Consider the following 104,416-nt stretch of genomic DNA (forward strand, 5'->3'; position numbering starts at 1 on the left):
TCTCCTGGGACCTTGAGGGAGGCCGTGTCTTCAGGGGCTTCCCAGTGGGTGAGAGCAAGCAGAAAGCAGTGTGGTGCCCAGGGGACCAGAATGGATTTTCAGGGCAAAGACACTCATGGGTGGAAGGGATCAGCAGGCAGGCATGTGGTCAAGAACAGCCCCTCCAAAGCTAGGGTGCAGGCAGGGCTGTTGGCCAGGGCTCTCACTACTGTGTTGGTTTGCAACATGTGTGCAATACCCAGTGGGGCCAAGTGGGGGGGAGGGGTTGGCCACCTCCAGGGCAGAGTAGTGGCACCAGAGGCCCTGGAGAGAGGACACCAGGGGGTTGAAGGACTCACTCAGCCAAGTGTGCCCAGAGCAGAGCAGAGAGGCTGTTCCACCCCACTGAGACATCAGTGTGGCTGTCCCCAAGAGAATCCAGATGGCTAGTTCCCTGGCAAGGCGGCCAAGTCTGGGGTGGAAGCCAGGTGAGGGCTGAGGGGCATCCTAGGGTAGTAAGGGTGTGCATTTAGCGACTTCTCTTCTTGCTTCTTGGGAGTCCTTCCTGCTACTCTCTGCCTTCTCTACTGAATTCTTAATCAATGGAGGCTCTGAAGATGTTGACTGTGGGCTAGGTGGTGAGAGCTCAGGGCTGTCCCTTATACCTGGGAGAAGAGGAGCTAGGAGCAAAGGAGACATACATGGTGGAGACATGGGACCTGAGAGATGGCCAGCGGCAAACCTGGGCCCTCAGGCACATACCAGTCTAGGAATCAGCACTGCAGGAGCACACACCACGGACCCTGCCTTGGCTTCCCTGGCCCTGCCTGGTAAACAGGTGTGAGGTTGTTCTTTCAGAGCCCTGCTTCCCTGTGACATTCACAGGCCAGCCTCTGCCTGATCCAGGTTCTGATCCTTCACACAGGCGTAACACACTGAAGCCCTTGTCAAGCCAGTACTGCCAGCTGCTGTCCACTTCCCCCTCCAGCCTCACTGGATGGACATCCCTCTTTTGAAGTTGTTCCTTCCCAAGCACGGAAGTTGGGAGAGGCATCCTTTGAGGGCCTTGCAAGCTGGAGCCCGCTGTCTCGAGGTTCCCAACCCCTCCCCCACCTCCAGCATCTTCCCTTCCTCCCTCCTAGTCAGGGCCCAAGGACAGTCTGTTTTACCTCAAGGGACCGGAGAGGGAGGAGGACCTGGTTTGCCCAGGATGTCTCCCTTTCAGCATAGGAAGCCTTCACCCTAAAACCCTTCAGTCCTGGGCCTGCGATGTGAGAAAGGGGACCCCCGCTACCTAAGAACACTCCCCAGCGCTCCCTCCAAAGCCTCTGAGATCTCCAGCTTTCAGGCCTCACACAATGAACACTTCCTCCATGCAGCTCTCAAGCATGCTTCCCCAAGGCCTTTACCCCTCTCAGTTGTGGCCATCAGCCAGCAGGAGCCCCTGGAGCCTGTGAACCATGTCCCTCCACATCCATCCCCAACTCTGCAGGTGAGGGTGGGAGCACCCATCTCAAGATCCCAGACCTCTGCCCCAAGCCCACTGCAGCTGCCCTCTCTTTTCTGGGATACTGACATGCAGGGATGGCCCGGGCCTGTCTGAGAACTCTGGATCACAAGAAGCCAGTGGAAAAGCCCCTGTTGACCCAATAGCCTCCTCCAGCGCCTGAACACCTCAGTTCCACACACCTACCCACAGGACATCTCAGAACCCAGAGCCTGCCCTGGACAAGGTCCAACCCCATCCCCCGTACAAAGCCCCAGCCCAAATTACAATCCCAGGAGCATACTCAGACTCCAGTTCTAGAAGGTTCTGTAGAATGGCCAGCCAAGCTCCTTGCGTGGCACCTGCAAAAGACCGGTGGGGCAGAGTGGGTACAGTTAGGCCTTCCCAGGGCTGCCTGACAAACTCACCCCCCTGGGTTGGGGACTGTCCCCCTAAGGCCCAAGGACACCAGGTCAGGGGTCAGGAGCTAAAAACTATTCCCCAGATTCCCAACCAGACCACCCCCGACATGCAGCTAACACCTGGGGCGGTGCCCCAGTGCCCACAGTAGGTTGGTGTCCTCATAAGGCTATCACTCCAAGAACAGCCACCAAGCCAGAATTGGCAGGGCTTGGGAATGCCAGGACGCACCCCAGTGAGGGACCTGCCCCAGCACAGATCCTATTGTGGGTCTGGGCACCCCTGACGGCCGAAGTCTGAAATTGCACCTCTCCTTGGCTGAGTAGGTAGCCTTGGCTGATAAAAGGGGAACCAGAGTCACACTCTGCCCTGTTGGTGTCCTGAAAGAGCCATTTGAGGTGGGTCCTCAGAATGCTAGGAATGACAACAGGTGTCATTCTCTTGCACACATCCCCTGAATGTCCCCTAGGAGCCCTTATCAACCCACCAAGGGGCCCAGCTCCCTCTCTGGCCCTCCAGTGACTAGTGCCACACCAGGGCCACCCCTCCCACCCCCTCCAGATTGTCCCACCATCCTCCTCCCTTCTTTGCACTATCACATTTTGGTTTTTTTTTTTTTTAGACAGAGCCTCAAGCTGTTGCCCTGGGCAGAGTGCTGTGGCAACGCAGCTCATAGCTACCTCCAACTCCTGGGCTCAAGCGATTCTCCTGCCTCCACCTCCCAAGCAGCTGGGACTATAGGCACCTGCCACAATGCCCGGCTATTTTTTGGTTACTGCCATCATTGTTGTTTGGCCCAGGCTGGATTCGAACCCACCAACTCAGGTGTATGTGGCTGGCGCCTGAGCCTCTTGAGCCACAGGCGTATCACATTTTTTTTAATCTTAAAATTTTAAACAAATATTTTCTCTTTTTATCCCACTTTTCCCTCCCAACTCCCTTTTGCAGCAAAACTCTTCACAAGGTTCATCTGGGCTGAGCTGGGTTTATTCCTCCCTCCTGAACCACACTGGCCAGCCCCATGCCAAGGACACTCCTGTCAAAGCCAGTGACCTCAGACACTCTACCCAGCCACCAGCTCTAGGACTCCACATCCTGCTTCACCTTCTCCCCTGGCTTCTCTCCCTCTCCCTGGGCATGGGGTTCCTTGGCCCTTGGCCCCTCCCCTCTCTGTCCCCATCCAATCCCGGGTATCTCCTCCAGAGTCAGAGTGCTAATACCACTTTGATGTGGCTAACAACCTAATTCACACACACTTCTGCCCTCTCTGCTGACTCACAGACCTCTCCCCTCCACAGACGGACGACCCTGAGCCCTGCCCCTCCACTCCAAAATGCCCTCCTGCCCCAGCAGTCAAATGACACTGGATTGGCTCTCTCAGCAGGCCCGGTGGATCAGGAAAGCCTGCCAGCCCTTCCTTCCTGAGATGTGCAGAGTCCCACCTCTCCCTCCCACTGCCACCCACCATTCAAGCCCCTCTCACTTCTCATCTGAACCACAGCAGAACCATCCCTGCACTGGCTCACCCTCTCCATCTCTCATCAGTACATCAGCCAGAGGATCCTTCTAGAACCTAAAGCAAGTCAGAAACCCACAATGGTTCCCACTGCACATGGAGGAAGAGCCAAAGTGCTCAGGAGCATCGCATCATTTACTTACGCATCACAGAGGTTGCATGTCATCTGCCCCACCGAATACTCATGCACCCTGTAACTCAAGCTAAGAGGCACAGAACCTGCATGCAGAAGGTGTTCCATAAATGCTTGTTGGGTTGAACAAGGCTGCCTGTTTCAAGGTCCACTGCCGCTCCAGACATCCAGGTGGCAGTGTACACTGGGTGGGGCCAGCTAAGGGGCAGGCCAGGAGACTCTGGGATCCCCACCTCCAGGGAACAGCAGTTGGAATGACACTTCCCAGGGTACAGCTTGCTGTGTCCTGCCCTCTTCTAGCACTTCTGGGGCCACACCTCTCTCCAGACTCATTTTGTGCCCTCTCACTCCTCTACCCACCCTTTGCCCCAGCCCCACTAAGCCTTCTCAGCTTCCTGAACACCCCAAGTCTAGGCTCACCTCTAAGTCCATGCTGTTTCCTCTGCCTGGAATGCACTTCCCACACCTGGCCACAAGAATCAGCCAAAGCATCACCTCCTCTGAGAAGCCCTCCCTCCAAACCTGACCCCAGATTAGAAGCAGCCCTTCTTCCAGTCAGCCAAGACTGGTCTCCTCAGGCAGAACTACCACCACATAGATAAAACAGTGCAGTCAAAGGCTTAGAGATGAGCCACCGTGCTTCTCAGAGGCTACAAACATTCCCAAGCTGTTTGTTGAGTGGCCAAGTGGGAGGCTGGCCCTTGGGCCACAACCAAAGCTATTTCCTCTGGAGAAAGAAGGTCCTTCCCTTTCCTCCTCGAGCCCAAAGGGCAATTTTCTCACATTCCCTCAGAACCAGGAAGCTCCCTGCCCTTCACACACACACACTGACATAACACCGAGGGAGGGCTAGCAGAGCTAGCTCCGATCACTTCTGCCCAAACAGTCCTCCTGCCACCACAGGCCCTGCAGGACACTAGAGGAGGAGGGTGGTAAGTAACCAACTCCTTCTGTCCCCCACCCGCCTCTGGGCAGTTTGGGAACACTCACCTCCCTCCTGCCTTTTCACCCTCCACCCCAGCCCAGACAACCCATGAGGGGTTGGATGATGGCCCAACCTCCTGGCCAGGTGGCTGGAGAGTCTGGAACCTCTGGGGAGCAGTCCCTCACCCCCCACCCATGGACCACAGAACCACCTGGACATCAGTCCTCCACCAGGACTCTTGAACCTGTCACTCAGTGTTGCCCTCCACCCCACCAGCAACCTAGCTGGACCTGCCTGGCTCTGGGTTCTTAAGTCCCCCAGGGAGGCTAGTGATGACTATTTTTGAAACTGAGTTTGGCAGAGGACCTGGGGGACACCCATGTCAGCTACAAATGCATTTTCCTCATTTGCACTGTTTAGACTGGAACCTTCGACAAACAGCGCATTCACCTGTGCTGTGGACTGAGGGGTGGCCTGGCTCACTCTTGTAGTGGCTTCAGGTATCCCCACCAGCAGGCCTCAGGTCTGCCTGGCTCTGCCCCTACACTGCCAGGACTTTGGCCACTCCTGCTCAGACACTCAGGAGGGGCTCTGTCATGCCTGTCCACCCTATCTCGGGACACCCCACCACCGCAGTTTTCTGCTTTGTGGAGCTGCAGAGGGCACACTGGTTTTGACATTGGGCTGCAGGGCAGGAGGGTAGCTGGAGGACAGGTGAGAATAATGAGTGGCCCCAAGGGCAGGACCCTGGACCAAGCCTGCTCTGGGGAAGCCCAGTGTCCCTGCAGGCTCCAACAGCAGAGGAAGATGGCTGGAGGCCATGTGCGCCTGCGTACATGCACCTCTGGTGGCCCCTGCCAAGGGTGTGGGGACAGGGAGGTAGGAAGAAATGAGGAAATCCGCGGAGCAGCCTCCTGGTCTGAGAGAGACGTTCCCCCAAATGCTCCAGTCGCCCCGCCCCATCTCTGGGTCTCCCCGCAGACCCTAAGCAGGGCCAGGCTAAGCAGCGCCCTCCAGTCCCCTTCCCTTATTCCCCTCCACACCCCTAACCTCAAGCCGTTTGCTTTCTTCCCGCCTCCTCCCCACCTCCCCGCTTCTCCCTTCCCTCCCTTCCACCTCTCGGTCCCATCTTCCGCCTCACGCTCCCCAGAACAGGTGCCCAAGCCTGCTAGACGGCCAGAGCTCCCGCTTCCCAGGCTGGAAGAGGCGGGTCTTGGGCAAAGCTGGGGGTGGGGCTGAGGCGAAGGCGGGGTCCGGGCGGGGCCCGCCGGGGGCTTGTCGGGTTTGGCCAATGAGAGCGCAAAGGCCGCCGCGCGGGCGTTCCCGGAACGCCGGGTTGCGGAAGACAGGTGGGAGGCCCGGCCCAGAGGAGGAGTCTTTGTGCGGGGTCGCCCCAAGAGGCGCGGCGGGGCTCACCTTACCCGACCGGTGCTCAAGCTCACCCCTGCTGAGGCCCCGATCCCCGAACCCCCGTGTAGCGTCGAGCCTGTGCCCAACGAGGTGCCCCTGACGTGCCTGCAGAGGCTACCAACTCCCCTAGCTTCCCCGCACCCTGACGACGAGGGTTGGGGGTGCAGCTGAATCTAGCTCCTGGGCTCTCTGCACTTGCCACCTCACCCCTCCCCTGACTGTATCTCGGGCCCCAAGGGTGCCGTAAGATGTTAATTTAGCGAAAGGTAGGAAAGGCCTCAGTACAACTGCAAAATCCAGTTTCTTCAGGTTTGTGGGGTGGGAAGGGTGGGGACAGACACACCTGCCCCTGGAGCTGAGGCACAGCTGCTCTGCCTGGGAACCTGGAGGGCTGAGCTGTGTCTCCCTCCACCCCCAGCCTCACACCAGGAGCCCTGGAGCTCTGGGTGGGGTCCTAGGGGAAGCTGGGCCTAGTGCTGTCTTAAGCTGCCCTGTGTTGGGGACAGGTGCATGGTGGGTCTAAGGAGACCCAAATCAGCCTGGTGTCCACAGAAGCCCCTGAGCTGAGCTGCAGTCAGCAGCCACTCTGAGCCTCTGTCTCTAACAATAGGGCACCATGCCTTCTTGTGTAAGGCGCCTAGGGCAAAGAGCCAGCCCATACTGCAGGGGATGTCCCTGTCACCCTCCCACAGTGGCTGTGTGCCTGGAGGGAGACCAGTTGTCCAGTGCAGAGCGGGAGGGCCACCTGACTCATCCTCTAAGGTAAAGGTGTCCAGCGAGCCAGATTGGGGAATCCTAAAGCTGTGTTCTCTCCAGGCGAGGCCAGGCTGGGTGCCGCCCACCTGCGCCTGAGTGACTCAGCACCTGAGCCCAGATCAACAGGACTTTTGCCCCCTGCCCGGCCAGCCAGCCGCCTGCTTGGATCTCTCCCAGGTCTCCCTGCAGCACATGCCCAAGATGCAGGGAGCCGGGGCCTCCAGGGACCAGGGCCAGACCCCAGGCAGGATGGACCCTCTAGGCCGGCCCTGGCTCATCCTACTGACCTACTTGCTGACCACCCTGGAGGTTACCTGCCTCTTCATGCAGTTCTCCATCTTGCCGGTGAGTAAATCTCCCTCCCCAAACCTGTGCCAACAGCTGTCCTCCCTCCTTCCTGCCTCCCATCTTGGTGGTGGCAGGGAGTCGGGGTGAGGTTGGATGTTGCCAGGGCTCCTCAGGGTGGGGGCCTCAAGCCACATGCCACACGTGGGCCAAGTAAGGTGCCCCCTGTCAGGTGCAGCCAACCCTGTAGAGAAGCCACAGGGAACCACTCAGAGGCCCATGACCCTGCTGGTGGCAGCACCTCCACGAGCTGTCCCTATTGTTCCTCCTACCTGGGACCTTTGCCCTATCAATCCCCTCCCTCAACACCCAGTCCTGGCTGTCCTAGACCTCTGCAGTCACCCTCTTGGAGAGGCCTTCCTTGCACCTGCCTGGTCCTTCATCTACAGTGTCTTCATCCAGCTTGCCCACAGCAGGCAGCCTATTCCAGGTGAAATGGACAATCTCTCTGCCCCACCAGATGTGGACACAGGACCTGAGCCCCTCATTCTCTGGAATTTGATCTCTGGAACTTGTCTCACAGTCTGTTTGGCACATGGCTGTCTGCCCAGTGCCTGCCTACCTGCCCTCCATTCTTCCCCCTTTTGCTCTTGTGTATTCATCCAACAAACCTCTCTGGAGCAGGCCCCCAGAGAAGGCAACAGCACTCAGGGGAGGGAGGAAGAACCCAAAGCCCCCAGAGGTCTTTTCTATCTGGTCTGGGTGAGGCAGTGGCATCAGCCAATGACCACTTTTTTTTTTTTTTTTTTGAGACAGAGTCTCACTATGTCACCCTTGGTAGAGTTGCCGTGGCATCATTGCTCACAGCAACCTCAAACTCTTGAGCTTAAGTGCTTCTCTTGCCTTAGCCTCCCTAGTAGGTGGGACTACAGGCGTTCACCACAATACCCAGCTATTTTTTTGTTGCAGTTGTCATTGTTGTTTGTCAGGCCCAGCTGGGTTGGAACCCGCCAGCCCTGGTGTATGTGACTGGCACCCTAGCCACTGAGCTACAGGCGCTGAGCCCCAATGGCCACTTTTAAAAGTTGCCTGGAGGCCTGGTGTGGTGGCTCCTGCCTGTAACCCTAGCACTCTGGGAAGCCAAGGTGGATGGAACTTGCTTAGGACTTGCTTGAGCTCAGGAATTAGAGCAAAAAGCCGAGACCTTGTCTCTACTAAATATAGAAAAGAAAAAAAAAAAATGGAGGCAAGAGGATTGCTTGAGCCCAAGAGTTGGAGGTTGCTGTGAGCTATGATGATGCCATGGCACTCTACCCAGGGTAACCGCTTGAGACTCTGTCTCAAAAAAAAAAAAAAATTGTCCTAGAGATTTTCATGAGCAGCCAGGGTCCAGGCTCGTGGAGGTGCTCTGCTGACTCTGTGCTACGCTAGAGCCAGAGCAGTTCTGGGACCACTCAGTGAAAAGAGCTGGCCCATTATGGTCAGCAGGCTGCTCCGGGGTGCCAGAGCCCATGGCAGCCCTAATCAAAACCAGTTCTCTGCTTATATTACCAAGGGAGTCTGAGGCTCAGACATGCTTGGAAATGAAGTTACTCATTCCCAAGAAGCACAGGCAGAGTCCAAGCCAGTCTGGGTCCTTCCACGCAGTTGCTCCCCTCCTCCTCTTGGCCCTTATCCCCCAGCCCTGGGAATCTGGATGACAGGGAGTAGTGGCCTGTATCACTATTTCAGGCATGGCAGGATCTCCCAGGTGAATGTTGAGCCCACAAACCCCTCTTCACTATGCCCCCAAGCCCAACTCACTCCCCCTAAAGATCCTGGGGTCAGGCCTTGAAATCTTCCTTGGCAGTGCAGTAGCCTGGGCTGGGGCCTTGGTTTCCTCATCACAGAATGGGTCATTACTGTCCCTCCCTCACAGGGTTAGTTCAGGGAGGAGTGAATGAAAATTTAGATCAGCCAGGCACAGAGCAGCCCCTAACTTACCTTGTCCTTGGTCCATGCCCAGCACCTATGGCTGACCCTGTCCTCAGAACTTGGGAAGTGGCAAACAGGCCCCACCCTCAGAGCTGGTGGTCACCTGTGTGCTGCTGTTCAGTGGTGATTGCCATCAACAGTATGTGTAGACCGTGCGTCTGGAAAGGGGAGTGGGGAACTGAATGCCTGGGTGCTGAGAAGGCAGGAGTACCAGGGGAGAATGAGTGAAGAGGCGGGGGTGGGGAGACTGTCACACCCACAGGTGCTGGAAGGAGTCCAGAGTAGTGGTGGCGGTGGAGGAAGAGAGTGGCAGCTGGAGTCCAGGGCCATTGCCAATGCATTGAAGGTGGCTGTGAGAGAAAGGGTGTCAGGGATGACACCAAGGGCTCAGGCCTGAGCCTTTAGAAGGATGGCGCCAGCAATGGAGAAGAGGCAGTGGCAGATGGAGCCAGTCTTTAGGGGAAGATGGGACACCTGAGTTTGAGGTGATTTTATTTTTTTTTTTTTTGAGAGACAGAGTCTCACTGTACTGCCCTCGGGTAGAGTGCCGTGGCGTCACACGGCTCACAGCAACCTCTAACTCTTGGGCTTACGCGATTCTCTTGCCTCAGCCTCCCGAGCAGCTGGGACTACAGGCGCCCGCCACAATGCCCGGCTTTTTTGTTGCAGTTTGGCCGGGGCTGGGTTTGAACCCGCCACCCTCGGCATATGGGGCCAGCACCCTACTCACTGAGCCACAGGCGCCGCCCTGAGGTGATTTTAGACACTGAGTGCAGAGCATTCAGGATCAAGTTCCCAGGTCCAGCATGGGGGTGGTCACAAGGTGAGCTCTCATGGGGTGAGCTCCCCAGAGTGAAGGGAGGCTTGGAGACTGGCTCAGCAGGAGGAACGCACAGTGGTGGCCATGAAAGACCAAGGACCCATGGATGAGAGAGGGAGCCTCCCAGGCGGGTGCTCACCTCTGGAGGTAGCAGCTTGGAGGTCATTGGTAGCCCCAGGGAGGGTGATGCCGGAAGTTGTGAATGTGGGAATGGTGTTGGACCAGCTTTGGGAGTGGCTGGAGGGGACGGGTCAAGAGAGGGCAGGAGAAAGCAGGAAGATAGCACACTCTGGGAGAGCACTGGGAGAGAAAGGGGGAGAGGAGTTTTGGAGCCCAGTCCTTGGGGAGGTGATAGGCTGAGGTGGGTGGGGACAGGTAGTGAGCAGAGATAGGAGGGGAGGGAAGGAGGAGGCGGGGGGTTACTAAGAGGATGGGGCGGTGGTGATTGATTGTCTCATCAAGTTCATAAGCAGGGGGCTGGTTGTGGTAGCATATGCCTATAATCCTAGCACTCTGGGAGGCCGAGGCGGGTGGATTGCTTGAGCTGAGGAGTTGGAGACCAGCCTGAACAAGAGTGAGACCCCGTCTCTACTAAAAATAGAAACCTTGGCTCGGCACCTGTGGCTCAAGCGGCTAAGGCACCAGCCACATACACCTGAACTGGTGGGTTCAAATCCAGCCCGGGCCAGCCAAACGACAATGACGGCTACAACCAAAAAATAGCCGGGCATTGTGGCGGGTGCCTGTAGTCCCAGCTACTTGAGAGGTGGAGGCAGGAGAATCTCTTGAGCCCAGGAATTGGAGGTTGCTATGACCTGTGATGCCACAGCACTCTATCCAGGGCAACAGTTTGAGGCTCTGTCTCAAAAAAAATAGAAACCTAGCCAGGTGTTGTGGGCGGGCACCTGTAGTCCCAACCACTCTGGAGGCTGAGGCAAGAGGATCCCTTGAACCCAGGAGTCTGAGGTTGCTGTGAGCTAGGGTAATGGCACTCTAGCCTGGGGCAACAGAGAGAGACTGTCTCAAAAAAAAAAAAAAAGAAAGAAAGAAAGAAAGAAAGAGTTCACTGGGGCGGCACCTGTGGCTCAAGGAGGCGGCGCCTGTGGCTCAAGGAGTAGGGCGCCGGTCCCATATGCCGGAGGTGGCGGGTTCAAACCCAGCCCCGGCCAAAACCCACAAAAAAAAAAAAAAAAAGACAGTTCACTGGGCGGTGCCTATGGCTCAGTGAGTAGGGCACCAGCCCCATATACTGAGGGTGGTGGGTTCAAAACCGGCCCCAGCCAAACTGCAACAAAAAAATAGCCGGGCATTGTGGCAGGCGCCTGTAGTCCCAGGTACTCGGGAAGCTGAGGCAAGAGAATCACCTAAGCCCAAGAGCTGGAGGTTGCTGTGAGCTGTGATGCATCAGCACTCTACTGAGGGTGACAAAGTGAGACTCTGTCTCTAAAAAAAAGAGAGAGACCCAGAGGACAGCCTCTTCTCTAGCCTGAAGGAGTAGGGATGAAGCTGAAGGATGAGGAGGCAGCAAGTAGGGAGGACTACTGATTGCCCTGGGACTCAAGCCACACAGGATGGATCGAGGAGGGATCGTATATCCCAAGGGGGGTACAGGAAAGAAGAGGAGTGGGGTCCCAAGTCTGCACTTAGGGAGAGGCCCAGGGTCAGAGTCAGGGCTGCCGTAACAAAGAACCAAAGACTGAGGGCTTGGAGCAGCCGAAGTTTGTCATCTCAGCACTCTGGAGGCCTAAAGTCTGAGATCCAGTAGGGCCTCACTGCCCGGGTGGAACCTGCAGGGGAGGGTCCTTCCTGCCTCCAGATCCCAGCAGCCCAGACCTTCCTTGGCTGTGTCCGTGTCAGTCCACTGTCTGCCCTCCATCTTCACCACCATCCCTAGAGGCCACCATGGCTCCCACCTAAGAGCTCAGGTCACTCTGTGGTATCATCAGAGCCGGTTCTCTGTTCCCTCCCATCCCCTGCCCATCATGAACCTCAGATCCCGGATCCTGGGATCCTTTCTAGACCTTCCCAACTGGGTTCCTGCCTGTGTTTCAGTATCTGTCCCGGAGGCTGGGCCTGGATTCTATTGTCTTTGGCTACCTGCAGACGACCTTTGGCGTGCTTCAGCTGCTCGGCGGGCCTGTGTTTGGCAGGTACGGTGGGCAGGGATGTAAGGGTTCCACACCCCCACGATGACCCAGGCCCACCCCTCAGAGGCAATGGAATAGGTCCTGCCAAGTTCCCTACGCTCGCACTGGCCCCCACTGGGGTGAGAGCTGAAGAGGAGCTTTGGCCCCTACTGGGCTCCCAGGACAGGGCAGACTGTGCCTTCTACCAAGAGATTGTGTGAGGGGGAGGTTAATTGCTGAACAGGTTGTGGCTGTAAATATCCAGCCCCACCTAATGGAAACCTAAAAGGTGATTCCGAGCTGGGCGTGGTAGCTCACACCTGTAATCCTAGCACTCTGGGTGGATTGCCTGAACTCATGGGTTTGAGACCAGCCAAGCAAGTGCAAGACCCCATCTCCAAAAAAGTAGCTGGGTGTTGGGCGGCGCCTGTGGCTCAAAGGAGTAGGGCGCCAGCCCCACATGCCAGAGGTGGCGGGTTCAAACCCAGCCCTGGCCAAAACTGCAAAAAATAAATAAATAAAATAAAAATAGTAATAAAAAAAAAAGTAGCTGGGTGTTGTGGCAGGCGTCTGTAGTCCCAGCTACTTGGGAGACTGAGACAAAAGAATCGCTTGAGCCCAAGAGTTTGAGGTTGCTTTGAGCTATGACACCACAGCAGTCTACCAAGTGTGACAAAGTAAGACTCTGTCTCAAAAAAAAAAAGAAAGAAAAAAAAGGAAAAGAAAAGAAAAGATGATTCTGGGGCCCAGGCAGGAGCTCCAGGGACCCCCTGTCTCCATGCTGCTGAGAGGCTGTGGACAGGACAGTGAACTTCCTCCCATAAATCACTGTCACTGAGCAGCAAGGGCAGAACAGAAGGGGGGCTGCAGGTAGTGAATGCTGAGCAGCGGTGGCTGGGGAGGGTCTTTCCCTTTCTGGACCTGAGGAGCAGGAAGCAGGCACATCCCCTTTGTCCATTAGGATTCCGTCATTTCTTTCCACCTAGAGTTGGACTGTCCTGTGGGTCAGACTCCCTCAGCTCACTGAAGCTGCCCCTGCACAGCTACACTGGGGAAACCTAGGCCCTGAGAGCAGAGAGGACTCCTTGGGAGGCCCGGCGCCACACAAGGGCGCACCCGCTAGCACCCTAGCCTCCTTAGTCAGCCCTTCTTGGTGGGCACCTGGCTGCCACCTGTAAGGTGCTGACCCACCCGCGGCCCCCAGGTTCGCAGACCAGCGTGGCGCACGGGCGGCGCTCACGCTGTCCTTCCTGGCTTCCTCAACGCTCTACCTGCTCCTGGTGGCCTCCTGCAGCCCCGCGTTGCCCGGGGTCTATCTGCTCTTCGCCTCGCGCCTGCCGGGGGCGCTCATGCACACGATGCCAGGTAGGGCCAGGGGCAATGCCAGGTGGGGCAGTGTCACTTAGGCCAAAGGTGGAGGGGACTCTGTGGGGCGTGGCCTGGCTGGGGACGGGGAGGGAGGCAGCACCCGGTCATCGGGTCTGCCAGGGTCCCGCGTCCTCAGCCTCTTTGCACCCTCAGCTGCCCAAATGATCATCACCGACCTGTCCACGCCCGAGGAGCGGCCGGCGGCCCTGGGCCAGATCGGCCTCTGCTTCGGCGTGGGCATTATCCTCGGCTCCCTGCTCGGTGGGACCCTGAGCACCGCGTGCGGGTAAGTGGCTACACTGGGGACTTTCTCCGGGGACAGTCGGGAGGCGGCGGAGGCTACTTGGCAGACGGCCGCGGGTGAGGAATTCTGCGCCGCCGGTGCCGCGCTTCGGTCCCTCGGCCCCGCGCCGCCGCCACCCCCGGCCTCGGTTTCCCTGTCTGCGCGCAGGGCGGGCTGGGTGCAGCGGAGCGTGGCCGGCAGGGGGCGCCGTCGTCCGTGCCGAAGCTCTGCTCCGAACCGCATACCCTGGCTGGGCAGGCTCCGGGCAAGCTCCGGGCAGTCCGCGGAGTCCCCATCCTGAGCCTGGCTGGAGGAGCGCCCAGACCGAAAGGAAACCAGATGGTGCGGTCCCGGGGCAGAGTCCCGGATGCCAGGAGGCGCCGGCACCATGCCAGGCACCCTGCGGTGGGGACCCGGAAGCAGCGACCCGATGACCCTAAGTTATGCCCTGCCGGCACGTTCAGCCTCTTTTGAGACAGTTCCTTTCCAGCTTGCTCTGGAGGCTGGAAGAGAGCTGGGTTCTAGGGAAAGGAGGCTGTTGTGGAGACCCCCAAAGCGGGGAAGGATGGGGAGCGGCTCTGTACCAGCTGGCGGCCCCTACCTTTGCAGCCCGTGTGGGCTTCCTTGAAGCTCCATTCTGGGGTGGTGCCTTCCTGGTGTCTGAACCCCACACACCCTAGGGTGTCACTGTGTGTGGAGCGGGACGCCCTGCTGACCCCAAGCTCTCCAATCTTGAATAAGCCAATGCTGGTCTCTGGAGCTCTGGGGGCCACCCAGGCTCCCAGGCCAGGGACTGCCCAGGGACTACAGCCTAGGCTTCCTGAATGGCCCAGACAAACCCCAGGCGTATGCGAGGTAGCTGGGTGATGGCTGAGCCCAGGATGCTCCAGCAACTGAGGGGACAATGGTCTTATTATAGCACCTCCCTCCTAAGGCTCCAGTGTCCTCCCAGCGTTTTCATCAGAACCTGATTGAGGATACCCATCCCTGCTAACCACTGTGTATGGGGGTTATTTACTTTCAGATGTTTATTAAACATCTAGTAAGGGCCTTTGAGATTCTTTTTTTTGCAGTTTTTGGCCAGGGCCAGGATGACCCCGCCACCTCTGGTATATGGGGCCGGCGCCCTACTCCTTTGAGCCATAGGCACCACCCTGCCCTAGGGGATTCTTGTTCTAGGATAGGCTGTATGTGTTCCTATAGTATCATGTTGAACTACAAAAGTAATAAGCAGGATCGGGTTGGGTGGACGGGGGTCACCAGGGACCTCTAAGGAGATGAAGTTAAAGCAGAGCCCTGAAGCAGGTGGGGAGATATTTAGAACCAGCGTGTGCAAAGGCCTCAATGCAGGAAGTGAGGGGCCTGCATGGCTGGAGGGATGGAGGAGAGGCAGGAAGCAGGCCAGGGAGCCCTGGTGGGCACCAGCAGAGGTGGTGACTCAGCTGCTGTACTCATAATGTGTGAGCGAGTGCCACTGCAGGGAATCCCGTGAGATGGCCTCTACGCTAGTCCAGGTGGCAGAGGATGGTGGCCTGATCCCGGGTAACCGTATGAGGGGGAAGAGGACAGATTCTGGCTTGGTTTTGCCAATGGATGGGCTCTGGGTATGAACTCAAGACCGTGGTGTTAAGGCAGTGCCCTGACTGGGACTCTAGCGGTGTCAAAAGGCCTTGCACTGAGACCCAAGTGGCCTGGGGTCCAGTTCAGGCCCAGTCCCAGTACTTTTTAGATGATTGAGGGCGCTATGGAACAGGCAATGGATGGGAAGTCTGCAGGTAGGAAAGCATAGGGGTGCCTGAGCCCTGCACCTGGGTGCTTCATGTTTGGGAGCTGGGGACAGGCAGTAAACAGTGGAGAGAAGGGAAGGGGCTGGGACTGACTGCACCTAAACTGCCATGTCCTAGTAAGCCAGGGGCCCCCCAGTGACATTGTCGGTTGCAGGGAGGTCATCTCTAGCCCTGGAGGAAGCCAGATACAGTAGATGGGTTCTGGATGGGGCAGTGGAGAGAGAGGGAGCCTGGGTCCAGGGGAAGGAGCCAGGGTGGAAGGAGCCCTCAGGAAGGACAGGACAGGAGAGAAGAGGTTCATGGAGGGTGACTGGGGCAACAGAGACAGCTCAGCCTGGGATGGATGGGGTTGGGAGCCAGTGGCTAGAGTAAGGGTGGGTGGTAAGTGTTGGCACCTGCAGATGGCTGTGCTGGTTGGACCCAGCATGTGGCCCACAAACTGGGACTCTGAAGCCCAGGAAGGCAGGTTCTCCTGGTTTCCTACTTGTGAACAGGCCCTGAGGCCCTCTGACCCACAGGGATGCTGCAGGGTGTGGTACATGGTGTGCTGAGTGGCAACCCCACCGGCTGGCCACATGGCCCCGTCTGTCCCCCTCTGCTCTCCCCCTTTCCCAGCTGCAGGCCCTGAAGCCACCACTCACTTCCTTCTCCAAGCAACTCTCCAGATAGCCTCCACACCTGCCCACATCTTCCAGAACATTCCATCAGCTTCTAGGCCCCCTTTCATCCCAGGTTCTGTGGTGCTTTAGCCTCCACATTTACTTATACCAAGGCCAACTTTGCCATCTTCTTTCATGAGTGGGGAGCTGAGGCCTAGGAGAGGGTGCAGCTCTCCCCGGGGAGCTCCAAGTCCCATCTAGGGGACAGAGGAGGGCATGCGAGTACTTGTAGCTGACCCCCTGCCCTTCTCCTCCCACATGGGGCCGGCCTGCACAGCTGAGGGTGCACCTGTGTCTGTGCTGGCAGGCAGTGGGCCCCGCCCCATCCTCACATGGAGGCTGGGAAGACTCTAGGACGCAGATGCCCCTTCCTCGTGAATACACAGTCTTCCCCTCCTTGACGGAAACTGAGGCATGTCAACAGGATTGCCGCCCCCCTACCCCCAGGTACCCCTAGCCCTTGAAAGGCCAGTTATGTTCCACCCCCACCTGCCTAGGAGCAGGTGGGAGGAGGATGTGGACTTGGCTTTCAGAGGCCCTGGGCGGGTAGTGGACTAACTGGTTTGTGCCCAGCTTCTGGAGCCCAGGACTGAGGGCCTGGCTGCCTGGGGTAGGCTGGGCTCTCCGAGTCATGTCCCTGAGCCCAGGACCTCACAGCCTGGGGAGAGACAACAACTACTGAGCCTCCTCACCCATCCATCTCCCATCTGAGCACATTGGGCACCACAGCAGGAAGGCAGTCCAAGGATGATCCCAGCCCCTAGGATTCACCTTCTCTGGACAGGCAGCTCCTAGCGAACCACGTGTGTGAGATAGGGGTGTGCAGGCCCTCTAGGCAGGATGTCTTGGATTACTAGAGAAAAAGCAGGGGCAGGGTGGCCAGAGCCCAGAGAGGTGGGGGGAGGGGTGCGATGCAGTGCAGCCAGGACTCAGTCTCTGCCTGAGTGTCCAGGGCCACCACTTGGTGCTGAGAAAAGAGCTAATGGGGCCACGGGGACATTTGTGACAAGGGGCCTGTGGTGCAGAGTGGGCTCTCGGGGCAGGGCAGGGGTGAGGGTAAGGGGGAAGCAGAGGCTGGTGTGGACATGGAGCTCAAGCCTAGGGTGGGTGCATTCCAAAGGTGGAGCCAACAGGACTTGCTGAGCATGGCATGAGGAGTTCAGGGCAGGAGGGAGTCAGGAGGACTCTGAGGTTTAGGCCAGGGGATGGCCATGTACCTACTGAGATGGGGCCTCTTCAGGGTGAGCAGTTTGCAGGGGAGGGGGATGCCCAGGAGTCCAGTGCTGGACTTGTGGAGTCTGAGGTGCCATCAGACATCCAAAGTCAGTGACAAGGGCTCTGAGATTAGGGAAGGCCTATGCCGTGTGTAAATATGTCCAGCTGTCAGCCTGGGAGGTGACCTCATGAATGGAGAATGGCAGACTGTGGCTCACAGGCCATCCAGCATGTCGCCTGTGTTTGGCAATAAAGTTTTTACGCACAGGACCATACCTGTTCATTGGTATATGGTCCATGATGCCTCTGTGTTGTGGCAACAGATGAAACAGGATGAGGACCACTTAGACCCAAAAATGACCTTGCTAAAGAGAGGCAATTATACCTGTAAGCAGGCAGACCAAGCTGGGCGAGTTCCTCAGGTCCTCACATTCAGCACTGGAGGAGACCCACTCTCACCTCCAGGGTGGATGTTCGAGCAGTGAGGACTGGGTCAGCCCAGCCGCAGCCACACAGTAAGTCACAGGCACAGCTGGGCCTCCAGCCAGAACTCCTGGCTCTTGGCACCCTGGAGACCCTCCTTCTCCACACAAAAGTAGACTGGATTTGGGGCGGCGCCTGTGGCTCAGTCAGTAAGGCGCCAGCCCCATATACCAAGGGTGACAGGTTCAAACCCGGCCCCGGCCAAACTGCAAACCAAAAAAAAAAATAGCCGGGCGTTGTGGCGGGCGCCTGTAGTCCCAGCTACTCAGGAGGCTGAGGCAAGAGAATCGCTTAAGCCCAGGAGTTGGAGGTTGTTGTGAGCTGTGTGAGGCCACGGCACTCTACCGAGGGCCATAAAGTGAGACTCTGTCTCTACAAAAAAAAAAAGAAAGTAGACTGGATTTGAACGGATGCTCACAAGGACTGGTGAGAGTTTGTTTTTTTGTTTTTCTTTTTTGTTTGTTTGTTTTTTTGTTTTGGCTGGAGCTGGGTTTGAACCCACCACCTCTGGCATATGGGGCCAGCACCTTACTTCTTTGAGCCACAGGCGCTGCCTGACTGGTGAGAGTTTGATGCTGGGCTTGGGGGGTGTGGCATCATGCCACAAGTGCTGGAGCCCAGGGCATCTCCTGAGACACAAGTGTCCCCTGCTGGCCCTCCTGGGCACTGGCTGGCCTGTGAGTGGCCCAGATGTGGCTCTCACACCATGTTGCCCCCATCAAGTGCTCAGTGAGTCAGCACATACTTCTGGGAACCTGATCTGGTCGCCACAGCCAGGGAAAGCAGGCCCCCAGGACCCTGAAACACTATCTGGGCCCTCAGCCTGTGAGGCCAAGGACAAGAGCTATAGCGGGTTCCCACCCCCAGTGATGGCAGCTTCCCCTGAAAGTTACTGAGTAGACATTTAGGGCTTCCCTGGACAGCCTTGGGAACAGGGGTGACTCAGCTCACGGAAGCTGTGACGCATGACAGCTGGGTGGAACCACCACAGCAGCGTGCTGCCTCTCAGAGAGAACCTGGGTATGTGGGTGCAAGGACACTTGCCAACAGGGCACAGGGGCTGAGAGGCCAGGGTCGGGGACAGGCTTGGGAGATGAGGAGATGTCACTGTTGGAAGAACAGCTGGGCCAGATGGTGTCAGGCCAAGGGAAAACCCATGCAAAGGCCAGGGGCAGGAAGGAGCTTGGGGTCTTCTTAGAGGCCCATGTGGGTGGCCAGTGGTGGTCCAGGTGCTGGGGGACACAGAGGACTGGAAATCTGGGAATGTTGGGCCAAGAGGCATTTCTTGGGGGCCCCTCAAAGCCAGAGGGAAACCAAGTCAGGAGGGGGCCGCCAAGATCTTCGTTTTCAGACATGGTTTTGGCCACAGTCCAAAACCACGGGGCATCATGGGGCATGGATGAGGTGGGGCAGGATGGCTCTCTCCATCCTTATGCTGGACATCCAGTGACTCTCTGGGCCCTTGCCCCCACACACTTGTGAGCCAGGTGTCACATAAACCCAGGTTGCAGCTGACCCTGCCTGTTCTCTGGGGAGCACTAGAAGGGGGTACAGCCCCAAAGGCCTCACCCACCATAGGTCAAGTCTCAGCAGCAAGGGACCTCTGAACCTGCCATCACCTCTAAGAGGTTCAGAGCAAGGGGGAAGGGTCAGCTTGGTGGGTATTCGTCACTTTTGAGTTGGGTAGGAGCCCAATGGGGTCAGGCAGAGGGGATGACCACATGGGCACCCCGGCCTACAGACAGGGATGGGGCAGCTCTACAGGCGCGGCTGTTCCACCAGCTTGGGGTGTGGGCTTCTGGGTCCCAAAGGCCCCCCAAAGGGCCAGGTGTGGCGGCTTGCACCTGTAATCCTAGCACTCTAGGAGGCCCAGGTGGGTGGACTGACTGAGCTCACAGATTCGAGATCAGCCTGAGCAAAAGCAAGACCCCGCCTCTAAAAATATCCAGGTGCTGGGGCAGATGCCTGTAGTCCCAGCTACTCGGGAGGCTGAGGCAAGAGAATCACTTGAGACCAAGAGTTTGAGGTTGCTATGAGCTGTGACACCACGGCAGTCTACTGAGGATGACAATGTGAGGCTCTGTCTTTAAAAAAAAGGTCCCCAAAGGTGGGGCAGGAATCAGGATGGGATGGGCGCCTGGGTCAGAGGACAGCCCTCTGTGAGCCCAGCCCTCATTTGCTGGGAATGAGGTCACAGGCAAAGTGGCCACAGAGATATCCTCTGAGTCCTGCCCAGCATCCTTTTAGAAAAATCAGTAGGTAGTTCCGCTTCTCCGCTCTCTCCCTTAGGTCACGTGGGGACGGGAATCGGGAAGGCATAGTGCTCCTTTATTAGCTCCATGCGCCATGTTTTCAGGCTGGATCTGTCTTAGGCTTACCCTCTAAGGAAATGGCCTGGGAGCCCCAGGAAACCCAGACGCCGTCGCTTCTGCGGAGCCCGGGCTGAGGAGGCAGGGCAGCGGGGTAAATCTGAGCGTTCTGCGCGAGGTAGAGAGGTCATGGCGTCCGGCAGTAACTGGCTGTCCGGGGTGAATGTCGTGCTGGTGATGGCCTACGGGAGCCTGGTGAGGAGACCCCCCACCCTGTTCCTGCTGTCGCATCTGACCCAGTAGAGATCCTCCTCTTGAGCTGTTCCATGACTTCATTCTCCACCTATTCAGTGTATTCTGGGTTTTGACTCCTACGTCAGGCGTAGCTGTGAACTTAACTCTCCCACCCTGCCCCCGCGAGAGCCCTCCCCCTGAATCCTTGGGGCAGACCCCAGACCTCCCTGCTGCTGCTTCCCTGACCCGCACCGGTCTTGGCCACCTTGCTGCTTTGCCCCAAGTTTTATCCCGAAAGCATCCCCGAGAGCTTCAATCTGGGGATTTGGAATGAAGGACTCGAAAGAGGAGATTGATATTCGACTATCCAGGGTTCAGGATATCAAGTATGAACCCCAACTCCTTGGAAATGATGATGTTAGGCTGCTGCAATTGGAGACCCAGGGAAATCAGAATTGCTACAACTATCTGTACAGGATGAAAGCTCTGGATGCCATTCGTGCCTCAGAGATCCCGCTTTGTGCTGATGGCTGGCATCCTCGTTCCTTAATGTGCAAGAATTTCTGCTCCTACTTGCTAGATCTACGAAACACTAGTACTCCCTTCAAGGGTGTGCGCAAAGCCCTCATTGATACCCTGCTAGATGGCTATGAAACAGCCCGTTATGGGACAGGGGTCTTCGGTCAGAATGAATACCTGCGCTATCAGGAAGCCCTGAATGAGCTGGCCACTGTGGTCAAAGCACGAATTGGGAGCTCTCAGGGACAACACCAATCAGCAGTCAAAGACCTAACTCAATCCCCTGAAGTCTCCCCAACAACCATCCAGGTGACATACCTCCCCTCCAGTCAGAAGAGTAAACGTGCCAAACACTTCCTCGAATTGAAGAGCTTTAAAGATAACTATAACACCTTGGAAAGTACTTTGTGATGGAACTGAAGGACTCTCACTGCAGACTGGAACAGACAGCTGGAGTGTGCCAGACAGGCTACTTGCTAGAAGCCCTCAGGACAGCTGGCTCAGCAGACCCAATCTATATCATCAGCTGAGGCTCCCATTGTGTCCAGAGTTCTTAGACCTTTTGGCTAGACAGTCATTCCCAATTCCATACAGGCATTTTTGTATCACTGGCTAAGACTTTATAGCATTTTTTTTCTGGATTTGAATTCAGATGTTACTCTCCATGTTTCTGTCTAAGCCTCCTTAAAAATCCTCACTAGGGGGGCAGCTCCTGTAGCTCAGAGGAGTACGGCGCTGGCCCCATATGCCAGGTGGTAGGTTCAAACCCAGCCCCTGCCAAAACTGCTAAAAAATAAATAAATTCTCACTAGGTTTTAGCCATAGTTCACATACCAATAGGTGAAAGTTGGAGTGGGGTGCTTTCTCTGTCTACCCCTTCATCCATGGTTAAATGGAAACTGTTTGGGAGTTAGGGTATCTCAGGTTTGATCGGTAAAAAAGGCAGAAGAATGGGCGGCACCTGTGGCTCAGTCGGTAAGGCGCCAGCCCCATATACCGAGGGTGGCGGGTTCAAACCCGGCCCCGGCCAAACTGCAACCAAAAAATAGCCGGGCGTTGTGGCGGGCGCCTGTAGTCCCAGCTACTCGGAAGGCTGAGGCAAGAGAATCGCTTAAGCCCAGGAGCTGGAGATTGCTGTGAGCTGTGTGAGGCCACGGCACTCTACTGAGGGCCATAAAGTGAGACTCTGTCTCTACAAAAAAAAAAAAAAAAGGCAGAAGAAACTGGCAGGGAAATGTGGTGAGGAAGGGGGTGGTATATGGAAACAACTTAACCCTGGTGCTCCTCTTAAACCAAGATGTGTTGAAACATTAACACAGCTTCCCTAACATGCAAGGGTCTGTCATTCCACTTTCATTCCCATGCTGTGTTGTACATAAAAGGGAATGTTCAGGCTTTGAGACAGTGGGAAGGAATTGTTTCCCCAAACCAATGCAATGGTCTGACTTAAAAATTATTTAATAAGGGTGGCGCCTGTGGCTCAGTCGGTAAGGCGCCGGCCCCATATACCGAGGGTGGCGGGTTCAAACCCGGCCCCAGCCAAAACTGCAACCAAAAAATAGCCGGGCGTTGTGGCGGGCGCCTGTAGTCCCAGCTACTCGGGAGGCTGAGGCAAGAGAATCGCTTAAGCCCAGGAGTTGGAGGTTGCTGTGAGCTGTGTGATGCCACGGCACTCTACCGAGGGCCATAAAGTGAGACTCTGTCTCTACAAAAAAAATATATATATATATTTAATAAAATGAACTATTAAAAAATTAAAAAAAAAAGAAAAATCAGTAGATCCGGCTCAGCGCCTGTGGCTCAAGCAGCTAAGGCGGCCAGCCACATACACCTGAGCTGGTGGGTTCAAATACAGCCCGGGGCCTGCCAAACTACAATGACGGCTGTAACCAAAAAAAAAAAAAATAGCAAGGCGTTGTGGCGGGCGCCTATAGTCCCAGCTACTTGGGAGGCTGAGGCAAGAGAATCGCTTAAGCCCAGGAGTTGGAGGTTTCTGTGAGCTAAGATGCCATGGCACTCTACCCAGGGTGACAGCTTGAGGCTCTGTCTCAAACAAAAAAAAGAAAAAGAAATCAGTAGATCCATCTATCCAGCCTCCTGTCTGTCCATTCAACCAAAAGAAGGGAAGGTGGACAAAGACGGACTGAACTGCCTGTGCCTTCCCGGCTGAGGCTCCACAGATAAAGTGTTGAAGGAGCTGCAGGAGCCATGTCCAGTGTGACCTTGCTGTCTGGGCAGGTCCAGGGAGGAGATACCAAGCTGGGGGAGGCTCACTGTGCATCAGGTAGGGGGCAGAGCCTCACTGCCCTCTGACTCTCCCTACCTGCTGGCCAGAGGGCCTATTCGTGTAGAACACTGGGAGCCAGAGCGCCCAATAGCCAACATCCAGGCAGTGCGTGCTTCTGGGGACAGAGTTGCCAGGGCGATGGGTGGGGGTGTGTGGCCAACAGCACTGCCACATGTCAGCCCCACCACTACCTGATGAGAGACGAGAGTGGTCCCAGCTTGAGCTTGGCCTCTGTAGCCCAACGAGCTTCCCTGGATCAGCAGGGAACCAGAGCTCTAGCATCGTGTGTGTGTGTGTGTGTGTGTGTGTGTGTGTGTGTGTGTGTGTGTGTGTGTGTGTGTGTGTGTGTGTAAGTCCTGTCTTTTAACTGTTTGGAGGGAGCATAGGCAATTTGTGGCTGGCCAGGACTCTGATGTGCACTTGTGTCTGTGCCCTGAGGTTCTGACCAGGGCAGACCTGAGGACTCTGGTGAGGTCTGGGGCAGGATTTGCTCCATCCATGTAAACGGTTCACACGCTGCCATCTAATGCACACTGGAGTTTCACTGCAGGGCCAACCCTGGGCCCCCTGCCCTCAGGGCCAGATTCTGGCCATCTGGTAAAGCAAGTGAGATGGTGTCCCACCTGGGGGAGGAGGACTGGGGCCTCACCAAGAAGGGCCATTTCAGGATGTATAGGAGTTTGCTCAGCTGCTGAGAGGAAGGGTGTTCTGGCTATACATAGGCCCTGAGGCCTTACAGCTTAATTTGGTGAACAGTTCCCCATTTCCTCCTGTGTCCCCCATCATGAAAGAGGGCAGGCCAGACCTCAGGAGGGAATGGTGACAGTCAGAACAGCATGTCCCAGTGACAGGGCCAGCCTGCTCCTTCTGGGGTCAGGGTGGGGTCACAGCCAAGGTTGCATCTGTTAACTCATGGTGAGAAACACTTTCTCAGAAGGGAAAGCTAAGGGGAGAGCCAGGGTCAGGCCTTGTTGGTGGTCTGGGCAGGCCAAAAGACAGCCTGATGGACATATCTGGGGGCTTTGCAAAGTATTCAAGACTCAGCAATGGGGAGGGGCTCTTAATAGGATGGGGGGCAGTTTCTGAGGGCCCCTGAGGCGAGTGTCCCCTTGACACCTTACACCCAGGCCTTGACACCCCTTCCCAAGGACACACACATCAGGCCTGCCCTTTGGGGTCTTTCCTGACCTTCAGCAGCCTGGGAGCTGGCCATCCCCTGGGAGGATCCACTACCCCCAGGCTCTGCCCTACCCTCCCAGGATTCCCCTTCCTGGCTCCCCCTGACTGTCAAGGCTGCGAGGGCCCACAGGTTGGCAAGAGTCAGGGATGGGGGGGTCACAGGCTTTGGGTACCTGGGTGGTCAGATTGGATCTGTTTTTAGCCATTGAGGCCTTAGTGTGATTGCAGAGCAGGTTGGGGAGGGGGTGCTGCTGGGGGTGCCTGTGCCCTGGAACTGGCACCCTAAGCAGCCAAGGCTGTTGTCCCCAGGATTCAGTGCCCAGCTGTTGTTGCTTTTGTGGCCAACCTCCTGGGAATTGGGCTCAGTGTCACCTGCATCCCCCCCAGCACCAAGTGTGCCACCACTGACACCCAGGCTATGCCAGGTAAGCCCCGTGAGCCCTCAGCCAGCAAGAGGCTCATGATTGTCACTGCCCAAACCCCAGCCCCTGGAGCCTTGGGAAGCAGGTCACGTCCCAGCCTGGGGCCACAGAGAGCTCATACCCTTCTGCCTTTCATGAGTCCCTGGCATTGCTGACACAGTAGAAGCCTAGCTGATAGGGAGGAGGTGGGCATCAGATAGCCTGAAGCCTGCGGCTGCTGAGACCTAGAGGGGACCAGGAGGAACCTCAGTGTGGGTGGCCCCAGGACTTGGCATGTCCAAGGTGAAGTAAGGATGCACAGCCCCACTTTGCAGGAGCTCTGGGAGTGGGGCCAGAGGGTGGGCCAGACCAGCCCCACCAGGAGAGGTCAGGGGTCCCTCAGAGAGGTCCCCTCTGGGGTGGCCCTGGCTGAGCCTCAGCCCCATGGGCCTGGCACATGGCTGGACCGCCTTGCCTATTTGCCCAGGGACTGAGAGGCCAGTCTGAGATGGACAGACCCACCCAGGGACAGTGATGTGGTGACCCAGAGAGAGGGTCCAGAGGCGGGCCTGGGGTGCAGGTCAGGCCTGCCTAGGGACAATGGGAAAGCCAGAGAGGCAGAAGGCGGGAAGGGCAGAAGGACCCACGAAGCCCTGTGGGAGGCCTACAGCACAGCCCTTGAAAGTGTCCAGTGGGGCAAGACACTTGACAGTGACTTGAAGCCACCTGGGGTGGCACCTCTCTGGCCATTGTCTTCCGCTGGCCTTGTCGTACTCTGCCTGGGAGCAGATGCTAGGCTCCGTGAGTTGGGGAATCAGGGGCCTCCACTGCTCAACACCCAGGCTCTCCTGAGCACCTCTGAATTCAGGAGGCCCCAGGGAGGGAGTGTGACGAGCTGCCTGGTGCCCACCCAGGGTGCAGGGCTGGGGGGAGCTGGGAGTGTTGGCAGCTCCCATCCCACCAAAGCCAGAGGCAAAAGGACCTGCTGTGCCAGGTGAGGCGAGGGCACAGGGGCCTCTGCAGCCATGGACTTGGGGATGGGGCCTGCAGCCTCCAAGGGGTCTGACTGCCTCTCTGGAGCCTAGGCGGCCCCCAGACCGGCGTGTTGGACCTGAAGGCCATCTCCCGGCTACTGCTGCTGCCAGGCGTCCTGCGGGTGTTCCTCATCAAGGTGGTCTCTAGCTTCCCTTCAGGTGAGTCGCAGCTGAACAGCCACACAGCCCAGAAGGGAGCCCTGCCACAGGAACAAAGCTGCAGTCAGGGCCGCCCTCTGGCATGTGTCCCCTGCTCCATACCTCCCCTCTCTTCAGGTCTGACCCACACCAGGTCCCCAGCAAGGAGGGTGGCTGAGGTTCAGCCAGATGTGCAGGCGAGGAGGAGGCCAAAGAAGTATCTCTGCCTCCCCTCCAGGCTCAAGTCATGGGTCTTGAGGAGCTGAGCAAGAAGTCACTGTATGCAGAGAGCCAGTCCCACTAGGGCCACACCCTCTGTTTTACTTTTGGTTCTAACCATCCTGCTCTGTGGCTTCCAAGTCCTCTCAGGACAGCCTGAGAGGCAGCGACCACAAGCCTGAAAGTGAATACAAGTCTCCAACCACTTGCTTATCCCGGCCACCTGGCCAAGGGACAGGCAGCCCAGGCCCTCTCAGTGTACCACAGGGCATCACTCATCAGGGACGCACCTGGCAGTGACTCCTAGCATCAGAGGCCTTGTCTAGATCCTCTAACTGGGATGCCAGGAATCAGGACAGAGAGAAACTAGTGAAACCACTTGCAAAGGTCCCCAGATGCCAAGGGGTTAAACCCTCTTCTGCCTCATGCAGCCCTCAGCTGAGGCTGGGCTGGGGGTGCTGCCCTCCTAGGACCGGCCGATGGGGCCCCGACCCTCTGTCCCACCCAGTCCACCCATGTTACCAGCTTCAGTAACCAGGGCTTTGAGAGCTCCTAGCAGAAGGCCATGTGTAGGCCTTGGGGCCAAACCCTCTCCTATGATCAGCCTTGGGTCCCTCCTTCCAGCACCTTCCTGCTCATAGTCTATAACCTAACAACCCCCAAGGCAGGTGCCTTCTGCACCAGGGGTCCAACAGAATCCCAGGGAAAGGTCTCCTTGGCCACATGCTCCCCCCAAACCAGCACTGACTGGGCCCAGAGAGCCTGATTGCCCAGGCCAGAGGTGCCTGGCCCCTCAAGAAGGGAGGGAGGGAGGAGGGCACTGCAGCCTGATGGGATGGGGGGCACCCATGACCGCCTGTCTCTGCCCAGGGCTCTTCATGGTCATGTTCTCCATCATCTCCATGGACTTCTTCCAGCTGGAGGCCGCCCAGGCTGGCTACCTCATGTCCTTCATTGGGGTCCTCCAGATGGTAAGTGGGTGCACAGGGCTTGGCTGACTCAGTTTCCTGGTAGTATGCATGCCGTCACCTGACCTTCCTGGGTCAACCACATGCCTGGCTTCCAGGGCCCTTCTGCCCCTCTTCTGCCTCTCTCCAAGCCTTCACCCCCTCCTTTCTTAAAGCTGGAAACTCTGCTGTCCCTTGCTCCAACTCACCCCTGCCCATGGTCTCGGCCCCTACACCTGGGGCTATACTCAAGCCCCCGCCCAGCCCCAAGCCTTTGCACATAGGGCTCACTTATCACCTGAATGTCCTGTCTCAAAGGGTAGGTGAGTCCCCAATGGAGGCTGGTGAGCCCTCAGTCTCCTATCAGGCAACAGATTGGGTGGGGGGGGGGGTCCACAGGTAACCATGTGCACATTTGTATGTCAGGCAGGGATAGGACAGGGAGCCGTGGCAGCCCCCAACAGTGGGCGTGTTGTGAGGATGGCAGCTGGGGTCTGCATCTGCCCCCTGCCCATCAGCCATGTGACCAGAGCAAGTTTCCCAAACCCTCCATTTCTCACCTGTCTGGTGAGGCTGACTGTCCTGCCCACCTGCCCATGGGGTGGTTGAGCGGATCACACGATCTAAGGTGGCCATGTGCCTAGAACAGAGCCAGGGACTCCGCAGACCTGAGCAGCGAGGTCAGCAGTCTGATGTCACGCCATGGCTGTAGGATGCCTCTGATAGCTTGGGTGGGCAGGTGTCTCATCTGACAGCCCCCCGGCCCCTGGTTCCCAGCCCAGGGCAAGCCCTGCCCAAGCCCAGCTCCCCCCACCCCCAACTCCTCCTGGGCAGCTAGACCAGACCCTGGGATGGTGGGGACAGGTGACAACATTCTGCCAGCCAGGACAGCTGCCTGACAGCTGGAGTGCAGGAGGGGCTATTTGGGGACAGGGTGATGGGTAGGTGGGTGTTCTCTCAACCTCTCCGGAAGTGTGTGGCATTCCTGGCTCCTTCAAGCCATCTGCTTCCCCAGCCTCAGGCCCAGAATGAGACCCTAGTGCTAAAATAGCCACTCCTTAGAGGAGCGCCCCCTCACCCCCGTGGGTAGAGAGGGCCCAGGCTCTGTAGGCCAGAAGGGGCCACCCTGGTGGGGAAAAAAGAGATAAATAGAAAAACAACAATAATAACCCACAATTGTCAGACACTGGGTCCTGGCTCTGTGTTCCGAAGCCACTGACCCCAGCTGAAGTCTGCAGACCCTTGAGACCCCTGGGACAGGTGCTGACAGCCTCTGGCCTGCAGTGGGGAAGGGGGTCGGGTCTAACATGGTTACAATGGTGACCCTACTTGAGATGGGCCTGGGATGGTGACTAACACCTTGGGGGATACCTTAGAGGAGATGGGCTTGGGGTTCCCCACACAGGCTGTATAACATAGGAGGAGCCTGGGGAGGGGAGGGGTCCACAGAGAGGCAAGGTCTGCCCCCCCACCATGTCATCCCCCTATCCCCACACCACACCGTAGGGTCTCAAGTTCAGCTAGGATGGGGCCATGAACTCTGACTGGGGCAGGAGTTGAGGGCTGGATTTTATGTTTACATGAAAAGGACTGCGCTGGGTGCAGTGACACCTGTAGTCCCAGCTATTTGGGAGGCTGAGGGAGGAGGATCACCTGAGCCCAAGAGTTAGAGGCTGCAGTAAGCCATGATCATGCCATTATACTCCAGCCTAAGCAACAGAGCAAGACCCTGCTCAAAAAAGAAAAAGAGGCTTGGCGCCTGTACCTCAAGCGGCTAGAGCGTCAGCCACAGGAGCTGGCAGGTTCAAATCCAGCCCAGGCCTGCCAAACAATAACAACTATAACCAAAAAATAGCCAGGCACTGTGGCGGGCTCCTGTAGTCCCAGCTACTTGGGAGGCTAAGGCAAGAGAATCGCTTAAGTCCAAGAGGTTGAGGTTGCTGTGAGCTGTGATGCCATAGCACTCTACTCAGGGTGACAGCTTGAGACTCTGTCTCAAAAAACAAATAAATAAAGAGGGTGGGTGTGGTCCTGGAAGATCCTGGAGGCGGCCCCCAACCTGATCCCTACACGGTCTCCCGCCTGCTGTCTCCTCTGAAAGCCGTTTCCTGCCCCACCCTGGCTGCATCCCTGAAGCCTGCTTCTCCGGGGACCACAGCATCCACCCACTCCCAGCAGGCTGTGCCTGGGGTTAGCTGGGTGGGATGCTGAAGGGATGGGTCCTGGTGGTCTTGCAGACCCTGTTCCCTGCAGGCCCTCCTGTGAGAGCCCCCAGGATGCTGAGGTGCTGAGCGCCCAGCCCAAGCCCTGCGGTGATGAGCTTCTCATCCCACTGAGAGGCAGATTCACAGGTGTGTGAGCTCAGAGATCCAAGTCAGGGGAGAAGAAGGAAGAGTTTTTAGAGCAGGGAGATACTTCAGGTGAGGCAACTGTCGGGGAGGTGCCTCTGCTGGGCAGAGATTCTGTTTTTTTTGTGTGTGTGTGTGGTTTTTGGCTGAGCCCGGGTTTGAACCTGCCACCTCCAGCATTTGGGATGGGCACCCTACCCTTTTGAGCCTCAGATGCCGCCTTGGGCAGAGATTCTGAAGGGAGAAGGGAAGCCGTGAGACCTGGGGCTGCAGGGTGAGAAAGCTTGTGAGGGGGCAGGACTAGACAGAGGGGGAAAGTGGCCTGCTGGGGCCCTGCAGAAGCCAGGGGGCTGTAGGTGGCCCAGGAATCCTTTGGGGGTGATGGGGCAGTGGGACACAGGCTGGTGACAGTGGAGAGAAGTGGGCAACCTGGCCTGCCTATTTGCTCTGCTCCCCGAGGTCACCTGTAAGGCAGGAAGGAGAGGCTGGTTTAAGTTAATGGGGACATGTAGACAGTGGTAAGGATTTGGGCCTAGGGGCTGCATCACGTGTTCAGTCCTGGATTGAAGTCTGTCCAAGCATGTGATCCCCCTCAGAAGGGTCATACAGAGTGAGACTTGTCACACAGGTCTTCCTTTAAAATGCCAGAGAAGTCTAAAATGGAGCAAGTGAGAAAGTTGGGCTTTTGTAAGGATGTTCCTTCCAGGTTGGAGACAGTTCCACTATGCCTGGCAGGAAGTAGGAGAGTGACCGGTTCTGCAGGGCTGGGCCTGCCCCCAGGACAAGGCACGCCTCCTCTAGTCACCCGCAGTGTGGCCCCAGGCACTTCCTGCTTGATGGAGGAGGTGAGGTGACCAGCCTTACCTGGCCTAGGAGCAGCCCTGAGTCCTGCCCTGAGTCCCTGGTGTCCCTGGCATCAGCCTCTCCATCCACCTTTCTGCCTTTGGAGAAGAGCTCCCTCTCCCCACCTCCCACACCCACACCATCCCCACACCCACCTCCCCACTCTCCCTGGCCTAGGTGACCCAAGGCCTGGTCATTGGGCGGCTGAGCAGCCACTTCTCGGAGGAGGCGCTGCTCCGGGCCAGTGTGCTGGTCTTTGTCCTGGTGGGGCTGGTCATGGTGAGTGCTCCCCCACCCCTGCAGGCTGCCCCTTGCATAAGGGGTCCCAGGCCCACGCCCCTTCCTCTTTCTTCTAACAAGGGCATGGCGCCTCAGGCCACATCCAGGGCCAGCCTTGGTGTGGAGGGGGGACGGTAGTCAGGGCTCCAGAGAGGAGCCTACTGGAACCAAGCAGCGGCCCCCTCAGCTCAGCCCCTCCACCCCTGCTCCTTGCTAGTCTGTGATGTCCAACGTCTTCCACTTCTGCCTCCTGGTGCCGGGCCTGATCTTTAGCCTCTGCACCCTCAACGTGGTCACCGACAGCATGCTGACCAAGGCTGTCTCAGCCTCGGACACGGGTGAGTGCCTTCCACGGGGAAGCTTGCCCCCAGCTGCCCATTGGATGTGGGTTGACAGGACAGCTTTGGGTCCGAGTAGGTGGGCTAGGTGGTGCACCAGGGCTTCCAGAGTGGGGCCGACAGATGCCAGGATGGAGGTGTGGATTTGAATGGCTTCTGCAGAGGCCCTTAGGAAGAGGGCTGTGCCTAGGCTCTGAGGCCCAGGGGCTCCTGTCCCCTCCCCCAGCACAGGTGCACACAAAAGTGCCAGGTGCTGCCCATATCAGTGAGTGGACATTAGGAAGCCCCTAGGCCCCTGGAAGAAGGGGCAGATAGAACTGCTCAGCCCCCACTCTGGACCCAACTTTCTTTCTTTTATTTTCTTTTATTTATTTATTTATTTTTTGAGATAGAATCTCACTATATCGCCCTCAGCAGGTGCTGTGGCATCACAGCTCACAGCAATCTCAAACTCCTGGGCTTAAGTGATTCTCTTGCCTCAGATTCCCAAGTAGCTGGGACGATAGGTGCCTGCTACAATGCCCAAACTTTTTTTGGTTGTAGTTGTCATTATTGTTTAGCAGGCCAGGGCCGGGCTTGAACCTGCCAGCTCAGGTGTATGTGGCTGGTGCCCTAGCCACTGAGCTACAGGCGCTGAGCCCCAACTTTATTTCCTGAGGCCTAAGAGAGTCCCCACTTCCACACTGCTGGGTCCCCTAGACCCTGCATGGCCCCGGGCACAGTGCAGTGCACACCTCTCTCCATCAGGGGTACTCAGGAGACTGGCTGGGGGGCCAGTGGGAAGGCAAGAGACCTAGGAAGGGGCAGTCCTCTTAGGGCCCCGGGGCTTCCCAAGGCCTTCCAGGGCTGAGACTCCATGTGCTAGGATCTTGGGTCGTGAAATAGGTTGGGCCAGGAGGGCTTCCAGGCAGACAGGGCAGCTCTTTGGAGCAGGAAGGAGGAGGAGCAGGGAAAGGCCTGGAGAGGTGCAGGCGGAGCCTGGAATGGAACAGGCCAGTTGTGCCTAGGGCACCACCCTCAGCTTGGGAACAAACTGGGCTTCCAGCCTGGGAACCTAGAAGAAGAGAGGGTGATAGTTCTTCCCACGTCTTCAGGGGTGTGGGCAGGAGGCAGGGCTGCCCTTAATTTCTCCTGGGCTGGGCCCTGAGACAGCGAGGGCCTCACCAAGCCCTCCTCCCATGACCTGGTGGGGGATCCCCAACTCTGAGAGGCCTGGGGATCCCCTTTGGGAATGGGGCCACAGTTCCTTGGTGCTCTGAGGGCTAGGAATCAGCAGAAGGCATCTCCCATCTGGAGTACTGGGGGTACTCCCCTCCTCATGTACTTTCTACATACATGTCTACTCTGGGGACAGCTCCAGAGGGTCACAGAGAGCCCCCATGCTCTGGTGGGGCAGCCAGGTGAGCCTGGGGAGTGGGCTGGCTTTGCAGGGGCTGAGGAAGAGGCAGTTGGGGCCACCACCTTGTGTGGGGAGGCATCTTGAGAGTGGCAGGGCCAGTGGCTGGTGGCCAGGAGGCTATGGAGGTGGCACTGGGAGGTTGTGCCAACCCTGTACCCCAGCCCCAGCGCCGAACTCTCAACAGACCCCACCCAACTCAGCAGCCCTCAGCTGCTGGTGTGGGTCCTGGGAAAGCACCTAAGAGCCAGCACCCGGCTGCCCCAGGCTAGATGCCACCCCCTTGGCAGAACTGGGAGGGTGGGGCCTGCTGCCCACAACCTGTGGCCCCATTCCCAGGCTCCTCCTACGCTTGGGAACTTTCTGGAGCAGAGAGGAGACTTAGCCCCACATCAGGGAATTGCCCTGTATAGCTCCCTCTGTGGCTGGGTGACCCATGGGAGCAGGCAGATGGAGACACCCAGGGGCATTTGGGGGAATATTTCACCAGACCACACCATGTGGACACCGGATATGAGGTGGGGGTGAGTCAGGAGAGATGGGCATCCTGCCAGGAACCTGCCCAGGGCCTGACTCCTACCCCCACCCTCTACCACACAGGGACCATGCTGGGCCTCTGTGCCTCTGTGCAGCCTCTGACCCGCACCCTGGGACCCACTCTGGGTGGCCTCCTGTACCGCAGCTTTGGGGTATCCATCTTTGGCCATGTGCAGGCCGCTGTCAATTTCCTCGTCCTCTTGGCCCTCTGGAGGGAGCCTATGGCCCAGAAGAGGGACAAAGTCCAGTGACCTCTGCGCCCAGGACAGACTGGCAATAAACTCCCTTAGGAGCTCTTCCGGCCTGATTTCTGCAGGCTCTCACAGGGCCACCTGTGTCTGTCAGTAAGAGAGGGAGCCCCAGAGGTGGGAGGGCTTCCTGGGGGAGGGGGCCTGCAGCTGGGCCCCAGGGTTTCTGAGGAAAACAGAACCACCCAAGTGTGTTCCTAGTCATTAGTCCAGCCTTGAATCTACCTACTCCACACTGAGGAGTCCCCCTGCTGCTGCAGAGACAGCTTGGCTCACACCAGAGGTGGGGGCTCACTGCCTATACCCAGCTCGCAGTGGTGCCCAGCTGAGAGCAGAAACATGTTGGTTTAAGAGATTAGGGAACTGTACATTCAGAACACTTGAAATCTGTGCTCCTGGGAAAATAAAAATAATTTTTAAAAGATCAGGGAGTGGGCGGCACCTGTGCCTCAGTGAGTAGGGCTCTGGGCCCATATACAGAGGGTGATGGGTTTAAACCCAGCCCCGGCCAAACTGCAACAACAACAACAAAAAATAGCCGGGCATTGTGGTGGGCGCCTGTAGTCCTAGCTACTCAGGAGGCTGAGGCAAGAGAATTACCTAAGCCCAGGAGTTGGAGGTTGCTGTGAGCTGTGTGATGCCACAGCACTCTACCGAGGGTGATAAAGTGAGACTCTGTCTCTACAAAAAAAAAAAAAAGATTGGGCTGAGCAAGTGGCTAAGGTGCCAGCCACATACACCTGGGCTGGCGGGTTCGAATCTAGCCTGCGCCTGCCAAACAACAGTGATGGCTGCAACCAAAAAATTGCCGGGCGTTGTGGCGGGCGCCTGTGGTCCCAGCTACTTGAGAGGTGGAGGCAGGAGAATTGCTTGAGCCCAGGAATTGGAGGTTGCTGTGAGCTGGGATGCTATGGCACTCTACCCAGAGTGACAGCTTGAGGCTCTGTCTCAAAAAAAACGAAAAAAGATCAGGGAGTGGGGGCAGCACCTGTGGCTCAGTGGGTAGGGCACCAGCCCCATGTACCGACGGTGGAAGGTTCGAACCCAGCCCCAGCCAAACTGCAACCAAAAAATAGCCAGGGCGTTGTGGCGGGCACCTGTAGTCCCAGATACTTGAGAGGCTGAGGCAAGGGAATTGCCTAAGCCCAGGAGTTGGAGGTTGCTGTGAGCTGTGATGCCACAACACTCTACTGAGGGTGATGAAGTGAGACTCTGTCTCTAAAAAAAAAAAAAATCAGGGAGTGAGGCTGGAAAGGAGATCTAGGAAAAAGGTCTTCACTGTAACACGAAATCTAGCACACAAACCCCCCACATGCTCAGTCCCAGAACTGCACCAGTGACAGTGGCCCAGCCACCCAAAGGGGCCTCTCGGCGGCCTCTCTCAACCCCTCCTGGAGCAGACTCATAGGGCAGGCCTCATGCTCATCCTGAGGGGGGCAGAGGGCAGGAGAACGGCCCAGCTGCTGTGACAAAGTGACCAACCTAGAGAGAACAACCTCCACTGGGCCTGCAGATGCCCCAAGACCAGGAAGCCACCCCTTCTTCTTCAAGCTTCCTTGAAAAGAAGTTATTAAAATGGAATTCCAAACTTCAGAACCCAAAGGCTGCCAACTGTTAGTGGCCCCAGAGAGCTGAGATGGATCACCCACTGCCAGAGAGCGTGGGCCAGACCAGGCCTCTGTTGGAGCCCTGCCAGGGACAGCATCTCACCTCCTAACCTTGGACCTTCGTCCAGGTGAGGTTGTGGGTGGGTGAGGTCCTCAGGCTGGGGGTCCAGGGCTGGGGTCTCTACTCTCTTTGGAAGGGGACCCTCCCACTCTGCACAGAGGCTTCACAAGGAGTATTTGGGCAAAAATTCCTTGCAGGGAAGGTTTCTTCTCTGGACCTAGCACCCAGTACTCCCAAGGCCACCCAACAAAGGGACAGCACCCTCCCTGGCCTGTGTCTGCTCCCTACTAGGCCAAGGCTAAGTGACATCAATTAGGGCCCAATTTGGGGACTTTACTCCCCTCACCTCTGACTCCCTACCAACCTCTTCAGCCCATAGAAGGCCCCTCCAGGAGCAGAATGTGTCTGAATGTTTTTTTTTTTTTTGAGACAGTCTCACTTTGTTGCCCTCAGTAGAGTCCCGTGGTGTCACAACTCATAGCAACCTCAAACTCTTGGGCTTAAGCTATTCTCTTGCCTCAGCCTCCCAAGCAGCCGGGACTACAGGCACCGGCCACAAGGCCCGGCTATTTTGCTCTGGCTCAGGTTGTTCTTGAACTTGTGAGCTCAGGTGACCCACCCAGAGTGCTGGGATTACAGGGTGAGCCACTGTGCCCAGCCTAACCTGGTTCTTCACTAACACACTTTCTGGGTGGGGTACACACCTCCTGAATCTTGCCCGCTAGGAATCTCTGAGTCAAATTGTCTCGCCCATCCCTTTCCCTGGACACTCAGGGCCCTCAGCCTCCTACCACTGGATACAGACCAGTCTTTTGTCTCACTCCCCAAGGAACAACAGACATCCTGCTGGCCCAGTGCTGCACACCCTAGCCAAGAGGGCTGGCAGCTAGACTCCAGAGAGCTAAGGGCTTCCTTCTGGCCAGTGGCTGGAAAAAGTGGCATGTGGGCAGAAGGGAGGCCAGAGATGAGTGAACTCCAGAGCTCCCACTCCTGTGGCCCTGTCCTTCCCAGGCACTTCCCGGCCAATGCGGAGGCACTTGATGACACCACTCATTCAACGCCAGGTCCCAGCCCCTTTCAGTCCAGCCTGGGCTGTGGGGTGAGGGCACCCTGGTGCCACCCTCCCAGCAGGAAGTTCACTGAACACAGCCGGATGGTAGAAAAACAAGCTGATCGAGTCATTTATTTGGAATGGACACACTGGTGCAAAAAAACAAAATATTAAGACAAAAGACAAAGACCCATCAAAATAAATACATAGATAGTCCAATAACTTAACGCGCCCGCTCAGCGGGGCCAGGCGGAAGCTCGTCCTTTGCTGGGCAGGCGGCAGCCTCGCCGTGGTCAGCGGTGGGAGGCCCTCGCGTACTCCCGCCGTCCAGGGCGCCCCGGCCTCCTGCTCGGCGCGGCCGTAGGAGCCATTAGGGCTGGACTCGTCCAGTATGTGGTTCTGTGGGGAGAGGACCGGGTCAGGGAGTTGTGCCGCAGCGTGTCGGGGTCCAGCCCACGAGCACCCGGAGATCCTGACCCGAGAGGGGCAAGCGGCGGCTGCGACCACTCGCCCTAGGGACGCCGCGACGCCTGGCGCCGGTCCCCTCTCGAAAGCGTCCCCTAGGCGGGACCTCCCCCGACGCCTGCGGTTCCCGCCGTTCTTCCCCCCGGCCCCGGCCCGACGCCGCCCGGGGCGCAGGCTGCACTCACCGTGGCGGCTCAGGGCAAGCGGGCGGCGCGGGGCTCGTGCTGCGCGGCGGGAGCGGCGCGCTCCTGGCGGCTGCGGAAGTCCTGCAGGGCGCGGCGGTTCTGGAAGTCGATGAGCGCCAACGTGATGGCCGCGTTCCAGCAGCTCTCGCCCGCGCAGCGGAAATCTATCTCCTTGCGGTCAGTGGTGACGATGGTGAAGTAGACATACTTGCCCGTCCGCTCCACGCAGTCCACCTTGAGGATGGAGTGGAAGCGCAGCTCCTTGGGGCGCGCGCCGGGGCCGGCGGGGAAGAGGCTCAGGCGGTCGGGTGTGAGCACGCCGCGCTTCTTCTTCCACAGCTGGAAGAGGCTGTCGCTGCGCTTCTCCAGCTCGCCCTCGCGCAGCACCTCGCCGGGGGTCTTCATGTCGGGCCGGGCGCCGGGCGGCGGGCACGGGGCTCGGAGAGCTCGGTGAGCGAGGAAGCTCGGGCGGTGGCGGCGCCGGCTCTGCGCCTCGTGTCCCCGGCGCGGCCTTTATAGCGACCCCGCCCCGCCCCGCCTCCGGCGCTTCCGCCCTCCGCCCCTCCCCGCCGGCCATGTACTCCGCCAAGCCAATTGAGGCCGCCCCCTCCTCCAGTGCCGAGGCCCCTGCCTTCCAGTCCCCCCACCAGCTGGCCGGCCCGGGGGGTCTGCTTGTGGTCTCCACCCGCCCGGGCGCCGATCCCCCAGCTTGCAGGCGGCCCCGCGGAGGAATGCGCCCTGCCCGCCCTGCCTGCGGTGACTCACGCCGGGAGTCCCGGGGAGCGGCCTGGGCGAGGAGACTGCAGGGCCTAGATCCCCACGCTCCAAGCGCCCCGAGGTCCAGCCCTGCCGCTCCGAGGTCCCTTGTTGCTCCCCAGCCCGGAGTGTCCTGTCCCCTTCGGGACCCCTCCCCGGGCACTCAGAGACCTCCGGAAGCGGCCCTGCCCGGTCTCCTTATCGCTCATCTTGCCACCCATGGGCAGCGCCTAGATGGACCTTCCCTGAGCCTCAGTTTTCCCATTTGTGAAATCGCACAGTGACCGGTGTTAGATCAGGAAACACACACCAAGTCTACCACAAATCCTGCTCCCGGGACTCTAGGTGTCCCAACCAGGGGGACGGGCTCCGCCGGCCATGACCACACAGCCACACGGACAGAGGTCGGGAAGCCGAGGCTTGGGGCGGGCCTGCCGCAAGGGCTGCAAGGGCGAGGGCGGCGGGGGCGGCTGACTCATCGCCTTCTAGCTGGGCAGACGGGTGGTTTCATTTACTCTCTTCCTTTAAAGGGTTTAATAGCCGGCGGAAGCGAAAGCCAGCTCCTCCCGGTTCCCAGGGCTGGGAGTGGAGTTGGCTGAGGAGGGCCCCAGGGGCCAAGCTACTCTGGTGTCCCCACCTTTCTATGCCCCCAGCCAGCTGTGCCCTGGAGGGAATGTTGCAAACCTGGGGACCAACCAAGGCAGATTCAATCTGCAGGTCCCCTGCAGACCAGAGTCCCTTGATTCAAAAAGTAATTTTTTTTTTAGAGACAGAGTCTCACTTTGTAGCCCTTGGTAGAATTCCATGGAGTCACAGCTCACAGCAACCTCCAACTCCTGGGCTCTGCCTCCCGAGTAGCTGGGACTACAGGCGCCCACCACAACGCCCTCCTATTTTTTTCTTGCAGTTTGGCCGGGGTCTGGTTTGAACCTGCCACCCTCAGTATATGAGGCCAGTGCCCTATCCACTGAACCACTTCAAGACCTGGATACCAGAGCATCACCCTTGCCAGGAGCCTCCAAGTCCCCACCCTCTGATGCAGCCCAGAACCCTGGCACCTTCAGAGTTACTGTGAGGAATAAAGAGGCACTTTGGGCTCAGAGGAGGCTGGGACTAGGCTTCTATGGATGCCATCCAGGTGGCAGCTGCCTAGTAGGTCCACCTGTGTGGCCTGGGACCTGGTGTGGGAGGGCAATGCAGAAGAGAGGGCAGAGATGGGCTGTGCCAGGATGCTGTGCCCAGATTGGCAGTGCAGGTCAGCCCAGCCTGTCCTTGCATGGAGGCTGGAATTCTGGGGTGAGGGAGGGAGCAGGCCAGGGGATGGGCAGAGAGATCCACCTTTAGGACAGTGCAGGGCCTGCCCTGGGAAGAGGTGATGCGCTCCTGTCACTGCTGGCATCCAGGGAGGGGGCCAGTCGGTGGGTGGAGGGAATTGCAGTGTCAGGCTGGGTGAGACTGCAGGAGAAATGTCAGCCTTCCCTGAGGTCCCTTCCTCAGCCTCTCTGCCACCACCACATGGCCTACCCTGCTCTGCCTGGGTCCTGGGCTGCTGGGCAGTGAGACCTGGCAAAGAGGGCCCTCCAGGCAGTGGGAGATGAGGAAAAGCTGGCTGGGGTGAGGCATGCTTTTGCTGCCTCAAGGGAGCCATTGTGTGAGATCACCTGTGTGTGATCTGTGGGTGCCCAGTGGTCTGTGCGGGGGTCCTCTGAGCCCCACGGGCTTGCCTCACCCTATGCCAGTCAGTGGCAACCCCAGACAAGTGGGTATTCTAATCCCACTTCAAGAATAAGGAAACAGGGCGGCGCCTGTGGCTCAAGGGGTAGGACGCCGGTCCCATATGCCGGAGGTGGCGGGTTCAAACCCAGCCCCGGCCAAAAACCAAAAAAAAAAAAGAAACTGTAAAAAAAAAAAAAAAAAAAAAGAATAAGGAAACAGGGGCGGCACCTGTGGCTCAGTGAGTAGGGTGCCGGCCCCATATACCGAGGGTGTCAGGTTCAAACCCAGCCGTGGCCAAACTGCAACCAAAAAAAATAGCCGGGCGATGTGGCGGGCGCCTGTAGTCCCAGCTACTCAGGAGGCTGAGGCAGGAGAATCGCCTAAGCCCAGGAGTTGGAGGTTGCTGTGAGCTGTGTGAGGCCACGGCACTCTACCGAGGGCCATAAAGTGAGACTCTTGTCTCTACAGAAAAAAAAAGAAAAAGAATAAGGAAACAGAAGTCAGGGAGGAGAGAAGGAAACAGGTTGGGAGGAGAGGACCAGAGAGATGAACTGAATAGAAGAGTTGAGGCCAGGTGAGGAGCTTCCCCAGCCCTGCCCAGCTTGTCTGGGCTGGATACCCCCAGCTGCTCTCAGGGGAGGCTGGTAAACTCTGCAGCCCTGGGCTGGTGCTCTGACTCAGACCCAGCCCTCCTGCCCTCCCTAGGGAGCTTCCTGCCTGCCCTGCCCCTTCTTTGCTTCTGCCCTCATAGACAAGGTCAAGGTCGAGGCAGGGAAAATGGGAATAGGTCAGAGCTCTGAAGGGGACCCTGGTAGCTTCACTGCCCGCAGCTCCTGCCCCAGGGGCCAGACCCCTTGCCTGCAGGATGGTCGGGCCTCCCCAGTGGCCACCAGACATCCTGGGCTTGGCCAGACCATCACGGACCTATGCAGAGGATGGTAAGAGTTGGAGGGAGCCAGCTCCCAATCCTGCCCAGAGGTAGCACAGTGTGAGATGTCAGGAGCCTCTGGGGCCTCTGTGAAGATGGGGCAATAATAATCCATAGCCTCAGGGGCTACAGGGGTTGGCCTGGCAGGTTGCTCACAAAGGGATGTCACCCTGGGGCCAGAGCCTGCCACTGAATAAACCCCACACCAGCTAGCTGCCTGCCTGCCCCTTACCCCACACTGGAGAGGCTAGGCTAACCTGCTGTCCCCTAAATCCCCCTCCCCACCCCGCTGGGCCTTCCTCAGTCTTCCTTATCTGGGACTGAGTGGGAGCCTCCTCTGGCCCCACCTGGGGCTGAGTAACCTCCCACCTTAGCAGTGCCCTGGAAGGAGCAATTACCCCGATTTGCAGATGCCAAAATGGTGGCACAGACAGGTGCAGTGACTGCCAAGAAGGGACATATCACCCAAGCAGGCCTGTCTGAGGTCTTTACTGGAGATAAGATTATGGGGGGGGGGGGGATGGATAATGACATGGCAAGGTGCTGAAATAGTAACCCCAGGCAAGGATCTTCTGGGGGAACCCCACCACAGAGCCATTTGATAGGTAAGAGACCAGAGGAGCCCCTAGGACAGGACCTGGGGCAACCCCCCTTTCCCAGCTTCCTGCTGGGTACTGAGGGCTTGGTGTGGATCCCACTGCACCCCAGGAGAGCTGTGCCCACTTGATGCAGGAGGAGGTGTCACTGGCATCACTATGAGGCCTTGGTGGCCTTGTTTCCCCATCAGGGTCCCCAGAGGTGGGGGCTGCTGGGGTTGCTTTCCTGGCTTCACAGGGAGCACAGGGTGGTGGTTTCAGAGAAGTAAAGTGACTTGTCCAAAGTCACACAGTGGCCAGTGGGACTCAACCCATTATTGTTCCTCTTTTATTGCACTTTGGAATCTGAGGACTGAGAGGACCCTGGGTTGGGGACATCTGGTGGCTGCTTTCCAGAATGGGGAGGGGCTCTGCCTCAAGTTGGTGTCATCAGGCAGCAGCAGTCCAAGCCAAGTTTACTAATATTTGTCCGAGGGGGATTTGCACAGAGCTGAGCCAAAGGGGTGCCCAGGCAGGCAGTGGTAGGCCTAGGCACACCCTGCTGCCGTGTCTGGCTTTCTGGTTTCTCAGCACTAGAACCCAGCTGTGTGAGGCTGTGGGCAGCTGGGGCAGAATGCAGGTACCTCTCCGAAACTCCCAGAGTGAGGTCACTTCCTGTGGTGACAAGGCTGAGCCTTCTAAGCACTTGCCCGACCAGCCAGACCATCCAGCCAGCCTGTGAAGGAGCCATGTGTCATCAGGCCTGTCCTAAGTGCCTGGGGTGCTTCCAGTAGGCGGCCCCTTCCTCAGGAGGGGCCCCTGCTCCCGCTGGAGAACCTGCTGCCCTGGACTCCCCCAGGAAGCCATCTTGGATTGGCCTCTCACCACCCACATAACCCTTGGCCCTCAGGTCCCAGGCCCTGCTGGGGTGGGTGTGGGAGACCCAGGCTGTCTGGAGTCCCAGTCCCTGAGAGGTACCCAAAGCAGCCTAACCTGAGCCTGCCATCCCATAGGACAGGACCTATGACTCAGGCCTGCTCTGGATCTGTTTCCTCCCAGCCAGCCTGAGGAAAGTGAGAGGCCTAGGGGCAGGAGGCACCTGGTTTCAGGCATTCAAGTCAGCCTACCCATGGCCTTTGAGGACAGTGTCCTTTGTCCCTCTGGTTCCAGAAGCTCCTCCACTAGAGTTGACAAGCAGGACCCACTGGACAGGGCTTTGGGGATTGAATGAGAAGCCCAGAATGCTCTTCTCCTCCTTGCCCCCCAGTGAGCTCCTGTTCATCCCTCAGTACCCTACTCAGAAATCACTCTGCTCCTGGAATGCAGTTACAGTGTTTATTCTTTAGGAACCACAGGGCACAGGCTAGTATGCAGGAAATGATTCTCGCAAGAGATGGCTAAAAAAGCATCTACCTCATTGTCTCAGAGATCCAAATCTCTGTACTGAGCAACTCAAGTTGGTGGAACCGCATGTGCTCGCGTGTAAGGCAGAACACCAGCCTGCTCTGGCTCCGGGAAACTCAGGGAGAGGACAGGAGTGAGGGTAAGGGGGTGTCCTGCAGGAGTTGGGGCCAGGCCCACCGTCCCCCTCTGAGCAGAGGGCTGTGGCATGAATAAGAGCTCACCAGGGTCTGAGGAAGGGAAGGTTGTTCTGGGTTTCCGCAGGGTATTTTGAGCCTGCAGGGGCTGGGGAGGTGGGGCTGTGTCTGCCACACTAATGGACTCCAAGGATGCTAAGTGAAGTTAAGCCGGCCCGGGGGTCTCAGAGGGACCTTTCCCCAAGTCTCTCAGCTGATGTTCCTGGTCACTTGGCAGACTGGTTCATGGGGACCTCTCCAGAAGCTTGAAAAAACAAAGGAACAAACAAAATACAGGGAAGGAGCAAGGGAGTATGGGGCAGAGGACCCTTGGGACAGCACTCAGCTGTTGGAGTCACCCAGGCAGGGTTGTCACCAGAAGCTCTGGGCTGAGCTTCTTATTCAGCAGGTCAGAGACAGGGGCCCTGCCAGTGTATGTGTATTAGTTCTTTTCCCCCTTGAAAAAAAAATGACCAAAATGTTATAGTCTATGGTTGACATAAAAAGTGAAAATCGGCTGGACATAGAGGCTCGCACCTGTAATCTTAGCTCTCTGGAAGACTGAAGCAGGAGGATCCCTCGAGCTTAGGAGTTTGAGACCAGTCTGAGCAAGAGCAAAACCCCATCTCTACTAAAAATAGAAAACTAGCTGGGCATTGTGGTGGGTGCCTATAGTCCCAGCTACTAGGGAGGCTGAGGCAAGAGGTTGCTGTGAGCTATGACACCATAGCACTCTACCAAGGGCGACAAAGTGACATTCAGTCTCTTGAAAAAAAAAAAAAAAGGTAAAAATCTGCCAGAATGAATTCAAAGTTCTGAGCACTCATCTCTTTGGCCATCCTGGGCCACTCTGGATAAGGAGCAGCCCTTTCACCCTTTAAAAAAAATGCATTTACTTTTCCTTAAAAGGTCAAGTACCAGACGACCAGGTGGTCCTGCAATTCCACTTCTCATTATGTCTCAGAACTGAAAGCAGCCTCTGGAACAGACCCTTGTGCAACCACGTCCACAGCAGCCATGTCCACAGAGGTGGGGACAAGTGAGAGTGGTCTGTCCATGCAGTGGGTAGTGGTCAGCCTTGACAAGGACAGGGTGACACAGGTTACAAACTGAGTGAACCTTAAGGACACTGTGCTCAGTGGAATATGCCAGACGCAAGCAGATAAAAGTGGAATGATTTGTGTGTGTGGATTACATGAGTTCCCTGGAGTTGCAGAGACAGAAAGTAGCATGGGGTCGCCAGGAGCTGGGGAGGGGATAGGGAGTTATGGGGATAGAGCTTCAGTTTGGGGTGATGAGAAAGTTCTAGAGATGGATAGTGGTGACAGCTGCACAGCAATGAGAATATGCTTAGCTCCACTTGATGTCTCTGAGCTATGCCCTCACAGATGGCCAAGGCGGCAGGTCTTACGCTGCACGTACTCACCACGACTTAGAGGTGTACTTACACATGCAGGGACACGAGCCTGGCTCCGGCATCCCTGCCACTTCTCCTCACTACCACAGGACAATGCATGGCTTCTTCAGATCTCCTGATCCTGACAAGCACTGCTGTGTGGGCGTCAGGCACCTCTTCCTTCACACACATAAGCAAACATTTCACCAGGACAGAGTGAAGAGGTGGTGTGGCTGGGTTAGCAGGCCCTCAGGTGCGTGGTCACTGGGAGAAGAGGGCCCAGCAGTGGGCCTGCCCATCTACACCCCACCTGAAAGTTGCAAGTGCCCGTCTCCCCTCAGCAGGGCCAACAGTGAAACTGTTTTTTTGGTTTTCTGTTTTCACCAATATAGTGGCCAAATGCAGGGGTGGGCCTGCCCTTCTCTCCAGCTACTCGGTATGACCACTCCCCATGGGCTTGTCTGCCTGAAAAGCTCCCTTTAGTGGGCTGGTGGACCCAAAAGACATGTCCATGTCCTAGTTCCTGAAACCTGTGCGTGTGACCTCATGTGGCAGAAAGGTGACTGAAGCTCCTAAGAGGAGGAGCTCTTCCTCACCAGAGGGTTCCCTCAGGGCCTCACAGGATCCTAGGAGAGGCAGAGAAAGGAGACTGTGTTAAGACCAGGGCAGATATCAGGGCACCCCCACCACAAGGTCTGGGGTCCTGGATTTTGGGGAGGGCAGCCCTTGCTGGAAATAGGGTAGGTGGAGGCACAGAGCCTTCCCAGGTACTCCCTGGTGGCCCCTGCACCTGTGCTCTGGTTTGCTGAGGCAGGGCACTGGCTGCAACATAGGCCACCTGGGGTTTGGCGAGGGGGGAGTAGCCTCGCCACGTGTTGAAGGGCAGAAACTGAGAGCCAGGGAGGTTGGGAACGTGGTTGACACCACAGGCTTCCGGGGGGGGGGGGGGGCACCTGTATGGGGCTGCCTGTAGGGGTCCTGGAACAGGTACAGCTACCTGTGTCTCTGGCCCCAGCCAGCCTGTCAGGTTGTCTTGGAAAGTAACATCCGGCCACCGCCCCTGGAGAGCTGTGAGTCAGCACAGCCAGGCTGAGCCAGTGACTGGCAGTGGGGACAGTCTGGTAGGCAAGTCTGCTGCCCAGGCACACAAAGGTGACTCAGCCTCAGCAGGGTGTGTCCCCCTTCACCCTCCTGCTAGCCCAGGAAGGCTCAAGAGTCTTCTGGTCAACGGTCTAGTGGGAACCTGGCTGAGCTTGGCCCTGTGTGACCTAGGGCAGGGCCCTTCATTTCCAGTGGGGAAGGTCCCAGGGAAAATGTTATCATGAAAGCTCACCCAGAGCCCGCCTGAAGAAGGGTCCTAGAGCCCCTGCCACAGGGCTACTGCCTACCAGGGCTGCCTGGTGGGTGGAAACCCAGTCGGCAGGGGGTGGGAAGTTGCCTGCCTCTAGAGGAGCTGGGAAGTCAACTGCTCCCAAGGGCAGGGGCCAAAGTCCACTGTCAGCTGGTGAGGAGCTAGTTCCCTCAGGGATCTGTGGCTGTAGTGGCCACCTCATGGGCAGTCAGTCACTTCTCTCACCTCCTGCCCCTGGCCACTCCTTTGCAGTCCACTCTCAAAGTCCCCTGTGGCCCACTGGGTACTGAGCCCTGAGATGGGATTCACATCCAAACAAGTCTGGCCCACAGAGAGGGATCTGCCAGGGCAGGTGAGAGGTCAGCATCAGCACACAGGGTGTACCTGGATGGGCTGCCAGGCCAAGGGCTCCCCTGCCCCTCCTGGCTGCTGCCCTCCCACCTCGGGAGCAAGATCTGATCCTGGTAGTGACAAGAGTTGGAGGCCAGGCCTAGGGCACTCTAAGGGACATTAGTGGTGGCAAGAAGCTCTGGACCCAAGACCTGGGGAAAGGAGCCCTTGGCCCTGAGGAGGAGGGGATCAAGGTAGGCCTTCATCCCACATAAACAGTGCCTCACCCCAGTGGGGCCGACTGGCTACGGCTGGGACACATCACCACCAGGCAGTGTGAGCAAGGGACAAGTCCTGCTGTCAGGATGTCTAGCTGCTGTCAGAATGTCCAGCCCTGAGCAGGGGTTGGGGGTACGGCTCCTGAACTCCTCAAGGGGAAACCCAGTTTCAAGTGGAATCATCCTATTTGGGGAACCTTTTGAAACATAAGCTTCAATGACATCTAATTTACAGACAACCAAATACACCCATGTGAGGAGGGTCCTGGAGGTGACTCATGGACACTCAGCGTCCGCCACTGGCACCCCTCCCCCCTCCAAGCTCCTTGGCCACCTCCCTCCTGGAGATCCCCAGCAGGCAGCCACTGTCCTGTGGTAAGTTCTAGAACTTCATAGCAGCAGGACGCTAGTTTACTGGGTCATCTCCCATCCTCTCCTTGTTGAGTGTTCCCCCTCTGCAGACATATGGCCACTGCCACCATCCACTTCTAACTGCTGGCACAGGGGAGCACTGAAACCACTGAGCACAGGCCTGGAGGGCACAAGAGCACCTCAGGCCTGGCCTCCCACCTGCCTGCCAGGGTGCATAACCATTCCTCCTTCCCCAGGCCAGGAAGAAGCCCAGAGGCCTGCTGGGCCCTGACTCAGTTCTGGAAATTGCTTATTTGAGATAGGGTCTGGCTATGTTGTCCAGGCTGGTCTTGAATTCCTAGGCTCAAGTGATCCTTGGGGCTGAGTCTCCCAAGTAGCTGGAGCAACAGGTTCACATGGCCAGCTTGGTCCTGGTTCGAGTGTCTCACTTCTCTGAGAGGAACCAAACTAGGGGCTGGAACAAGATGAAGGCCACAAGGAGGGCGGGGGCAGCAGGGGCCACAGGTAGTGGTGGGAGGTGGCTCCAAACACCCACCAGGAATGAAGACCCTTGGAAAGGAGTGTCACGCGGGCCTGGGCTGGAGGGAACCATGGGGCTATGGGGCCTGGGGAGGCCTGGACATTGAACCCTGTCCAGGGTGTCAGCTGCACCTCAGGACTGGGGAGGGGTGCACTGTTCAAGGTGACACTACTTACTGTTAAGGCTGCGGGGACTCACTTGTCCCATCAGGCTCTTCTTACCAATCTGGCAGGAAAACAGCACCCCCAGGATTTGCCTCCCCAGTGAGATGTTCAGCCACCCTCCAGCACTGCTGTGCCTGGGCCAGCTGATTGCCAGGCTGCCCCCAGTGCTCAAACTGCTCCTGCGAATCCTTTGAAGTTACCAGCACACCATTCTGTGCGATCATTTCTGATCTAATAACCTGTGTGCACCTACAGGTTCATGTTGAATGCCCCAGGAAAATCTGACACCTGGAGATCACACCAGAGAGGCAGTGAACGGGGCCCTTCCTAAGAGGTGCCCTGGGTACCACGCAGGGCTGTTGTTGCTGGAGCTGAGGACAGGTCACTGTGAAATGGCACCTTCACCATTAGGTCTGAGTAGTACTCACCCCATAGTGACAGAAAGGGGCACAGAATGGACCACAGACCCTGGAGCACACCAGAAGCACATTCTCATCAAAGCTTGCACCTGGCCATTTCTGTGTCTGCTTGTGGCCACCAGGGCCTTCTCCTTTCCTGCTGCTCCCAGGCAGGCCAAAGTGAGCTGGAGGTAGCAGGCCCAGTCAGCCTCAGCACCACTGCCTACTGGGCTTCCATGTGGTCAAAGAAGAGCGGACGGGCAAGCGTCTCTGGGTGGAGCTCCCCCCAGTAGGGATGAAGGGGCATCAGAGAAGTACCAGGAGGATGTAGCATGGGCTATTATGCAGGAGTTTCCCTTTGGAAGCCTTCTGGACCCACAGGGCATAAACCCCAAAATGAGAAACAACCCTCACCCACACTCTGCAGCGCAGGGGCCCGCAGGCCCAACAGCCACAGGTAGCCTCTTCCTCAGAGTGTGCTTGCTTTTTTTTTTTTTGTAGAGACAGAGTTTCACTTTATGGCCCTTGGTAGAGTGCCATGGCATCATACAGCTCACAGCAACCTCCAACTTCTGGGCTTAAGCGATTCTCTTGCCTCAGCCTCCCGAGTAGCTGGGACTACAGGCACCCGCCACAACGCCCGGCTAAGAGTGTGCTTTCAAAACTGCAGGGACTGACACAACAAGCAGAGGCCCCCAAGTCCTGGACCCACCAACACCCAGGGCAGGACAGAAAGCCCAGATGGGCATGCAGCCTCATCTTTGAGGGGCAGACCATGGAGCCTACCTGCCCACTCCTTCCAGCAGAATCCCCCACAAAGCACAGCACTGGCTTCATGTTTCACAACTTTAATAGAATATTCTAACTATTCTGTACAAATTGAGAACACCGTATTCAGTTACAAATGTGTTACAAGGTAAGGCTGAGCACAGTCCTACATGCCTGGTCACAGTGTGGACACAGTGGTCCCAGCTGCCAGAGACCACTGTCACACACTCAAAACCCTACCGCGCCAGCTGCCAACCAGTCAGGCCACACCCAAGGCTTTTAAGACAGGACGAATGATGGGGCTAAAAATGAAACCACTGAGACAGCGAGACTTGATGCTTACACTGAAATGAAAGGCTGCGTCAGGCAGTCCAGCCCTCTCCAGGAAAATGAAGGACACTGGTGCTCTAGTGACACCTACACTCCCCGTCAGCAGCACATGGTCTGCATGTCATGAGAACAAGCTCCTGCCTTCAGCAGTGGGAAGCAGCTTCTTTCTTCTAAACAGGCCTCCCTCTTACAAGGAGATGCACATCTTCTTGCTCAAGTCATCGACAGGTTCCAAAGTTGGGAGAATGAGCGACACTGAGTGCAAAGTCCTCACAGCATGGATGAATAAATAAATACGAGGATGACCCTGCAGTGCTCGCCTCAGAGTCGGTGTGTGCCATAACCCCACCCCCACCCCTAGAAAAATAAAACGCAAGGAAAAAACATCCTAAGGAGAACAGGACCTTACTCTACATGGCTCTTCTGAGATGATTAGAACACGACAGCAGAAGCAGCTCTCACACTCAGCAGGTTAAGTGGTTGGAATAGCGTGTGGGTCTCTTGAGTCTGTCTGACTGCAGGGCTGGTGGAAGAGGTTCTAGATGCCCCAGACATCACCAGACCTTAGCCCTTTAGCAGGATGACCTCCCACTCCACCCCATGTGGTCTAGGGGCCCTCCCAAAGGGCAGGGCCTAAGGAAGTCCAGAGCTGCAGGCACCAAGGCTGTAGAGGGTGCTGGAACTAAACCTCCTATTTCTGAAATGCATTTCAGTTGCCACTGTACAAGTTAAGCAAAATAAGGAAAAAGCGAAAGTAAAAGTGAAAATCATGCACTTGAAAAACGAGTTAGATGTAATAAGCACTGTCGACAGGATGGTGAGCAGGACGGAGGCCCCTGCTTGGGGGCTGAGTCCTGACAGGCAGTTATGTGAGGTGACCGCCCATGGCAGGGCCCCCCCGCCTCTCACTGCTGCTTGCATTCCGATGGCTGGCTGGGTTCTTTCTGTCAATGAAAGAAAACAAGACTTGTAGAGAGAACAAAACCAATGTCACTCACCACATTATCTCCAACCAACAATGAAAACCAAGACATTAGTTCATTCATTCTTATTGAAAAAACAGCTACCACCAATATACTTTAACAGTGACAAAACACAAAGCCCATTCCCAGATAAAGTCACAGCAAGGCTGCCTTCTCTGTTTCTAAAGACAAGCTTGTGAAGCATTCACAGTCATGGTGTATTCAGCAGGAAGGGCTTAGGGACAAGGCAGGGGCTCCTTGGGGTTGCAGAGATTAATTGGTGGTTCAGAAGCTCCTGCCCACACCTGGAGGCTCTGCCCTCTCCTGTGCCAGTCCTGATCTCTGAGGTGCCAGGACAGATGTTCCCGGCGAAGAACATCTCTTGCGATTTTTACTAATGAACTTCTCAGAGCTCCACAAACAAGTCACCCTCTTCCTCCTACTGGTCTCACTAAGTGGGAAATTCCATCCTCCCAGAAAAGATATCCAAAGTATCATTCTACTCTTAGAGCCGATTCACTTCAATACAATCTAAGGTATAGACCTCATATCTTTTAAACCACTTTCAGCAACTCCATGAATTCTGTGTGGAGACCAGCTGTAGCCTGGGAAACAGACCATGACCTCACTGATACACGTACTTTCCGATAGTAAGTTTACTCATCTGTGACCTAGGATTTCTGCCTGTTTAGATTACAGGTGACCCTAAATAGGATCTGGCACACCCAGGAGTCCAGGAAAAGCCTGCACCTGAGTTAACACCACTGACTCCTCCTGTGGTATGAGCTGAGGCTGTGGTTCACTCTTTGGAAAAATCACATTTAAGGGATAAAAAAGTAAGATGTACAAAGGATACTTAAAACAAGTAACCTTGGACCTGGTCTAAGCTCTGTATTTTAATTCTAAAAGGAAGAGCCCAGGAATAAGGCTGGCAGGCCACTCTGGGAGGGAGGACCTTCGTCTATACCCCACTGCCCCATACGCTGCCCAAAGAGCCTGGCCCCGAGATAATAAATCTGACCAAGACCCTGGCCAGAAAGCTGCTGACAAGTCCTGTCAACATGCCGTCTGAGGGTAGGCCCGGAGGTCGTCGGAGCAGTGGCTGAGGGCACAGAGCTGCTGGCCTGCCCAGGTAGGAAGTGGGACAAGCCATGTGTGCAGAGCACTGTAGCGTGCACATGGCCAGAGGGACAAGGTGAGAAAGGGGAAGGGGCGAGTGAATGGATTTTGCAGGGTGAAGGGCAAAACTGGGGCTGTGAGAGAGGCCATCAGAGACTTAAGGCACACACAATGCTGTGTAAGACGGTGTTTTTAATTTATCCTGTTATAGGTTGAGCAGCCCAAATCCCAGATCTGAGATACTCCTAAGCCCCAAACTTTCTGAGTGCCGACATGTTGCTCAAAGGAGATGCTCAGTGGGGGATGCAGATGCTGAACCAGCCATATGGTGTCAACATCCGCTTCCTCGCTCAGACCCCCAGTCATCCTAGACAAGCAGTACAAACCTGTACAAATATAAATTAGTCTGCATTGCATAAATGATGTAATACATATTTTTAATAAAAGAATGTATTACCTATTTGTTTTAAATAAAACCAATAACCAGGATAGTGAAGACTGTTAGAGAGGGCCAGACAGGGGTGGCTGGTGAAGCCTTCGGGCAGGGGAGCGCAGGGCCCCACCCCTGCCAGGCACTGAGGCTAACCCAGCCTGCACTGGGTGATGAGGGTTTTAGAGTAAATTTTATAAATGTGCACTGTAATATAGGCCAAAGTAAAACTGCAACCGGAGAAGCCTGTCATGTCACAGATTTCCACAAGTTTGGTCATTAATCACTACAAACCTATCAGGAAGGGGGGAGCTGGCATTTTAAAAAGTAAGAAATAACTGCAAAAACCTTGCCTCTCATGGAACCATTTAAAGTTGGGTTTTAACTGATCACAACTAACCTGAGAAAGGGCACAAAGCCATGCCACTGAACAGCAACAGCCTCTCTAGGGAACCAGAGGCCCTAGTGCCCAAGCACCTGGCAAGGTCTCTCCGCTGCAGAAACCAGATCACCGACCCAGAGCTGCCATTCCTGAAGGCAGACAGGGGGCTGTGGTGTGGCAGAGAAGAGCCCCTTTCCTCAGGAGAAAAATGCTGAGATATTTGTGGGTAACACTACACTGAGGACTCCCTTCAGAGTACCTGGGGATGGGGAGGAGAGTGGCTGAGCTCTGTAGACATGGGGACTGCAGGAACTCACAGCAGCTGGACATCATCTTAAACACACATGCAAGTGCTCAGACCTAGCTCTGGAGGACATGCTCAACTCCACAGCTGAATGCCAGCTGCAGCAGGTCCCAGCAACTCTGTGAGGCTGGTATGCCTGTGTGCTTACCAACATTCTGTGAGGGAGGCCTATGAGGAAGGCAGGCCGGTGATGCCACTAAACCAGCGGTTCTCAACCTGTGGGTCGAGACCCACAGGAACTGCATTAAAGGGCCGCGGCATTAGGAAGGTTGAGAACCACTGCACTAAACTCCCAAACGACTGCCAGGATCATGCTGTCATTCTGGGCAATGAATGCCCTTACAGACTGGTGTCCACTCTCCTGATGCAGGCTGCTCTCTTCCCATGGCCTGCTGCCAGTCCATCCCAGGACAGAGTCAGAGAACTGAGGGTGGCGGGGTGGATAGCAGCTCCCCAGGCTCACTGCACTCACTGTCATCTACAACTGGCTTTTTTCTTGTGTCGTAATTTTCAGTCAGAACACTTTCCACCAGCCTCACAACAGTACTCTTTCTAACTGACACCAAAACTTTTTAGATAAAAACACCTGGCACACTGAAAGTTCATCCAACTCCTTCTATGACTATTGGTCTGAACAACACCTAACTTCAAACAGTGCAAACAGTCACCAGACGGACACATTCTGAGAAATCACACTGGGCCCATTCTGCTGCCAGAGCATGTCTGATCCTGCTGTGGTGTGGCCAGCAGGGCTGGGGACAGCTAAGTCCCCAGAGGGCTTCCTGTCTATGGTGACTTATGGGTGCCACCTTGCAAGAATTCTCCTGTTATGTCTTCCTGCTGGAAAGCAGCACCTTCAATGAAAATACCCCCCGAGTTATACCTTTGCTACTTGGTTAGCAAGGAATATGGCTCAGAAAGCAAGAGCCAAATCTAGTTTTTGCTCATTGGTTTTAAAAGTACACAGACACTTGTGTGAAAACACTGCTCTTTCGAAAGCCCCGTGTCAAACCTATACTGAGAGTGCTTGGACAGCAACTTCCTTTTTATTCAAAATCAAAACAATGCATTGTACAAAGTATAGATCAGAAGTTTGCAATTTAGGTATGAATGGAATTCCACCTTACCTAGAAACGTATGAATGATTAACAGACAAAAATTACACCTAAACGAGGGAAAAAATTGAAAGGAACTGTCAGCATGAAATAAAATGAAACTCACAAAATTATACAGGAGGAAATAGCCACAATTTCTCATGATACAAAAGGGCTGCAAAATACTGAACTTGGAATGAGCAACTTCAACACCCATATCTAGTGCTTCAAAAAGGTCAGGAAACATTCTCTGCACTCACAGAACAGTCCTCACACCAGAGCGTCTTTACTTTCTCATTTTCTTTTGCTCGTACAGACACAAACATTGTCAGTGACTTTGGAGAGGGGCACATAAAGGGACAGTAGCTTAGCCCCAACATTTTTAGTCATTCTCCCCCACCCCCAACCAACAAAACAAACAAAGGCTTCCCAACGGCCAGTGTGTGCGGTTCACTAAGTTACCTGTAGTCACCCGGTGAGAGCACTCTTTGGGAAAAGTGGGAGTGAAAGGAGACAGGATTCTACAAGGTGACAGAGGGAGCAGGACGGAACACGGGGGAAAGAAGAGACTGAAGCACGGAGCACAGGGAGAAGCCAGTGAGACAAGCAAGGCACACAGGGGCCAGTGGTGTGCTGGCCCGAGGGAGTGGACACTGCAAACTGTTCCAGGCCCTGCATTCACCACCACCACTGCAAACGTGGCCCCTCAGTGCCCACAGGGCAGAAAACACAGCCCAGTACACCTGGCAACCAGACACCCAAAGAGCAGTGATGGTGTCAATTACTCACCAATACTGTTAACGGACCAACAACCCAGCCTCCCCCATAACTCTAACCCTGTAGTAGTGCCCACACCCACCACCACCTGCTAAGCACAGACTTTTGGTCCAGTCGCCCCAGGATCAACAGGCCAACCTCCAGATGGTGAGCAATTCCAGGAGCCTATTCCCAAAGTAGTATTTAGAAGGCACATTCTAAAAAGTTTTAAGCTCTTCTCCCATCCTAGCCCTGAAGGAGTGATGACCATGAGCATGCATTTATGGAAATATCTGGTGTAATCAACTAATCACAGAGCCAGGTTGTTACACAGACATCTTTTAGTGCACATTTCACTGCGGGCAAAAACAAAGGTAAATCAACAAATAACATCTAGTCAGACAGAGGTACAAATTACAAAACGTCAGGTAATGACAATATTCTGACAGCCCATGATGTATTTAATTCTAAGAGGCAGGTAAGCTATAAATTTTATGCTTTAGAAAAACCAAATTCTTTTTTTTTTTTTTGCAGTTTTTGGCCAGGGCTGGGTTTGAACCCACCACCTCCAGCATATGGGGCTGGGGCCCTACTCCCTTGAGCCACAGGTGCCACCCCGAAAAACCAAATTCTTAATGCAGTTCTGGACTGTAAAGCAGACAAGGATTTTAAGTATGCGTCAAATGTCAAAGTACCTTGATTTAAGCTATTCTGAGACTATAAATAAAAATCCAAATTCACAGGTAAATTGGCCAGGTCCAGTGTCACACTCTAGTCCTGCCACTCAGGAGGCTAAGACAGTGTCTGAGCCCAGGAGCTTGACACCAGCCTGGGAAATATAGTGAGAATCCACCTCAAAAAAAAACAAACAAACAAACAAAAAAAAAACAGATAAAGTTAATGGGGTTGGCCGCTCATTTTCCCTTAAAGTCTCAGTTTTCTTTAGCAAATCTTCTCAATTTATTCTGAATTATATAAGCTTCATGAGCTATCCAGACACATCTACGGATTCTCAGCCCAAGTATAACTGTCAATTGTAAAACGATGCTACAATTCTATTTTTCTACACATGAACTAATAAGTCACCCCCCAAGCCTTTTTTTTTTTTTTTTTTGAGACAGAGTTTCCAGCTGTTGCCCTGGCATCATAGCTCACAGCAACCTCCAACCCTTGGGCTCAAGCAATTCTCTTGCCTCATTTTCCCTATTTTTAGTAGAGACAGGGTCTATTTTACTCAGGCTGGCCTCGAACTCATGAGCTCAAGCAATCCCCCCACCTCAGCCTCCTAGAGTGCGAGGATACAGGGGTGACCGCAGTGCCCGGTCTGGAGTCTCATTCTGTCACCCTTGCTACAGTGCCATGATGTCATAGCTCGTAGCAACCTCAAACTCCTGGGCTCAAGGGATACCCCTGCCTCAGCCTCCCCAGTACTGGCTTTTTTTCTATTTTTATTTTGTATTTTATTTTATTATTTTTTTTTTGAGATAGAGCCTTAAGTTGTCGCCCTGGGTAGAGTACTGTGGCATCATAGCTCACAGCAACCTCCAACTCCTGGGCTCAAACGAGTCTCCTGCCTCCGCCTCCCAAGTAGCTGGGACTACAGGCGCCTGCCACAAAGCCCAGCTATTTCTTGGTTGCAGCCGTCATTGTTGTTTGGCGGGCCTGGGCTGGATTCGAACCTGCCAGCTCAGGTGTATGTGGCTGGTGCCTTAGCCTCTTGAGCCACAGGCGTCGAGTCTGTTTTTCCTATTTTTAGTAGAGACGGGTCTTGCCTCTTGCTCAGGCTCGTCTCTGACATGTGAGCTCAAATAGTCCACCTGCCTCAGCCTCCCAGAGTGCTAGGATTACAGGCATGAGCCATTGCACCTACCCCCCCACCCCCAAGCCTCTTTGCACCTTTTCTTTTTTTTTTTGGCCGGGGCTAGGTTTGAACCCGCCACCTCTGGCATATGGGACCGGCGCCCTACTCCTTGAGTCACAGGCGCCGCCCCTCTTTGCACCTTTTCTAAACACACTAAAATATATGTTGTCATTAAATCATCACCTTACCTTAAAAAAGTTAAAGATCTAAAAAAGAATGTTGCTCTGCTGAATTAGTCTATGTAAGATACAGCTTAAGAAAGATGAAAAAGCATTGAACTGCATATTTACGACTCAAATCGTTAAGATATCTGAACAGCTCTTCATTCCAGTATTTTCTCCTACATTTTAAATGTTCTAATTAGAGAAAAATGAATACCATTGCCTCAAAGTGGGAACATTTTAAAAAAAGTCTAAAAGTGCAGCAGATGTAAGTTTGGACAGCCCCAAAATGACTAACCTTGGGGTTAATTTCGGCATCATCCTCATCTTCTCCCTCCTCGTCACCTTCTAATTCCTATATTAAATACAGGGAGTGAAAATTAGCAGTTAAGACAACATTTTAAATTCTTTTTTTTTCTGAGACAGTTTCATTATGTTGCCCCTCAGTAGAGTGCCGTGGCATCAAGTTCACAGCAACCTCTAACTCTCGGGCTCAAGCGATTCTCTTGCCTCAGCCTCCCAAGTAGCTGGGACTACAGGCGCCCGTCACAACGCCTGGCTGTTTTTTGTTGTAGTTGTCGTTGTTGTTTAGCAGGCCCGGGCCAGGCTTGAACCCACCAGCTCCAGTGTATGTGGCTGGCGCCTTACCACTGAGCTATGGGCACCACCCAACATTTAAATTCTTATGGAGTTTACTATCTAAACAAATGAAAACAATACTCTAATTTAGAAGAAAATCAATTATTGCTATCCACAAATGATTATATTGCTTCCTTTGGACACTTAAATTATTTCTGGGTATCTTTCTGTTCTCACAGATTACCCCAAAATAAACACATTTCTGCAAAAGTAGATTTGGTTTGTTAAATGGCTTTGTTCTGAGGTATGTTTTCATGAGTTAACTGCAGGGTCAGAAGCTATGGATGCCCACAGCTACACCACTTCCTCTGTGAGAGAGTCAAAAGCAACTTCAAACAAAATGGGTGTGACACGGTCCTATGACTTCACAGCCTTCAAGCACAGAAAGCCAAAGAAAATCCAACTTCATGGAATGTTTCAAATAACTTGTCTCTTACCTCCTCTTCTCCTTCTTCACCCTCTTCAAACTGAAAGAAAACAGAAAACATTTATAGGTTTATAATACCATGATAGCAGTCCACCCTAGGACATCAGCCCCACTGAGTTCTTCCCTCATCAGGCTAAGGGGAACAGAAAACTCAGTGGCTGCCTGGGCAGAAGGTGGCCCCAGTCCAACTCCCCCACAGACAGAGAGAGCTGCGAAGGGCTTCTGGACCTGGCTAAGGATACTTGTGAAGATGCCAGGGATGTTGCTTAAACATCCCTCAAAATAAGGAGTAAGAAGTAGGGTAAGTAGACAAAGCAGCCGGTTAGCCTGGCCACACACTGGGAACATGGTACCATAGCTCTGCTCTGACTGCCTCTTTGTTGACTGACATGGGGGAAAGAAGATTTCTGCAAACTAATGAATTTGTAGTACAATACTGCACGCAGGAATTTGGGGATCATTTTACATCCCTTAAAGAGAAAGAGAAACTTTTGTAGAAACATATTAAAACCTTGATGTTTAATCAACCAAATAAGTTAAAACTTAAATACTCAAAGAACTTCCAACATTACAGTTGCTTGGTCTGGAATCAAATTCTCTTTTACCCAAAGACATCACTGGACAGACTTTTTTGAATGTGAGACTTAAACCAAAAGCAAAATAAACCTTGTCACTACTGGTGGCATAACCAGGGTACATGAAAATCTAGTTTCATTTATGAACATCCCTCCCCGCCCCCCCCCCCCTTTTTTGAGATAAAGCCTCAAGCTATTGCCCTTGGTGGAGTGCCATGGCATCACAGCTCACAGCACCCCCCAACTCCTGGGCTTAAGCGATTCTCTTGCCTCAGCCTCCCAAGTAGCTGGAACTATAGGCGCCCGCCACAACGCCCGGCTATTTTTTGGTTGTAGTTGTCATTATTTGGCAGGCCTGGGCCGGATTCAAACCTGCCAGCTCTGATGTATGTGGCTGGCGCCTTAGCCACTTGAGCTACAGGTGCCACCAACATTTCCCCTTTTTATGAGCCCACACATATATATTCCTTAGATACAACGTTGAGTGGAACTATGCAAGATCCCATCATGTAGGTGGGGCTCAGCTCAGATGGTGGTTCCCAGCCCTGCAGAGCAGCAGGATGGGACCTGACCCCCAAGAAGCACCCTTTCATTCTAAGTACCCTAGCTGCCCTGACATAGGGCAAGACTTCAAGTCTTACATTTTACGTCAGATCAGAACTAGCCTCAAACTGGCGAAAGTGTCTATTCTTTAAGGTTCTAAGCACAGCACTTCACCCTCCAGACACCTGCCTGGTGCAGGAGCTCGAAGAGGCAGAGCCAGGGCTCCTGTAGTCACTTTTTCCTCCAACAACTTCCAAGTATGGTATGTGGTTCACAATGGCCCCAGCATGAGTGAAAATACCTTCTATACCGACGTACACCAACAATGTAACTACTCTGTGCCTGAAGCTATTCTTTTTTTTTTTTTGCTTTTGCAGTTTTTGGCTGGGGCTGGGTTTGAACCCACCACCTCCAGCATATGGGGTGGGCACCCTACTCCTTGAGCCACAGGCACCACCCTGCCTGAAGCTATTCTATGACTAGTAGAATCACTGCTCTATGACTACTAGAGACTTTCCCAACAGCTCCATTTCAGAGAAGGAAACTGAGGCACAAAGCGGTCACACAGCTACTACGGGGCAGAATTGGGCCTCAAGTCTAAGCCGTTTCATTTGCATTCACACTTCCTATGGTGTCCAACCTTTGGGCTTCCCTGGGCCACACTGAAGAAGAGCTGCCTTGGGCCACACATTAAATACACAAACACTAACAAAAGCTGCTGAGTGGAGTGGGGAAATGTCCGTGCATAATTTTCACGATAGCTACCACCACAGATAAGCAAAGAAGTCCTCACATAATCCACCCTTGGCCCATCAGCCCCAGGCTGGACAGCCCTGAATGCACTCAATGTATCGCATCAACAACTGCACATTCACTACAAATACACCAAGGTGTCACCAGCAGCATTGACACTGCACAGGTCACAAGTAAATAAATTAGCACATATTGCACAGTCAAATCTTTTTAAGTCAATGGGTAATGATTTAAAAAGTTTCAAGACCACTGGTCTAAAGATGAGCTTTCCAATGTGTTACCCACTATCCCTTAACTAAATTTCAACTGAAACCTTCAGTTCCTCAGTCCCAGCGAGTCACAATTCAAGCCCTCAAGTGGCACATGCAGTCTATCTTACTGTAATGGACAGGGCAGATGAAGACAGTTCTATCATCAGAGAATGTTCTACTGGAAAGTGCTGCTCTAGAATCTGTAAAACTTAAGTCTCAGCAACTACAGTCTACACTAGCCATGTCTGCCTGCCATGTTCCCATGACGACCTCCCACTCTGGGCACATGGGAGCAAACTGCGTGTTGCAAGTCAGACAAGTAGTCTAAGACCTCAAAGCTGACACAGTAGACAGGCACATTTTCCCCACTAAGGGAACTTGGCATGAGGAGAAGCAGGCCTCTCAACCCTGCCCAAGTTCCTGCAGCCCTCCAACCCCCGGCTGAAGCCCAACAGACTTAAGAAAGGAGACCTAATGTAGCCACAAGACCTAAGAGAGCTACAAGCACATGGAGATGATCTAAAACACACTTCCAACAATACAGCAACTTTATTTTCCACAGAACAAGATTTGTGGCAACCTGAGCCTTTGTTGAGATGGAGTGTGCTAAGCAGTCCTTGGGGCTCTGCTTCTTACAAGTTCTGACCAGGGAAGAGCCAGTTTCTCTCAAGTGTGGAGAGAAAAGGGACACACCTAGTCTCGCTGTTTTCTTGGGGAACATGGATTTCTATCTCTTTGGGGCTGATGGGGTATCGTGTACCCACTATTGGTAATCATTTAATGTGGCCAGACTTTGACGAAAGAGATCTTCGTCATGGTGAGATGTTTCCAAACGCTTACAGACTTCATGTGGAACATGAGTGAGGCGCTGGGTCTCTTGAGGGCACTGTGAGGTATGGCACTAGATGGGACCCACAGAGGAAGCAGGTGTCCACAGTTCCCTCCCCCTAGTCTACTTCCCCCCAAACACAGGACAGTCACTAGGACTACAGCATCTGGTTGCTGACAATAATAAACCTCAGGCTTCAGGGCTTCCCAAGCCACAGTTCAGGGCCACTCTGCACCCACAGAGGTAGGCCCCAGGGGAAGCAACCCCCACCCTCCACCCCCAGCCTCGTACATTGTCATCATCCTCAATGGCCTCCCCGGTGAAGTAAAGCACTGCCCTTGGGACAATCCTCTCTCGGAAGAAGTGTCCAATTTCAAAATCAGAGGCCAGTGTGAATTCGGAATCTTCATCCTGAGAAGGAAAAACCTACATGTTAACTCATTTTAATGGGATAAACACATGCTCTCACCCACCCTCTCCCACACCTGACTCCTCATTTTTTATTTACCTGACTTAAAACACCAAACTCCTGCACTCTGGGTGACAGTCACTACATATTCAAAGCTGCTTAAAAGCGACATGAAGTAGCTTTAAAGAACAACTGAAGCAAAATGGCAGAGAAGGCAGGAGCGTGGGCCCACGGCTGCCCGCTCACCCAGGTGTCACACAGAACTGGGTGCCAGAGCCCCAGATGTGTGAAACAAGCAGGGTTAAAGTGCTAAATGTCTGCTACTAGAGCAGACATGGCAAACAGACACTCTTCTCACCTCCAAGTGTGATGACTTCAAATTAACCTCAACCCTGGGGCTTTGGGGAAAGGATAGATTAAAGGAAAGTAGGCAGCCATTCAGGAAATAAAGACTTCAGAGGAAAGCAAGACTTAACAACACAATCTTACCAGTGATTCTCCATCACCAGATGCTAGAAAAAGAAAAGACAAAAAACCACATTTACATAACAGTGACAACCAAAACCATCCTTAAAGCCCACACAGGAGGAAGCTCCTGGGAGACAAAATGGAACCCTTTAAACTCAAGGCTGTTCCCTAGAAATCACCTCCTCACTCCCTCTTCACAAACTCCCTTCCAGCCTCATACCCAGGCAGGTCCCAGCTGCCTGCCCCACCTTGACCATGTGCCCTGGGCTGGCACCCTCACTTGTTTATAGACCCAGCTAGAGAGGGCCAGGTTTGAGAAAAACATTTAGAGAAGTCTGAAGCATTAACAGGAGCAAAAGCATATCAAACAGCCTGGCCTGTGGCCCTTCAGCAAGCTTGTGCTGCTTTAACATAAGCCCTGCAAAACATGTGTAAGGATGCAGGAGACAGAGCAGAGTCCTTACACATATACAGGCCTGTATCACCCTGGGACTCAGGGCACTGGTCTGGGGCAAGGCCTGACCAGCCTTCTCCCTCCCCAGAGGACTCTGGCCCAGTGGGTCAAGAATTAGCACAGGACTCTCACACTCGGGTTCTAGACTGTTTTGCAGGTTTAAGGACAGAAGGGGAGCTAGACTAGCTCTCCAGTGTTTCTTCCATTGTAATAAAAAACAAAAGTCATTAATTCTGCTTTGTCTTGACAACTCATCACTCTCCTTCTCCCATTCTCTACTCTTCTCCGTAGCACATTATGTGTTTATTTACTTGTGAAAACAGCATTAATTTGGGCTTCATGGAAGGCATGTGAAGTCCCCATAAAATGCATCCACTTTAAGTGAATGACTTCTAGTACTCTGGTTTTAGAGTTGTGCAACCATCCCATAAGAGAACATTTTTAGAAAATCAAAAATCGCTCAAAAATTCCCTCGAGTCTGGCTCCGTGCCTGTAGCTCAGTGGCTAGGGCGCCAACCACATACACCAGAGATAGCGGGTTTGTATCCAGCCCGGGCCTGCCAAACAATGACAACCACAACCAAAAAATTGCCAGGTGCTGTGGTGGGCACCTGTAGTCCCAGCTACTTGGGAGGCTGAGGCAAGAGAATCGCTTAAGCCCAAGAGTTAGAGGTTACTATGAGCTGTTGACGCCAGGGCACTCTATCCAGGGCAGCTTCAGATTCAGACTCTGTCTCAAAAAAAAAAAAAAGCCCCTACACAGAAAACAGCCACTATAGTAAAAGAACGGACTCAACCATGAGGGCAGCTTGATACACAGGGGTAGGGTGCTAAGCTCAGAGACAAAGCCAGAGCATGAAGCAGACAGACTCAAGAACAGCACTGTCCTGTGGCCGCACACCCAAACAACAGCCATTCACTGGTGAGCTACACCTGACTTCAAAGTATGTTTTTGCTCATGCAAAATAGAGAATGTTTTTGCTTCATATGGGTATGGTAACACTGCCAAAATAGGCCAGGCGCAGTGGCTCATACCTATAATCCTAGCACTCCAGAGACCAAGGAAGGTGGATTACATGAGGTCACCAGTTCAAGACCAGCCTGAGCAAAAGGCAAGACCCAGTCTCTACTAAAAATAGAAAAACTGAGGGAAGAGGATGGCTTGAGCTTTGACGCCACAGCACTCTACCCAGAGCGACAGCTTGAGACTCTTTCTCAAAACAAACCAAAAAACACTGCCAAGTAGTATGACCTGCATATTCTCTCATTATTAGAAAATTACTGCACTCTGGAAGGCCGAGATGGGTGGATTGCCTGAGCTCACAGGTTCAAGACCAGCCAGGGCCAGAGTGAGACCCCATCTCTAAATATAGCCAGGTGTTGTGGTAGGCACATACAGTCCTAGCCACTTGGGAGTCTGAGGCAAGAAGATCACCGGAGCCCAACACCTTGAGCTGATGCCACAACACTCTACCCAGGGTAACAAAGTGAGACTGTCTCAAACTCAAACACACACACACACAAAAAAAAACAGCTTCCCAACTGATTCTGCCTGTGTCTTTCAAAAATGAAAATCCAGGGTGGCGCCTGTGGCTCAGTGAGTAGGGCACCGGCCCCATATACCAAGGGTGGCGGGTTCAAAACCGGCCCTGGCCAAACTGCAACTAAAAAATAGCCAGGTATTATGGAGGACGCCTACAGTCTCAGCTAGAGGGAAGAGAATCGTCTAAGCCCAGGAGTTGGAGGTTGCCGTGAGCTATGTGATGCCATAGCGCTCTATCCACGGCGATAAAGTGAGACTGTCTCTGAAAAAAAAATATAATTGGGCGGCGCCTGTGGCTCAGGGAACAAGGTAGCGGGTTCAAACCTGGCCCCGCCAAACTGCAACAAAAAATAGCTGGGTGTTGTGGCAGGGGCCTGTAGTCCCAGCCACTCAGGACGCTGAGGCCAGAGAATTGCCTAAGCCTACGAGTTGGAGGTTGCTGTGAGCTGTGACACCACAGCACTCTACCGAGGGCGACAAAGTGAGACTCTGTCTCTTAAAAATAAATAATTAATAATAATAATAATAAATAGAAATCCAACTACTTGTGCTTATCAATATTAGTTCAAAAAAACCTGTGAGGTATCAAATTGTACCTAATTCATGAGAAAAGGGGAATTGAAAAGATGACTCAAAAGCTGTGCAACTATAACCAGTGTAACCAGCACTGGACAAGTGGAGAACAAGCACTCCAGCTCCCCAAGTGGGCAGGGCACGGAACAGGCAGCACAACACAGCAGCAGAGGTGATGGCTGGAGGACAGGGCTGCTCCAGCAGCGGGTGAGGAAACAGCCCAGGCCAGGTGCTCCTCCTCCTCTTGGTTTTTCTTAAAATGGAGCTTCAAGTTTTTGCCTGGGCAAAAGCCAAGCAAACAAGCAAGGCTTTTCCCTTTCCTGTGGAAGGTGACATTCCTACTCTTGCTGTCCCAGCTCCAACCTAGAAAATGTGCCTAACCCAACGGCCCTGGATGTGTGTGTATTCCCCTAGTGATGACGCTCGCCCAAGAATAGGACTCGGTTCTTGGAGAGATCATTAGAAATACATCAAGTAAAGAAATTATTTTACACAATTCTTTTTTTTTTTTTTTTTTTGTAGAGACAGAGTCTTATTTTATGGTCCTCGGTAGAGTACCGTGGCGTCACATGGCTCACAGCAACCTCCAACTCCTGGGCTTAAGCGATTCTCTTGCCTCAGCCTCCCGAGTAGCTGGGACTACAGGCGCCCGCCACAACGCCCGGCTATTTTTTTGATTGCAGTTCAGCCGGGGCCAGGTTTGAACCTGCCACCCTCGGTATATGGGGCCGGCGCCTTACCGACTAAGCCACAGGCGCCGCCCTATTTTACACAATTCTAACACCCCAACTGACTTACCTTTCAGTGGATTGAAGAAGTTGAAAAACGACTCATTGGGTACTTGTTTAGTAATCGTTCTCACAGTGCCTCGACCCTTGTGCTTCTGCTTTTTCTTGATGGTTTTGACTGTAACATTCTTTCCTTTTTTCCAGTCAATAGTACATCTACAGGGACACGACAATTGTCACGAACACACACTCCACAAGAAAAATCCAATCACACATGTGGACAGGAAGCAACACAGCTCTAGGCTAAACCTGGAAATATTAATAAAACCAATCTGTAAACAAAGTACTACAAAGGCCTATAAATAAAGTTCATCCAAAAGCTGGCAAAAAAGAAATGGCTGGTCCTCCTTCATCCTGGGTATGATCACTGACTCAAGTTTCAGACTTCTGAAATAACGGCATTATTTTCCTAAGACATTTCATAAGGACTCTGAAATGTGCTTTCTGCAGTAAAGCCCGGTCAAGTTTGCACAAGAACGGCTCACGTGTGCCCTGTGCAGAGCACATTTGAAGTCACTCTGACTTACCTGAATTCTCAAGGCACATAAGGAAGGACAAGCTGGAGAAAGGTTAAGTTAACGTTCCCACTTCAATTTTAAGAACTTCAATTCATGGTCTCCAGAGAATCCTTTTTTTTTTTTGTAGAGACAGAGTCTCACTTTATGCCCCTCGGTAGAGTGCCGTGGCCTCACACAGCTCACAGCAACCTCCAACTCCTGGGCCTAAGCGATTCTCCTGCCTCAGCCTCCCGAGTAGCTGGGACTACAGGCGCCCACTACAACGCCTGGCTATTTTTTGGTTGCAGTTTGGCCGGGCCGGGTTTGAACCCGCCACCCTCAGTATATGGGGCCAGCGCCCTACTGACTGAGCCACAGGTGCCGCCCCAGAATCCGATCTTCTTATTAAAACAGAAAGCAGGCACTAGCCCACAGCTTTGCATCTATAACCACGCCACACTGTTTTCTAGCTTTGGCTGTCATACCCAAGTTCTTCTGTACTGCGAGCATTCCTAAACCTGAAGACTAATCTGAATCCTTGTCTACCTTGCTTTTAAGCAAATTCAGATTCTAAAATCATATGCTTTTTCTTCAGAAAAAGAAGTTAGAATGATAACATTTTCTTACCCATCACAGTCAACGATTTCAGGACCTTCAAAGGAAAAGGGATCGGCCTTATCTGGCTCTGACTTCATCTTGTATGTTTTTGTCAGGACTGAGTTGGTAAAGTAGTCGTTGGGTTCAAAGTGGAACTCTAATACAAAAGACTGAAAGCAGAAACTCAGAGTAAACACCACTTAAGAACTAAAAGTAACCAGTGACAGATCTTACGAACCACATAGTACTCACTAGAAACCAGTCCCTAAGCATGACACGATAGGCAGAAACCATTACTGAAAGGCTTAATAGGCACCATTATGTAACAGTAAAAACTATTTTATTGCAAAAAAGACCAGCATGAAGTTAAAAACAAATAGCAGATGGGAATGGGGGGTGGGGTATGTGTTCTGTCCACACCCCCATCCTAGGCAAAGCTCTCCTGAGAAATGGCTTCCCGGATGGGAAGAGAAGTGACTACGGGGCAGACACCAGCACCAAGGTGCCCCTCTGCCCCTCCTCCTGTCCCTGGGCCTCAGTCCACACCTACCCTGCTTGCAGAGCCCAGGGTCTGCATTCTGTGCCATACAGTGAAAGCCGAGACCCAGGGGCCAGGCATGGTGGCTAATGCTTATAATCACAGCACTCTGGAAGGCTCAGGTGGGTGGATTGCCTGAGCTCACAGGTTCAAGGCCAGCCAGCCTGAGCAAGAGCGAGATCCCGGCTCTAAAAATAGCTGGGTGTTGTTGTTGTGGGCACCTATATAGTCCCCATTACTCCAGAGGCTGAGACAAGAGAATCGCCTGAGCCCAAGAGTTTGAAGTTGTTGTGAGCTATAACACCACAGCACTCTACCAAGGGTGAGAAAGTAAGACTGTATCTCAAAACAAAGTATTCCTTGACCCAACCTTTGGGTTCAGACAGCTTGGGTTCAAATCCTATCTCTCTGTGATTTGGGGAGGTTACTCAATGTCTCTGTGTTCTAATTTCTTGTCTGCACATTGGCAATAACACCCCATTGCTCCCAGCTTTACTCTTGAGGGCTAATCTATAGAAGCCCTTAAAACAGAGCCATGTTCACAGGCAAGGCTTGCTGAAGGTCAGATATTCTCATATTTACTTTAATGATAAAACCACCTAGTGGGGGAAAATTAAAAGGACTAAAAAACAAACAAACAAAAAAACCAACCCATGAAACTAAAAACCACATATGTATATACATTCAAACAAACCACTTCCACAAAGGAGGAAGTAAAAAAAGAACTCCCCCAAAAAGAGGTGAAGGAGGCCATCAAGGCTCAGAGCTTAAGAATCAGGGAGCTGTCCAGCTAGTTCTCAGATGTGATGGCAGTAGCATCCGGCAGTAGCATCCTTTGACCTCTGCAAGGGAGAAGGGGGAAGGGCATCAAGCAACAGCACACAGAGGTAAGGGCACGGAGGGGTCAGGAACAAGGCCAGATGGCAGCCACAGGGCACCAGGCCCACTGACACCTCCCCTGTTCCTCTCCCCAGCTTCCAGATGCACAGAGACCACCCTAAAGATGGGAGTTAAGGAAGAATGCTGATCTTCAAGAACTGCTCAGGCTGGCCCCAGAGGAGACAGCCAAAGGTACCATCGTATTCTTGTCTCTCACTATGCCCCTTAGAGATATTTATTTTCTTCTTTCTCTCACTATTCCTTTCATTACCATTGTTTCTTCGTATTTTCCTGCTTTTTCCTCTTCTCTGCCTTTGTTCAGTCAAGAGTAATCTAAATACAACTAGGTATGAATTAAATTGTTTAGTGGGTGCAGTGGTTATGCCTATAGTCCCAGCACTCTGGCCAAGAGTTTGAGGCTGCTGTGAGCTGTGATGTCACTTCAAAAATTTAGGTGGTGGCATAAACAAACCAACGGCCAATGGCTGCAATGGCAACTGTACCTCCAGCTAAGCAAGTACTGGGAGGGGGAAATGGAGGAGGCAAGGGGACTAGGGAATTACATAGTGGCCAGGCTTCATTCTGAAGCTAGGTGGTTTCATTTTTCTGTAACTCTACTAATGCCTTAAGACAGTTCATAATAATTTTTTTTTTTTTTTTTGGAGACAGAGTCTCACTATGTCGCCCTTGGTGGCATCACGGCTGATAGCAATCTGAAACTCTCAAGTGATCCTCTTGCCTCAGCCTCCCTGGTAGCTGGGACTATAGGCACCCATCACAATGCCTGGCTAGTTTTTTGTTGTTGTTTAGCAGGCTGGGGCCGGATTCAAACCTGCCAGCCCTGGAGCATGTGGCCAGCGCCCTAACCACTAAACCACAGGTGCCCAGTCATTGCATAATAATTTTAAAAAAGAAAAAGACTACTGGGAAACTCATGAAGTACTGGGAGTTATGTCTAGAAAATGGAGATCTGAAGTGTTCTTTACATTGTGTGTGAATTCTAAGTGTTCACTAACAAGCACCTGAGACATTTCTAATGGGGGAAGTAAGGGGAAAACCCAATGATTGGCCCACAGCCCACCACACCAGGGCTCTAGTCCGGAAGACACATGAGATAGAGGAAAACCAGACAGGCTGCGAAAGAAAATAAGGGAACTGACCCAAAGGGTGAAAATGGCAGTAGATGAGTCTGCACGAACCACAGGTATGACATGTGAGGAGAACCCACGCACACATCAATCTCAGCAGAAGGCATCTGGGCGCGCTGCGGTACAGCCTGAGCAAGGCGGCTCAAGGGCAGAGGAAGGACCAGACACGACCCAGAGAGGGGTGCCCACCAGCCTATGAGCACCCTCACCTACATAGGGACAACTGAATGTCACCCCCCATTGTGGAAAACAGATGGGAAGAAGTAGAAGAGATATAGGTGTGGCCCACCCCCATTTCCTGTAGGACTTATAATAAAAAAAGGCCACTCACAAGAAAAGGGAACACTTCTACACTGCTGGTGGGAATGCAAACTAATACATTTCTTTTGGAAAGATGGTTGGAGAACACTTAGAGATTTAAAAATAGACCTGCCATTCAATCCTATAGTTCCTCTATTAGGTATACATCCAGAAGACCAAAAATCACATTATAACAAAGATATTTGTACCAGAATGTTTACTGCAACCCAATTCATATTTGCTAAATCATGGAAGAAGCCCAAGTGCCCATCGACCCACAAATGGATTAATAAATTGTGATATATAGAATATTATGCAGCCTTAAAGAAAGATGAAGACTTCATCTCTTTCACGTTTACATGGATGGAGCTGGAACATATTCTTTTTAGCAAAGTATCTCAAGAATGGAAGAAAAAGTATCCAATGGACTCAGCCTTACTATGAAACTAAGAATATGGGGAAAAGGGAAAGGGAGGGGAGAGGATGGGTGGAGGGAGGGGAGAGGATGGGTGGAGGGAGGGTAATTGGTAGGACGACACCTACGGTGCATCTTACAAGGGTATGTGTGAAACTTACTAAATGAAGAATATAAATGTCTTAACATAGTAACGAAGAAAATGCCAGGAAGGCTACGTTAACCAGTTTGATGAAAATATTTCAAATTGTATATAAAACCGATCGCATTAATGTACACAGAGCCACTCACACTAGCCCTCACCCAGCACCCTGGGGCCCAGCTCTGAGATGAGGAGGAAGAAGTTGATGACTGGTCCCGGATCCCCCGACTCCTACCCCCAAGGATCTGTAACCGGTAGTCCCCCACACAGCATTTGTTTCCAAGACCTGAAACTGAAAGCCACCAGTCAGTCAGTCAGTCATGTGTCCCTGGAAATGCTGTTGCACTGGAATGGAACCCGTTAGCTATGGCCAAGATAACAGGTTACGAACAGTGCTCTCTGGGAGGATCAGGCTGGGATATGAAAGCATCACCTTGCTGGGCATGGTGGCTCACACCTATAATCCTAGCACTCTGGGAGGCCCAGGTGGTGGATAGCTTGAGTTCATAGGTTCGAGACCAGCCTGAGCAAAATTCAAGACCCCATCTCTACTAAAAAATAGAAAAAACTGAGGCAAGACGATAGCTTGAACCCAAGAGTAACAGGTTGCTGTGACCTAAGATGATGCCATGGCACTCTACCCAGGGTGACAGCTTGAGACACTGTCTCAAAAATAAAATAAAAATAGAAAGCATTACCTCACCTTAGCTGAGATCTTTCTTCAGATGAAGTAAGCTAGACCAGTGGTTCTCAACCTTCCTAATGCCGCAGCCCTTTAATACAGTTTCTGTGGGTTGCAACCCCCAGGTTGAGAACCGCTGGCCTAGACCCAGAGGAACTTACTGACCCGGCAGTCTGAGTTACACCACTAATAGTACCACTGTAATGACACACATAGCAAGCGCTTTGGAAAGATGTTTCAGGAGGTATCAAACAACAGGAAAACATTTTCACTCATATCTGTAATTACTTTTTAGAGTAAAACTTAGGTTTCTTTCATTAGTATCCTGGATTTCTGGATAAGTGATATTCATACTGGAACACACATCCCAATCTTTCAAACATTTTTACATACACATTAGATGGATGTAACCTTTTAACACCAGAAACAAATAAGAAGACCGAGGCCTAGCATGGTGACTACCACTACAGCCTGAGTCATAACCTGTCTGACCCTTGCCTTGGCCACCACTTAGCTCCATGGCCTTGGGGCACTGAAATTACCCAGCTCAGATACACAGCCTTAAAGAAAGATTATGCAACCACTATGCTGGGGAGGCACAGAAAGGCAACATGATACCAACTTCCTGGGCAGCAGTCTTGCTCAGGGCCACCCAGCACATGAACAACTGAATGTGGGCTGTTTGCCTAGCTCCAAGTCCCTCAGCTTCTGTGGCCTGACCCTAACTGACACCAACCAGAGCTCCAAGTCAGTACTCACCATAGGTTGTCCAGGATCAGAAAACTTCACTTTAATATCTTGCAGGTGTTTCAAGATTGGTTCATCATATTCCTAATCAAAAAGGAGAAAAAACTCCAATGGTGCTTTATTCTTTTTTTTTTCTTTGAGACAGAGCCTAAAGCTGTCGCTCTGGGCAGAGTACCGTGGCATCACAGCTCACAGCAACCTCCAACTCCTGGGCTTAAGCGATTCTCTTGCCTCAGCCTCCCAAGTAGCTGGGACTACAGGAGCCCACCACAACACCCGGCTATTTTCTAGTTGTAGTTGTCATTGTTTGGCAGGCCCGGGCTGGATTCAAACCCGCCAGCTCTGATACATGTGGCTGGCACCTTAGCTGCTTGAGCTACAGGTGTCGAGCCTCCAATGGGCTTTTAAAAAACAACACACATGGGCGGCGCCTGTGGCTCAGGGAGTAGGGCACCGGCCCCACATACCGAGGGTGGCGGTTTCAAACCCAGCCCCGGCCAAACTGCAACAAAAAAATAGCCGGGCGTTGTGGCGGGCGCCTGTAGTCCCAGCTGCTCGGGAGGCTGAGGCAGGAGAATCGTGTAAGCCCAAGAGTTAGAGGTTGCTGTGAGCCATGTGATGCCACGGCACTCTACCCGAGGGCGGTACAGTGAGACTCTGTCTCTACAAAAAAAAAAAAAAAACCACACATTTCTCTTAAGAGTCAGTGTCATTAGGCTCCCAGATGCTCAATAATTAGCCCTTTTGGAACTGGCCTGCTCAAGAAATAACTTCCAGGAAGTAACCCAGATGTGTTCACTGACTAGTCATAGAGTGGCAGCACCAAGATGCCACTTTCCCCTGGCTTAGAGCAATGAATGGTAACTGTCACTGCCAACAAAGGGCAGGGCCTCCAACACACACCTGCCCCAATTGCCAGGATAAAGGCCCTCACTGTTTTCCTGCTACTACGTGCCACTGACACAAAGATCAGAAATGCTACCAAGCAAGACTGTTGGTCCTCAGCATCTCTGAAGAGGAGGAAGCAGGAGTCTAGAAATCAGAAGAGACAGCCAAGTCAGCAAGGCGCTGGTGGCCAGTTTCCCTGCTTATAGCAATAAATAGTCATGTGTCAATTAACAACAGGGATACCACCTGAGAAACTCGGATGATTCTGTCATGGATTCTGTTATCCTGTGAAAACCACAGAGCACACACACAAATCTAGACGGGACAGCCACTGCACGCCCAGGCTCTGGAGCCTACTGCTCCTGGGCCACAAGCCTGCACAGCGTGTTATAGGGCGGCATGCTGCAGGTGGTCCTTACACAGGCATGGGCATTCATGTATCTGAACACATCCAGGCCAGGCATGGGCAAAGTGGTGCACACCTGTAATCCCAGCACTTTGACAGGCTTAGGTGGGAGGATCATTTGAGAGCAGTCTGGGCAACAGTGAGACCCTTACTCTACAACAAATAAGAAAAATTAGCCAGCTGTGGTGGCACATGCCTGTAGTCACAACTACTTGGGAGGCTGAGGTGGGAGGATCCCTTGAGCCCAAGAATTTGAGGTTACAGTGAGCTATGATGGGCATTTCAGCCAGGAAGACAGAGTGACCCTGCCTCTTAAAAAAAAAAAAAAAAGGGTGGCGCCTGTAGCTCAGTGGGTAGGGTGCCAGCCACATACACTGAGGCTGGTAAGTCCAAACCCAGGCCAGGTAAAACAAAGACAACTGCAATAAAAAAGAAAAAATAGCCACGCACTGTGGCAGGCACCTGTAGTCCCAGCTACTTGGGAGGCTAAGGCAAGAGAATTGCTTAAGCCGAAGAGTCTGAGGTTTCTGTGAGCGTGATGCCACACCACTCTACCCAGGGTGACACAGTGAAACTTTGTCTCAAAAAAAACAAAAACAAAAAAAACAAACAACTAAATAGAGGAGGTAAAGTAAAAATACAATATGATAATCTTACAGAACCACTGTTGAATATGTAGTCTGTGACTGACAGAACAAACTATATGGAATGTGACTGTATCCAACATTCAAATGATACAGTCCCTTCTTCAAGAATTTAACAAAAGTGTGTCTGAGATCTCACTTGCAGGAACCACGGAAGAGCCTAAAATTCTTAAATATGGCTGAATGGCTTTATAAGTGATCGTTATTTTCTTTTTTCTTTTTTTTGTAGAGACAGTCTCGCTTTATGGCCCTCGGTAGAGTGCCGTGGCCTCACACAGCTCACAGCAACCTCCAACTCCTGGGGCTTAAGCAATTCTCTTGCCTCAGCCTCCAGAGTAGCTGGGACTACAGGCACCCGCCACAACGCCCAGCTATTTTTTGGTTGCAGTTTGGCTGGGGCTGGGTTTGAACCCGCCACCCTCGGTATATGGGGCCGGCGCCTTACCGACTGAGCCACAGGCGCCGCCCTCGTTATTTTATTTTTGAGACAAAGCCTCAAGCTGTCACCTTGGGTAGAGTGCTGTGGCATCACAGCTCACAGCAACCTCCAATCTTGTGCTTAAGCAATTCTCTTGCCTCAGCTTCCCAAGTAGCTAGGACTACAGGTGCCCACCACAACCTGGCTATTTTTTTGGTTGTAGTTGTCATTATTGTTGGCAGGCCCAGGCTGGATTCAAACCCACCAGCTCTGGTGTATGTGGCTGGAATCTTAGCCAGTCATCATTCTTTTTTTTTTTTTTGTAGCGACAGAGTCTCACTTTATGGCCCTCGGTAGAGTGCCATGGCCTCACACAGCTCACAGCAACCTCCAACTCCTGGGCTTAAGCGATTCTCTTGCCTCAGCCTCCCGAGTAGCTGGGACTACAGGCGCCCGCCACAACGCCCGGCTATTTTTTGGTTGCAGTTTGGCCAGGGCCGGGTTTGAGCCCGCCACCCTCGGTATATGGGGCCGGTGCCTTACCGACTGAGTCACAGGCGCCGCCCAGTCATCATTCTTTATACTCAAGAGTTTATCAATACCTGTCATTTTGGAAAGTCCAAGTGAGAAACATCAGAAGAATAACTCTTAAGAATTAGATTCCTGGGCACCGGCCCCATATGCCGGAGGTGGAGGGTTCAAACCCAGCCCCGGCCAAAAACTGCAAAAAAACCCCCCAAAAGTTCCATAGGCAGAATTATTTCTGGGGGCGGTGCCTGTAGCTCAACAGAGTAGGGTGCTGGCCCCATATGCTGGAGGTGGCAGGTTCAAACCCAGCTCTGGCCAAAAAAACTGCACACACACACACAAAAAAGAATTAAGATTCCTGTGTCAGACACTAGCAGTCAGAGCTTTGCCTGTAACTCAGGAGCTACTTCTTTATCCCTAAAGTATGAAGACTGAATCTAGGGATTTCTTAAGATTCCATTAGTTTTTTTTAAAAAAAAAAAACATTTATTTTTATTTATTTATTTATTTATTGACACAGAGTCTCACCGTATCTGCCCTAGGTAGAGTGCTGTGGTATCAGCTCACAGCAACCTCAAATTCCTGGGCTTAAACGATTCTCTTGCCTCAGCCACCCAAGGAGCTGGGATGACAGGCTCCTGCCATAATGCCTGTCTACTTTTTGTTGCAGTTGTCATTGTTGTTTAGCTGGCCCAGGCCGGGTTCGAATCTGCCAGTCTTGGTGTATGTGGTTGGCGCCGTAACCACTGTGCTATTTTTATTTTTTCCGAACCATTTATTTTTAATTGATGTGTAACAATTGTCCGTATTTTCAGGATACAGAATGATATTTTGGCATAGTATGCAACATCCTCAAACTTATCATTTGTGTTCTGAACATTCTTTGAAAATACACACTACATGGGTGGCGCCTGTGGCTCAAAGGAGTAGGGAGCCAGCCCCATATACCAGAGGTGGCGGGTTCAAACCCGGCCCCGGCCAAAAACTACAAAAAAAAAAAGAAAAGAAAAGAAAATACACAATACATTATCATTAAGCATCTTTGCCCCCGAGGTTCTACTGTATTAGCATTTATGCAACTAGCAAGGTCATACAACAGGCCCATTTCAAATTTCAAAAACAGAGAAGTATTAAGTGCACACGTATGCGTATACACATACACAGCCTTTTAAAGTTAATTCTACTCTTGTCTCTTGCACTCATCCTTTCTTGCTCATCCACACCACAGTAAGATGGAGATGAGGTCTTGAATCTATTCGTAGGCCTTCTGAGGGTGAAGCAATGGACTTTTACAGGAGGCAAAATGACCCATTTCACAAGTTCTGGCTTTGGCTCAGAATTGCCTGCCTTACCCCTAACTGCAGAAGAAAGCAGGAAGCCTTGCAGTGAATGAACCTTCCTGTGAGATCAGGACTGCTTGCCTGAGTTCCTGGTCCTAAAACATGCCTTTCCACCCACTGTAAACAGCGTCCCAATACCCAGTTAAGCAGTGCTTAAATGATACCACAGGTAAGTAATTTTAGAAGACCACCATATAATTCTCTACAAGGCAGAAATCTGCTTACCTGAACTAACTCACTCAGCATATCTACATTTCTAAAAATGGTAAACCAGAACTCTGGGATTCCTCTGGGGTTTGGCTCTTCAGCAGTTTCTGTTTCTTTTTCTGCTATGACAACTTTATTTTTCATGTCTCCCTAAAAAAAAAAAAAGTAAAATAGAACACTTACCACAAAAATAAACATTTACACATAACTCAATGGCTCAATGTAGACTATGATTTCAGAGTCCTGTAAAAACTTCTACCAAAACCCTTCTTTCAGAGCCCACATCTCCAAAACCACTGTACATTGACACTTTCCAAATATTTCCAATGGAAAAAGCATTTCAAGGCATTACATCCATATGTAATTCCATGATGTAATTTCTGTCTCAACGGAGTGAAAAGCAAAAAAGATGGCAAAGTACGATCAGCTTTGGGAAAGGCTATCCAGGCTGGCTTTGTGGGGCACTTGTCATGGGACAGTCACCACCAAATGCAGACTGGGAAGATTCTGATCAATTTAGAGGACACCTATCACTGCTGGGGTAAAGAAAATCCAGTTCAAAGATAAATAGGCTCACTCAAACTAAGAACCCTGACCTTTGATTAAAATGTGGATGTGGGGTGAAGTAAGCTGAATTAAAGTGATGTATGTCTGCTGCAGCAGTATCTTCAGTAGTAAGAAACTGCTCAGTAACTTGTATGTCCAGCTCCAAGGAAGCAGCTATAAACGTCAGTTCTAGGCACCATGCAAACATCAGGATGGTGACCAGAAAGGACACAGAGCAACAAGGAGGGCAGGCTCTGATAACATCACGACCCCATGGAGACCAAGGGAGGTAAACACATTAGCCCAGTTTGATGGCTCACGCCTGTAATCCCAGCACTCTGGAAGGTGGGTGTACTGCTTGAGCTCAGGAGTTTGAGACCAGCTTGAGCCAAGAGTGAGATCCTGTCTCTAAAGAAATAGCCAGGCGTTGTGGTGGGCGCCTGTAGTCCTAGGTACTTGGGAGGCTTAGTCAAAAGAATCTCTTGGGCCCAAGAGTTTGAGGTTGCTGTGAACTATGATGCCCTGGCACTCTACAAAGGGCAAACAAGTGAAACTGTCTCAAAAACAAAAACACAACACTAAATGAAACCATGTGAAATTCCAAATCCTTTATAAATGGGGCTCCCATGATGAAATTATCAAAGGCAGATTTTTTTGAGCTATAAGTAACTGATTCACAACTATTAGTCCACACCTACAGCTTCAACTAGGCTGGGCTTCACATATATAACAAAAAAATAAAAAACATACGTGGTTATTACAAACATTAAACTTCAAAAAATCTAAACTACCTAAAGCACTACCTGAACCTCTTTTGACATGATAGAATAGATTATACTTTACTGACTTGCTAGTTAATAACACTATTTGTAGGAACACAAAGTCTTGTCATCAGTATCATAAATGTTAAACTATTAGTTTTACAAGAACACAAAAGTGGTATTGATAGGTTCATCACCACAGAATGAAATCTTCTGTAGCTGTTAAAAATCATAACTACATAATGTTAAGGGAAAATCATAAATATAAAATAATTTCCCTTATATAATCCCACCCATTTCTATTTTTACATGAGCATATACTGAGGGTGGCGGGTTTGAATCCGGCCCCAGCCAAAACTGCAACAAAAAAGCTGGGCATTGTGGTGGGCGCCTATAGTCCCAGCTACTTGGGAGGCCGAGGCAAGAGAATCGCCTAAGCCCAAGAACTGGAAGTTGCTGTGAGCTGTGACGCCACAGCCCTCTACCGAGGGCGACAAACTGAGACTCTGTCTCTTAAAATATATACACACACACTCGGAGTTATGTGAATTATATGCAAACCACTTAGAACACTGCCTGATACACAGTAAGTGCTATTTAAGTATTTCTGTTATTGTCTTTTGCATAGTAACTGGCTGATGGCAGGATTTTAAGTTCTTTTTTTTTTTTTTTTTTTGTGGTTTTTGGCCGGGGCTGGGTTTGAACCCGCCACCTCCGGCATATGGGACCGGCGCCCTACTCCTTGAGCCACAGGCGCCGCCCGGATTTTAAGTTCTTTACCCCTTACTATTTTCACTTGTGCCTATTTTCTTTTCCCTTTAATTAACCTGCAATCATTCTGTTAAAAATGTTTGAAATAAAATACCTAACATTAAATATACTAATAATTTTCAAATCAAATAATCACAATTCAGGAAAATTAACCCATAAAATAAATTGTTCATGTAGCTGATGAACCTTATAATTTTTTCTTTTTTTTTGAGACAGAATCTCACTATGTCACCCTTGGTAGAGTGCTGGGCATCACAGACCACAGCAACCTCAAACTCTTGGGCTCAAGCAATTCTCCTGCCTCAGCTTCCCGAGTAGCTGGGACCACTGGCGCCAATCACAATGCCTGGCTATTTTTTTGGTTGCAATTGTCATCAGTGTTGTTTAGCTGGCCCAGGTGGGGTTTGAACCCGCCAGCCTCGGTGTATGTGGCTGGCGCCCTACTTACTGAGCTATGGGTGCTGCCTGAACCTTATAATTTTTATTCAATAGCAGTCAATGTAAAATTCCATAGAAAAAAGCTCAGAATTGAATGACTAAGAAAAAAAATCCCTACAAGTTAATGCTATAAACTAAAAGCTGCATATCTCCCAAACACAAAATCAGACTGACAAAGTTAACCTGTAGCATGTGCAACTTTCTAAGGCACTAGAACAGCACCTGTCACCAGAAAAAGGCTGTGGTGGCTTCACCAAAGCTCACTGCAACCTCAAACTCCTGAGCTCAAGCAATCTTCCTTCCTTAGCTTCTTGAGTAACTGGGACTACAGCATCATACCTAGCTAATTTTTCCTTTGGTATAGATGATGTCTCATTCTTGTTCAGGCTGGTCTTAAACTCCTGAGCTCAAGCAATCCACCCACCTTGGCCTCCCAGTGTGTTGGAATTACAGGTATGAACCAACATGCCTGGCCTAGAAGTACTTTCTATCGATGATTAAAAATCATCAAAAAAAAAAAAAAAAAAAACTCCTTACTTCTAGCAGTATTAAAATAGAATACAAGTATGCTTATTAAAAAAAAACAACTTACAGCCAATTTATCTTCCTCTTCATTTTCACTATGCCATTCTGATTCTGCATCTGTTGGCTCAACATCACCAGTGATAAATTCTCTTCTCTATATAAAAATGAGACCTTATTAGAATTGTTAGGTTATTTGGAAACTCAAACTTAAGGTAAGTTTATAAATAAATGCCTCTGAAAAAACTCTGAAAACTGCACATTTTATAACTGAATTAAGATTGTAACTACTAGGGCTCAAAGAAAAACATTGAATGATTCACTGGGTAAATCTGGATGTTTTACCTAAAGAAAGAATTAAAATGCAGATGATTTATAATATTTAACTTAAGATTCTCCACTTATGATGGTGCAAAAGTCGTATGTATTTATTAATACCGTATTTCAGGTACCTACACAACCAATTCAGTTTTTCACTTTCAGTATAGTACTCAATAAATTACATAAGATGCTCAACACTTTCCTTTACTATAAAATAGGCATTGTGCTAGATGATTTTGTCCAACTGTAGGATAATGACGTGTTCTGAGTATTTTTAAGATACTACTAGGCTAAGCTATGATGTTTGATAGGTTAGGTGTACAGAATGCATTTTTGACTTAGGGTATCTTCACCTTCCTGTAAATTTACTGGAACATAACAGCATGGTAAGTCAATGAGCACTTGTGTACTGTCATTATTGACAAAACTCCCCACCTTGTCAAAGAGAGGCTGGTATAATACTGCATACTTCCTTTCCAGGTCATGAACTTCTTCATAGAACTTGGCTTCTATATGAGCACATTTCACTTGAAGCTGTTTCAATGCATTAATTCTTCTTTTAACTGCTTTAGGTAAACTAAAAGAGGGAATAGTAAATAAACATCTTTATGCCTGCAAAGTAAGACAACATGCTTTTTTTTTTTTCTTGAGTCAGAGTCTCACTCTGTCACCCTGGGTAGAGTGCCATGGCATCATAGCTCACAGCAACCTCAAACTCTTGGGCTCAAGTGATCCTCCTGCCTCAGCCTCCCAAGTAACTGGGAGTACAGGCATATGCCATCATGCCTGGCTAGTTTTTCTTCATTAAAGTTAATTTAGAAAAGACAAAACACAAATTGCCAAACATTAAAGAAAGGTTCAATCTCATAAAGTATCCAAAGGAATGTATATTTATAAGAACTCTCATTTTTTCCTTACCAAAGTGACAACTAAAAATCAAAACACCTATATTTTATGAGGCTGAGGACAATGAAGCCTGATTGGTTCGTCTTTCCTATGGGGAGATAGAAACACTAAGAATGTTTTTCAGATCCAGTAATTCTACTTCTAAGAATTTATCTTAAGGGGCGGCACGTGTGGCTCAAGGAGTAAGGAGCCAGCCCCAAATACCAGGGGTGGTGGGTTCAAACCCAGCCACGGCCAAAACTGCAAAAAGAAAAAAAAAAAAAAAGAATTTATCTTAAGAAAATAATCAACTATTTATGCTAGTGTGCCCATTGACAGATTATTTCTAAAAGAAAAAAAGTGGGCTTGGTACCCGTAGCACAGTGGTTACGGCGCCAGCCACATACACTGAGGATGGCGGGTTCCAACCCAGCCCAGGCCAACTAAACAAGTGCAACAAAAAAATAGCCGGGCGTTGTGGTGGCCGCCTGTAGTCCCAGCTACTTGGGAGGCCGAGGCAAGAGAATTGCTTAAGTCCAAGAGTTGGAGGTTGCTGTGAGCTGTGATTTTACAGCACTCTACAGAGGGCGACAAAGTGAGACTGTCTAAAAGAAAAGAAAAGAAAAAGAAAAAAAGTGGAAAAAGGCCAGTGGTGGCTTACATCTATAATCCTAGTACTCTGGGAGGCTGAGGCAGGAGGATCCCTTGAGCTCAGGGCTTCAAGACCAGCCCGAACAAGAGCAAGACTCCATCTCTACTAAAAATAGGAAAAAAAATTAACCAGATGTCATGGTGAATGCCTATTCTACTTGGGAGGCTAAGGCAGGAGGATTGCTTAAACCCAGGAGTTTGGTGTTGCTCTGAACTTGGCTGAGGCCCTAGCACTCTGCCTCGAAAAAAAAAAACAGGTGGGAAGAATGGCAAGTTGAACAGTATTCAAACACATCCTGTTTGTAATCACACTGTCCAGGAATATTACCATACCAAGGAAGAAAATCTGAGAAACGAACTCGGACATTTTTCTCTTATTTGCCTTTTAATTGTTCTGTATTTTAAAATATTGTTTAGTTTTTATGCATTACTTTTAAAAATCAGAAGAAAAAACTGATTTTTAACCCATCGATAGTATTTGTTTTTTTGTTTTTTATTGTTGGGGATTCATTGAGGGTACAATAAGCCAGTTACACTGATTGCAATTGTTAGGTAAAGTCCCTCTTGCAATCATGTCTTGCCCCCCATTGATAGTATTTGTTTAAAATAAAGCCCTTGGTTACAGTCATGTGCAATTAAGAGCAGATTCCAGGCCTCATCACAGACCGATAGCCATCGGGTCAGACTGAATAGACACTGAAGCGTGAGGCTGGCTCCAGACTAAGCAGTTTTACTTATCCCCCAACAATACACGGCAGAGTCCAGGCAACTCTTTCTCTCTCACACACACACTGTTGGAAAGTACTGGAACAACTGCCTTAAATCATAAAGGACCACTGTCTTGCGTTAACCATATCCATGGCTACTTCAAACTAACGGTCCTTAAGCGAAGACTCTTAACCAATGTTTCCGATTCTAGAACTGCTGCTAGTAGACGACAACGAGAGAAAAGCACAAGAATTTAATGGTAGACACACATGGACACTTTACCTTTCTGCACTGAATACACAATTATAGTTTTTCGAAGACAAAAAATGCCAAACTGGCCCCTGGTGTCCCCCCAACCTGTCGCCTGTCATTCACACCAACCACACCTCATTCCTCCAGTACTTCTCCTATAATATAGCCATTAGGAACCAATTCCAGTCCCACAATAACTTGCTCCCAATTCCTGCAGCTCCTCTCCATGAATGCCACCCCACTACCCAGTTTCTAAAACCAGACAATGCAAGCCATTCCTTGCTCTCCACTGCTATAGCTCCCACTAGTACTGCTACATTCCCTAGATTTAGTCTGCAAAAAAATACTGAAAAACTTTACACACTAAGTAATCCCCAGAAAACCCTCTAAATGGGGTCCTTCCCAAGTGTCCTTCTCCCTTATATCTGCCATGGGGGACATCAACAAGCCCTGTGTAGGGAAGAGTGCAGGAACACCCATTAGACCATGCCCTGACCTCACTGTAGATGGAGCCCACTGCCTTCCAGGAGGAAGAAAAACAGGCCCTGTGAAGAGCCATCCTGGGTTCCCAAAATAAACACCCTTACTGTGTACACCGTGCAATACACATATCTAGGACACAGGCCTCTTATAACAAGGCAAAGGCATTGGTATTGTAGGCTTCCATAGCGAGCCAAGGAGAAATGGTTGCCTTAGGCTAGTTTAGGAGGCCCGTGTTGTCCTTGGCCACTCCTTGTCCTACCCAACTCAGATGACCTGTGAAATCCTCTAAACCTCCACTGGACAGCACCATGCACTTCCCACCAGACCACTCCACATGCCACGTCATTCCACCCACCAGGCAGACCCTGATCCCAAGCACAGGGCAGGGATCTCCAATCCCAGTGCCTGGCTTGGCAGGCAACCTCTGTGGAATGGAAACATATCCACTCCTACTCTGAGGAACTGTAAAATGGTTCTTTCTTTGTTTTCCTTTTGTTTCTTCAAGTTGCATCAGGCCTTATTCACAGCACACTTACGTCTCAATGTAGCTGGAAGGGGTGTGAGAGACATTGTCAAGTCGTTCCTGTAAAGCTGCAAGAACTTGAGGATTCTGCATCACCTGATCTGTAAGTTTTTCTATAAAGAGTTAAAAAGACCAAAAATATTAAAATGTGCCTAGCACACAATAACTAAGAGTCAAAAATCATCAACATATATCTCCACAGTTTTGCTTAGCTACCTTTATTTCTAAATACATATGCCAAGTGACTTCTTAGAGACATCTGTTTAATAATTACAATTCATTTTAAAAGCATTTAGTACTGTTACTCACCTGGTGGGTGGTTACATATCTACTGAAGAAATACCTAGATTCCCAGTTTGAACCTGTGGCTATTTAAGCTCCAACCTCCTAACTGAGGACATGACTAACTACTATGTCCAGGTGATCTATTCCACTCACCTCACCTCTCCCTCAAGTCTCACTGTGGTGTCTAGGAGTCAAGGACAGGGACAAAATCAATTCTTCAAAGTGTAACAGTGTTCACTGGTGCCCTCGCACATTATGTCACTGTGGGCCACAATGGTCCAGGAGGGCCTGTCTTGGACTCGCTCTCTGACAGCACTGCTCCTTCCAGTCTCCCTCACACATCCTGCAGGCCTCTGCCTAGAGCCCTTCTGCCCAAACCCACTCCTCCAGGGAGCCCTACTGACCACCCCACTCCCTTTCCTGCTTACTCACACCTGTACTAACTTTACAATACTATGCTGTCTGGATTTAAAAGCTCATTTCCCAGTAAATAAATGAGATCCAGTGGGCATAGTGACTGTCCTTTCACTTAGCTGTGACCACAGAATGGCTCAACACCCCATGATTTCCCTCTAATGACACAATATGTAAGTTCAACTTTAGCATCCTTCCCTCATTCAAAAGGCAGCACATACTTGAGCTTTCTCTCATGATATGATTGAATGCCAAGCAGGCATCCAATTTTAACATTTATAACTGTAGGAAGCATTGTGTATGTGTATCTAACACATACAGTATGTGAGTAATACATAAATATTACAGGCACACACACAGGGCACAAAAACATATACACACATTTTAAGAAAGGAAAAAGTGTCTTAAAACTGTATTGCCAATATATACCAATAGCATTTATTATCTTATGTATTTTATCTTGCCTCTCTAGTAACTGCAGAAGTCAAATATGACGAGTATTAAAAAAATTTTTTTTTTTTTTTTTTGTGGAGACAGAGTCTCACTTTACCACCCTCAGTAGAGTGCCATGATGTCACAGGACTCACAGCAACCTCCAGCTCTTGGGCTTAGGCGATTCTCTTGCCTCAGCCTCCTAAGCAGCTGGGACTACAGGCGCCCGCCACAATGCCCGGCTATTTTTCGGTTGCAGTTTGGCCAGGGTTAGGTTGAACCTGCCACCCTCAGTATATGGGGCCAGAGCCCTACTCACTGAGCCACAGGCGCTGCCCATTGAGCATTAAAAAATTTTAATATAGTTTTTTCCTTTCTTAAAATGTGTACACATATTTGTGGCACCCTTTGTATATAAAAATTTATACTCCTCTCACTGTCCACTTGACAGGGCCTAGAAACAATGATACCTAGTATCTATATTTTGGTATCTAGGTATATTTCCTCACTAAAAGGAACGAGAGCCCTTGGAAAATGGTGGATGCCAGGACTAGGTAAGGAAAGCTCCAGGAAAAATGGAATACTACACTGTGCTACAAAGCTAGAAGTCCTCAAAAACCAACAAGAACATACCAAAAGGACTTAGAAGCCAGCCTGAAGGGACTCCCAAGGGCTAAGTGGGAGAATTTGTACACCAAAAAGAAAAATGACAGCAACTGATAACATACTGAATAAAGCAAACTTTCACAAGTCTGTAGTGACAGTAAAATAAAGGGAACGAAAGTTCTTCTTTAACATGTGATATCTACCAGGACTGGTAGAAGTGGAAGAACACCCATTTGTAACCACCGGTGTGATCACTGGATGAGACAAGGATCATCCACGGGTGCTGATGCCACTGTGGGAAACTGGAGGACAAGAGGACATTCTGTGTACCTGAAAAACTGTTCCCAAAATGAGAGGCATTCAGCAGATACCATCTTAACACACTGCTGACCAGTCACAAAGTTACCCAGTAACATGAATAGTTTCTGCATAAAATTGCTGGTCAACAATGTGTTAACATAGCAGAGCTGTTCACGATTCATTTCTCCAAGTTTCAATTCCCAGTTATCCTAAATTTAGCCTATTTTATTCTTTCTTCCCACCTCATCTCTCAGCTGTTTATATTATAGAATCATCTAGCACTTCTAACATCTTTATTTTTCTTTTTTTTTTTTTTTTGAGACAGAGTCTTACTTTATTGCCCTGGGTGGAGTGCTGTAGTGTCATAGCTCACAGCAACCTCAAGCTCTTGGGCTTAAGTGATTCTCTTGCCTCTGCCTCCCAAGTAGCTGCGACTACCGGCGCCTGCCACTACATCCAACTTGCACCTCTAACATCTTAACCAAATCATCAATCTCAGCATTCCCAGGGAGGGGCCTACTGAATAAGGTCACCCTTGTGGCATTCTTGCCAAAATGTTCACTATGAATCTCATCAGGAGGAAACAACCAGTCAAATCCAGATTGTGGGCATTCTGCAAGGCAACTGTGGCCCAGAGTGTTCCAATGTGTCAATGTAAAGAAAGATTAAAAAAAGGTGGGGAGATACCTGAAGAACAATGGAAATATTATAAATCTGAGTATCACCACAGTCACCTTCGCAGTGTTCCCTTTGGCCATTTGGTGACTGCAGTGATATGAGGCATGGAACACTGTCCTAGGATTAGTTTGTGAACTTATTTGTCAGGCCTCGTACGACATCAGCTCTGATGGCCATTTCAGAAAGAGTTCCAAAACTGCTTTGAAGGGTGCATGAGCCACTAGCACTGGTGCAGGGATTCCCAGGGGAGCACTTTGAAGGTGACCGTACTGATATTCAGCAATAAGGTATGAAGCACTTTTTCTTTTTTTATTGAGACAGAGTCTCACTATGTCGTCCTCTGTGGAGTGCCATGGCGTCATAGCCCACAGCAACCTTCAACTCTTGGGCTCAAGCAATTCTCTTGTCTCAGCCTCCCTAGTAGCTAGGACTAGACACCTGCCACAACGCCTGGCTGTTTTTTTTCTTTTTTTGTTTGTTTGTTTAGCAGGCCTGGGCTGGGTTTGAACCCACCAGCCCCAGTGCATGAGGCCGCTGACACCCTAACCACTTAGCACAGATGCCCAGCCTGGAGAACTTTTTCTAAGATGAGTTTGCAAACTGAATTGTCTGACCTCATATATGTAGATTTTTTTTTTTAATAGGGAAAAGATATCACTCTGTGAATTTACAGGCAAAATGATAAATCTGGGATTTGCTTCAAAACCGCCAGGGGAAGGAAAGTTAAGGGTCAAGATGGTGGCCCACACCTGTAGTCTTAGCTAGTGGGGAGGCTCACGCAGAAGGATTACATGAGCCAGGAATTTGAGAACAGCCTAGAAACATAGCAAGATCCTATGTCTCAAAATAAAATAAGAAAAAAGACTAGTCATTTATTAATGAATATTAAAGCTGAGTACAGGTAGGTATGAGGAGGTACACTATACTATCCTCTTTTGTAGAGTCTGAGCTTGCCACAATAAAAACAATTTTAAATGAGGTACTGATATTCATCTTAATTACTCTAGTTTTCCTAAAATTCACTGAAGTATAGTAATCCTTTACTTAATTTTTCACATGTAGCAAACTGACCTGCATTACTTGCATTTTTAGCAGCTTCCACGGAATCTGAAGGAACCCCATCTGAAAAACTAAAACAGTTATGTTTAAAAGTATTATTTCAAAGAACGTTCTAAAAAATGGCACAAATATACATTTTTTTTTTTTACATATTAAGAGGTATCTCTACAGTGACCTCAGATCTGGGTGGAAGAGAACTGCTGCAAGGCATATCTGTTAACAAAGAGATGCTTCGCTGTTATTAAAATAATATTCTACCACTTCACACCTTCTTGCTGCATATGCCACCCCACATAGTTTTCTCAACCCTCATCAAAGCTTTTATATAGCTTTCATTTCTACAGTTTATTTCCTCAAAAATTCTGTTCCTGACCTTCAAAACAAACCACCCGCCTGCCCACCACCATTTGATCAGCTGCTCATGTGATGAAAGCAAAGAAGCCTACCCAATAAAACAATGCCCAAAATGGCTCTGTAAAGCTAGCTATGCAAAGTCTCTAAAAACAATGAGACTTCAATAGGTCTAATAGTTTTCAAAGAGGCCTGGACATACCTCCCTCATCAAAAATAAATATAACCAAAAATGTCTGTCAAACAATTCACAGAACAAAGTCTTTCACTTGACTGCTGATGCCTATAGAACATTAGGCTGGTAAAAAAAAATCAATTACACAACTTCACCCCAAGGGTGTTAAAACTTGGGGAGGAAAATGATCACTTTCCATAAAAAGTTTGTAAGTATCAACATGAGACATTGTTTATGTCTGAAACAATTTTTTTTGTAGGCTAAAAACACACATCCCACCAGCCAGAGCCTGAACGCGTGCGTCTCATCCAGCAGTGTTACCAGGAATGGCTAGGGCTCGTTAACTCTTTTAACAAACTAATCTACTTCACTTACCTGTTATCTGCCATCTGAATGTTTTTATCCCTACAAATTAAAAAGAATTGTAATAATTATATTCACAAACAAAAACATCTGTTCAAATGTTATCTCTAACAGGACTGTCTATGGGAGGTAGATTTACCTGAAAGGGGAAGGAACTTTTTGGAGTTATAAAAACGTTCTAGGTCTCGACTGAGGATACCTGGGTGTATATATTTATCAAAACTCATTTTCTTATACACTAAGGATCTGTGCATTCATTACATTCAGATTTTACTCATAAAAGTTATTCTTTTTTTTTTTTATAAAAATTATTCTTAATGCTAAAACAACAATGACAACTGCAAGAACAACAAAAAATAGCTGGGCATTGTGGTGGGCACCTGTAGTCCCAGCTACTGGAAGGCTGAGGCAAGACAATCGTTTAAGCCCAAGAGTTGGAGGCTGTTGTGAGCTATGACGTCACAGCACTCTACCAAGGGCAACATAGTGAGACTCTATCTCAAAAAAAAAAATTATTCTTAGTGGCACTAAAATGACAAGACTTCAGAATAACATCAATTCTAATCTGTCTTATCTCTACAATAAAATTAGTGATAGGAACCCATAATAATGCTACCCTGTCACACAGCTGTTACAGTCAAACCTGCACTTGGGGCTCCAGAGCCTTTTGACCTTTCCCTGCCAGCTACTTTACTTCTTATTGCTTCTCCCCGCTCAGTTAAAGATTCTGTTGCTGGTGTCAGACAGATGACAAGCAACAGCTCGGTCAGGGTCACAACCCTGCCCCTGTGCAGCAGCATGCCCCCCAAATTTCCTGCATCTAGAAATGAAGTGTGAAAACACTCCCTCCCTATCCAGTTCACTACGACCCAGAGCCTGGCTCAGCTCCTGGCACAATAAGTATCTGTTGAATGCACAAAGAGGTTCACCTTTTAATAGCATGACACCTATTCTAACTTAACAGAAGCCACTGATGCAATGATTCATTTAATTTTCATTTATGTGAAGGCATGTGCGGTTCAATACTATTTTTGCTGACATGATAAAATAGTTAAGTCAAATCCAACAAAAAATATTCCTAAAGAGGCCAGATGCAGTGGCTTGCACTTGTAATCCCAGCACTTTGGGAGGCCAATGCAGGAGGATGTGGAAGCCAGGAATTTGAGACTAGCCTTAACAACATAGTGAGACTCTGCCTCTACAAAAACAACTTTTTTTTTTTTTTTTTTTTTTTTTGAGGCAGAGTCTTATTATGTCACCTTTGGTAGAATGCCATTGTCACAGTTCACAGCAACCTCAAACTCTTGGGCTTTAGCGATTCTCTTACCTCAACCTCCCAACTAGCTGGGACTACAGGCGCCTACCACAATGCCTGGCTATTTTTTGTTGTTATTGTCATTGTTGGTTAGCAGGCCTGGGCCAGATTCGAACCCACCAGCCCCAGTGCATGTGGCCAGCGCCCTATCCACTGAGCAACAGGCGCCGAGCCTACAAAAACAACTTTTGAAAAATCAGCCAGGCATGGTGGTATGAGCCTGTAGTCCAGCTGCTCAGGAAGCCGAGGTAGGGGGAAATCACTTGAACTCACAAGTTCTAAGTTGCAGTAAGCAAGCTGTGACTACACCACTATACACCAGCCTGGGCTACAGAAACAGACCCTGTCTCAAGAAAAGAAAAGGAAAAGGGGGAAAAAGTGCTAAATCAAGGATAGAGAAAAACAAAATAACGGATTTGAACAATGACACCTTCTGTACGTGAGTACACGCACACACACTTGCAACTCCTTGATCTTATTAAAGAAACTAGAAATATCAGGCTGAGCAATATAGTGAGACCCCATCTCTACAAAAAATTTAAAATTAGCAGGATGTAGTGGTGCACACCTATAGTCCCAGCTACTTGGAAAGCTGAACCAGGAAGATTACTTGAGCTCAACAGTTGGAGGTTATAGTGAACTATGATGATGCCAATGTACTATGGCCCTGGTGAGAGAGTGAGGCCTTGTCTCCAAAAAAAGGGGGAAAAAAAGAAGAAACTACAAATAAATAAGATTTTTTTTTTATATCTTACTATATTGGCCAGGCTGGTCTTGAACTCCTGGCCTCAATCAATCCTCTTGCCTTGGCCTTCCAAAATGCTAGGATTTCAGGTGTGAGCCACTGTGCCCAACCTTGGTTATCTCCTGTGGACACTGAGGATCTCTGACTTACTAAGATAACATATGTAGGCTGGGTGACCGTAGCTCAGTGGTTAGGGTGCCAGCCCACATGCACTTGGCGCTAGTGGGTTTAAACCCAGCCAGGGCCATATAAAAAATATTGACAACAACAACAACAACAAAATAGCCAGGCATTGTGGCAGGCGCTCATGTCTCAGCTAGTTGGGAGGCTGAAGCAAGAGAATTGCTAAAGCCCAAGAGTTTGAAGTTGCTGTGAGGTATGATGCCATAGCACTCCACTGAGGGCGACATAGTGAGACTCTGTCTCCAAACATACATATATTTACACACATATTTTTATACATATATATATATATATATACGTATATGTATAAAAATTTGGGGCCCAAGTGCAATGGCTCCCACCTGTAGGCAGAAGGCTGAGACAGGAGGATCCCTTGAGACTGTAAGTTCAAGGCTGCAGTAAGCCATGATGGTGTCACTGCATTCCAGCCCAGGTGATGGAGACCTTACCCTATCTCTAAAAACCAAATGTCCCAATGTCTCCACCTACAAAGCTTAGCAAATATACGAAACCCTGAGACAGTTTGGTTTCACTTATATTGCCTCTGGCCAGAAGACTCCTTATTTAGTCTACATTTACCACTCCCTAGTATCAAAAGTTAATTCTGGGGCCAGGTGCAGTGGCTCACACCTATAATACCAGCACTCTGGGAGGCCAAGGTAAGTGGATTGCTTGAACTCAGGAGTTGGAGATCAGCGTGAGCAAAAGCAAGACCCGGTCTCTAAAGACTAGCCAGGTTTTGGGGCGGCGCCTGTGGCTCAAAGGAGTAGGGCACCAGCCCCATATGCCGGAGGTGGGTTCAAGCCCAGCCCCGGCCAAAAACTCCAAAAAAAAAAAAAAGACTAGCAAGGTTTTGTGGTGGGTGCCTGTAGTCTCAGCTATTCAGGAGGCTGAGGCAAGAGAATCACGTGAGCCCAAGAGTTTGAGGTTGCTGTGAGCTATAACACCATGGCACTCTACTGAGGGTGACAAAATGAGACTGTCTCAAAAGAAACAAAGAATGAATAATACATGTTCATCTTCCCACTGAAGAACAAGTTCTAATAGGGCAGGGACCCTGTCTATTTGCTTGATACACCTGCCCTAGGGCCCAGCATATAGCACTTGGCATGAAATAGGTTGCAGAAAATTCCTGTTTCATTAATTCATTGTGGGTGAATGACAGTTTCCCTGCGTGTGACCTGAATAAAGCATGGCACCAGGGACGCCACACACACCTTTTCCAGTCCCAAGCAGTTTCTGAAGACACAGGGTAAAAATATTTCCTTAATCATGTTTGCTTACAAGACCTACAGAATTAACTACCACCAGACAACAGTGGTCCATCTTCTCAAAGACCAAGGCCCCAGATTTCATAACAGTAATAAAACTCAACAGCATCTTACAGTTTAAATATGAACTATCTAATCTTAAAGGTGGTAGGATATTCTAAAAGGAGAAAGAAACATTTCAGTGCTTCGAAGTACCTCATGTGAATAATAGCTGGAAATAACATATACTATGAAACAGAATCATGAGGCATCATTTGTTATGCTGATAACTTTAGCACTGTGGAAGGGTTTTGAGCAAATAAATGACTGTCATAACCAAGTTTGATTTTAGAAACCCCTCTTAAGGGGTGGCACCTGTGGCTCAAGGAGTAGGGCACCGGCCCCATATATTGGAGGTGGTGGGTTCAAACCTGGCCCCGGCCAAAAATTGCAAAAAAAAAAGAGAAAGAAAGAAAGCCCTCTTAAGGCTCAGCGCCTGTAGCTCAGTGGTAAGGGCCCCGGCCACATACACCTGGGTTCAAGTGTATGTGGCAGGTTCAAACCCAGCTCCAGCCTGCCAAACAAAAATGACAACTACAACAGAAAAATAGCCGGGTGTTGCGGCAGGCGCCTATAGACTCAGCTACTTGGGAGGCAAGAGAATTGCTTAAGCCCAAAGTTTGAGGTTGTTGTGAGCTGTGACACCAGAGCAGTCTACCGAGGGTGACACAGTAACACTCTCTCAAAAATAAAAATTAAAAAAAGAAAGAAAGCACTCTTAATATGTGAATACAGAGAACGCACTGTAGGAAAGTGATACTGTGACACCTCTGCTTGTAATGTGGCTACACTCCTCTCTCTTCCATCCCCTCTCCTCACCCTCTTGCCAGGCAGTTGGTTAGTGTATGACTGACCAATGTGTTTAGAAGTTTTCTTAAACCACGACATATTTAAAGACATCCTGTACCTTGTCAGCAAGGTGTTTCCCTCTCTATTTCAAACTGCAACCACCAAAATCCTCAATACTTTTTTTTCTCAAAAGCACCTACCCCCATCTAACTTGGTGTCTCCCAATGCAGACATGAGAGCAAGGGCTTCTTCTGTCTTTTATTCAGTGCAAGACCCCAGCACCTAGAAAGTGCTCAGGAAGAAATAAAAATAGACTGAAAGCTACTTCGTGATAACTGAATAAACAAGTGAATCATGATACCTATACAATGTGTGTATTTATCGTAAAGTGTATATATCATATGTATATATGTATATACGTCGTTCTTTTTATCACAAAACTATTAAACAAAAATCACCTCATCTTGGTTTTTAAACTTGTTTTTTGAGACAGAGTCTCATTATGTCACCCTCGGTAGAGTGCCATGGCATGATAGTTCACAGCAACCTCAAACTCTTGGGCTTAAGCGATTATCCTACCTCAGCCTCCTAAGGATCTGGGACTACATACAGGAATCTGCCACAACGCCCAACTATTTTTTTTGCAGTTGTCATTGTTGTTTAGCTGGCCCAGGCCGATTTCAAACCCACCAGACTCGTATGTGGCTGGCACTGTAACCACTGTGCTATGGGCATGGAGGCAGTATTTAAACTTTTTTTAAAAAAATTTAAAGACAGGGTCTCCACCTGTTGCCCAGGTTAGGAATGCAGTGGTGTGATCACAGAGCAATATAGCCTGGAACTCCTGAGCTCAAGTGATCCTCCTGCCTTAGCCTCCCAAAGTGCTGGGATTACAAGTGTGAGCCACCATATCCAGCCTCACCTTGTTTTTGAACAGGCTTTCTGGGATAATGATACAATGCACAGTATGTTTTTTTAAAAAACTCTGAAGGTCATGGGATGGAAGAGGTTTTTTTTTTTTTTTTTTTTTTTGAGACAGTTTCAAGCCATTGCCCTGGGTAGAGTATTGTGGCATCATCATAGCTCACAGCAACCTCCAATTCTTGGGCTCAAGCGATCCTCTTGCCTTAGTTCTATTTTTAGTACAGATGGGGTCTCACTCTTGCTCAGGATGGTCTTGAACCCATAATCTCAAGCAATCCACCCGCCTTGGCCTCTCAGAATGCTAGGATTACAGGCGTGAGCCACTATACCTGGCCGGAAACACACTTAATTTTAAGAGCTGACAGAGTATATTCATAAGGGGAAGTCTAAGACTACATAGAGTGGTCAAGATAAGAAGGTAAAGTTCACAGAAGCTATGTTTTGTAGTTTTCAAACAGCAAAAATACAATACCTCACTACTGAATTTAAAATTCAATGGCAAGAGAAGGCAGGGTAGCAAACGATGTCAAATGAAAACAAACCCATATCATCATCAGTTTTTTTATTTTATTATTTTTTTTTTTTTGAGACAGTATCTTGCTCTGTCTCCCAGGCTGAAGTGCAGTGGCGTGATCATAGCTCACTGCAGCTATGCACTCCTGGGCTCCAGCAATCCTCCCACCTCAGCCTCCAGAGTAACCAGGACTACCACAGGTACAACCACCAAGCCCGGCTCTTCTATTTTTTTTTGTAGAGACAAGGTCTTATTATGTTGCCCAGGCTGGTTTGAACTCCTGGCCTCACGCAATCCTCCTTCCTCAGCCTCCCAGAGTCCTGGAGTTATAGGCATGAGATACTATGCCAGGCTACAAACTATTGCTCAGCAACTTTATTCTTTACTATCTACCCATCAATATGGGTTTCCCATCACTATGCACTCAAACACAAATCTCACAACTGTTGTTCAGGGAGGCACATATTTGCTAACAAGGAGTTCCAAGGAAAAGTAAGCTGAAGCTGAATGTAGACGGTTTCCTACAGAGATACTGCACTGGCTACTTCCTATCAGCGCAATGGCAGAAGCATCAACAGTAATATCAGCCTTTCACTCTGGATGCCTAAAACACATTTCTCTTTAAACGAACAAAAAGTAAACACTCCTTAGCTAGCAATCTCAGACTAAACTCCCAACAAGCTCATTGTGGCTGCCTTATTATTCAAGAATAGGTCATCACTGGGAGAACTGGTTTTAGGTAGTTAATGGCATACAGCTGATGGCCCTTAGGCCTTAGGGAATTTAAATCAATCTTTTGCCCATAAGATTATTTTTCTCCCCAAATAAATCCCAAATTTTAGGTTCCCTGGCAAAATTTTTGGAATTACAATATAAACTTGCCACAACGTTTTTAAATTGCAGAAAACAAAAGGAAAGAAATACACCTACTAAAATAAGTCATTTTGGCCGGCCGCTGTGGCTCATACCTATAATCCTGGCACTCTGGGAGACCAAGGAGGGTAGACTGCTTTAGTTTAGGAGTTCGACACCAAAAGGAAGAGCAATGGCTCAGCGCCTGTGGCTCAAGTGGCTAACGCACCAGCCACAAACACCGGAGCTGGCGGGTTTGAATCCAGCCTGGGCCGGCCAAACAACAATGACGGCTGCAACCAAAAAATAGCCGGGCGTTGTGGTGGGCGCCTGTAGTCCCAGCTACTTGGGAAGTGGAGGCAGGAGAATTGCTTGAGCCCAGGGGTTGGAGGTTGCTGTGATGCCACGGCACTCTACCCAGGGCAACAGCTTGGGGCTCTGTCTTAAAAAAAAAAAAAAAAAACAGGAAGAGCAAGACCCCGTCTCTACTGAAAACAGAAAAAGCATTGAGGTGGGTGCCTATAGTCCCAGCTCCTATGGAGGCTGAGACAAGAGGATTACCCAACCCAGGAGTCTGAGGTTGCTGTGAGCTATGACACCACAGCACTCTACCCAAGGAGACAGAATGAGACTGTCTCAAAAATAAAAATGAAGTAATTTTGACTCCATTATGCCATTATACATATGTATATATTTGAAGTCACCTCCTCCTGATGCTAGAGACTATCACCTACCCAAAAGAAAAGTGGAAGCACTATTTGAATCCTATTCCCAACACAAGGAATTAATATGCTCTCAAAAAGAGGCTACTAAAAACCTGACAGGTTATTGAAAATACATGTATTAAGATTCAAGTATAAATTCAGACTATAAAGTGGCAATGAACACACCCCCATCACTAAATACTTAATCTCTATGAATTATTTCATACAGGTAACAATTTCTAAACTCAGAATTCCACAAAAGAATCTTTTTTTTTTTTTGCAGTTTTTGGCAGGGGCTGGGCTTGAACCTGCCACCTCCGGCATATGGGGCCTGCGCCCTACTCCTTTGAGCCACAGGCGCCGCCCAGAATCCTTTTTTTTTTTTGAGACAGAGTTTCACTTTGTCGTCCTTGGTAGAGTAGCTCACAGCAACTTCAAACTCTTGGGCTCAAACAATTCTCTTGCCTCAGCCTCCTGAGTATCTGGAACTACAGGTGCCCAGGACAATACCCAGCTACTTTGTAGAGATGGGAGTGGTGGTGGAGGGGGTGTCTCACTCTGGCTTAGGCTGGTCCCCAACCTGTGAACTCAAACCATCCGCCCACCTTAGCCTCCCAGAGTGCAATGACCACGCCCGGCTCACAGAAGAGTCTTATCATCTAAATGGATAATTCAGAAAATGCAATACCTAGTACATTTTGAGGATGACATCCCCAAATATATATACATATATATATATATATTTTTTTTTTTAAAGCAGGCCCAGGCCGGAGGCACTGTAACCATTGAACTGGAGGTGCCCACCCATGTAGTCTTTTTTTTTTTTTTGAGACAATGTCTCACTCTGTTGCCTTTAGTAAAGTACCATGGCCTCATAGCTCACAGCAACCTCAAACTCTTGGGCTCAAGCGATTGTCTTGCCTCAGCCTTCCAAGTACCTGGGACTACAGGCGCCTGCCACAACACCCGGCTAATTTTAGAGACAGGATCTCACTCTTGCTCAGGCTGGTCTCAACCTGTGAACTCAAGCAATCCACTCACCTCAGCCTCCCAGAGTGCTAGGATTACAGGCATGAGCCACGGCACCCAGCCACATGTAGTCTTTTTAGAATTCAGTTTACCAGGGTTATCAAACCCCAAAATGACAGGATCATTTTTTTTACCATTGCAAAAAATTCAAATAATTAATTCAGTTATACTCTATATTCACTTTGAAAAACAGTACATGATTCAAAGCTTATACCACAAAATTCACAAATGTTTAGATGTTACTATACAAGAGCACAAATAACTGCAGACATTCTGAATCAGTAATACTCCTCAATGAGGGGGAGCTGCAAATATGTGTAATAACAGCTATTTAAGGCAACAATAAAGTGTTAAAATTATTTATAAAATCGTACCACAAGAAGAGGCCTTAAGGCTTGGCACCTGTAGCTAAGTGGCTAGGGCACTAGCCACATACACCGGAGATGGTGGGTTCGAACCAGCCCAGGCCTGCCAAACAACAATGACAACTGCAACCAAAAAACAGCTGGGCATTGTGGCAGGCACCTGTAGTCCCAGCTACTTGGGAGGCTAAGGCAAGAGAATCACTTAAGCCCAAGAGTTTTGAGGTTGCTGTGAGCTATGACACCACAGCGTTCTACAGGGGGCAACACAGTAAGACTCTGTCTCAAAGAAAAAAAGAGGTCTTAAAATTCTAATCAAATTATCATTAAACTGGGGGGGGGGGGGAGCAGCGTAATCCAAGCTACTAGGTAGACTGAGGTGGGAGGACTGCTTGAGCCCAGGAAATCAACCTGGGCAACACAGAGCCTGTATAAAAAAAAAAAAAAAAAAAATCCCTAACTAAACTTAAAAAGCATGTAATTCTTGTATCTATTTCATCTACAAAATAGGACCCTTTTGTGACTACAGAGTTTTACAGAAATATATTTACTGACCAAAAAGGTCTTATTCCATTGATCTTTGTAGTTCTCAGAAGAAATTCAGTCATTTACCTTCTCAAGATCAAAGAAAAACTTTCACTTGTATCACAAAAAGTGAAGAAGCAGCTAATAAACTGAGAAAATTCATTTTCAGGGTTTTTTTCCTGCCAACTCCACATCAACAAATGAATTGCTACTAAATAATTAATCTTGGGTGGCACCAGTGGCTCAAAGGAGTAGGGCTCTGGTCCCATGTACAGGAGGTGGTGGGTTCAAACCCAGCCTCGGCCAAAAACTGCAAAACAATTAAAAAAATGAAAAATAAAAAACAAAAATAAATAGGGGCAGTGCCTGTGGCTCAAAGGAGCAGGGTGCCAGCCCCATACGCCAGAGGTGGTGGGTTCAAACCCAGACCTGGCCAAAAACTAAATAATAATAATAATAAAATAAAAATAAATAATCTTTAAATCATCTCCCTCTTCTTTAGTCACTTATTTAATATTTGGAATGTATCAAGTCTATCAACACTCTTCCTTTCTCTGAGGTTCATCTTGCATTATTTATTTCACTAGCAACTATTCATTCTATTCTAAAAAAATCTCAAGATTCTACTAGAGGAAGCATTTGGTATTCCGTGGAGTAACAGAATTCTGAGATGGAAAAGACCAACTAACTCAAATCTTCATAAACTAGAGTTTAGTTAGGCTTAACACAATGATGAAAATGTAACTTTTCATTAAAACTTCTTTCATCTCCTCAATATTTCTGAGCAAAGTTAAAATTGCACAGATTTAGGTTTTAATCACAAGTTTTGTCCCCTTTAATAAGTCATTATATTGGCTCGGCGCCTGTAGGTCAGCAGCTAGGGCCAGCCACATACAACGAAGATAGAGGGTTCAAACCCAGCCTGGGCCTGCCAAACAACAATGACAATTACAACAAAAAAATAGCGGGTGCCTGTAGTTCCAGCTACTTGGAAGGCTGAGGCAGGAGAATCGCTTAAGCCCAAGAGTTGGAGGTTGCTGTGAGCTGTGACGCCACAGTACTCTACCAAGAGCAACAGCGTGAGACTCTGTCTCAAAAAAAAAAAGAAAGAAAAGAAAAGAAAGATAAATGTAACTTCTCTATCTCTGAACTGAATGGAACGCATGGGACTTTCCCATCCATAACATGTACAGATTAAATTCTTCTAAAAAGTTTATTTTTCCCTTTTGAAATATGGTTTTAATAGTAAAGCAGACTTGATGCCCACCTTGACTGGGTAAACCAAGTCCCCTCAGCACTTTAGTCCGAGGCCACTTAGGCCCAGTTCTCCTCTTTGGGGAGCCCATGTAGCCACCACCTCGCTCTCCCTGCAGAGCTCCCAACAACAGCTAAGAAACACCAAAAAAAAAAAAAATCTTTTCTCCTTGTCAAAGACGCTCTGTCACATGAATTTTAGAAATAACCACCACAGTTAACCTGGCCTGAACAGAGGGGCTCGCGACAATCGCCCACGGAAAACTCAACTTCCGAACACGAAAAGTCTCCGGCCGTGTCCACCTTACGAACGGGGAGCGCAGGCCTTCAGCCTGTCTCGCAGGGCAAAAAACTCGGGCAAAAGCTCTTGGGCCTCGCTTCCGAGTCACAGCACGTGGGCCGGGGCGACCAGCGGGAGATTTGAGCGCTCGCAGGGCCGGCCGCCCGTGGTCCTCACCTTCTCCGGGAGCTGACGCCCTGCAGGCCCGCCCGCCCCGCGCTGGAACCGCAGCTACCCGCGGCGCAGAACAAAGCGCCCCTGACCTTCAAGGCGGAGAGGGCGCCCGGCCCGCGTCCCGGCCCGCGGGCCAGGCACCGCCACAGTCCGGGCTGATAGGACACGGCCCCGCCCCTGCCTGGCTGCCCGCGGGCCTGCGGCTACCCGAGATGGCGGCCGCCGCTCGGCCCGCCGCGCCCCGGGTCGGGGCCCCATCCCCGCCACTCTCCCGCCATCCCCCGCCCTGGCCACCAGTCCCAGCGCGCCGTTACCAGCCAAGAACCCGCAACCCGCACCTCACGCCTCCTGCAGCAGTGGCTGCGACAGTACCTCTGCTTGCTTTGGGGTTGCGCCGCCGTGGCCGCCAACAACACCTTCTCCCATTGGTTGAGCATCCTGACTCCGCCCTCCGAGAACAAGGCGGGCTGCGGTTGGAAGAGGGAGGCGCAAGTCAACTACGCCTCCACGCCGCGAGCGGTGACCAATCAGAAGCCGTCGAGAGGGACGCCGAGCTGTATGCAGATGAGTCTGACGTCATGGGCGTGCGCGCCCGCGCCCTCCTCGCCCGCCTGCCAGGTGGCCTCGCCGGCCGGGGTTGAGGGATCGCTGAGGGATTTCTGGCCCGGGCTTGGCCTCCCGGTCCCTCGGTTGGAAAAGCACCACCCGCGGGGTAGGAAGTAACATCCCCGGGCCGGGTTGTTTCCGTGCTCAGTATTGTCGCTGGGGTCTCTCTGATTTTTGTGCATTTTTTTAAAGAAACGGTCCCTTTCCTTGGGTGAGATTATTTGGGAAACATTTTATAATTGATTTTTTGGCAAGAGTATTCCTGTTCTGTGCAGTCACACGGGTAAAAGTTTGAACTCATCAAGGTCCCTGGTAGGGGCGTTGAGGGCATGGGTGGGCTACAAACCTGGGGTGCTCAGTCTGTCTGCTTCTGGAGAAAGGATGCATCCTCTCAAGCTCCCAGTGTCCTTATTAAGGTTTTCTGTCTTTTCTATAATGATCACTCTTTGCTTTGGGTGGTGGGGTGGGCGTAAACTACAAAAGAAAAGAATCCCGAGCGCTTTCAGGTTTAAGGGTCTTCCCTCTTAATTAAGTTCAAATCCATTTGCAGTCATTGGATCTGGCTGTGACTGAATGTTGGGGCTGGTGTGGGGGTCATCCCGGCGGATGGAGCCCCATGGGAAGCTGGGCCTGTTCCTTGGGGCAGGCACCTGCTGGAGGTGTCATCTTTCCCTCGGGCCACTTCAGCGGTTCCTAGGAATGGGGGTGACAGCCACCCAAAGCCTCTTTTATCTGTAAGGGCACTGAGAATGCTGTATTAGTTTCCTGTGGCTGCTGTACCAGAGGACCCCAAACTGTGTGGTTGAAAAAACAAAAATGGGGTGGCGCCTGTGGCTCAGTGAGTAGGGCGCCAGCCCCATATGCCGAGGGTAGAGAGTTCAAACCCAGCCTCGGCCAAAACTGCAACCAAAAAATAGCCGGGCGTTGTGGCGGGCGCCTGTAGTCCCAGCTGCTTGGGAGGCTGAGGCAAGAGAATCGCTTAAGCCCAAGAGCTGGAGGTTGCTGAGGCCATGGCACTCTACCGAGGGCAGTACAGTGAGACTCTGTCTCTACAAAAAAAAAAAATAATAATAAAAAAAAAAAGAAAAAACAAAAATGTGTTCTTTACAGTGCTGGAGGCTGTAAAGCGTCAACAGGGAAATGCTCTCTCCCTCTACAAAAAGCTCCGGGGGAGGGTCCTTCCTGTCTCTCCCAGCTTCTGATGGTTCTTTGGCTTGTGGCTTCTGTCTTCAACTGGCTTTACTTTATGTGCATTTCTTTGTCTTCTGTTATTAACGTTTGTTTATTTGTTTTCAGAGACAGGGCCTCACTCTGTTACCCAGGCTGGAGCACAGTAGCTTAATCATTGCTCACTACATCCTTGAACTCTTGGGCTTAAGCTCTTGCCTCAGCCTCTTGAGTAGTTGGGACTACAGACGTCCGCCACCCACACCCAGCTGATTTCCTTTATTTTTTGTAGATTTGGGTCTCTTGGTTGCCCAGGCTGGATTATCTATCTCCTTTTCCTTTTCCTACAAGGACTCATTGGATTAGGGCCCCATGACTTCATCTTAACATGAGTGTATCTCCAAAGACCCTATTTCCATATTCTTTACAAATGTTGCATACCCAGGCACCAAGGAGGACTTGAACGTAACTTTTGGAGGCCACAGCCAGTGAGATGTATAGAAAGTCAAGGGGCATAAGGCAGGGAATCCTGGGTGAGACCCCAGAGGTCAAATTCTAGCTGGGTAACCTTGGGCAGGTAGCTGTGTCTCCTGTTTCCCCACTTGTAAAATGATGTTTTGTAGTATCCACTTCACAGGGGTTCAGGGAGGGTCAGAACTACACTGGGTGAGAGGTCAGCTTGATGCAGGTACAGTTGTCTTGTCATCCACCACCTGTGTGTACAGAGGCCAGGCAGAAGAGAAGGTCACTAACTGCCCAAAGACTTGGGGAGGTTCAGAGCTGGAGTGCTTCCCTTCAATCCCTGCTCAGTGGCTCAGTCTGCATCATGTCTCCCTGGGTGACATCTGGTCCCTCAGGGGCCTTGTGCTCAGAGTGAATACCCTTCTCAGGTGAGCCCCCTGCATCTGGGAGCAGCTGCCAGGCCTGTATACTGAGCCTAAGGCTGAGGAAACAGGGACAGTAGAGTCTGCAGTTGTCCTGACCCCCAGCCTGCACCCCTAGGGCACTCAAAGGTTTGGACAGAGGCTGTAAATGATGTCAAACTTCTCTCTACTCTCATCAGCTCTCTCCTGTCATTTGGGTCCCACTGGGCCATCTCCTCCCTTGCTTTCCTTCCATCAGGGCACCCACTGCCTTCTGCCTTGTCCAGTGCTTACTGGATTGCTCCAGTGTCTCCCCACCTCCTGCTCTGCCCCCATCAGAAGGGCTCCCTAGAGGAAGAGGTGCTCTCTAGCTGATGCCCCAAGATGTGCAGGAGTGGCCAGCAGCACAGCACATTCCAGGTGACACAAATAGCTTAGTGTGGCTGGGGTCCCCAAGAGTGCTAGCAGGTGCCACTGGTGCTCACCTGCATGACAAGGATTAGGGTTGGGAGTGGTGATGCCTGGGGCAGGCTATGACCCCCACAGGGCATCACTGGCAGGTGGGCACTCACACCATCCCAAGCACCTTCCACCCAGACCTGGCACTTCCTCAAATCCTGAGGTAGATGGGTTTGGAATTCTCCAGCAGAAATAGGGGTTAAAAACCCCATGTCATCGGTCTCCTGTGGAGTGGCCCTTTGAGACCTGCAAAATGTCTGATTATGAAAGTACGTGCTGTCCCTCACTCACCTGCACTGTGGCTGTGTTTTCTGTTCTCTCAGTCTTTGCTGGATATATTTTATTTTTGAGACAGAATCTCACTTGCCACCCTTGGTAGAGTGCCCTGGTGTCACAGCTCACAGCAACCTCAAACTCTTGGGCTCAAACAATTCTCTTGTCTCAGCCTCTGTAGCTGGGACTACAGGCATCTGCCACAACACCCAACTATTTTTTAGAGATGGGTTTATGGTCTGTCTCAGGCTGGTCTCAAACTCGGGAGCTCAGCAATCTACCCGACTTAGCCTCCCAGAGTGCTAGGATTACAGGCATGAACCACTGTGCCCAGCCGTGTGTATATTTTAGTAAAGCACTAAATTGTATTAAATGTGTTTTTCTGTGACAGAGAGCAAAATGCCTCTATTTCTTGGGAGCTGGAAACAACAGAAACTCACTCTCCCAAGTCCTAGGGAGTCAGTGGTGCCACGTTCCCTGAGGCTTTCTAGAATTCTCTCTGCTCTCTTCCATCCTCTGGGGTCCCTAAGTGTTCTAGGTGTGTGGCCACCTGGCCTTCTTCCCTGTATGACAGGATCTCTGTATCTCTTTTCTTCCTATGAAACACCAGTCTTATTGGATGTAAGGACCACCTCACTCTAGGATAACCTCAAGTTCAGCTAACTACATCTGCAAAAGACCCTATATTCAAACAAGGTCACATTCACAGGTCCCAGGTGGACATGCTTTTGAGGAGACACTATTCAATTGAGTAAGGCCTCTGTCTCAGAATGTGCCAGCTGCCTGTCCTCCTGAGATGTGGCCTTGTGGGGCAGCCTCCCTGCGCACTTTACACCCAGTGCTTTGAGCTGTGCTGGGGCCAAGGGTTGGGAGCAGGCCTCCCACCCAGGGCCCCTCACCGGCCTTCACCTCGGCAGGCCCTGATGCAGTTCCCAGGCACCTGGAGAGAGACACCACCCTAATGGCACCCCTCTGGCTGTTCAGGGACAGTGTATGCCCATCTTGACTCAGTTTTACAAGCTGGTTCTCAGTATCTTGAGCCCTTCTGTCTGAAGGAGCCACCCTGGACCAAGACCCCAAGGACTCCAAGAATGCTTTCTGTTTCTCACCCAACCAGAACAAGCTGCATCTCGCTGAGTTTTACCTCCTCCCTGAAGACAACTGAATTCTGAGGGGCCTGCTCACTTCTGTCCCTGTCCCCCGGACAAAGGCCAAGGCTTTTGTGGTGCCAGTGCCCCTATCTGGTCTCTTAGTCATGCCACCGGCAGAATCCTTTCTGGCTAACCACTACCCTGGCAGAGGCACCAGCACACAGGTCTACCAGAGTTCTCTGCAGCTAGTAAGGCCCCAGCCTCCAGGAACTCAGCACCATCATCACACAGTCTGGCTGCCCGGGGTCCATCTTCTGCCCCTCACTGTGCCAGTGAGCTCTGCCCAGCTGGCCACCAGGGAATTGGAACAGGGGCAGGAGGGGCGGGCACTGGTTTAAAAGTCCCCAGATAATGCTGCAGTGCAACCAGGGCTGAGCACTGCTGGGCTTAGAACTCTGGGCAGCCCAGGGCCTCTTGACACTCTACCAGTTGTGTCCCCAGGAGTCCTGCTGGCCTCTGGTCTGTACACATTTGTCAGCAGTTTACCTGTCTCCTCTGCCTCCCACCACTTGGAGCTCGGGGGTCCCCTCCAGAGGCTGCCTACCCCACAAGACAGCTCCAAACAGACACAGTGTCTTTGTCCTTCTCATGACCAGCACCCAGGGAAGGGTTGGCACTTGGCGGCTGTACCATTAGCTGGACGATACAATGGCACACCTTATCCCCCTTCTACATAGGAGGAAACAGAGGACCCCCAAGGCCCTGGCCAAGCCACTGCTGCCCACTGACAACGAGATGCTGCTCCCCAAATGACCCTCAGCCAGAATGCTGGGCCTCAGAGATGCCCCATCTTCCTCATCAAGGGTGGCTCAGATGGGGGTGTAGCAGGTCTCCCAGCACACAGGTCTCAGTGAACACCGGCCACTCTGTGCAGAAGAGGCAGGCACACCCGGGAGTGGGTTCTCCAGCGTCTGCCTCAGGTGCCCTACACTCTCACAGGGCACGCCCCGAGAGGCAGGGGGTGGGGCCTTTCCAGTTCTAGTTCATATTAGTAATTTCCTATATTATTTTCATCTAATTTTTTTTTAAAAAGACAAGTACAGCAGTGAGAAGAGGGAAAGAGTAGATTTGATTTGTAAATATGTAATTTTTTAGAGCAAAAACACCAAAGATTGGTAGGAACATGTAAATCTGGCTCTTAAAACTGAACGGAGCTTTTGTGTACACAAAAGAAACCCTGTACTGGCAAATTAATATTATACAAGAAAATTTTCCACCCCGGGTGGCACCTGTGGCTCAGTGAGTAGGGCGCCGGCCCTATATACCAAGGGTGGCGGGTTCAAACCCAGCCCCGGCTGAACTGCAACTAAAAAATAGCCGGGCGTTGTGGCGGGCGCCTCTAGTCCCAGCTGCTCGGGAGGCTGAGGCAGGAGAATCGCGAAAGCCCAAGAGCTGGAGGTTGCTGTGAGTCCTGCGACATCATGGCACTCTACCGAGGGCGGTTAAGTGAGACTGTCTCTACAAAAAAAAGAAAAATTTCCACCCCATCTTGATCCAGAAGGATCTGCTGCAGCTTGAGGGCAAGAGAGTGCAGGGTAGGATGGTGCCTGGACGTCTGGGAGGGGCTTGGCAGACTTCCCAGGGGTCTGGGGGAGTTGAAAAGAGGAGAAAAGCTTAATTCTATCTCTCACATGAAGTAAGCTTGTAAAGAAAGGAGCCACCTCCAGTGGTGACAGACTCATATTTTTGGGCTTTCTCTGTTTTTGAGAGTAAACATAGATGCCTGGGTTTTAATTAATAATTCTTTTCAATGTCACATTGTCCCCGACTTGGCCACTAGAACCTCCTAAAGGCTTTTTATTTCAGAATAATTATACCCAGGAAGTTGCAAAAGCAATGCTGAGGGCCAGGGCGCAGTGGTTCATGCCTGTAATCCCAGCACTCTGGGAGGCCACGGTGAGTGGATTGTCTGAGCTCAGGAGTTCGAGACCAGCCTGAGCAAGAGACTCCTGTCTCTAAAAATAGCCGAGCGTTGTGGTGGGTGCCTGTAGTCCCAGCTACTTGGGAGGCTGAGGCAAGAGGATCGCTTGAACCCAAGAGTTTGAGGTTGCTGTGAGCTGTGACATTATAGCACTCTACCAAGTAAGACGCTGTCTCAAAAAGAAAAAAAGCAGTGCTGAGAGGTACTGTGAGCCGTTTTTCTGGCAGGTGCACCTTGTGTGAATACAGTGCACATCTTCAGTGTGGTATGGCAGCTGACCACCCGCAGTGAGGACACAGAAGCATGCCACAAAGACCCCTGCTGCCCCTGTGCAGTCGTCCCAGCCCCAGCAGTAACTGCCTGTCCTCTATCCCAAGAAACTGGAATTTGAGAATGTTGTCTTCATGTTATCAAACAGTAAGTGGCCTCTGAGGATGGTTTTTCTGCCAGCTGCTGTGTGACATTGGCACGTCCTGTGTCCTTCTGACGTGACTCCCTTGGCTATTAGAAGCATCCTTGCTCTGCATTAGAGGGTTTGGGCTCTATTACTTCTGCTTGGGAGGGGTGGCTTTTAGAGCCCCAAATCTGGGCAGCAGGGTACTCACTGTGATCAAGATTGCCTTGCTGCTGGCACCGTTCTCATCTACACAGCCCGGAGAGTAGTATTAGTTCATACGCCATTTTCCAATTCATATTTAGTAGTACAGTGATTTTCCTTCACGTCTTTGATTTTTATACTTGCATTTTTTCTCTTACATTAAAAACTTGTCAGGTGCAGTGGCTCATACCTGCTGTCCCACCAACTCGGGAAGGTGAGGTGGGAGGATCACTGAGTCCAGGAGTTTGAGACCAGCCTGAACAACATAATAAGACCCCATCTCTACAAAAATAATTAGGTGTGTGTGGTAGCAGGCACTTGTAGTCCCAGCTACTCCAGAGGCTGAGGCAGGAGGATCACTTGAACCCCCGGAATTTGAGGTTACAGTGAGCTGTGATGCCACCACACTCTAGCCTGGGTGACAGAGTGAGACCCTGTCTCTTAAAAAAAAATAAGAACTCTGGATGCTAACATCAGTGTTTTTATTTGCTTCATCTTAGAATATAGAGTATCGAAAAAAAAAAAAACAATGCCAATATTGCTACTAATGACAAAACCATTAATTTCCATCTCTCTGCATGTTTTTGACCTTAGAAGATGCCCCACTAGAGATGTACAGACACGTGGCCAATTCTCTGATCAGCTGAAGTCCTTTTCTCTGAGGTTGCCAATTTGATGTATGTTTTTGTGGCAGACAATCCCTTCTGAAATAGCACCAGCATTTCCCATCCCTCATACTTTTCTGCAACCTGGTTATGCCAGGCTGTCATTGTGTTGGGTGTGAAGGTGGCACATGGCAGCCGGGGTAGTGTCCATGCCCCTCACTTGGACCTGGGCAGGGCTTTGTGGAAGTCAGGCCATGACTTCCAAGGTCAGAGTCCAAAAAGACATAGAGCTTCTCTTTCTCCCAGGACCAAAACTTCTGGAGTGAAATGCAGCTACTCTGAAGGCAAGCTAGAGAGACCAGTTAGACCTGAGATGCCCAAGCAGGCCCAGCCTGCGCCCCAGGTGCAAACCTTCTCTGTCTGCCTGCACCAAAGGAGAGGTCCCAAGAACTGATTGGCTGAACCTCATCAACCCAGAGCCATATGAGTTGATAAGATGATGGTCGGCAGTCTCAGCTGTGAATTTTTGGGGTGACTTGTTATGTAGCATGAGATAACTAGAACAAACTTGTTTCACTTTGCTTTGGACACTTTTGTCCCCACTGGTTTAAATTTTGTGTGTGTGTGTGTTAAATACAGAGAAGTTTGAAAAACCGCAGACATAGCAACGCAGAGCACAGGGGCTGTCTTCACTGGGTCACAGTCAATGCTCCCTGCATGACTGACATGGGTGCTCCCACTAATGCAGACAGGCTGGCTTCATCCTCCTGTAGGCCACGGGCTGGGCAGCGAACAGTGCATATCTGTGACATCCCCATAGGCACAGTGTGCCTCCAGGACAGCCTCCTGCAGGCAGGATTGCAGGGATGAGGGATCTGCACCC

The 104,416-nt window shown here is 51.1% G+C and overlaps 4 protein-coding genes and 1 non-coding gene across 10 annotated transcripts; 2 read left to right on the top strand and 3 right to left on the bottom strand.

The window, feature by feature from the left end:
• Positions 1–4,332: 4,332 nt before the first annotated feature.
• Positions 4,333–32,922, top strand: SLC22A18 (solute carrier family 22 member 18). 2 transcript variants are annotated; one of them, XM_053561619.1, is made up of 11 exons: positions 4,333–4,466; positions 6,686–6,970; positions 11,757–11,854; positions 13,035–13,195; positions 13,352–13,484; positions 24,463–24,578; positions 25,640–25,747; positions 26,816–26,916; positions 30,261–30,362; positions 30,580–30,700; positions 32,697–32,922. In XM_053561619.1, exons 2-11 carry the CDS (start codon positions 6,818–6,820, stop codon positions 32,882–32,884), a joined length of 1,281 nt encoding a protein of 426 aa, XP_053417594.1. In that variant the 5' UTR covers positions 4,333–4,466; positions 6,686–6,817; the 3' UTR covers positions 32,885–32,922. The 2 variants fall into 2 exon arrangements, with proteins under 2 accessions (XP_053417594.1, XP_053417593.1); XM_053561618.1 differs by lacking the exon at positions 4,333–4,466 and adding an exon at positions 5,777–6,135.
• On the top strand, positions 17,450–21,751 carry LOC128565274 (protein C1orf43-like). Its single transcript, XM_053561620.1, has 2 exons — positions 17,450–20,189; positions 20,286–21,751. The coding sequence occupies exon 2, from the start codon at positions 20,499–20,501 to the stop codon at positions 21,096–21,098; it is 600 nt and encodes a 199-aa protein (XP_053417595.1). The 5' UTR covers positions 17,450–20,189; positions 20,286–20,498; the 3' UTR covers positions 21,099–21,751.
• Positions 32,923–35,706: 2,784 nt separating the features above from the next.
• PHLDA2 (pleckstrin homology like domain family A member 2) lies at positions 35,707–36,771 on the bottom strand. Its single transcript, XM_053561285.1, has 2 exons — positions 36,251–36,771; positions 35,707–35,999 (listed from the first exon to the last, which is right to left on the bottom strand). The coding sequence occupies exon 1, from the start codon at positions 36,653–36,655 to the stop codon at positions 36,260–36,262; it is 396 nt and encodes a 131-aa protein (XP_053417260.1). The 5' UTR covers positions 36,656–36,771; the 3' UTR covers positions 35,707–35,999; positions 36,251–36,259.
• A 10,672-nt stretch (positions 36,772–47,443) lies between these two features.
• Positions 47,444–96,294, bottom strand: NAP1L4 (nucleosome assembly protein 1 like 4). 5 transcript variants are annotated; one of them, XM_053559766.1, is made up of 16 exons: positions 96,229–96,278; positions 84,943–84,972; positions 84,054–84,112; positions 80,281–80,380; positions 77,201–77,342; positions 76,515–76,601; positions 73,425–73,556; positions 68,988–69,059; positions 64,155–64,294; positions 63,041–63,186; positions 59,694–59,716; positions 59,087–59,206; positions 55,855–55,884; positions 55,077–55,133; positions 52,034–52,071; positions 47,444–48,653 (listed from the first exon to the last, which is right to left on the bottom strand). In XM_053559766.1, the coding sequence occupies exons 2-15, from the start codon at positions 84,954–84,956 to the stop codon at positions 52,066–52,068; spliced, it is 1,128 nt and encodes a 375-aa protein (XP_053415741.1). In that variant the 5' UTR covers positions 84,957–84,972; positions 96,229–96,278; the 3' UTR covers positions 47,444–48,653; positions 52,034–52,065. The 5 variants fall into 5 exon arrangements, with proteins under 5 accessions (XP_053415741.1, XP_053415738.1, XP_053415739.1 ...); XM_053559763.1 differs by lacking the exon at positions 52,034–52,071 and having other exon boundaries at positions 96,229–96,294; XM_053559764.1 differs by lacking the exon at positions 52,034–52,071 and having other exon boundaries at positions 96,263–96,291.
• On the bottom strand, positions 67,818–67,944 carry LOC128566229 (small nucleolar RNA SNORA54). The gene has a single exon (XR_008374514.1). It is a non-coding gene; the product is annotated as a small nucleolar RNA SNORA54 (small nucleolar RNA).
• Positions 96,295–104,416: the final 8,122 nt, after the last annotated feature.

The sequence above is a fragment of the Nycticebus coucang genome, chromosome 14 (genome assembly GCF_027406575.1).
Source record: "Nycticebus coucang isolate mNycCou1 chromosome 14, mNycCou1.pri, whole genome shotgun sequence".
In the NCBI taxonomy this organism is placed as follows: Eukaryota; Metazoa; Chordata; class Mammalia; order Primates; family Lorisidae; genus Nycticebus; species Nycticebus coucang.

Excerpts from the sequence above, each read along its gene's own strand:
- SLC22A18 (XM_053561619.1), top strand. The coding sequence starts at position 6,818 with ATGCCCAAGATGCAGGGAGCCGGGGCCTCCAGGGACCAGGGCCAGACC. Across the intron at positions 11,855-13,034 it reads GGCGGGCCTGTGTTTGGCAG|GTTCGCAGACCAGCGTGGCG; the intron begins GTACGGTGGGCA and ends CGCGGCCCCCAG. Across the intron at positions 30,363-30,579 it reads TCCTGGTGGGGCTGGTCATG|TCTGTGATGTCCAACGTCTT; the intron begins GTGAGTGCTCCC and ends GCTCCTTGCTAG.
- LOC128565274 (XM_053561620.1), top strand. The coding sequence starts at position 20,499 with ATGAAGGACTCGAAAGAGGAGATTGATATTCGACTATCCAGGGTTCAG.
- PHLDA2 (XM_053561285.1), bottom strand. The coding sequence starts at position 36,655 with ATGAAGACCCCCGGCGAGGTGCTGCGCGAGGGCGAGCTGGAGAAGCGC.
- NAP1L4 (XM_053559763.1), bottom strand. Across the intron at positions 59,207-59,693 it reads CTGGTGATGGAGAATCACTG|GATGAAGATTCCGAATTCAC; the intron begins GTAAGATTGTGT and ends TTTCCTTCTCAG. Across the intron at positions 48,654-55,076 it reads ATGCCGAAATTAACCCCAAG|AAAGAACCCAGCCAGCCATC; the intron begins GTTAGTCATTTT and ends TTTCATTGACAG.